This window comes from Leptodactylus fuscus, chromosome 7 (assembly GCF_031893055.1).
Source record: "Leptodactylus fuscus isolate aLepFus1 chromosome 7, aLepFus1.hap2, whole genome shotgun sequence".
NCBI classification, from domain to species: Eukaryota; Metazoa; Chordata; class Amphibia; order Anura; family Leptodactylidae; genus Leptodactylus; species Leptodactylus fuscus.
Genome location: NC_134271.1, coordinates 36,907,998 through 37,052,176, shown reverse-complemented (window position 1 = coordinate 37,052,176; position 144,179 = coordinate 36,907,998). Strand labels below are relative to the sequence as shown.

At 42.9% G+C, this 144,179-nt stretch overlaps 4 protein-coding genes across 5 annotated transcripts in view; 2 read left to right on the top strand and 2 right to left on the bottom strand.

Moving 5' to 3' along the window:
- Nucleotides 1–43,120, bottom strand: part of VRK3 (VRK serine/threonine kinase 3) — a 51,083-nt gene extending 7,963 nt beyond the window's left edge. The window contains exons 1-12 of one of the 2 annotated variants that reach the window (XM_075281808.1): nucleotides 43,054–43,120; nucleotides 36,529–36,665; nucleotides 30,731–30,847; nucleotides 28,976–29,110; nucleotides 27,466–27,609; nucleotides 25,627–25,676; nucleotides 25,161–25,227; nucleotides 19,548–19,629; nucleotides 15,576–15,678; nucleotides 9,733–9,822; nucleotides 7,394–7,526; nucleotides 5,111–5,228 (exon numbers count right to left, since the gene is read on the bottom strand). In XM_075281808.1, coding sequence (XP_075137909.1) covers nucleotides 5,111–5,228; nucleotides 7,394–7,526; nucleotides 9,733–9,822; nucleotides 15,576–15,678; nucleotides 19,548–19,629; nucleotides 25,161–25,227; nucleotides 25,627–25,676; nucleotides 27,466–27,609; nucleotides 28,976–29,110; nucleotides 30,731–30,847; nucleotides 36,529–36,664 — 1,175 coding nt within the window. In that variant the 5' untranslated portion in view covers nucleotide 36,665; nucleotides 43,054–43,120. The remainder of the gene's footprint in view (nucleotides 1–5,110; nucleotides 5,229–7,393; nucleotides 7,527–9,732; nucleotides 9,823–15,575; nucleotides 15,679–19,547; nucleotides 19,630–25,160; nucleotides 25,228–25,626; nucleotides 25,677–27,465; nucleotides 27,610–28,975; nucleotides 29,111–30,730; nucleotides 30,848–36,528; nucleotides 36,666–43,053) is intronic. The other variant, XM_075281809.1, reaches the window with a different exon arrangement.
- Nucleotides 43,121–57,278: 14,158 nt separating this feature from the next.
- LOC142213469 (C-signal-like) lies at nucleotides 57,279–83,325 on the bottom strand. The gene is made up of 6 exons (XM_075281819.1): nucleotides 83,115–83,325; nucleotides 68,792–68,843; nucleotides 65,921–66,108; nucleotides 62,791–62,955; nucleotides 61,839–61,949; nucleotides 57,279–58,039 (listed from the first exon to the last, which is right to left on the bottom strand). Exons 1-6 carry the CDS (start codon nucleotides 83,247–83,249, stop codon nucleotides 57,926–57,928), a joined length of 765 nt encoding a protein of 254 aa, XP_075137920.1. The 5' UTR covers nucleotides 83,250–83,325; the 3' UTR covers nucleotides 57,279–57,925.
- Nucleotides 83,326–102,691: 19,366 nt separating this feature from the next.
- On the top strand, nucleotides 102,692–117,605 carry LOC142213470 (C-signal-like). The gene is made up of 6 exons (XM_075281820.1): nucleotides 102,692–102,830; nucleotides 106,720–106,771; nucleotides 108,261–108,448; nucleotides 110,192–110,353; nucleotides 113,885–113,995; nucleotides 117,429–117,605. The coding sequence occupies exons 1-6, from the start codon at nucleotides 102,699–102,701 to the stop codon at nucleotides 117,540–117,542; spliced, it is 759 nt and encodes a 252-aa protein (XP_075137921.1). The 5' UTR covers nucleotides 102,692–102,698; the 3' UTR covers nucleotides 117,543–117,605.
- Nucleotides 117,606–135,689: 18,084 nt separating this feature from the next.
- LOC142212601 (chymotrypsinogen A-like) lies at nucleotides 135,690–142,755 on the top strand. The gene is made up of 7 exons (XM_075280565.1): nucleotides 135,690–135,741; nucleotides 135,827–135,930; nucleotides 140,613–140,692; nucleotides 140,799–140,877; nucleotides 140,980–141,160; nucleotides 141,338–141,471; nucleotides 142,594–142,755. The coding sequence occupies exons 1-7, from the start codon at nucleotides 135,690–135,692 to the stop codon at nucleotides 142,753–142,755; spliced, it is 792 nt and encodes a 263-aa protein (XP_075136666.1).
- Nucleotides 142,756–144,179: the final 1,424 nt, after the last annotated feature.

Here is a 144,179-nt window from a genome sequence, read left to right as displayed (position 1 = left end):
TGGCACCCCTGCAAATCTGTCAGATAATACTCATTTTCTTCCAGAAAATGATTGCAAGCACAAACTCTTTGGTATTAATATCTTCATTTATTTTGTCTTCAATGGAAAACCACAAAAAAGAATTGTCAAAAAGCCAAATTGGATATAATTCCACAGCAAACATAAAAAAAGGGGTGGACAAAAGTATTGGCACTGTTTGAAAAATCGTGTAATGCTTCTCTAATTTGTGTAATTAATAGCACCTGTTACTTACCTGAGGCATCTAACAGGTGGTGGCAATAACTAAATCACACTTGCAGCCAGTTGAAATGGATTAAAGTTGACTCAACCTCTGTCCTGTGTGTACCACATTGAGCATGGAGAAAAGAAAGAAGACCAAAGAACTGTCTGAGGACTTGAGAAGCAAAATTGTGAGGAAGCATGAGCAATCTCAAGGTTACAAATCCATCTCCAAAGACCTGAATGTTCCTGTGTCTACCGTGCGCAGTGTCATCAAGATGTTTAAAGCCCATGGCACTGTGGCTAACCTCCCTAAATGTGGATGGAAAAGAAAAATTGACGAGAGATTTCAACGCAAGTACGTGCGTATGGTGGATAAAGAACCTCGACTAACATCCAAACAAGTTCAAGCTGCCCTGCAGTCCGAGGGTAATTGCAGGGGTGCCAATACTTTTGGCCAACACTGTATATATATGTATATGTATATATATGAGAAATTGTAACTAAGGGATATACCCCTAATTTTCTTGACCTACTCCGCGCTCATTTACGGTAAAATGAAGAATCGGTTTGGATGTATTTAACCACTATTTTATTACAGATAACGCGTTTCGGAGTTTTTGCACTTCAAAAGTGCCACCCCTTCATCAGATCTATTTAAAATACAAGCATACACAGAAAAAAACAATTACACTCAGAGCAGAGTACAACTGGTAACAAATAACCAAGAAAAAATTATTATATACATATACATTCCACCAAAGCTTGAGTATCTTACTAGAATAAAACAATATAATATAGTGTATATATCCTTATATATATATATATATATATATATATATATATATATATATATATAGAAAATAAATATAAATATAAATATAAAAACCAATCCAATTTCCATTGCTCCATTTATAAACACAGGGCTAAACCATATGCTTATCTATTCACATAATATGCACCACATGCTTCAGTATATATCTCACAGGTAATCCACGAATATATTAATATATAATAATTACACTCAGAGCAGAGTACAACTGGTATCAAATAACCAAGAAAAAATTATTATATACATATACATTCCACCAAAGCTTGAGTATCTTACTAGAATAAAACAATATAATATAGTGTATATATATATATATATATATATATATATATATATATATATATATATATATATATAACTCGCGGCCCCCACGTGTTGTGCGCATGCGCATTTAACTCCCGTATATGGGAATTTTGCGAGTGAGAGAAGGATCTACTGCGCATGCCCCAGGATCCCCGAAAGGCTTAACAATATTTCAGTACGGACCCTTACGTCCTAACAGTTCCTGTCAAGCCTTTCGGGGATCCTGGGGCATGCGCAGTAGATCCTTCTCTCACTCGCAAAATCCCCATATACGGGAGTTAAATGCGCATGCGCACAACACGTGGGGGCCGCGAGTGACGTGCAATAGCACTCTCGCGGGCTTTTTTCGGGTTTAAATAGCGGAGGAGTAAACAGAACGCCACGGGCAAGATATTGCTAAAAGATTAATAGAGGTAAGTCCTTGATTAAAACATAGGACCAGAGCAATCTGAATAACAAAGGTAACGTGACCTTATATATTCGTGGATTACCTGTGAGATATATACTGAAGCATGTGGTGCATATTATGTGAATAGATAAGCATATGGTTTAGCCCTGTGTTTATAAATGGAGCAATGGAAATTGGATTGGTTTTTATATTTATTTTCTATAGAAAAAAGGATATATACACTATATTATATTGTTTTATTCTAGTAAGATACTCAAGCTTTGGTGGAATGTATATGTATATAATAATTTTTTCTTGGTTATTTGATACCAGTTGTACTCTGCTCTGAGTGTAATTGTTTTTTTCTGTGTATGCTTGTATTTTAAATAGATCTGATGAAGGGGTGGCACTTTTGAAGTGCAAAAACTCCGAAACGCGTTATCTGTAATAAAATAGTGGTTAATACATCCAAACCGATTCTTCATTTTACCGTAAATGAGCGCGGAGTAGGTCAAGAAAATTAGGGGTATATCCCTTAGTTACAATTTCTCATATTCAAGTCGACCTGGAGTCGAATGACTGAAAACGCAGCCTTATCCAGACGGTGTGAAAGAAACCTGATCACGTCCATCCTTACTGTAGAACGTTGTATGGGTTTATACCATTCCACTAGTGGAAAAAAGGATTTGTTCATATTGAATTTCTAGAAGCGCGGCCGTTTCTATTGTTATCTGTATCTTTTATATATATATATATATATATATATATATATATATATATATATCTATTCACATGACACGTCCTTTGCGTTGCGACGTAGGCCCCCGGGTCACGTGACGTCCTGGACGTCATTGAAGATGGCCGCCATCAGCGGGAAGTACAGCGAAGCCAGGGGTAGTTAATTAACAGTGTTTTTTATATTAGTATCCCTCCTGGGTCTCCGATTATTATACTATGGGGTCTGAAACCCCCCCAGAGTATAATAATTGCTCATGGGTGTCCATAATGGGGCATAATGCTGGGTGAAGGGGCCACAACGGGACATAATGCTGGGTGAAGGGACCACTATGGGGTTTAAGACTGTGCGCAGTGGCCACTATGGGGTATAATAGTGCGCGCAGGAATGTGTGTGTGTGTGTGTGTGTGTGTGGGGGGGGGTCGGTTGGGGTCTTCGGTATCGGAGAGGGGGGGGGGGGCATGTGAAAAGTTCGCCACCATTCCTAGTCATGCCACTGATTTATACCTAATTAACAACATAGTGCAATCTCCCCCCCCCCTCCAGTGTAATTTATGGGTAGTTCAAGGACAAAAGAGTAAAACTGGTTTACAGTTACACAACTATCTATTGTAGTGCTGCAGTGATGAAAGATCCCTGTATAGTAAGCAATACTGACAATCTTACTATGAAGAAGTTTTCACCTGACCAATATTGCTGCTCAGTAAGGCTGCTTGCATACTAGAGTAACACTACAGTCTACGGGCCGTGGATTGTACATCTCCATAGACTTCTATGGAGCCTGCAAAATTCACAGCTTTGTGCACAAAGAAGTCTATGGAACTGTCAAATCCATGGCCTGGAGGCCCGTGAAAAATACTGTAGTGTGGAAGCAGCCAGTAAGGATACCAGACATGTTTTTATTTTTTTTAAAAATGCAGATTGTGAGCCCCATATATGGATCACAATGTACATTTTTTGTCCTATCAGTATGTTTTTGTAGAATGGGGAAAACACGGGGAGAACATACAAACTCCATGCAGATATTGTTCCTCGTGGGATTCGAATCCAGGACTCCAGCGCTGCAAGGCTGCAGTGCTAACCACGGAGTCACCGTGTTGCCCCGATATCAGACATCTTTTGACAGTGCATGCGTGCATGTACATGTGTGTGATGCATGTGTATGTATGTGTGTGTGCATGCACGTGTGTATGGTCCGTGTATATATATATGCGTGTGATCCATGTGTATGTATGGGTGTGTGCATGCATGTGGTCCGTGTATATGTATGCGTGTATGTGCGCATGTGATCCATGTGTTTCTGCATGCACAGAGCAAGTGTCAATGCGTGCGGTAGTTGTGTGTGAGTATGCATGTGCTCTGTTCGTCCGTGTGTGTAGTGTACATCCATCTGAGTGTGATTGCATGTATATTTGGTCCGTGTGTATGTGGTATTTATGGGGTGGTGTTTGTGTTGTGTGTGTCTAGAGTGCTCTTGTGTTTGTGTGTTTTGTTGTGGCCTTTGTGTGGTGTTGTGCTTGTGGGTTGGTGTATGTGTGATGTTTATATTGTGTTTGTGAAATGTTTGTGTGTGGTGCTGCGGCCCCTTTAGCAGCGACTCTTTGGCGCCGTCACTATAATCCATCCCTGTCAGTCACATCTGTTGTTTTCCCCTCAGCACTTTCACATTTCCAATATATATATATATATATATATATATATATATGGGCTAAATTTAGGTGCCCCAATCTCATGTCGGAGGGACGCTAGCGAGATGCAACGTGTGCAGTATTCTGCTCCTGTGGGTGAAGAGGGGGCGTGCCAAATTTCACCCAAATTGGGCGAGAACTGTGGATTTGTATAGCGCAGACTTCTACGGATTTTAAGTTTTATATAAGGACCAAGATCTGATGAAGGGGTGGAGCATCCTGTGAAACTCCTAAACCCCGAAACACGTCATCTTAAATATCTTTGTTTCCAACTATCATTTTTGTCCCGAGTGAGCGCGTGATACTGTTATTTATTGGTATATCCAATACTCACCTGTTGCTATAACATAAATAATAATAGATGTTAAAAAATGTAAATTTTAGATGCACATTCAAAGCATAACTCCCCGGGTGGGGAGAAGGTAGAGCACACAACCTTAAGAGTGGGCAGTACATACACATTATACTATGTGGCAGTCAGATACATTACTGTTGTTGTACAGGTGTACTTTCACCTATGTATAGAGGCTATGTCTGAAATTAAAAGGCAGTAAATTCATGTACGCAGTTTTAGATGTCGTGGGGGGCCACAAATGATTATCCTGATGTCTCACTGTTCAAGAGTTATGTTAAGTATCCCTCGATCGGAAAAAATGCAAGCCCAACCTAAATTATTGTATACGATTAGAGGTATTATGTGGTTATATAAATTTTCTTTACAGCGCATAGCTGGGAGGGGAACATGAACAGCTGCAGGGAGCGAAGAATGATTCTTCATTCTACTGTGACTTCAAATAACCCCAGAGGCGGTTACCATGAACTTCTGTTATCATTATTCATCACACTTACCATTTAACCCCAAACTGATGACTATTTTACTATTTTAAGTATTGAAACCATACAGTAAGATTATATTCATTATTTCATGAACATATGCAAATTACCTCATTTTATGCTTCATTATAGAGGATGGATTTGTTTCTTCACTCCAGGGTAAAGAGCCACAGAGCCATTTCAGCATGCAATACCCTAAAGATTCCAAGTCACTGCGGCGAGTTGGTCCTTCAAAACAAAACAGCAGTATTAAATATTAATCTGTAAAGTGATGATCACTAGAATATGTCATCAGCTGTTTATGACTTGTGGGGTTCTGACACTTGAGAATCATTTAATGATTTTCCCTGTGCAGCATAAGAGCACAACCCTATTAAGTGAATAGGACCAGCTGCAGAACTCTATCGCAGAACCTTCATTTTTAGGATTAGGGGAACGTTATAAACATTCATAAAGGAGTGGTATACCCTAAAGATATGCTAAAAATGTATGTGATGGAAACATGCCAACTATCCTGAATATGCTGGGTCTGTTCTGAATTTTCAAAATAAATCCAAGTAAATTTAGGTTGTTTTAGATACGCTCTGCTCCAAAGGGGAAGAGTTTTTGCAACCCTGAAACGAAAAGTGTGAGGTTTCACTCAGTGTGGGACTAGTCCCATGCTTTCATGCTCTGATTTTGCCAACTGAAAAGAAAAATTAAACCACAAAGAAAAAATTGTAAAAAGATTACTTTGAGAATTTTACATAGCAATTCTATGGTAGTGTGATGACAGCCTTCATGGCTTCTGTTTATAACTACGGTATTATAGCAATGATGCTGTAATGATCTGTCATCTGACAGATCCAAACAATCACGAACAGACCACTACTTTATAATGGGGTCCGTTCTTTACTATTCTTTCTTTCAAAAGTAATGGAAATACTGACATGACTGAACCATAGTGTAAACAGAGCCTATGCCTTACTATTTTTTCTAACATAAGTTATTTTTAAAGCGTACCTCCAGTTAAAAACAACTTGCACAAATGAATTATATGCATTAATACAAGAACTTTGTAATTTATAATTGCAGAAATAAGTTTTCTTCTCCACTTTTTAGGCAGTTACGTTCTACATATTAGTCTATGAAGAGTTGTAGGGTGGGTTGAAGAGGCTGCTAGATGTTGAAATAATTGCCACTTTTACACTCTGCTATTCTATGTGCATTTACCACTGCTGGATTGTAGGTAAGAGGCTACCAGTGCACAAAATTATGTAATAAAGAAATGAACTAGCAGCCAGCAGCCTTCTACTCCACCCCTCCATAGGGCTCTATGTGTGGGGCTGAATATGCAGATTAATCTTATGTAAACAAGCATTCAGACTGAAGCTAAGGAGAGGGAATACAGCTTAAATAGGTTGTTGACGATTTTCAGGACTCAGGAAAGATACCAATAACAACCGCTACATCTGACTTGATCGTGGATCTAATGTGGTTGCACAGGACAAACCCAGACTGCATGGGTTCAATTGCATCCAGAGTTCACAAAAAAAGTATGTCCAGCAACCTTTATATAAAATATAACTTTTACTTAGTCAATGAATAAAAATGAAACATCTTACATGCTCCAGAAACAAGAAAAAAAAAAGAGGAAGAAAAACACAGCTTACGCGTTTCAGGACATGTTGTAAAAGTTATATTTTATATAAAGGTTGCTGGACATACTTTTTTTTGTGAACTCTGAATTCAGGAAAGAGGCCAGGGAAGGTGAAAATAAATAAATAAATAAAAATAAATAAATAAATCATACTCCCCTGTCCATGGTGTTCCAGTGTCTACCGCCACTATCTGATCCAGCGCTCTCTGTGTGAGATCTTTTTTGACAAAGGCACAGAACGCGCTGAACTTGAAAGTGGAGCATTGAGAACAGGATAATTAGAGATGAGCGAACACTGTTCGGATCAGCCGATGAAATGAATTCCAAATGAATGGAAGCACCTGTGACGCTGACTTTGCCGGCGGCCGGTGTCACAGGTGCTTGCATTAATTTCTATGGGTGCGTGCTGTTCGGATTGGCTGATCCGAACAGTATTCGCTCATCTCTGATTTTTGCTGCTTTTCACCCTCCCCAGCCTCCCCAAGTCTTGAAATTTGTGGACAACCCTTTGAATAAGTCATGAAGGAAGCAGATCATTCACCTAACATTATGACTAACAACTTTCTAATGTTACCTGCTTTTAGACTGGCTTGTTTTTGTAGTTTAGTATAACTACAGTATTCTAATAGAAAGACATTTCTAAATGCCGATTAATCGATATAAATGAGACACATTTATAAGCCACAATATCATGCTACATAATAAAACATTGGAAACAAGCAAAACACACATACAACAATAAAAAAATATATACCAGTGCCGTTGTGAACATCCAGGCTAATGTAATCAGCTGTGCCTTCATGGGGATCTCTGCTGCCATTCCTGTATGCTACATGTATTCCACCAGGACAATAGCGAAATGCATTATAGTATCCTACAAGATAGACCTAGGACAGAATAAATAATTTATTGCTTCAGTATTTCGCCTCCATAACATAGATGTTTCCTTATATATAACAAAACGATGAAAGAAACAGATGCTATTGGCTTCAGGTACAAAACATGAGCATAGTGGTGTCTCTAAAAATCTAAATAGATTACAGTGGATAACATAAAAAAAAAAAAAGTCTGTGGCAGGAGTTGGCTAGAGAGCCATAGCGCATGCGCCACGCGGCTTGGAGTTTATAGTTATCAGTAACTCATTGAAGTATTGGACTTGTGTCTGAAAATGATGCTGGCTCTTAAACCTTTTTAAAGGGTGGGGTACTATTTACTATTTAACACTAGGACAATATGGTATATGCTGAAAATATTGAGGTGCACAGAAATTTATACAACTGATAATTAAATCTATTGTATACATCTTGTTAAATAAAATACAGTTAATGCATTAACTAAACATATGAGCTACACAGATATCATACAGTGGTTAATTGGATACTAAAATAGGGATAAACATGCTATAGCACAGTTCTTAATATATCATACATATATCATAAATGCACATCAAAAATTGGTATGAATAAAAAATCTATGCAATATAATTTTTATATATAAAATTTATAATAATTTTTTTATATCATATGACATATTACAATAATTAACGATCCATGTGTTTCTGCGTGCGCAGAGCAAGTGTCCATGTGTGCGGTAGTTGTGTGCGAGTACACATGTGCTCTGTTCGTCCATGTGCGAAGTGTGCATCCATCTGAGTGTGTTTGCATGCGTGTGTGGTCTCTGCGTGCGTGTGTGGTGTACATGTGGTATTTGTGGGGTGGTGTTTATGTTGTGTGTGTCTACAGTGGTCTGGGGTTTGAGTGGTGTGTTGTGGCATTTGTGTTGTGTTGTGCTTGTGGGTTGTTGTATGTGTCCTGTCTGTGTGATGTTTATATGGTGTTTGTGAAATGCTTGTGTGTTGTGTGTGGTGGTATGGCCCCTTTAGCAGCGACTCTTTGGCGCCGTCGCTATAATCCATCCCTGTCAGTCACAACTGTTGTTTTCCTCTCAGCGCTTTCACATTTCCCCATTATATGCATAGGGCCTAAATTTAGGGGCCCCAATCTCATGACGGTGGTAGGCTAGCGAGATGTAACGTGTGCAGTATTCTGCTCCTATGGGGCCACACGGTGGCTCAGTGGTTAGCACTGCAGCCTTGCAGCGCTGGAGTCCTGGTGTTCAAATCCCGCCATGGGCAAAAAACCATCTGCAAGGAGTTTGTATGTTCTCCCCGTGTTTGCATGGATTTCCATCCCACATTCCAAAAAAAGACATACTGATAGGGAAAAATGTACATTGTGAGCCCTATGTGGGGCTCACAATCTCCATTAAAAAAAAAAAAAAAAAGTATTCTGCTCCTGTGGGTGGAGAGGGAGCGTGCCAAATTTCATCCAAATCGAGCGAGAACTGTGGATTTTGTATAGAGTGGGCTACTACTGATTTTGAGTTTTATTATATATAGATAGATAGATTCACAAGTATTACAGTATTAGGGGGGACATAAGACAGCAACCCTAGACCCTTATCTCGCCGCAGGGGGTGCCGGGGATCCCGGCAATATCGCAGAACCCTTTGGTTGCCTCGATTATGTTTGATCGTGGCAATCAAGGTTTAACCCCCATCGGGGATGAGTCAGATACAGCTAACACCTGCTCCATTACATCAGCACTGACAGCGAAAACCTTCCCTGACTGCCCGACGTAATTTTACTATAGGGCAGTCAGGAAGAACCTGTCAGTGCCGACATAATTTTACTATGGACCAGTCGTTAAGCAGTTAAAATGAAAACCAGTTAATAAAAAAAAATATATAAGAATATAAAAAAATTAACGTTACTGTCCCTTTAACAGCAATCCCTATTACTTTAGTAGAGGAACTTTAGAATGAACACCTGATATCATACAAAGGAAAAATTGTAATGACTATTGTGCATTGTGTAAAATATTACCGTTATTTTTGCTAAACAAATGCTTGTACTATACAGAGTGAAGTTTTAATGTATAATACACTTTATGACAGCAGAAAGAGGTTGTGTGCTTTACTTCCATAAAAATAAGTGATAGGCCTGGCTATACATAGGTAACATATTCCTACAGAGTACCTATAGTTAAAAAGTAGATTAAATAAGCCAAAAAAATATAGAATGAGATTTCTTACCTCATGATTATCAAAATTTACATAAATATTTTCAGTTGTTATATCACCATGTGCATACTCATTTTCATGAATATATTCAAGTACATCAATCTGCAGAAATATAAATGGAGCAACTGAATTTGAGTATTTTTATAGTTTTATAGAGTTTTTTTTAAATAAAAAACAACAGTGATTTGCGGGTGATATATAATAATAGCTTCAAAAAAACACTGTGATATTAAAGGGGTTGTCTAGGATAAAGTGAGAATGAACCCCTAAACTAAACTCCCTCCCCCCGCCTAACTTCTAATTTACTTCAATAAAAAAAATATCTATAATTATCAATATCCCTGGAGCGGTCATGTGAGACTTTCTGATAATACGGTGACGTTCTGGTCACTGCTTCTGAAACGGAACACCGATACTCTCCCCCCTCCCCTATCAATACTTACTAAGCCTTTCTGTGTCTGGGGAATAGCATCTCCCTCTCTTCTAGTAGTAGGTGGGAAATAGATTAACTAGGGAGACAGCGGGATTGTGGGAGGGCCTAGTAATGGGCGGGAACGCTAGGCTTAGTGAGACAAGGAGAGTGGGAGTGGATAGTAATGGGCAGGATTGCTAGCTATAGTGATGAGGGGATATCGTCACTCCATAGGGAGAGACCACCATATAAGTGTGTGGAGTGTTATTAAGCCATGAGCGCTCCACTGCAAAGGAACATGGGAAGAATATGCAAATCTGACTTCCATGATGTAATTAGGATGCCAGTGCCTCAAGTATGCACACCAATAGAGGGCGCTGACTGGAAAGTGCAAGTCTATCTTCCACAGTGGCGGATCCAGGCTTTGCAGGGCCCTGGGCAATTGACTTTTGCAGGGCCCTAGTTACCGGGGGGAATACCCCCCAGGGCAAAGGGGGGGTCTGGGGGTCCTCCCCCATGATTTTTTGAAAAAATTAGCCCTAGAAATGCGTTTTTGAGGCTTTTTTTTACCCCCACCCCACTGTATTATATGCACCTCAGTACTCCCCCCCCCACACACACTGTATTACAGTCCTATGAAAAAGTTTGGGCACCCCTATTAATCTTAATCATTTTTTGTTCTAAATATTTTGGTGTTTGCAACAGCCATTTCAGTTTGATATATCTAATAACTGATGGACACAGTAATATTTCAGGATTGAAATGAGGTTTATTGTACTAACAGAAAATGCGCAATATGCATTAAACCAAAATTTGACCGGTGCAAAAGTATGGGCACCCTTATCATTTTATTGATTTGAATTCCCCTAACTACTTTTTACTGACTTACTGAAGCACAAAATTGGTTTTGTAACCTCAGTGAGCTTTGAACTTCATAGCCAGATGTATCCAATCATAAGAAAAGGTATTTAAGGTGGCCAATTGCAAGTTGATCTCCTATTTGAATCTCCTCTGAAGAGTGGCATCATGGGCTACTCAAAACAACTCTCAAATGATCTGAAAACAAAGATTGTTCAACATAGTTGTTCAGGGGAAGGATACAAAAAGTTGTCTCAGAGATTGAACCTGTCAGTTTCCACTGTGAGGAACATAGTAAGGAAATGGAAGACCACAGGGACAGTTCTTGTTAAGCCCAGAAGTGGCAGGCCAAGAAAAATATCAGAAAGGCAGAGAAGAAGAATGGTGAGAACAGTCAAGGACAATCCACAGACCACCTCCAAAGAGCTGCAGCATCATCTTTCTGCAGATGGTGTCACTGTGCATCGGTCAACTATACAGCGCACTTTGCACAAATAGAAGCTGTATGGGAGAGTGATGAGAAAGAAGCCGTTTCTGCACGTACGCCACAAATAGAGTTGCCTAAGGTATGAAAAAGCACATTTGGACAAGGCAGCTTCATTTTGGAAACAAAAATTGAGTTGTTTGGTTATAAAAAAAGGCATTATGCATGGCGTCCAAAAAGAAACAGCATTCCAAGAAAAACACATGCTACCCACTGTAAAATTTGGTGGAGGTTCCATCATGCTTTGGGGCTGTGTGGCCAATGCCGGCATCGGGAATCTTGTTAAAGTTGAGAGTCGCATGGATTCCACTCAGTATCAGCAGATTCTTGAGAATAATGTTCAAGAATCAGTGACGAAGTTGAAGTTACGCCGGGGATGGATATTTCAGCAAGACAATGATCCAAAACACCGCTCCAAATCCTCAGGCATTCATGCAGAGGAACAATTACAATGTTCTGGAATGGCCATCCCAGTCCCCAGACCTGAATATCATTGAACATCTGTGGGATGATTTGAAGCGGGCTGTCCATGCTCGGCGACCATCTAACTTAACTGAACTTGAATTGTTTGTCCAAAATACCTTTATCCAGGATCCAGGAACTGATTAAAAGCTACAGGAAGCGACTAGAGGCTGTTATCTTTGCAAAAGGAGGATCTACTAAATATTAATGTCACTTTTCTGTTGAGGTGCCCATACTTTTGCACCGGTCAAATTTTGGTTTAATGCATATTGCACATTTTCTGTTAGTACAATAAACCTCATTTCAATCCTGAAATATTACTGTGTCCATCAGTTATTAGATATATCAAACTGAAATGGCTGCTGCAAACACCAAAATATTTAGAACTAAAAATGATTAAGATTAATAGGGGTGCCCAAACTTTTTCATAGGACTGTATATACTCCTCAGTACCCCTTTACTTTATTATATGCTCCTCAGTACCCCCCACTGTATTATATACTCCTCAGTACGGTACCCCCACCCCACTGTATTATATGCACCTCAGTACCCCCCCCCACACACACACTGTATTATATACGCCTCAGTACCCCCTCACTGTATTATATACTCCTCAGTACCCCTTTACTGTATTATATACTCCTCAGTACCCCCCACTGTATTATATACTCCAGTCCTCAGTACAACAAACACATCATACTGTCATACACTGACTTACCCATGTGATGAGCCACAGGCCACAGCCGAGCGTTCTCCTCCTTCAGACTGCACTGCAGGACTGGAGCGATGATGTCATTGAGCCTGCGTCGGCCTGGCTACACTGACAGCTTTCAGTTCTATGTCTGTGCATAGAACTGAAAGCACAGCAGCGATCCGCTCACTATCAGGGAATCGAATCAGATTCCCTGTTATTTAGTGAGCGATCCACAGAGTGGCATAACTAGGAATGGCGGGGCCCCGTGGCGAACTTTTGACATGGGGGCCCCCCGACACCGAAGATCTCGACCGAGTCTCTCCTACGCATTCCTGCGCGCTCTATTATGTCCCATAGTGGCCCGTACACACAGTATTATGTCCCATAGTGGCCCCTGCACACAGTATTATGTCCCACAGTGACCCCTGCACACCGTATTATACCCCATAGTGGCCCCTGCACACCGTATTATGTCCCTTAGAGGCCCCTGCACACACTATTACACCCCATAGTGGCCCCTGCACACAGTATTACGTCCCACAGTGACCCCTGCACACCGTATTATACCCCATAGTGGCCCCTGCACACCATATTATACCCCATAGTGGCCCCTGCACACAGTATTATGTCCCTTAGAGGCCCCTGCACACATTATTACACCCCATAGTGGCCCCTGCACACAGTATTATACCCCATAGTGGCCCCTGCACACAGTATTATGTCCCATAGTGGCCCCTGCACACAGTATTATGTCCCACAGTGGCCCCTGCACACAGTATTATGTCCCACAGTGACCCCTGCACACCGTATTATACCCCATAGTGGCCCCTGCACACCGTATTATACCCCATAGTGGCCCCTGCACACAGTATTATGTCCCTTAGAGGCCCCTGCACACACTATTACACACCATAGTGGCCCCTGCACACAGTATTATGTCCCACAGTGACCCCTGCACACCATATTATACCCCATAGTGGCCCCTGCACACAGTATTATGTCCCTTAGAGGCCCCTGCACACACTATTACACCCCATAGTGGCCCCTGCACACAGTATTATACCCCATAGTGACCCCTGCACACAGTATTATGTCCCTTAGTGGCCCCTACAGGACTAAATACTGTCACGTCACCGCTGACTGCTATACCAGGACAATTGTGGACAAAAAATCTGGTCATGTGCATTACAATTTAGTAACTCCATGTGCCTCATATTAATAGCAGTTAACCCCATCATGTCCCTCACATTAAGCCTTGTGTACCTCACATAAGAGTTACTGATATGTGAGAGACATGGAGGTAATAATAAAGTATCTTCATTACTATTACCCCCATATGTCTCACATATCAGTAACTCTTATGGTGAGGCAAACAGGGGTTAATGTGAGGGACATGATAGGGTTAACTGCTATTAATATGAGGCACATGGAGTTACTAAAACAAAAGTAATCACCCCAAATGCCTGATATTCATAAGTAACCCCAGTATGTACCTGTGGACCTGTTTTCTTTCTTCAGTTTCATTTTCCTGGATCAGCTTCTTCCTTTCTTCTTCCTCTCTTCTGGTGTGCAGGACGGCAGGAGCTCAGCAGGGATAAGCCCCGCCTTCTGGGCTCTCCTCAGCCCTCTCATTGGTGGGCAGAGGACAGGCAGAGAAAGGGAGGGGGGAGAGAGGGGGAGCGTCCTGAAGCGCTGACAGGAGCCAGACCTGCAGCTCCTGTGTGTCAGCCATTGCTGCAGCTTCGGGGCCCCCTGTTGGTGGAAAGTATTCCACCAACAGGGGGCCCCGATCATTTACTCCCCCTGTACCACCTCCCCCCTCTCTAGGTATCGCTGCGCATCAGATACTTGGAGCGGGCGGACGGTGGGCATCTGCAGGCAGCGCTGATGAGTTGACTGTCTGTCACTGTCAGTGTCTGATTCCGCGGGGCCTCGGTGCAGGGCGCTTCAGGGCCGGCTAGGGCCCGGATCTCATGAAGGCCGGCTCCAGCCTGTGCTTGGCTGAGGCCTGTCCGGCCTGTGTCGTGCCTCGTATGGCGCGGGGCCCCGGGCGGTTGCCCGGCTCGCCCGGCCCTGGATCCGCCCCTGATCTTCCATGATGTAATTAGGAAGACAGAGTCTCAGTCAAGCAAGCCTATAGAGGGCGCTCCCTTTAACATCATGTCGACCTTCTCAGAGGCCTTTGATAACGTCAAGCCAATCACTCATTGCCCAGCGTCCACACCTTCATGCTCAATAAACAAACCTTACATCGATAGACATCACCAAGGATCTCTCCATATTTTAGAGAGCCTACCACACTCTGTGAAATCAGTTAGTACCACCCATTCTCATCAAACGCTGCTAATATATAACCAGAATTATACGACAGTGGAAACTAATTGAGCTCAGGTCAGTCGCTCTTCCCCGTCCATATATTGTACAGCCAAAATCGCTGACTGTGGATAGTCACTATTCCTAACATCCACATCAACATCAACATCTAGTACTACGAGGGTCCCACCCGATTCTTAGAACCCACAATAATACATGGACCATCTGCATTGCAAAAATACGGGAAAAAGATATATATCCTGAATACATTATTCAGGATAGATATGTTTTTCCTGTATGCTTGTGATGTATTACCATGGGTTCTAAGAATCAGGTGGGTGGTGTGCCCACCATTCTACAATGATACATACCAAATCTTCCTGAGGCAATTACCACAGACTGAAGTGCCCTGGCATAGGCCTGAGGAAGATATGCAACAAGGGTGTGTGTAGTCATTTGTATATATAGGCGTTATCTTTAGGTTTGTGCTAATTTTTCTTTAGCAACCTCTTATTTTCTTTTGAGTTGAGACATTTATTGAGAGTCAGAAACAATTACCAGTTTTTCATTTACAAATTATATCAATTTTATGTAAATAATGTAAGAAATAATGTATAAAAATGGTTACATACCATCCTGTACAGAATCTGATAGACCGCTGTCTCACACAGTTGACCATTCCTTTCACTGATGATAGTCTGAAGATTTTGTCCCAGTGCAGAAAACACCAAAAATCTACAGACATCAGATTGTAAAATAGGAAGTAAAATTGTTGATGAGTTTTTTGGTAATTAATCCTTTTATTCTAAATATTATTAAATCATTGAAATGTATTTGTATTTATTTATGACCCCTACTTGTATATTAAACTTGATTCACAATCACGTTTTGAACAGCAGAATACTGACTCTGACTACTACTACTATACTATACTACTAGTAGGAGTAGGAGTAGGATAGGAAGGATAGGACTAGTAGGATATATATATATATATATATATATATATATATATATATATATATATATATATATACACATATACAGTGCCTACAAGTAGTATTCAACCCCCTGCCGATTTAGCAGGTTTGATAAGATGCAAATAAGTTAGAGCCTTCAAACTTCAAACAAGAGCAGGATTTATTAACAGATGCATAAATCTTACAAACCAAAAAGTTATGTTGCTCAGTTACATTTTAATAAATTTTAAACATAAAAGTGTGGGTCAATTATTATTCAACCCCTAGGTTTAATATTTTGTGGAATAACCCTTGTTTGCAATTACAGCTAATAATCATCTTTTATAAGACCTGATCAGGCCGGCACAGGTCTCTGGAGTTATCTTGGCCCACTCCTCCATGCAGATCTTCTCCAAGTTATCTAGGTTCTTTGGGTGTCTCATGTGGACTTTAATCTTGAGCTCCTTCCACAAGTTTTCAATTGGGTTAAGGTCAGGAGACTGACTAGGCCACTGCAACACCTTGATTTTTTCCCTCTTGAACCAGGCCTTGGTTTTCTTGGCTGTGTGCTTTGGGTCGCTGTCTTGTTGGAAGATGAAATGACGACCCATCTTAAGATCCTTGATGGAGGAGCGGAGGTTCTTGGCCAAAATCTCCAGGTAGGCCGTGCTATCCATCTTCCCATGGATGCGGACCAGATGGCCAGGCCCCTTGGCTGAGAAGCAGCCCCACAGCATGATGCTGCCACCACCATGCTTGACTGTAGGGATGGTATTCTTGGGGTCGTATGCAGTGCCATCCAGTCTCCAAACGTCACGTGTGTGGTTGGCACCAAAGATCTCGATCTTGGTGTCATCAGACCAGAGAACCTTGAACCAGTCTGTCTCAGAGTCCTCCAAGTGATCATGAGCAAACTGTAGACGAGCCTTGACATGACGCTTTGAAAGTAAAGGTACCTTACGGGCTCGTCTGGAACGGAGACCATTGCGGTGGAGTACGTTACTTATGGTATTGACTGAAACCAATGTCCCCACTGCCATGAGATCTTCCCGGAGCTCCTTCCTTGTTGTCCTTGGGTTAGCCTTGACTCTTCGGACAAGCCTGGCCTCGGCACGGGAGGAAACTTTCAAAGGCTGTCCAGGCCGTGGAAGGCTAACAGTAGTTCCATAAGCCTTCCACTTCCGGATGATGCTCCCAACAGTGGAGACAGGTAGGCCTAACTCCTTGGAAAGGGTTTTGTACCCCTTGCCAGCCTTGTGACCCTCCACGATCTTGTCTCTGATGGCCTTGGAATGGTCCTTTGTCTTTCCCATGTTGACCATGTATGAGGGCTGTTCACAAGTTTGGGGAGGGTCTTAAATAGTCAGAAAAGGCTGGAAAAAGAGATAATTAATCCAAACATGTGAAGCTCATTGTTCTTCGTGCCTGAACTACTTCTTAATACTTTAGGGGAACCAAACAGAATTCTGGTGGTTTGAGGGGTTGAATAATAAATGACCCTCTGAATAAACTTTTCACAATTTTTTAAAAAAATAAACAAAGAAATAACATTCTTTTTTGCTGCAGTGCATTTCACACTTCCAGGCTGATCTACAGTCCAAATGTCACAATGCCAAGTTAATTCAGAATGTGTAAACCTGCTAAATCTGCAGGGGGTTGATTACTACTTGTAGGCACTATATATATATATATATATATATATATATATATATATATATATATATATATATATATATATATATATATATACACACACACACACACACATACACACACGCACGCATATATACACACACAGTCTACACCTTGAGCTATTATTTTAAATGTATCTTGTATGTGAATGTAAGATTGAACATGAGTTTTAGGTGCATAAATGTGTTTTAGTGCATTTTTTCAAAAAACTATTTGTGTTTGTTACAAAGTTACATGAAGGTGAATGTGGCTATTGATAACCTACTGAGACACATATAATCTTCAGGGTGTCTACTTTCAAAAAATATATAGCGTTTAGGGGTGCACTTGCTTTCCACGATGTGTAATACTTATATTTTATAGGAAGATACTTTTTTAAAATTTCAGCTTAAAAGCAGATATTTGTTCCTTCCAGTTCTGGTGATTTTCCAAAGACATGTTAACGCAGGTGTAGGCCTTAGTGACAGTAATGAATTCAGCACATGTTGAACTCTTATTTTTAGGAGGTTTGATGCATATAATTTTTTGTTTGGTTTCCACTTTTAGCAACTAATATACATTTATTTGCATTTTTTTATTATAAGACATTCACTTTTAATCAAAATTGCATGAAGGTGCCTGTTCGCATACAGTACCATGTGGCATTATGACAATTCTGCAGGTGTCTACTTTAAGAAAATATATAGGTATGGGGACCCCCCCCCCCAGCATTATCTCTTAACGTTGGAATTTAGGTTTTATATGTCAAAAACTGGGAAAACTGTTCTGGCTACTGGAGGTGCCAAATTTCCAGAGACCCCTGGCAGTGAAAGGGTTAAAGGAAACCTTCAACTGCCACTCTTTGCCAACTTTTTTTTGGCAAATTTATCATTATCACAACTTTTCATAAATGAATACTACATGTGAAACTTTTTATAATATCTCCTTAAGAAATAAGCTCCTTTCTTTACTTTTTCAGGCTGAGTTAATTTTTACACAAAAGTCTATGGCATAGGAAAGTGGAAGCTATTGGAATGATACACAAGTAACTGTACTGTAGCTGCTAAACTCTGCTACATTGTGAGTGAGGGCTTTTCTGACAATGGTGTATCTTCAAGATAAGAATCAATAACTGAGCAGAAAGAGGTAAGAAATTGTAAGAAATTAACAGTTTCTTCCCCTCATGTATATCTGTGTATGAGGTGGATAGAGACTGACTCTTTATAGACAACAGTCTGATTGAAGATAAAGAGGAAGTAGAGAAGGGAACCTATTGCTTTAATAAAAGATATCACAAAGTTTCTTATATTCAAATGTTTGATTCATTCATTCATTCCAAAGTTGTATAACTGGAGATACGCTCCACTAATAATTTTTTTTTAAAATGCACCACTGTAAAAAGCTAGGCTCCTTATCGTTGTGGAGTCTCTGGTTTGGTTGGTATACTTTTCGGAGAATACCTAAATTAAAAACTTTCTCCAATGGAACTCTGCCTAAAAGAAGCTGAAGGCTGATACCCTCCGCGGGTCCTCCACTTTGCCAGTATGGTAGATAGCTGATATGTACACGAAACATATTACATTAAGTTTATTATCTCTGCATACACTATTTATGGATAAAGAAAATGAAAAGATACAAATGTTATAAAGGGGGTGTCCACCAGGGATATTTACTTTGCAGAACTGACAAAATTGGATCAAAATTATGTTATGCTGATGCTTACCCGCTAGTCTCCATTTTCCTTGACATATAAAAAATGTCCCCTCAGGCAGGTCACCATTAGATTATTAAGATAAATAATGCCTTTTTTAACCCTTTCTGCCCCTTTTCTTAAATTTATCTGTCTGAAAACCCCTTTAAAATTAATATCATCTTATGTTTAATTAATTTGAGTTTGTTTTGAGTTTCTGAAACACTATAATTTTCTATTGTTGCTTGTTTCTATAAAATGCACAGGAAAAATAAGCTGCTTATTACCTGTAACAATCATGAATTCCAAAACCAATACAAGTTGGAATACCCAGTGTAGGACAACCATGGCGCTTTTTCCAGTTATCAACTGAGAGGGAAAAAAAACCAGGCATATTAACAGATTTAAATGTTAAGAAAGAACCTAAATTAATCAGAAATTAAAGGGGTTTTCCGACCCCAAATGTATTTTTCAGACTGAAGACCTGTCTACAACGTAGGTCCTCAGTATGTGTTCTGTGGCGGTCCAACACCCAGACCCTACACAAATTAGCTGTTTTGGTAGCCTCCAAGTGTAGGTAGCTGCTGTAAAGGATGGGGAGCGTATCCAGGGTACTTCTATCTCAGGGTTGGTTCACACTAGCGCTTGTATTCCGTCTGCACATCGCTTGTAATTGCGATTGTATTCCGTCCGGGGGGTGTTCATGCGGACTCCTTCCGGACTGAATACAAGCGCTAGTGTGAACCAATCCTAAGTAATAAAAGCAGTGCTGTAGCACCATTTGCTGCATAGTGGAAAATTCCTGGGAATTGCAGCTCCGCTTCTTTTACTTGAATAGGAACAGCCTGACCTTGCTCCTCATCAATTACATCAGCTTCTGGTGTGTGAAAGCAGTCAGAACAGCTGATCTTTGTGAGTACAGGTGTCAAGCCTTTACAGATCACATACAGGGTATAGGTTATTTATTTATTTTTAAACTTGTTTTATTCAGAAAGTGTAAAACACATTATACAACAGGAGAATTCAATACAAAAGATATGACAAAAGGAACATAATCCAACATAAGCATAAATCGGAAGTCTTGTCAAACAGAACAAGAAAACAAAACAATGCTGCCAAAGTCCATAATAGTAACTGAGGATCAGCAAACGTCCAGTAGTAAGTCCAGATGTAAAGTCCAACCTCCTCATCCAAGACACCAAACAAACCTAGTTCAGGTATGAGTGGAATCGGGGTGCTAAGTAGATCTGATAGCAGGCCTACAACCTAGGACCAGAACCCTCTGATTATCGGACACTCCCAAATCATGTGCCAAAAATCAGCATACATATTATTACAAGGTGGAGAGACGTACCTTAGATCTCGAGTTTCCCCATATAAAGGGAATAAATAAGGAATAAATAAGGAATCTAATTGTTTGAAAAATCATGTTCTAAAATATATAGACATTTTGGAAGCACCACCATTTTAATCAAATTAATTCGCCCAGCAACTGACAGGGGTAGGGTTCGCCACACCTGAAACTTGGCCCGGAAGTGACCAAGAAGCAGAAACACATTTAGGCTCATAAACCGTGTATGATCGGTAGAAATATGAATCCCCAAATATTTACATGTGTCTACAATCTTAAGACCACACATGTACCCCCTTCACCAACTGGTGGCTGCGTAGAGAGGGGCATGTACGATGACTTGGACCAATTTGTCCTCAGACCAGAAAATACGCCAAAACCATCAATGATAGCCATGGCTCTGGGGAGTGTGTGAGCAGGGTCAGACATAAATAATAAGAGGTCATCACCATAGAGGGATGTCCTCTCCTCCCTAGCGCCAACTGTCAAGCCCTTATAAATCGGATCAGAGGATGGCAAGGGACTCTATCGCCAGGGCAAATAGCAAAGGAGACAGAAGAAATCCCTGGTGAGTTCCCATGTGAAGGGCAAAATATGGAGATAATGCACCATTGATAGAAAGTGCAGCCCTAGGGGACAAACAAAGAAGCCTAATACAGTCAATAAATGGTTCCCCAAACCCAAAACATTTCAGAACATGGAATAAGAAGGGCCATTCTACCGAATCAAATGCCTTAGTGGCATCTAGAGAGGCCACCGTCCAATCTTGATTGAGAGCCGCCCCTAATTGAGAAACAACTTGGACCCGTCTGAGATTATTAGAGGTGAACTTGCCAGGCATAAAGCCCGATTGATCTAGGTGAATCAAGTCCAGCATTACAATATTTAAACGGTTAGACAAAACCTTGGCAAACAGCTTATAGTCAAGATTGAGAAGAGAAATGGGCCTGTAAGACCCACACTCCAGCAGGTCCTTGTCAGGTATAAGAAGGAGAATGATATTGGCATCGTAAAATGAACCCAGTAGAGCGCGGGCCTCAAAGGCAGCCTGGTGACATTTTAACAAAACCGGAAGCAGTATATCCTGATATTGCACATACACCTCCACTGGGATACCATACGGGCCAGGTGATTTACCCCTGGCCATATCAACCAGGGCAGTGGACAACTCATCGAATGTGAGGGGGGCGTCGAAAAACCCCCGCTGCTCCACCGTCAGAGTGGGAAAGGGGACATCCATCAAATACCGACCTAGTTCCTGAACAGGGGCGTTTAACCTTCGTCCGGCTGAGTAGGTGCAATTGTAACTATTCCGTTTTAAAATTGCAATAACTTTTCTTCGAAAAGCCGTTAGAGGGCTGAAATTTCGTGACATCTCTGCAGTTTTGGTCCAGAATATTGGCCAAATTTCAATAAAATATCTCCACCCCCTTCCGAGATAAGGGGTCGAGATATTTTTGCATCCAGAACAAGCTGCATAGGTACAAATGTACCCTCATATATTATGAATGAAGATAATGCAAGGAAAAAAGAATATTTTTTTTTAATGATAATGCTATTTTATTATTATAAACAAGTAAAAAAAACTGTTCATTTACATTATAAAAGAAAATATAAGAAACTTTATGCCTGGTTCTCATACCCCTACGACCTGCTATCTTACATTATTCCTCAATTAGGGTTTTCAAATCCTAAGGTCCAAGGGAGCTTGTCTCTATACGCTAGTTCGGCATACGAGCGCTCCCCATAGAAATGAATGGGCCGCTTTTTTCACTACGAGCACTCCCATTGAAGTGAATGGGAAGTGCCCGCGTATACGGCTAGCTCTGCTCATGTTGAGCCGTACACGCGGGCACTTCCCATTCACTTCAATGGGAGTGCTCATAGTGAAAAAAGCAGCCCATTCAGTTCTATGGGGAGCGCTCGTATGCCAGCTCCCATAGAAATGAATGGAACTGCTTTATACGCCGCTGATTCTGAACGTGTTTTATGTTCAGAATAAGCTGGCGTTTACTCCGTGTGAATGAGCCCTTAATGAGCTCTGGTGGCCTTGGCTCCTAAAGTTAATATGACGCCTCTGGGTGTTCAGAGGATGCATGGACCAGAGTGGTAAATACTGAATGAGTGTGGGTGCCATCTTATTATCTGTTGCGAACGGAATACTGAATGCAACTGCAAGCGGTGTGCAGTAAAAGTACAAGGACCCCATAGACTATAATGGGGTTCGTGTGCTTGCTGCGTGCTGCCCACATGAATCATGCGGGCAGGAAAGTAGATTGTGAACTATTTTCCTGATCCCTGCGGAGATCTGGCGGCAATAACACCGACCACATTATAGTCTATAGGGTCCATGTGCTTTCACTGGCACACTGCTTGCAGCTGTGTTCGGTATTCCGTTCGGGGGGGGGTCCTCATGCAGACTGTCCCGGACAGAATCCAAACGCAGATGTGAACGAGGCCTTAGTTTGCTAACATTTATTAGTGATCTCTACTTTGGGGGTACTCGGTTAGGACATTTTCATTACTAGGGGTAATTAATTAAAAAAGGTTGAGAAACTGCTGTAGATATATATCTAATAAAACAATTAGCGCTCCACTCAAAGTTCTAGATAATTGGGAAAAAAACAATCCCAATGTTCAATCACTTTCAGGTGTATTAGAATCCTATATTAAAGTTTCCTCTTAAATTAACAGCAGGATGATTCAAGTATACAGTGCTGTGAATTTCTTCAAATCAAGGCATAACGTGTTGCTTTTTGTCAAAACATTGGTCAAAATAGAGAGAACACGATCAACCACATGCCTTAGTGCTGACTTTTGGCATGCGAGCTGGTCCTCGATGAGAAACTTTCTGTCTTTAGTAATCACTTTATGGAACCCTTTGAGTTCAGAATTCTGCCATCTACACTTACTTTCTAAGAAGGAATTGCCACACGATATGGAAATCCAAAGGGAAACAATATTCCTAGCACTTAAATGTATTGCATTGGTATACAGCCAACATAACCACACTGATCATGTGGTGATTTGCACGATTTGTCGCACAAGGTTTGTGGGGCGGTTTTGTTGGGTCCAAACACAGCCGAACTGAAACTGCTATTATAATAGTTAGAGTATTATAATCGTATAATAGTTAGAATATACTCTAGGGTCTGAATGATGTCAGGGACCACTGAGACCTGTGATTGGCCCTCAGTATTCTGTGGCATTGTGACGCAGGAAGTCACAGTGGAACCCAGGAGAGGTGAGTAACAGTTTTTTATGTTTGATCACCTTCCCTGCGCCTTCGCTTATTATAATTTGGGGTCTCAAAATCAAGACAGCCCCACACCCATTGTCAAGGAGTATGGAGCTGTACAGGGCCTCCACATCAAGACTAACCAGGAACACTTCAGGGGACATGTGGACATCCTCTAAACAGCAAAGAATGTCCATCATGTCTCTTATGTACGACGGAAGACTGACCACAAACGGTCTCAAGATGTCATCAATATATAGGCTCACGTTGTGTGTCAAGGACCCTATGCCTGATACAATAGGGCGCCCTTTTAAAGGGCTAACCACTTTATGCAGTTTGGGCAAAGCATAGAAGGTGGCAAGGACAGGGTGCACCAAGAATTTTTTTTTTTTCTTTTTTTAATGTAGATTGTGAGCTCCACATAGGGTTCACAATGTACATTTTCCCCCCTATCAGTATGTCTTTTTGGAATATGGGATGGAAATCCATGCACACACGAGGAGAACATGCAAACTTCTTGCAGATGGTTTTTTGCCCTTGGCGGGATTTGAACACCAGGACCCAGCGCTGCAATGCTGCAGTGCTAACCACTGAGCCACCGTGTGGCCCCAAGGGGCACCAAGAATTCTTGTTCTTTCCAACTAATCAGATTTCATTCTGGTGACTATGTCCATCAGTTCATTTCGATACCCAGCTATTATATCTATCCGTATAACTTCATAATAGTTCGGGTTCAATAAGAAGTCATTACACATTTGGACATATTGTCCCCTGTCCATGATCACTAAATTGCCACCCTTATCTGACGCTTTTAGTGTAATGGTCCTGTGGTTCTCTAAATTATGAAGCGCCCTGGCCTCTGATGTTGATAGATTATGTGGCCACCCAAGACAACCCAGCTTGTGTCCAAGATCCAAAATTTTTTTTTGTCGTAACTTTCAAAAAAAACTCTACAGCTCCATCTTCACTAGTAGGTGGAAATTTAGTGGATGGCAAATGATGATTTGTAAAGGGGGACCCAGAGGTCTCTGGCCCTCATCCCATAAATCTCCCAATATATCTAATAGAGGTAGATCCTATTCCGAAATCCCCAACTCAGTGCATTTTCGATGGTCGGAGATTAGAAAGAATTTCTTCCATTCCATATAAGACACACCCTCATTTTCCTCCCAAATTTGGGGGGAAAAAAAAGTGCATCTTATAGTCCAAAAATACGGTAATAATAAAAACCCTATATGCAGATATTTACCCATAACATCTTTGCTTCCCTTGCAATTACGTGGAATTGATTTTTATATTCTGCCAAAATACCTGTAGTTTTCTTTGCAGCTCTTTGGAAAAAGTTCTGTTCATTGTAAATTTTTCCATCTTTGGAATCCTACAGGTTGAAAACATAGATAGACAGTTACATTTCACATGTTTCCCTTTGCCATATGAGAGCTTCTTTTCTTGTAGTATAGGTTGCATGTTTAGATGTCAAAAATTTTTGGGGTATGCAATGTTTTATTTAGCTTTTATTAATGTTTTGTAGGAACTGCATGAATAAAAAAAATCTTGCAGTTCTGTTTTTGGATTTCATTTGTATAACTGTAACAAAAATGAACTAGAAACTGAATTCTGTGGGTACGATTATGAAAATTCCAAATTTTCATTGTTTTTCTTATGTTTATAAAGTAAATGTCTCTTTAAAAAATAAAAATAATTGGCTTTAGGGCATCATATCCCATTTTTTTTATTTTTACATTGACAAAATTGTATGAAGATTTGTTATACTTACCAGTTTTAAGATACTGTGCTCCCTTTTGTCACTTTTGGATTGTGTATATACTTGTAAAGATGAGAAAAAAAATGTTATGTTATTTTTAAGGAAAGACTGATTTAAACAATTTGTAATAACAAGCAAAACATTCTAATTCCCCTTACTATTACGATGCCTTTGTTCAAATTATGTTACAAAAAGAGAATTTCTATAAGTAACAACAAATAAATATTATCCAACTTCCAAAAATTATCTGCAAATATATCCACATCAGTTCTAAATACTCGCTAAAGATTCTACAGATCCTATCCTATGCCTATCCTATTGATAGGTAATCAGTATAAAAAATGCTTTTGGAGCCCTGAAAACCCTTTAAAGTTTGTGTATGACATGTGTGAGTTAAGTCCCATTTAGAACCTTTTAAATATTCTGCCTCTAAGTGAGGGTCGGTTCACATCAGTGTATATATTCCGTCCGAATCATTGGTGCGGGCAGTGCGCGGCAAGCACACAGACCCCATTTTAGTCTATGGGGTCCATGTGCTTTTATAGCACAGTACTTGCAATTGTATTCCGTCTGGGAGGACGTCATGCGGACTCTAACCGGATGGAATACATATGCTAATGTGAACCAGGGGTGAGACCTCAGAAGCCAAACCTGGGCAGTTAATACAGTTTCCCCATTGCTTCTCAAATTTGTAAAGAGCTCCTCTATTAGTGTATATATACTTTTCTAGCCAGATAGTCAAAATGAGTATCCTGATAACTTCAGAAATCCAAGACTGAAGACAGTATTTGCTTATGGCATAGATTTTTTTTTTATAGATATAGTAGATATACTTGTTGTTTTGTCAATGTCAAGCGTTAAGGGTTATGACATGAAACACACTTATCCTCTATACATAGATTAGTGATTAGGCCCCACTGATCAGCAAATTATCCTCTATGACCCCCAATGATTCTGAGAATGGTGTTAAACCCCCTCACCCCCTTTGAAGTCAATGGAGAAGTGGTGCGTCTGCATCCACCAACAGGTTGGGTAGCTCTTCACTCAGTTGCAACAGGAGTAAACCACTCCTATTCTCTGGAGGTCTCAGTAGTCTCAGACCCCCACCAATCAGTAATTTATCTTCTCCATATCTTGTTTTGTGGCATGACCCCTTTAAGGGTATGTTCACACAGAGTTTTTTGCAGGCGGATTTTGACGCAGAATCCGCCTGCAAAAAAGTCTCCTATTCATTTTAATGGGAGTCACTCGCTTTTTTCCCCGCTAGCGATTTGTTTCAGCTAGCGGGAAAAAGAAGCAGTATGCCCTATGTCTACGCAGGTTCTGCAGCTGAGTCAGCCACGGTGTCTGCGGCTCAAGACTCCCTCCTGATTAGGCCCATTCATTTGGGCCTAATCAGGAGCGGCATGCTGCAACGGGATGCTGATGCACTGCAGACATATGACAACTCTTAGCATCTAAGCTATGGACAAATTTTAGCAGTAAAATATAGCAAATTTTAGTGTAAAATATAGCAACTGAACAGTATATAATGCCTTTAACCTTACAACAGTAACTATGGGACACTGCTGACAGCTTCCCAAAGTAGAGGTCCTTCGTAGCTTAGTTTCTGTTCCCCAAACACCACAGCATTTTCCAATATAAGCCACTGTATAGATGTATATCACCCAGTGATTCCACATTGTATGACATAGTATAAGTATTTTGAAGTATGTCACTGTGTATGAAATACTGCACATACTATACTGGCCCAGGGCATGCCAAAATAACACTCTTTAACAATATGTGCACACAGCCTAATCAATGTAATAGTAGCATGTCATAAATATAAATATCATACTGTAAAGTCACCTTTATAATAAAATGCAGTCTTCTCCTGTGCTAAGAACTTGTCAAGAACCCATTTTGTGCCGTTGTTACCAGTCAAAACGTCATTTTCTGGAAGTGGCGGCACTTGCACATTCTTAGCTTTCTTATTCCTGGGGCTCATTTCACCTTTAATAATATTGGACAGAAAAATATACAGTCAACCATTATAGATCTAGCAAACAAGAGCAGAATAGAAACACTTTCTATTTATCCAGTTAATACAAACATGTTTTTTTGAACTATTAACACTATACCAAGTCTGTTTCAGCAGTAAAGAGCGATAAACCCATAATAGCTATATACTGAATGTCTCTTCTTCCCTATGCTTTTAGTATCTGACTGATGGAATAAAGGACTGCTGTTATCCTGATTGGTGAGCGCCAATTCTATTCATAAATATCAAAACTGTGCAGTCAGTAATTAAATCCATCTGAAATTAGTCAGTGTATGGGGACTAGATAAATTGGGAACACCTTCATAATAAATGTTTAATATTAATACAAATAGTGAGCACAGAAATACATAATTTATAATTGTCATAAGGTGATTTGGTAAAGTGATATTTCTATGCACAAATAAAACAAGTAGAAATAATCCTCAGGCTCAATGTGTAAGTACTCCATGACAGTCTAGGACTAAATGAGTTGGAGTTAGTGGAGGTGGTGAAAGGTACTTTTTGTGTTTCACAATGTTGACACAAGTTTATTATATGAAATTTTGGTGGTTTGTTTAAGCCTCTCTCTATATCCGCTACACTATTATGTTGATATCAGGTATTCAAATTTGCTGGCCACTCAGGAGGCAATGCCCACAATTGGTGCCCACACTGATCGCGGGTATTAACAACACTTGCCATTTAAAGATATGGACAAATTGGTGAACAGCCCACATCAAGTGTATTTGGGTATATTCTGTGGAGTGTATGCGGCGTATTATACAAGTACATTAATATTTTGTATTGGTTTTCCTTAGGCCAACTTTCATTTCACAGCAGGGGAAATGGGACCTGGCAGCACACAGGTAAAATAAAATTCCATGGCTGATTCTTCTAGACCTGCAGATCCATGCCCAGGTCTACATGAACACTTCAGAACAAAATATCCGCTGTTGCCTATTCAAACCTTTTTCACTGATCCACTACACAACCCCACGGCATTCTGATATCAGAAGTGGAAGAGGAGGCCATGAAGACGTAAATTAAAAATAATCTGTTTGCATTTACTTTTGTATAAAAATATAAATCAAAATGTGGAGGTTATTGTGGATTATTCAGAATCTCATTAAAATTCAGGATCACGTTTCCTGTTAAAGGAGTTTTCCAGGACTTTAATACTGATGATCTATCCTAGGATCATCAATTTCAGATTGACTGGGGTACAACTCCTGACACATACCGATGTAAAGAAAAGTGCACTGCTCTCTCCACTCTACAGTGTCCGATAATGGTACTGCATCTAGTTAGCAATGCTTACGTTTACTCAGAATTACTTACCCTTTAGTTCGGATTTTGCTGGTGAAGATACTTTTTTTACCTCTTCTACCTTTTGTGGGGAACAGATCAATGTCCTCTTCAAGGCAGGGCTTGGTAATCTTGTTGAATTTTTTCTCTTTTGTCTTCTATTATCAGCTTTAAAACAGAAAGGTTTATATTATTGCCATTTTAGATGCATTGCTACACTTCAGCTAAAGATCCATCAGCCATTTAGAAACTACAAACCAAATACACTACATGGAAAAAAATATTGGAGCACCTATACATTATGCCTATGAACTTTAAAGAAGATCCCATTCTAAATCCATGCATCATATCCCAAGCAGTCGGACACTTTATATATGGGGCAAACAACCCCTGGACAGAATGATCAATTTTATAATTTTTCTCATTCACCTAAGATGCCACAAGTGAAGGACCTCTTTTTGGTTAATAGAGATTGTCTAATTTTCTCTCTGCATTTCAGCATTACATCTGATTGGAGAAAGAGGCTATCTTAGATAATGTTGTCATGATAGAGTTGGTACCTGACAAAATCGAATAAATGAGTGGAGTTGTTAATATGCTGGCCAGGAGATGGTAAGGATACATCTCTGTGCATATAATAAGAAAAAAGTTGTATTTATCATCGAAAAAAGACGCCAAAATTATCTGAACTGATCAAATAATATAGCTTGCAAAACTGCATGTATGAAAAAAAAAAAAAAAAAGTGTCCTGAAGCAGGAAAAATTGCTTGGTTGTTTATTGGCTAAGATCACAGAAGTGGGACAATTAACTCTCAATGCAGGTGGTGACGCGGATATGTGATAGTACGGGTATAAGTGGCAGGAGCAGCGCTCCTGGACCTGAAAGCTCACCCTAGTGCAATAAGACTTCATAGCTGTTCTTCTCAAAATCTACAAAAGTGACTTACTTAACAAGGTATATTGTTTATCAATGTAATATGTTCTGTGAAACTGGTGACAGCTAAATATCATTGGGGGGAGGTTTCTTACAGCTGACACCTGCTGTCGATGTTACTCACTCAGCAGATGACATTACCATGATGTAATAGTAGTAGTACTAGTTCCACGACATACTATTATTAAACCCCTTCCATGGTGCGGGAAGGGGTTAAACAAGTCATTTCTGTCAGTAGAAGGTTGAATAGCAATTCCTGATAACTTAGCTGTGTTGAGAAAGAAAACTGTCTCTCTATAGTGCAGATGTCTCTCTGCTTTTAGTGTATACATAAAACTTAAAAGGCACTTGCACTGGCAACCAGCTAGATATCCAGCTACAGGTGTTCCATTGACCGCATGCCATCGCTCTCAAAGCTTATCATAGTGTACAGCAAGAGACTGGAATGGAGCTCTATCTGATTGGATTAGTCTGAAGATAACATAGGCAACACTGAAGAGTCCTTCAGAAGGAAACATGACACTAGTCCTACTCCTGGGATTATGGTGTAGGGTGGTATAATGTAAAGGTCAACAGGATTATGCCATGTTGCCAGTGATACATTGAGCGGTCTGCATGGCATAAACAGATTACCATGGCCTGCAGTGTCTATGGACTAGTCTCCCATCAAGTACATATGGGACTTCATATGTCAAGGAAAGGGTCGACAAGAGTTTGGTATAAAAAGACTATGTTAAAATCTAAAAGTAGCCAACATCCTATTTGACAGAATGAAATTACAAACATAAAAAATAAGGAAGGTAATCAATTAGAAGTTTCTTCTAGATTTATAAAATAATTAAATCAAACCTTACAAGAGTTAGGAGAGCAACTTGGCAATTCCTTGCACTGTGCTGCATTATTTGAAGGACTGCAGCTTGCTTCATTCTGAACAGAGACATTTGGAGAAAATTGACTTGGTGTTCTGTAGCCTATATGGAAGTAAAAAGTACACTGTAATGCAAAATAATTATAGTTTTTAAAAAAATTAAAGGGTTGCTCTGACTTACAACATTGATGGTATATAAGATATATGAGTAAGTGGTAGTAGTCCAACTGCTGGGACACCAACTAATCAAAAAATGGTGCTCACAAAAACAATTGTTATCCTTAAAACTAAATGCAGTATAACTATTTATGTTTCAAACTGAATATCATATTATGTGACAAGATGGCGCCAGCAATATCTGGATATAGCTATATTATGCCTTTTTGTCCCAGGTTTAAACTAAAATCACATGTCCATGCTGGCATCTTGCAATCCATTGTTGTCTGGGGAGGCAGTTGTCTCACTCCAGCTGATTTGAGACATCTCCATTTGGCTGGAGACAATGGACAAACAACAGACCAAGTCAATGAATAGACAATTCAAGAGAACATCTCTAAGCAATGGTGGAAAAAACAGTTAGGCTGTCAAGGCATGAAGAGATAAAATTCAATTAACCCCCAAACCCTCACACACCTAGTGGCTGGGGTGGATGGAGTTCAGAGCTAAGCCAAAGATTATGCCCATATGTATACTGTTTACTGTAATACACTCATGGGATTGTGAAGATTGTGTTATTGGCTTTTGACAGTGTACCAGACATCATGACAAGATGGCCTCTATACTGTGCTCAGGTGTAGGCCTGAACATGTGGACACAAGGAGATTATACAGGGTTTCCCATGAGAGCATGAAAGGACCTGGCACACCCACAGAAAGTGACATCACAAGAAGGTACATCACAGGATACCTCGACCAATCAATCAGACTCCCGATAGAACTTACTGTTTGTTTACTTCCCGTATGTGCATATAAAAACCTGCACGTGTAATAAAGCTCTCTCTCTTTGGGGGAACTGCTGAGGCTAAGAGAGAAGTTCTTATACCAAACTCTTGTGTGGTGTGGAGCCTTCATTGCTAGCACTTAGTCTTTGAATTTGGCCATCCATAGTCACTCACATTTGCTGAACAGGTGACCACAAAGGCCCCTGTTTCTGACAGTGCCTCTGAGTGGAGCAGGTCCATTTAGTCTCATCCTGCTGCTATGTCTAGTAGGAGCACAACCCTATGAAAATAAATCTGACCGAAATATAATACCACTGACAAGTTAGTGTTTTAGTGGTATTGCTTGATCAGGAATAGTTAAATATATGCTATGGAGCTGTGTGTTTATGGGACACACATCGATGCTCAGATAGACTTGTGTGAATCAGCAAGTCAGTCATGACAGAGGATGAGGGACATGAATGCACGTCAGCATTCTCACAGACTTGTATAGAAAATCTGACTTTAGTCCACAAAGTCTGCTGATCACATGACCTACCCCCACTGTATATGGAAACACGTCTGAAGCAAAAACATCATAATACTCTGGGGGCTGAAGAGTATTATAATTGGAGGCCCTGGGGAGGTGATCAAACGTAAAAAAAAAAAAACCCAGTATTACTCAACTTTCCTGAGCTCAGTATGGCTCCTTTTTCTCTCAGGGTCAAGGATAACTGAGGGCATAGGCATAAGTGTTGTGACACTGCGTGACCCACGTAACCACAGAGGCCCAATCACAGACGTCAATAAGAAGACCAGAAGAGGGAGTTGCGCCAGAGCCAAGGAGAGGTGAGTAACATTGAAAATAAAAAAACAATCTCCTCTCCTGGACTTCTCCTTACTATAGTCTGGGATCGGTTATGGTTATTTATTGATTAATTGCCCAGACCTAGTTGAGAGCCAGCTTTATTATACAGCCTGTACCCACTGCTAAAAGCTGTGAACGACAATAGTACTGTGGCTGTTAACTATTCTGTTGCTTTTGTCAACAAGGCCGAACTGGAAATGCTATTATACTTTGGGGTCTCAGCAGTTCCTGGCGTCAATCAGAAGCAGCGAAGAGAGCAGAGGGTCACGCTGGGCCCAGGAGAGGAGGGTAACACTGTTTTTTATGTTTGCTCATCTTCCACGGGCCTCTGCTATAATACTATAATATAGTATCGTATAATATAATAATAGTATAGTAAGAGTATATTAATACTCTGAGGTCTGAAGTGAGCTCACAGTCTAATAGTAGTTCAAATTCAGACTTGTTTAGTCCAAACAAAAATGCAGGTTGAACCTTGCAAATATTGGTATAACCAAAACGAAATAACCAACATGAACAATCACATCAGTTATCCTTTTTAAATGTTCGGTTTCAGAAATGTTTCGATTAATCATCCAGCTCCACACATCACATCCCTCAGAATGTCATAGAGACCTGGCAGTTACCTGGCAGTATACTCGAGTATAAGCCGAGTTTTTCAGCACAGTTTTTGTGCTGAAAAAGTGCCCCTCGGCTTATACTAGAGTCATTACGGTAATTTTCTGCTAGCAGGCCAGGAACGCAGACCCTGCCCCCCCCCCCCCCCCCACTACTCCATCACACGCCGGTCATCCCGCAAAAAATAAGCCCTCAACCAGCTCTGTCTACCGAAAAATAAAAATGGTATGCCTTTCAGAAGATAGCGATGCAAAAATAATTGATTTTTTTTCCCTAAATTGAATTTTATTCTGCACAAATAGCAACGCATTAAAAAATAATATAAATGAGGTATCGCCATAACCGTACCGACCCGCAGAATAAAGGTAACATGTTACTTATGCTGTACGCTGCACAGGAAAAAAAATAAATGCTAAAAAGCAATGCCAGAATTGAGGTTTACTTTTACATCACACCCAGAAATAGTTAATAAAATAAATAAAATGTAGTCAATAAGTTACAAGCACCCCAAAATGGTGGCATTGAAAAGTACATCTAATACCGCAACCATCAAGCCCTCATATGGCCACATTGCCAGAAAATAAAAATCTAGCTTGTACAATATGAAGACAAAAACCCTAAAAGTCGCCAAATCATTAGGACGTAAGTGGCTGCGACTAGAAGGAAATGTGTAAGCGGTGCGAGCGTTTTCAGGGGACACCCCATATTTAGAGCTTATGAGAGATAATACAGCAGCGCTGATCGCCCAGAATGCCCCTCTTCCCCGTCAGTGTCATAGGAGCTAGTGGGAAAATAGAATAGGATTTGGTGTACCCAATTTACTCTGCACAGCTTACATATTCACTTCGGGGTTACTAATGCTCACTACATCACTTGATGAATTCTTTGAGGGGTGCGGTTTTCAAAATGGGGTCACTTTCTAGAGGTTTCCACTGTTTTGACACCTCAAGGGCTTTGTAAATGCGACATGGTTCCTGAAACTGATCACAGCCAGATCTGCCCTCTAAAAGCTCTTTGGCGTGCCTTCCCTCCTGCGTCTCGGTGTGCGTCCATATATTAGTTTACACCCACAAGTGGGGTACTATGGTAGTCGGGAGAACTTGCATAATAATGAGTTTTCTCCTTTAACCCCTTGTGAATGTGCAAATTCTAGGGCTAAACGAAAATATTAGTAAAATAAAATCAAATTTGAAAATTTCACTTCCATTTTGTATTAATTCCTGTTAAGCACTTATAGGGTTAAAATACTAGGTATATGTTGTTTTGGCTTATTTAAGGGGTGCAGTTTTGAAAATGGGTTGCTTTATGGGGGGGTTTAATACAAGGGTCTTTCAAAACCCCTTCATAACTGGATTAGTCCCTTAAAAAATGAGTTTTGGAAATTTCTTGAAAATTTTGAATATTGTTGTTTCACTTGTAAACCTTCTAATGTCCGTAAAAAATAAAATGGCGACTAAAGTTTGATGCCGACATAACGCAGAGATCTGGGACATGAGATTTATGATATAATTTTGGCGGGCTGACTATCTGTATGCAATGCACATCATTTCAAACTTTATATGCATATTTTTCAAAATTTCCACCAAATTTCCTATTTTGTCATAATTAACCCCTTAGCGACCCTTGACGTAACTGTACGTCATGGGTCGCATGGGGATGTATGGAGCGAGCTCACACGCTGAGCTCACTCCATACAGGGCAAATGCCGGCTGTATCATACAGCCAGGACCTGCCACTAACAGCAGCGGTCGGTGCCCGAGCCGATCGCTGCTGTTAACCCTTTACACACTGCGGTCAAACGTGACCGCAGTGTGTAAACGGTGCCGGCGGCACGGGCGCCGCCATGTTTCGCCGATCGCCGCCCTCCTGAACGTCACATGAGGGCGGTGATCGGTTGCTATGACAGCCGGAAGCCTATTGAAGGCTTCCAGGCTTGTCTCTGCACTAGATCTATTAGACGATGCCAGAGGCATCGTCTAATAGAAGTGCTGCGATTTTCCTATTCACTGCAATACTGTAGTATTGCAGTGAATAGTATGAGCGATCAGACCCCCTAGGTTTCAAGGTACCTAAGGGGTCTGATCATAAATGTATAACAAGAAAAAAAAAAGTTTTTAAAAGTATTAAAAAAATAAAAAATAAAAGTTCAAATCACCCCCCTTTCCCTAGATTAGCTATAAAAGTAAATAAAGAACATTAAACATAAACATATTAGGTATCCCCGCGCTCCAAAATGCCCGAACTATTAGAATATTAAAACATTTATCCCGTACTGCGAACAACGTAGCGGCAAAAAAAATAAAAACAGCCAAAGGGTGCATGCACACTACGTAACGCCGGGCGTGTATGAGAGCCGTACACGCCGGCATTACGGCAGACTGCCAAACACTTCCCATTCACTTCAATGGGAGCGCTCGTAAACGCCGCTGTTACGAGCGCTCCCATTGAAGTGAATGGGAAGTGTTCGGCAGTCTGCTGTAACGCCGGCGTGTACGGCTCTCATACACGCCCGGCGTTACGTAGTGTGCATGCACCCAAAAAGCGTTTTTTTCAACACTTTGCCTCCTATAAAAAATTGAATAAAAAGTGATCAAATCATCAGATCTTTCCCCAAATGGTATCAATAGAAACGTCATCTTGTCCCGCATAAAAAGACACCACAACCAGCTCCATACATGGAAATATGAAAAAGTTACAGGTGTTAGAACATGATGACACAAATTTTTTTTTCTATTTTGCAAAGTTTATAATTTTTTTTAAAGTATCAAAACATTTCAAATACTATATAAATTTGGTATAAACGCGTTCGTACTGACACGTAGAACACAGGTAACATGTCATTCGTACCAAACAGTGAACGCTGTAAAAATTAAACCCATAAGAAAATGGCGCAAATGCATTTTTTCTCCAATTGCACCTCATTCTGAATTTTTTTCCAGCTTCCCAGTACATTGCACAGCATATTGAATGGTGCCATTACAAAGTACAATTTGTCCCGCAAACAATAAGCCATCATGTGACTCTGTGAACTGAAAAATAAAAAAGTTATGGCTCTTGAAATGTGAGGAGGGAAAAACGAAAATGCGAAACCAAAAAATGGCCTGGTCCTTAAGGGGTTAAAACACAAAACATATCAACCAAAATTTACTACTAACATGAAGTACAATGTGTTACGAAAAAACTGTCTCAAAATCACTTTGGTAAGTTAAAGCATTCCAAAGTTATTGCCACATAAAGTGAAACGTCAGTTTTGAAAAATCGAGCTTGGTCAGGAAGTCAAAAAGTGCCATCGGCGGGAAGGGGTTAAGTGAAAGCACTGGCAGCCACGTTCTGGAATGTGGCAGCTCCCTGAAGAGATTATTACATACATACAGCATACCTGGTTGAGAATGTTCACTGTCTGTACCAGTCACAGACTCTATAGCTTCCTTAGGAAATTTTATTCCACAATACGGACAATAGTTGAACTCATCTTCCGCTTTCTTTCCACATCGAGGGCAAAAATGTATAATCATTCTGCAAATAAAGAAAATGAAAATATATCAACTCTGAAAAAAGTATAGATATGAACCACTAAAAACTGCCAGGACCCCGATATATCTTCAGAATGTTTAAAGTTTTTCCTTGTATAGTAATGCTGCCATAGCCAGTTATGTTGCAGTTACCGTATGTACTCGAGTATAAGCCGACCCGAATATAAGCCGACCCCCCTAATTTTACCACAAAAAACTGGGAAAACTTATTGACTCGAGTATAAGCCTAGGGGGAAATGCAGCAGCTACTGGAAAATTTCAAAAATTAAAATGGCCGAGTTCTTGGGTGCAGTAAGTGCTGGGAAAGGGGAGGGGGTGTTTTGGTTGTCTGTCTGCCCCTTCCCTGAGCTTGAGGACTGGGTTTTTTACCCCCACTTGGAATTCAGCCTGGCTGAATATAGGGTATCTGCAGTGCTCCTATTAACCCCTTCCCGACGGAATAGAAGCACTGCAGATCCCCTATATTCAGTAGACCGGGCACTGTCAGACACAGGGATACCTAATGTGTATGTGTTTCACAGTCATTTTCTACTTTGAGGGAAGGTTCACACCAGCGCCCAATCTCAGTTATGCAGGTTTCCGTTTCCTGCCTGAGAAACATTCATGGGTTTGAAAAGTGTCCGCCGGTGAGCGTCTTCTGCTCTCCGCATTGAAACCGTTTTTTGTTTTTTTTTTAGTCGGACATGCAGGACTTTGTGTCCAGTAAAAAACAAAACGGTTTCGCCATGGGCAGCAGAAAACGTCTCACCCACAGACACTGAATGTCGGTTTCTGTCTTCTGTTGACAGAAAACGGAAACCTGCATAACAGAGATCAGGTGCTGGTGTGAACCCGCTGTAAACTTTTATTTATTTTTTATTATATTTTTTTAAAACTTTTTTTAGCCCCCCTGGGGGACTTGAACCTGCAGTCATTTGATTGCAAGTTCCATAGACGGCAATACAAGTGTATTGCCGTCTATGGGAGATTCTCTACATTACTATTACGGCTGGTCATAGACCAGCCGTAATAGTAATATAGCGATGACAGGCCTGTGAGCCTTCATTAGGCTCCCGGCTGTCGTCGGAACAGGTCGGCTACTGCGAGCTCGCTGCGCAGGAGCCGGCCTGCAACTTTAAAGGTATGGGGCCGGTGGGCACCGGCCCCGGGGGCTAATTTTGAACTAGGAGGGGGGGAGGACATCTCCGGAGGGCACCTCCGCTGTAACGCTTACAGCAGAGATGCCACAGTTTATGCCTACAATCAGAGATCGCAGGCATAAGCTTCAGCATCTCTGCTGTAAGCATTACAGCGGAGGTGCTGGTTTCTATGGCGACCGCTCTGCAGAGCGGCGCCATTACGTTTACAGCCCGGCATCCGGACCCGGCATCCGGACCTGGCATCCAGACACCGCGGCGGGTGCCGGGGCCCACAGCATCGCCACGCTCCTGCCAAGAGCGCGGCGATGCTGTACATTAAAATCTGCAGAAGTACTTACGGTACTTCTGCTAGCAGGGCAGGAAGCAGACATGCCGGGTGCGGGCCTGAGTTTACGTGGCTACGTCACCTGGCGTGTGATGGAGCGGTGGGGGGGCGGGGTCTGCTATCCTGGCCTGCTAGCAGAAAATTACCGTAATGACCCGAATATAAGCCGAGGAGCACTTTTTCAGCACAAAAACTGTGCTGAAAAACTCAGCTTATACTCGAGTATATACAGTACTTATACAGAAGAAACAATGCAATAATCTCAGTGGTGCAACCACTACCATAGAGTTGTGGAACATATTACGCAAGATAAATATTTAACTGGTGGTACAAAATGAGTCCCCCTACTCCTTGTTGATGATGCAATTGATATTGATCGAGGTATCAAAGTAAACAAAGAGGAGCTTTGACCATCTGCAACTGCAAATATTTCCATGCTTTAAAGAGGACTTTTCATCAGATCGGGCACATGCAGTTTTATATACTGCTAGACAGCGTTCCTCCCCACTCCATAGCACATCGCGATAGGCGCCGCGAGGCAGGCGGACGTTCCTGGCTAACTGTCAGAAACGCCCTTCTGACACTAAAGCGCTACGGTCCCAGGACCGATAGCGCTTTACACCGGGCACAGATCGGGAAAGCTGACAGTGCGCTGAATTCAGCACACTGTCAGCTTTCCAGCAGTATATAAAACTGCATGTGCCCAATCTGATGAAAGGTCCTCTTTAATAGGTTCTGCTCCACGGATTCTGGTGTACCCAGCTATGCTTGTTTTTATATGCTTTAATAAAGAAATTTGGAAGCCTGGATGCAAGTGAGGCTGATGTACTTCTTTATCTCCCGATGTATGGGCCAGTGATTAAAGCGTGCCCCAGGATCGAGACCTTCACTATCTGTTGTGTCAGCTAGGTACTCCATTATACACTCAATACACTTAGGATGAATAGCTCAATGTGTAGTGCTCGCTATCGTCTCTTTTGGCTCTGTTCAGGGATGTAATATTACCACTTTATAAATCACTGATGCGGCCCCATCTGGAATATACATTTTAGTTCTGGACACTAGTTCATAGAAAATATATCCTAGATAAAACTGATAAGGGGAAAGGAGGACCTCAGTTATGAGGAGAGATTGAAGGAGTTAAATCTGTTTAGACTGGAGAAGAGGTGCTTAAGGGAAGGTATGATAAACCTGTATATGTAAATGGACTACACACAAGAAACATGTGTAAAGCTGTTCCATGTAAAATCCCTTCAAAAGACAAGGGGACAACACCCTTCATCTGGAGAAAAAATGCTTTAATCTCAAGAGGTAACAAGGCTTCATCACTGTAAACACTGTGAATCTGTGGATTAGCCCGCCCCAGGAGCTGGAGCATCAACAGTTGAAATCTTAAAAAAAAAAAAAAAAAGAAAAAAAACAAGAAAAAAAAAAGCTTACATGCCTTTTGAGAGGAAAATAGTATTGATGTAATATCACCAAATTTAAGTCCAAATTTATACATTTGATATAAGAACCTGCTAAGACAAACACAGACAGCTAAATAGCGTGTATTATGGTGTTCTGTTTAATGGAGGTAAATGTGATGTTTAAAGAGAACCTTACATATCCTCGGGCACATGCAGTCTTATATACCGCTAGAAAGCAGACACTACACTGAAATCAGCACACTGTCGACTTCCCTGCTATATGCCTTCAGGCTGGAGATATCCTTGCCGTTATAACGGCAACAAACTCAGTTCACTCTCAGAAGGGCATTCCTGACAGTCTAGCTCCATGAGGTACGCCATACTATAATGAAGAGGTGCACTGAGGTACGCTATACTATAATGATGAAGAGGAGCAATGAGGTACGCTATACTATAATGAAGAAGTGCACTGAGCTACGCTATACTATAATGAAGAGATGCACTGAGGTACGCTATACTATAATGAAGAGGAGCAATGAGGTACGCTATACTATAATGAAGAGGTGCAATGAGGTACGCTATACTATAATGAAGAGGAGCAATGAGGTACGCTATACTATAATGAAGAGGAGCAATGAGGTACGCTATACTATAATGAAGAGGTGCACTAAGGTACGCTATACTATAATGAAGAGGTGCACTGAGCTACGCTATACTATAATGAAGAGGTGCACTGAGGTACACTATACTATAATGAAGAGGTGCAATGAGGTACGCTATACTATAATGAAGAGGTGCACTGAGGTAAGCTATACTATAGTGAAGAGGTGCACTGAGGTACACTATACTATAATGAAGAGGTGCACTGAGGTACATCATACTATAATGAAGAGGTGCAATGAGGTACGCTATACTATAATGAAGAGGTGCACTGAGGTACGCTATACTATAATGAAGAGGTGCAATGAGGTAAGCTATACTATAATGAAGAGGTGCACTGAGGTACACTATACTATAATGAAGAGGTGCAATGAGGTACACTATACTATAATGAAGAGGTGCTATGAGGTACGCTATACTATAATGAAGAGGTGCACTGAGGTTCGCTATACTATAGTGAAGAGGTGCACTGAGGTAAGCTATACTATAATGAAGAGGTGCACTGAGGTACGCTATACTATAGTGAAGAGGTGCACTGAGGTACACTATACTATAATGAAGAGGTGCAATGAGGTACGCTATACTATAATGAAGAGGTGCTATGAGGTACGCTATACTATAATGAAGAGGTGCACTGAGGTTCGCTATACTATAATGAAGAGGTGCTATGAGGTACGCTATACTATAATGAAGAGGTGCACTGAGGTACACTATACTATAATGAAGAGGTGCAATGAGGTACGCTATACTATAATGAAGAGGTGCACTGAGGTAAGCTATACTATAATGAAGAGATACACTGAGGTAAGCTATACTATAATGAAGAAGTGCACTGAGCTACGCTATACTATAATGAAGAGATGCACTGAGGTACGCTATACTATAATGAAGAGGAGCAATGAGGTACGCTATACTATAATGAAGAGGTGCAATGAGGTACGCTATACTATAATGAAGAGGAGCAATGAGGTACGCTATACTATAATGAAGAGGTGCACTGAGGTACGCTATACTATAATGAAGAGGTGCACTGAGGTACGCTATACTATAATGAAGAGGTGCAATGAGGTACGCTATACTATAATGATGAAGAGGAGCAATGAGGTACGCTATACTATAATGAAGAGGTGCACTAAGGTACGCTATACTATAATGAAGAGGTGCACTGAGCTACGCTATACTATAATGAAGAGGTGCACTGAGGTACACTATACTATAATGAAGAGGTGCAATGAGGTACGCTATACTATAATGAAGAGGTGCACTGAGGTAAGCTATACTATAGTGAAGAGGTGCACTGAGGTACGCTATACTATAATGAAGAGGTGCACTGAGGTACATCATACTATAATGAAGAGGTGCAATGAGGTACGCTATACTATAATGAAGAGGTGCACTGAGGTACGCTATACTATAATGAAGAGGTGCAATGAGGTAAGCTATACTATAATGAAGAGGTGCACTGAGGTACACTATACTATAATGAAGAGGTGCAATGAGGTACACTATACTATAATGAAGAGGTGCTATGATGTACGCTATACTATAATGAAGAGGTGCACTGAGGTTCGCTATACTATAGTGAAGAGGTGCACTGAGGTAAGCTATACTATAATGAAGAGGTGCACTGAGGTACGCTATACTATAGTGAAGAGGTGCACTGAGGTACACTATACTATAATGAAGAGGTGCAATGAGGTACGCTATACTATAATGAAGAGGTGCTATGAGGTACGCTATACTATAATGAAGAGGTGCACTGAGGTTCGCTATACTATAATGAAGAGGTGCTATGAGGTACGCTATACTATAATGAAGAGGTGCACTGAGGTACACTATACTATAATGAAGAGGTGCAATGAGGTACGCTATACTATAATGAAGAGGAGCAATGAGGTACGCTATACTATAATGAAGAGGTGCAATGAGGTACACTATACTATAATGAAGAGGTGCAATGAGGTACGCTATACTATAATGAAGAGGTGCTATGAGGTACGCTATACTATAATGAAGAGGTGCACTGAGGTACACTATACTATAATGAAGAGGTGCAATGAGGTACGCTATACTATAATGAAGAGGTGCACTGAGGTAAGCTATACTATAATGAAGAGGAGCAATGAGGTACGCTATACTATAATGAAGAGGAGCAATGAGGTACACTATACTATAATGAAGAGGTGCAATGAGGTACGCTATACTATAATGAAGAGGTGCACTGAGGTTCGCTATACTATAATGAAGAGGAGCAATGAGGTACGCTATACTATAATGAAGAGGTGCACTGAGGTACACTATACTATAATGAAGAGGTGCAATGAGGTACGCTATACTATAATGAAGAGGTGCACTGAGGTAAGCTATACTATAATGAAGAGGTGCACTGAGGTACGCTATACTATAATGAAGAGGAGCAATGAGGTACGCTATACTATAATGAAGAGGAGCAATGAGGTACGCTATACTATAATGAAGAGGAGCAATGAGGTATGGGTAAAGCAAAACTTGAGTGAATAGGTGCACAAACGAGGAAGGAGACACAATGAGGAAGTGGCTGACATTGTACAGAGTGGATAGCTAGTTTGAACACCGAGAGAAGGCAGTACAGTAAAGTGCTACACAGACCCGATCGGTACCTGAAGTGAAGCGGCCACGTCACACGAGGACAGTGACGCTACAGTCAGCTAGCACCGTAATAGCGTCATGATGTACAATTTACTTCAAGGTGGAATTACAATAAAACACCACAAATATGACAGAACACTCTAGAACTCTAGACACAAGCACAGGCCGCAATAACATGTAGAGTATACACACGTCCGTACAACACTGTACCTCGTAAATCCTCAACTCCCCAGCACAGTCACCAAGCAAAACACAAGACGCGAGGGTCAAGCACGTGATCTGAGTGTGAGAAAATGAAACTACAGTATGTGTAAGCTACAACACAGAACACACAGCCCCCCCTGCTGGTACCCATCAGCAAATACAAGTACATGCGAGCAGAGAATCTGCAGAGGCTTATAGCAGTGTGGCTCGGTGTTATTTGCAGCGCTTTGACTCCCACATGAATATTTGTGGCTAGCCACGTGAGGCAGCCCGCTCGCTAAATGTCGCATTGTGTGTGTGTAGACATTTCATTTGTGATTGAAGCAGATGTTCTCCTACACTATAATGTAAGGTGCAGCATCTGTAGAGAAGAAGCAGCGCCATCCCTGGGTCGCACAGCAGAGTATCCTAGTAGTAAAATTTTATCAGAGCATAAACAGGAAATCCAAGAGCTTGAATAGGAAGTGGTGTTTTTTTTTTGTTTTTTTTTTTTTTAAACATTGTCTTGCCTCTCTAGTGCCATCTTGTGACAGTACACGGGTAAATGACTCGGGGTGTGATATGTGATCCTCCAGCGATATCTAGTGGTAAGAAATGATGATACAGTTTCAAGCTTTCATTGTGTAGGCCACCGTACTTTTCTGTTCCTGTAGGAGTTTTGTATTAGGGCCCAAATGTAAAGCACCATGGAATTAATGGTGCTATATAAATAAATAATAATAATAATAATAGATCCTTTCTTTATTAGGGCTAGTTCACACGTGAACTGCCCGCGCAGGTTTTGACACCAAGAGAGATCTCTCTCTGGTCAAAACCCGCCTTCCGCGACCATCGCGGTCGCGGCTTTCCTCTCCGCTGTCGGCTCAACCCGCGCAGCTTCCGTTTGAAGATAGGGCAGGTCGCTTCTTTTCTCCGCTAGCGGCAGCCCGCCGCTAGCGGAAAAAAGAAGCCTGGCGGTCTGCATAGACCACCATTGTAAGGGGAGGTTTTTGACACGAAATCCGCTGTCAAAAACCTCCCCTGGGCTCACGTGTGAACGAGCCCTTAGACAGCAGATGTAAGTTAAAGGGGTTGGCCAATAACAAGGATCCTATCTATACTGCTTGTTAATGTGGATTTAAGACTTAACCTAAATACACTGCTTCAGCAAAACTGCTATGTTTGTCCACTATCTTAATTTATTCACTTTATTGTTGACACTGCGTTTCTATGGCCCTTGGGATTGTCTGCTCAAATGTCAAGTGATGTAGCTGCCTGCTCTCAGGGGGGAGGGAGGAGGGGCTAAGTGCATGGGAGCGAGCCTGTGTCTGTAGCTGTTCCTGTGTCTGTGACCTAGCTTCCTGCTCTCAGATAAAGGAGGGGGGAAATGAGTGCTGCTTTCTTATATAAAACAGTCTAAATCCTAGTGGCCTAAAGGACCTGGTCCCTCTGCTCACTAGGGTTTAGCTTTCTTTTATAGAGCAGGCTAAAAGCTAGTGGGCAGAAGGACCTGGTCCCTTAACCCACTAGGATTTAGCTGACTCTATATAGAACAAGCAAATCCAAGTGTTATATGACCTTTGATGACATCACAGGCCCTTCAGTCGTCCCATAGGATCACGCTATGGGTTGGGCGGATGTGGGGGTGGAGCTTAGCTGGAGGTAGTCGGACAGTGTAGCTTTGCATATGAAACCCGCCTACCAATTGATGTCGAAAACCAGGAAGAAAGAAGTCTTTGCAGCAGCGGAAACTGGTGAGTAAGGGACATGGGAATACCCTTTTAAAGGCTATGTACGTCTTCATGGGCATTTTCTTATATTAGCAATGCAAAGGATGAAAAGTACAGAAGACTTATAGCAACTCCATAAATGGTTTAGAGTATAAGGCATCACACTGAGGAAAAGCAATGTCCGCATTGAGATTTTTGCCACAAAGTGGGCATGGGATTTGCATGAATCCCATCCACTTTGCAAGTACTGAAATACGCCGCAATTTTTACCACAGCGTTTCTGCCGCGGCCAAATCGCGGCGTTTCCGGGCCCGTGGGGCTTCAGCCTTAGGGCTAGTTCACACAGAGTTTTTTGACAACGAAATCCGCCTAAAAATCAGGTGCCAAGAACAGCTTTTTTCTGCTGGTTAGTAGGGGGGAAAAAAACGACATGCCCCTTCTTCCCACGGATTCTGTGGCTGACTCAGCCGTGGCGTGAGACTCCCTCCCGATTAGGTCCATCCATTCAGGCCTAATCCAGAGCAGAATGCCACAACGGGATGCCGGTGTACTGCATCGGCATTCCATCGCGGCTAACCACATGGTATGTTCATACGTGGAATCCATTTCCCGCCGTGTGAACATACCCTTAGGCCGAGGCCCCATGTTTTGGGAAAGCAGCTTTTTTGTTTGTTTGCAGAATTTGTTGCATTCTTTTGAGCCAAAGACAAGAATGACTACAAAAGGAATGGGAAATATATAGGAAGCTTTTATACTTCTATCTTTTGCTCAATCCTTACTCCTTTGGCTCAAAAAACCAAAATAAAAAAAAAGCTGCATTTCCACAATGTGGTGCCTCAGCCTTAGGGCCCCTTCACACGGAGTATATGCTGGCTGATTCTGAACGTGTAACACGTTCCAAATCAGCGGCATTTCAAAAACAGACCCCATTGCTTCCTATGGGAGCTGGCATACATGCGCTCCCCATAGAAATGAATGGATAAAAGCAGCCCATTCATTTCTATGGGGAGCGCACATATGCCGGCTCCCATAGAAAACAATGGGATCTGTTTTAAACACCGCTGATTCAGAACGTTTACACCAGGGGTCTCAAACTCGCGGGCCCCCCGAACAATTTTGTGCGGCCCGCACAAGCCTAGGGACGCCGGATCCGAGTTGAATAAATTGCGAGATGATTATATCCACTAGCCGCTACGTTCGGGCTAGAGGACATATAGGTGCGATGTGATGACGTCACATCATCGCATCGCGCCTACAGGTCTATTAGTGAAAGTGCAGAGCGCGGCGGGGGAGCGTTGGATGGTGAGTATATGTTTTTTTGTGTGTTAAAGAGGACCTTTCACCATTTTGCCCACAGGCAGTTCTATATACTGTCGGAAAGCTGACAGTGCGCTGAGTTCAGTGCTCCTCCCTCCCTCCCTGATAATGCTCGTCTATGGACGAGTACTGCGAGCAGAGGGAGGGGGCGTTCCTCCCGGCTCTCACAGCACAGCGCGATTAACTGTGCTGTGAAGAAGGACGTCTCTGGCTAACTGTCAGAAACGCCCTTCTGACCATAGAAGAGCTACGGTACTGGGACCGTAAGCTCTTCACACTGGGCCCACATCGGGAAAGCCGACAGTGCGCTGAACTCAGCGCACTGTCAGCTTTCCGGCAGTATATAGAACTGCCTATGGGCAAAATGGTGAAAGGTCCTCTTTAAACATTGAGGTGGAATGAAGGGGCTCATGACACTGGGGGCAGACGAAGGGAGGGGGGAGAACGGCATGACACTGGGGCAGAAATGGAGGGACATGAATCTGGGGGCAGAGATGGGGGGACATGAATCTGGGGGGCAGAGATGGAGGGACATGAATCTGGGGGCAGAGATGGAGGGACATGAATCTGGGGGCAGAGATGGGGGACATGAATCTGGGGGCAGAGATGGGGGACATGAATCTGGGGGCAGAGATGGGGGGACATGAATCTGGGGGCAGAGATGGGGGGACATGAATTTGGGGGCAGAGATGGGGGGACATGAATCTGGGGGCAGAGATGGGGGGACATGAATCTGGGGGCAGAGATGGGGGGACATGAATCTGGGGGCAGAGATGGGGGGACATGAATCTGGGGGCAGAGATGGGGGGACATGAATCTGGGGGCAGAGATGGGGGGACATGAATCTGGGGGCAGAGATGGGGGGACATGAATCTGGGGGCAGAGATGGGGGGACATGAATCTGGGGGCAGAGATGGGGGGACATGAATCTGGGGGCAGAGATGGGGGGACATGAATCTGGGGGCAGAGATGGGGGGACATGAATCTGGGGGCAGAGATGGGGGGACATGAATCTGGGGGCAGATGAAGGGTGTATATGTAACTGGGGGAAAGATGGAGGGGGGACATATAGTTTACGGCTGACTGTAGGAGGATTATACAGTGTGGGGGCACATGAAAAATGAATGGGCGGAGTCAACATAAAAGTGGGTGGAGCTAAATTTGCCGCGGTGCGGCCCGCCGACTGGCTGGGATCTTGCTCTGCGGCCCACATGCTGAGTTGAGTTTGAGACCCCTGGTTTACACGTATACTCCGTGTGAAGGGGCCCTTAGAGGAACACACTACTGCTACACGTGTTGCACTACCACGGAGCCCAATAAGGCTGTGTCGACCAAGGGCTGATATCTGATAATGTAGGAGCAAATTATAGCATATTAACAGGGTTTTGCACACAGGTGCATACAAGGCTGTTCAGAATCTTGGAAATTTGTAAGGGGTGAGTCACACCATAATCCCCATGTTTGTTCACTTTGGTTGGGGGCTGCAGGGAAAGTCCACTCTTCATAAAGTAACAATCCCAGAAGGCCCCATAGAATTTTATGTGTTTTAAAGGGGCTCTATCATTGGGAAAAGTCATTTTTAGATAAGCACATCTTTGCATAGCCTTTAGAAAGGCAATTGCACACGTACCTTTAGTATGTAAATTGCCTCAGTAGATTTTGAATACATCTGTTTTCATTCATATGCTAATGAGCACTGTGCAACGGAAGTGTCTGTGTGCACTGTCTGCTCTATGTGTATACACAGCAGAGACGAGTCATCAGCACAGCAGTCAGATAGGGCACACAGACACTTCCGGAGTGCACGGAGAAGCTCATTAGCATATGAATAAAAATGGACTTATCCAAACACTACAGAGGCAATTTATATACAAAAAGTACATGTGAAATAGCCTTTCTAAAGGCTATGCAAGGATGTGCTTATCTAAAAATGACTTTTCCCAATGATAGAGCCCCTTTAGTGGATTTTTGCTGTTTTATTTTTGACATTAGTAAAGAATTTATTTTGTGATTATTCTTTTGTTTATATATGATTTTGGAAGTGACAATTGTAGGGGGTTCTTTGTATTTGTTTTTGTACCCCACACTATTTTGAGGTTGATAAAAAACTGGTTTATTAACTCTAGAGGTGCCTTGGTGAAACCTGACCTAGGCATCATTTTACCAGCTGCCCATGGATGTCACCATTTTCGCTGGGATCACCATCCCCCATGACAAGATCCTATTGAAGACTCCCAGGTGTGTTTTCAATACACTGCAATGCATTAGCATAGCAGTGTATTTTATTAGTGATCAGACCATGGGCATCTATCTATCTATATCAGTGGCGTAATTACCGCCATAGCAGCAGAGGCAGCTGCCACAGGACCCGGGACATTAGGGGCCCGGCGACAGCTACCCCCGCTCTTATCACAGACAAACTGTTGTAACTGCGATAAGAGCAGGGGAAAGCTTGTAGGACCTTGTGTGACGTCAGCCGTCACATGACTAGGTGGGCGTGTCTTTATAGCCCCTGCAGTCAGTCCTGGAAGAGAAGGAGAGACTGCTGCTAGGTAATGAATGGGAGGGATTAATGTGAGATGCAGAATGGAGAATGTGTCTGTGAGTGTGTGTGTTTGTATTTATGTGTGGTGTGGAGGAGGGGAGAGGACAGTGTCCTGATATCTGTGTATTAAGAGGAGGGGGAGGTCAATGTCAGTAGATGGATCAGTAATCTACACATTGTTTGTATTCAGACTTGCCTGCAATTGCTGTGCTATGTGACATCCGTGCGTTATTAAAGATGGCCAACACCACCAAAGACTGCAGCGGAGCCAGAGACAGGTAAGTAACTTTTTTTTATGTCTGTATCTCCCCTCGGTCTTTGATTATTATACTCTGGGGTCTGAAAATACCCCAGAGTATAATAATTGTTCATGGGTGTTCATTGTGGGGCATAATCCCGTGTGCAGGGGCCACTGAGGGACATAATAGAGCGCGCAGGAATGCGGTGTGGGGGAAGGGGGGTGCGGTCGATCAAGGTCTTCGGTGTCGGACAGGAAGGGGGGGGGGCCATGTCAAAAGTTCGCCACGGGGCCCCGCCATTCCTAGTTACGCCACTGATTATATATATATATATATATATATATATATATATATTTCAGACAGCACCTCCCAATGTGAACAGGTGCAAGCTACCGTGGCAAAATACATAAAAACAAGAAAAAAATTTACAGCAGCACTCTGACACAGCACAAAGGCTATAGGGAACAAAGAAAAAAACTATAAAAATACTATAAACTAAATATATAAATAAATTTGAGGTTCTTCGTTGTACGCCTTGTCAGGGCAGGTGGGCTTCCTACTGTTTGATCAAATATGTACAACGAAGAACATCAAATTTATTTATATATTTAGTTTATAGTATTTTTATAGTTTTTTCTTTGTTCCTTATAGCTTTTGTGCTGTGTCAGAGTGCTGCTATATATATATTTTTTTTATGTATTTTGCCACATTAGCTTGCACCTGTTCACATTGTGAGGTGCTGTCTGAATTTTCTTCTATGTATATAGTAAGAGGGGTGTGGTTCCCTTTAGTTGGACTTGCACGCTCATTCAATTGTACAGGTCTATTTATTTGGAACAGAGAACCCATCTCCCCAAGGCCATTTAAGTTGAGTGTTGTCTGGACCTTACTTCCCTTGTGTTCACAGTGTAGACCAGACCTGGGCAAAGTCCGGCCCCCGAGCCACATCCGGCCCTCTGACTGATTCAGTCCGGCCCACACAGCTTTGACTAGGGAGGCGTGTCCAGGGGGCGTGTCTTAGTGCCGGCCGAAGATGGAGATGTGGAGCGTGTCATAAAGTACTGAGAGATGTAAGGTGAGCTGCAGGGGGGAGAGAGAGAGTGTGTGTGTCTATGTGTGTGTGTCTATATGTGTGTCTGTCTATATGTGTGTCTGTCTATACATATATATATATATATATATATATATATATATATATACAGTCCTATGAAAAAGTTTGGGCACCCCTGTTAATCTTAATCATTTTTAGTTCTAAATATTTTGGTGTTTGCAACAGCTATTTCAGTTTGATATATCTAATAACTGATGGACACAGTAATATTTCATGATTGAAATGAGGTTTATTGTACTAACAGAAAATGTGCAATATGCATTAAACCAAAATTTCACCGGTGCAAAAGTATGGGCACCTCAACAGAAAAGTGACATTAATATTTAGTAGATCCTCCTTTTGCAAAGATAACAGCCTCTAGTCACTTCCTGTAGCTTTTAATCAGTTGCTGGATCCTGGATGAAGGTATTTTGGACCATTCCTCTTTACAAAACAATTCAAGTTCAGTTAGGTTTGATGGTCGCCGAGCATGGACAGCCCGCTTCAAATCATCCCACAGATGTTCAATGATATTCAGGTCTGGGGACTGGGATGGCCATTCCAGAACATTGTAATTGTTCCTCTGCATGAATGCCTGAGTTGATTTGGAGCGGTGTTTTGGATCATTGTCTTGCTGAAATATCCATCCCCGGCGTAACTTCAACTTCGTCACTGATTCTTGAACATTATTCTCAAGAATCTGCTGATACTGAGTGGAATCCATGCGACCCTCAACTTTAACAAGATTCCCAGGGCCGGCATTGGCCACACAGCCCCAAAGCATGATGGAACCTCGACCAAATTTTACAGTGGGTAGCAAGTGTTTTTCTTGGAATGCTGTTTTTTTGGACGCCATGCATAACGCCTTTTTGTGTGACCAAACAACTCAATCTTTGTTTCATCAGTCCACTGGACCTTCTTCCAAAATGAAGCTGGCTTGTCCAAATGTGCTTTTGCATACCTCAGGCGATTCTGTTTGTAGCGTGCTTGCAGAAACGTCTTTTTTCTCATCACTCTCACATACAGCTTCTCCTTGTGCAAAGTGCGCTATATTGTTGACCGATGCACAGTGACACCATCTGCAGCAAGATGATGTTGCAGCTCTTTGGAGGTGGTCTGTGGATTGTCCTTGACTGTTCTCACCATTCTTCTTCTCTGCCTTTCTGATATTTTTCTTGGCCTGCCACTTCTGGGCTTAACAAGAATTGTCCCTGTGGTCTTCCATTTCCTTACTATGTTCCTCACAGTGGAAACTGACAGGTTAAATCTCTGAGACAACTTTTTGTGTCCTTCCCCTGAACAACTATGTTGAGCAATCTTTGTATTCAGATCATTTCAGAACGGGCTGTCCATGCTCGGCGACCATCAAACTTAACTGAACTTGGAATTGTTTTGTAAAGAGGAATGGTTCAAAATACCTTCACCCAGGATCCAGCAACTGATTAAAAGCTACAGGAAGCGACTAGAGGCTGTTATCTTTGCAAAAGGAGGATCTACTAAATATTAATGTCACTTTGCTGTTGAGGTGCCCATACTTTTGCACCGGTCAAATTTTGGTTTAATGCATATTGCACATTTTCTGTTAGTACAATAAACCTCATTTCAATCCTGAAATATTACTGTGTCCATCAGTTATTAGATATATCAAACTGAAATGGCTGTTGCAAACACCAAAATATTTAGAACTAAAAATGATTAAGATTAATAGGGGTGCCCAAACTTTTTCATAGGACTGTATGTGTGTGTGTGTCTATGTGTCTGTGTCTGTGTGTGTCTCAGCAACCTAGGGGCAGAGATGGAAGGGGAATGTTATACTAGGGGCAGAGATGGCAGATGGAGGGGGGGACATGAAATGGGGAAAATAAAGGGGGATATGAAACTGAGGGAGAAATGGAGGGGGGGATATGAAACTGAGGGAGAAATGGAGGGGGGGACATGAAACTGGGGGTAGATGAAGAGGGCACTTATACTGGGGGGACATTAAACCGTGGAGGAAGCTGTAGGGGGACATGTCTGCCTCTAGTTGCCCCCAGTTTAATGTCACCCTCCAGCTACCCCTACGGTTTAATGTCTGCTTCCCGATTTTAATGTCCCCCTCTAGTTGCCCCCAGTTTCATGTCCCACTCCAGCAGTCAATTTATTGCCCCCCTCCAACTACCCCCACTGTTTAATGTCCCCCTCCAGCTGCCCCAGTTTAATGTCCCCTCTAGTTTCCACCAGTTTATACTGAGGCACCAGGTGAGGGACTTAATACTGTGGGGCAGTTGGAAGGGAACATTATAATGTGGGGGCATATAATGTACGGGTGATCATAGGAGGATTATACTTTGTGGGGGCACATGAAAAAAATGATTGGGAATGGGCGGAGTCAACATAGAAGTGGGTGGAGCTAAATTTGCTGTGGCACGGCCCTGTAGAATAGTTTCAATTTCTTATGCGGCCACATGGGAAACTTAATTGCCCACCCCTGGTGTAGACCTACTGTATTCTGGTCCGGGAGAGGTATGTCATTGCCCTGTGTTCACACTGCAGACACTGCATACTTTATAGTATTTTTATAGTTTTTTCTTTTGTTCCTTATAGCCTTTGTGCTGTGTCAGAGTTCTGCTATATATATATATATATATATATATATATATATATATATACTAGCTGGTACCCGTGACTTCGTCTGCGGTGATTGTAGAAGTGGGTAAATACAGGCGCGGGTAAGGTTTTCGTACTGTGTATAAGGGATGGGATATGAAATGTAACTTTGTATCTTGTTTTTGCTGTAATTCAGAGAATATGTCAGACTTTTGTGTTGAAACTAATTTGTATTTCAGCTGCTATACGGTGTTCTGAGAAACTGTACATAGTGTCTTTGGGACAGAGGTATTTGAAGTTAATATACCTCGATATACGACATTGTATGCTTTGTTATTTTCTGCCAGTAGTGTGTTGAAATTTTTTTGTTTTTAAAAGTTGCCATATTCTGACAGCAGTCACTTTTTTATTTGTCTGTGTCGGGGGATGTCTTTTTTTGCGGGGCCGGGTGTAGTTTTTAGTTGTTGCATTTTTGGGAAATGCTATTGGCTTGATCACTTTTGATTGATATTTGTATGATAATGAAAATAGTGAAAAAACAGCGATTTTGGACTTTTCAGTATGTTTGCCGCTACGGCGTTAAGCATCCAGGCAAAATATTTGAATAGCTTTGTAGAGCGGGAGATTTCGGACACAGGGATACCTAACATGTATGTGTTTCACAGTATTTAACTACTTTTATATGTGTTCTAGGGAAAGGGGGGGGGGTGATTTGAATTTGTAATACCGTATTTTCCGGACTATAAGGCGCACATAAAATACTTTGATTTCCTCAGAAATCGAAAGTGCGCCTTATAGTCCGGTGCGCCTTATATAAGGCTTGAAGCGGCGGCACGCGAGGAGTTAAGCGGCGGCACGCGAGGAGTTAAGCGGCGGCCGCCGACAAAGTCTGCATGCCGCTTCCATACATTGCAATGGGAGCGCGCTATTCAAATAGTATTCGTTCATCTCTAACTATTTGAATAGCGCGCTCTCATTGTAATGTATGGAAGCGGCATGCAGACTTTGCCTCCGGCCGCTGCTTAAAGAGATTCTACTAGAGATGAGCGAGTACTGTTCGGATCAGCCGATCCGAACAGTACTCGCTCAACTCTAGATTCTACCATTAAAAGAACCTCTTCCCCCTAACCACGTCGGAATAGCCTTAAAAGACTATTCGTCTCTTACCTTTCCCATAGCCAGCGCCGCCTTCTCCCTGAGCTGTGTTCGCGCCTTCCGTGTCGTCTTCTTTGGGCCTCATGGATGACGCATGCGCAGTCGGCTCTGGCTGCGAGAGCCTGTTAGAGCCGACTGCGCATGCGTCATCCATGAGGCCCAAAGAAGACAGAGACGGAGCTGCGGAAGAAGGCGGCGCTGGCTATGGTAAAAAGGTAAGGAGATTATTCCGACTTGATCAAGAAGGAAGTTCTTTAACTCCTCGTGTGCCGAGCGCTTCCATTCATTTCAATGGAAGCGTACCATTGAAATGAATAGAAGCGGCTGGCACGCGGGGGGTTAAGCGGCCGCCGGCAAAGTCTGCCGGCCGCCGCTTTCAATCATATAAGGCGCACCGGACAGCGCTGCGCCTTGTAGTCCGGTGCGCCTTATATATGGACCTAGGCAGGACTATAAGGCGCTCATGGGTAATGCGCCTTATAGTCCGGTGCGCCTTATAGTCCGCAAAATACGGTACTTTTTATTTTTTATTTTATTTTTTTTCCCTTTTTTTTTTTTTTTTTTTTTTTGCATTTATTAGACCGCCTAGGGGTATTGACATGGGTGGGCGGTGTCGCGGATTGTCAGAGCGGTGGGTGTCGGCAAACATGGCTCCTCCGGAGCGTTAAAGAGAGCCTCCTGGAGTATCGTTAAGGTGAGGGGCAAAGTGGTAAAGTATATGTATATGTGATTGTGTGGGGTTAGGGGCTAACCTGTAGAGGGCAATATGAATTTTGTGGCTTGCTATGGTCCAAAGTGTGTGAGATTGCAGAGATGGTGGTGTGAGTTTGGGTTTTGTGGGGGTCCTGGCACAAACGTATGTGTGCTATTGTGACGAAAAGTAGCCTATTGCGCAATCGGGTGTATTAACTATGTTTGTGGAAACTTTCAGCCATATCGGTCGAGCGGGTTTTGCGTGATTAAGGAACAAACATCCAAACACACAAACATCCAAACTCATAATATTAATAGGATTTTATATATATATATATATATATATATATATATATATATATATATATATATATATGTAAAAAATCACGCCACTTTCCTTAGATCATATATAAAAAATAAATAAAGTAATAGAAACACATTAGGTATCCCTGTATCTGAAAATAACTGAACTAGAAAAAAAAACTAAAAATATTTTACCCATATGGTGAAAGCTGTGGTCAGATAAAAAATATCAAAAACGGTCCCAAAAAAATTTGAACAAAAAGAATAAATATCAGATATTTCACCAAATGGTATATAAAGGAAAAGATGGACACTGGATACACTCTGGAATAAGATGGAGAAGGGGCAGAAGCTGCACAATCACACTGGGGACTTTTCCTAGTTTTAGTACATTGTGCATCACCTATTCTGCCACCAGTGAGTATGTCCAGATCCATCGTTCCAAATATCAGGCGGATTAAAATGGATCTTTATCTCCTTCATTGGCCCAGCTACTACGTGAGAATGAGACCTTAAGCTATTGGGCTTTTGATCAGTTACACAATGCTTGGTATTGGGACCCCTCTGGTTCTTTTACTCCACACACCATTCAAGGACAAATGGTTTGTAATAATCGCATCTCCATATCTGGAGGGTCAATTAAAGTAGGATCCACTTGAGAAAGTCTCCTTTTTGGATTATTCTTCTCTATCTTTGGCACTCATAGCCAAGCATTCACAGAAGGATCCAGGCTCTTCTATGCTATGCATCGTAGATGTCTCTTTTCTACAACCTGCAATGCTCCAAAGCCCCTTGAAGCAGTAATCCAGCTCTCATGAACAATTTTTTAGTGTTCTTTGCAGCCTGAGGACTTTCTGTAGCTCTGACAATGTCCATTACCATTCTTGTGCAATGTGGAAGTTGTGATTCAAGGTGATTTTTTTTTTAATATAATATAGGAAGACTCTCATCCTTGGATGCAAAATGACTTTATTCAGTACACAGGCATATGCAAATTATTTACGGTTTGGTATTAAGATGCCCACTATAATGGAGTCCGCCAAGTTTTGGCCGATTTTATACTGAAAGTGCTTGCAGGACTTTTTTCTCCACTTATTTTAAGAGGAAATGGGAGAATGAGTCCCCGAATGCTAGTATGAACCAACCCTTATTTGTATGAAACATAATGTCTTAATGTGATTGTAACTCTGGTATTTATATTTATTCATGGACAGTTAAGTGTTATTATTGCTTGAGTAGAGACAAAATAAAGGGGGAGGATTGGCCATTTATGGTTTTCTTTTGTTATTAACATATGGCGCTTTTAATTATTTTTATTGGTATTTTTTTAGTGTCAGTAAATGGTTTATTTATTTAGAATATTCAGTGCTGTGGTATTAATATCTTCAGGGTCAATACATGTCCCACTTTTGTGGATTGGGATAGCCTACATTGTCAAAATCATCTCAGGACTCAAGAGTCTTACAAAGTGATTATATAATTTGGAAAACTCATTTTTAACTAAGCATATATTTATATAACCTTTAGAAAGGCTTTTCCACACATCTTTTGTTTGTAAATACTCCCAGGCATTTTTGGAATAGCTCACTTTTATTGATATGCTGTTTAGCCTCCAGCATACACCTGGAAGGACAGTGAGCACTGTCTACAGCAGGGGTGCTCACACTTTTTCAGCATGTGAGCTACTTTATAAACTGACCAAGGCAAAAGATCTACTACCCACTTCTTGTGGGCGGGGCTGGGGCGGGCCTGTGGACGGGGCCGGGCATGTGGGCGGGCGGAGCATGAGAGCAGTAGACAGCGGCGTTCTGTGGTCGCCCAGGGATCCCTGGTGTCTGCTTGTTCACAGCACAGGCTGAGAGTTATCTCTGGACATTGGCAGGCTGGGGCTGCGGCAGCCCCACCTGCCAGTGTCCGGAGATGACTCTCAGCCTGTGCTGTGAACAAGCAGCACCTGGGCTCCCTCCATCCCTAAGAGCGGGGAGCGGGTCATTCCCCGAAGCTGTTGCTGCCCAGCCTGCAAGTGTCCGGAGTGCTTGTTCACAGCGTCGACTCTCAGCCTGCACTGTAAACAAGCAGACACCAGGGATCCCTGGCTGCATCCCGCGATCGACCCATACGTCCTTTGCGATCAACCGGTAAATCGCGATTGACGTATTGGGCACCCCTGGTCTACAGTGTGTACATAGAGGGAGGTGAATGTAGGGAGGTGAATGCAGGGAGGTTGATGAGTCATCATCATCATCAGCCTCCCCCTGTGTACACAGATGACACAGGCAGTGCTCAGAGACAATCACAGACACTTCCGGGTGTACACTGGAAGGTACAAAAGGTATCTTTGCAATAGCCTAAAGGCTATGCAAATATATGCTTAGTTAAAAATGAGTTTTCTCAGTGATAGAATCCCTTTAAGTTTTGTATTAATCAATGTATTTCTAAAGTATAGTTATGATTTGCTATGATTTCTTGTGAATTTGCAATTTCAAACTTCTAAAGTGGTGTATTAATCCTAATTCTTATACAAAATGCAAATGGAATAAAAAGGAGCTGTAGACAAATTCATTATATTTTATTGATTTTTAATTATGTATGAGCTGTGGGAATTTGTAAACAAATATGTAAATGAAAATAAAGAATACCATTTTACAATCAAGTCTAATAGCAAGATGTAAAACATTAGTTAACAGGTGTCTAATACTTTCATAAAGCTATAGTGGAGACATTGGTGGAGATTTAACAGCTGTCTTCTTGGATAAAGGGAATCTGACACCAGGAAACGCATAATTAAATCAGCCACAGTGCATTGTATTACGCTGAGCACCGTTATACCTTAAGATGGTTCTGATGCACCATTTCCTTGAAACATTTTTTTTTTTACAAATATACAAATGAGGCTCAAGTGCAATGGTACATGCCAAAGATGAAAACCCACTGCACTCAAGTCTCATTTGCATATATCAGCATAATACCCCATTGAGACTCTCAGGAATCAATTTAGAAATTGACTTGCTGTATCACTTTGAGAGTCTTATCAGGTCAGATCAGGTCACAACTGAGGAACAGAAGTGAGTGGATAAATCACATAAAGTCATTGGTAAGAATACCTTCACTTCAGTTTCTCATGTAACTTTCTAATAGGCCATACAATATTTTTATGGCATTGCCGGTTTAATATCTTAATAATCATTTTTAAGTAATTCTTTATAGTGAGGTTACAGATATCCAATGATTCTTGATTGTGTCACCATGGAATTACGCTTCCATCCCAGCTCACCAAAATGCCATTTTGCGTCTCAGAAAGAGAAGAAAGAACTTCCATAATACCAGTTGTACTTTGATCAGTTGTCAGGGTAGCCTAGGGAAAAATACATAGAAAAATACAATATTATTAAATATATATTTAGCATGGTCACTTTTTAATATACAGCAGTAGGAATATATAAACTTTGGATGTCCTGTAGGACGGCTCACATTATCATTTCTCCTTGGGTCTGCCTATGTGTTTAACAGAAATGTGATTTAAAACATTTATGTGGAAAATCAATGAGAGGAATATATTCTAGGGAATTTTGCTTTTTTAAACAGCATGCCAAATTATTGGGAAGGGTTGCACCACACTGACAGAGCTGACCTGTTCAGACCAAACATACAAAGCAGGTACTGTGCTACCTGTTGTTGTTGCCAAGGTAGGAGTCTGGTAGCCAGGCTTCTGTATAGTCGGGGAAAAGTTTGCTTGTGTTTAGTTTAGTTCTCAGCCGAGAAGGTTTTGTTTTGTTTATTTGTGCCTTTGCAACTTAATGCACTGCAAGTGAATAAAGCCTGAACTTATGTGCAACCCAGTGTCTGTGTCCCTGTTTCCTGCACTGCTACCGAACAGCTACCTGAGTAGTTTCCCACAATATATATCTATATCTCGGACCCTTTACTATAACTCTTATTTAAATTAAAGGTGTCTATTTTACAACCTATCATTGATCCCTTACACAAAATAAAGATTAATTTTCATCCACTGGAAGAAACCAGAAGAATGACAACAAGCTGAGATCTAGAAATTCGTGAGGAATTGATACAGAAAGTATAACAGACAATGGTACAACTTTACATCTATTTGCTAAAACTAGACAACCCTTTTGGTTTTGGTTAGTGTAAAGGTGCATTCAAAGCCATCAGAAGGCTAATGGCAGGAAAGGGTTAAAAACTGGTTTATAATCACCTGCTGCTGTAGCAACTGAACTATGACACTTTTATGTTGTGAACAGTTATTTTAGACTTAAAGTGGACTTTACCAACTCCAGTTCTTAGAATTGGTTAATAGTAACTGCTCCACTGATTCTGGCACAGTTGGATTTTTTTTTCTCTAGCCCCCACCATTCTCGAACAATCAGTGCTGTTATTTTTGGTTACTGATATTCTTTTTAGACTCTTTAGTGTCAGAAGGGCGGGGTCAGGTAGACGCAGACAAGATATGCGATTCCTGAGCTCTGACAATGGCTGTCTCAGATTGGAGCTCTGAATCACACCCCCTGCTTGACACTGCCCTTCTGACATTAAATAGAGCTTAACTAGCACATCAGGTACCGAAACTTTAGTGCACATGTTGCTTGGGAATCTTGGGGGCTAGAAAAAAAAACTGGTGAAATTGTGCTGGAATTGGTGGAGTGGCACATATCAAAAGATTCTAAGATCTTAAAAAGATGGAGGTGGTGAAAGGTCTTCTTTACAGGTTAAAGGGTTTTTTCCATCTCACAGTTTCAGCAGTTTGCCTGCTGTCTCTTCTTCTCACTTCCTGTATACCCCCCACACTATGATGTATCACAATACTTATGCAGATCAGACAATATGCACATGCTTGTAGAGAACGGACTCCGTGTTATCTGTGTGTTTTACATAGAGAAATAAGTTTAATCAGCAAACCGCAATCAGCTGAACTGACTGCAGAACTGTTGCTAACAGTGAGAGCAGTATGTGACGTCACCTGTCCTATCACACAGGTCCGTGGTTATGGTCCGCTGTGTAAACAATGGGAGGAATAAGTTCACATAGCAAGCAAACAAAGCAGCATTTCTAAAGCAATATATTTAGGAAAAGTCTTCAATTTACATAAGCTACCAGTATAAATCCAACTGTGCCAGAATCAGTGGAGCAGTTACTATTAACCAATTCTAAGAACTGGAGGTGGTAAAGTCCACTTTAAGTCTCAAATAACTTTTCACAACATAAAAGTGCCATAGTTCAGTTGCTACAGCAGCAGATGATTATAAAATTGAAAGACACCAGTTTTTAACCCCTTCCTGACATTAGCCTTGAGATGGGAATACCCCTTTACGAGAAGTACTTGTTAGCCTATTCACTTATTGTGCGTGGATTATCTTTTTGGGCACTAGGAGTGGTTAACAGACATGACAATATCTATGAGATTTACTGGACTAGTGTAGCACCCTCATTGTAATTATTCTGTCCATGGCCCTATCTGTAGATCCGTCAGTGCTGTCATCTCAGCATTGCCTATGCAAGTTGTTGAGTTTTGGCTATTTTGAAATGAAAGCAATAGCATAGGTTCCAAATTGTTCTCTGGATTCATCTCTAAATTGGACAAGAAAAGTGAGGGGTTGTCAATATCCTGGCAATACTCTGTTGTGAAATTCGCTATGGAAAATTCCTAGCAATGTAAATGTATGATGGGGAGGGGTGGGGGGAGCAATTATAGAAAAGAAAAGCTATAATTATAACACTATAACACGTGATTTGTTCTGGAGCTTTAGAAGAAGGTGAAAAGAACCCTTTTGAACACAGAACATAAAACAATGTACTGAATCTGATACTGTGGAAAAAGTGAAGACTCCTGAATAGACTATTTAAGCAGGGCCGGCATCAGCACACTGCATAGTTGGTTAAGTGGTGGGGCCCACAGAGCAGTCTGATATCGGGAAGAAGAGATATCAGTGGAGGAAAAAAGAGAAACGTCAAGTGCCTGGTGTACTGTGTGTGAAGGGGCAGAGATGTGGAGTGCAGTGTGTACTGTGTGAGGGGGCAGAGATGTGGGGTGCAGGGTGTACTGTGGGAGGGGGCAGAGATGTGGGGTGCAGGGTGTATTGTGTGATGGGGCAGAGATGTGGGGTGCATGGTGTACTGTGTGAGAGGGGCTGCAAATTGAGGGGTGACATGAAACTAGGGACAAATGAAGGGGGCACATTTAACTGGAGACTGTTGAAGGGGGGGACAAAACTGGGGGCTGACATACAGGGGACATGAAACTGGGGGCAGATGAAGGGGGGTATTAAACTGGTGGCAAATGGAGGGGGTGGGGACATTAACTAGGGGAGAATAAGAGGGACATTAAACTGGTGACAGCTGGAGAAGGACATTAAAAAATAAGGGTCAGTGGATGGATACATTAAGCTGGGGGCAATTGGAAAGGGACAGTTTAATCTCCTTCTCTAGTTGCCCCCAGTTTAATATCCCACTCCAGCTGCCATTAATTTGTCCCCCTCCAACTACCCCATTGTTTAATGTCCCCCTCCAGCTGCCCCAGTTTAATGCGCCCCCCCTTCGTATTTTCCCCCAGTTTAAATTGGGGCATGAGAAGAGGGACTTATTACTGTGGGGAAATTGGAGGGGAACATTATAATATGGGGGCATATAATGTTAGGGTGACTGTAGGAGCATTATATTGTGTGGGAGCATGTAGAAAAATGGATGAGAATGGGCGGAGTCACAGAAGTGGGCGGAGCTAAATTTGCAGCGACGCGCATAGCGCTAGCTCTTTCTGTTCCTTGAAAGTTGGGAGGTATGTTGCCTGCCCCAGCACAGAATGCAGGTGCAGCGTTCTGTGCTGATGTCTGGCTGCCGTCAGCATCCCCCTCGCAGACTCAATCATCGCTCCGGAGCCTCTTCGCCGGCTGGCTGCGTAGGTGACGCCGCGCTCCTGCGTGACATCACTCGTGTCTTCCACCTGCAGTGGCGCGCAGTGTCCTGACTCCCGAGGGTTTTTTGCTCCACAAGGGGGCCCACTGAGGCTCTGTCGCCCAAGGGCCCATAAAAACCTGGAGCCGGCCCTGTATTTAAATATACAAATTTGAAGGCAGCATCCGATAGATGTCTGATACAGCAGAACTGTTCTTGGCACTATGACGTTATGCAGAATTTTAACTCACCCTCTCTGTTCCCATGTCTGTTTTAACCCAGCCTGGATGAAGAGCTGTACAAAGAATACCATCATTTTTGTATGATTCAGCTTGCAAACGTGTAAGCATATTTAGGGCAGCCTGTGAAAAGAGATGCGACATATGTATGGAACATGGATTGCAGTTGTGATGGTAACATTTATTTAAGAAGTATGTGTACTGTTTTTAGACTTTGCTCCCAGTCTACTGTATGTGTAATACTCCAATCATATACTTATGTCACTGAAATTTACCTGTAAACGAATGAAATACATTGTGGTTGACAAATACTACTCTGTATACATTTCTTTGCAGGATGCCTCTGTGATAGGGCACTCTATTTCACTATTCAACACACACCACCTGGACATACACCTAAGGAGCATACCATTAGCCAACATATAGTCAATGCTTCCCTATGGATATATTCAGCATATGCACTAAGGAATTTCCCAGTTCCTGATCTACAGAAGACATCAACAGCACAGAATGGTGCAAAGGTTGAAAGTCTGCTTTCACCAGAAAAGAAGAGTTAAAGGGGTTGTACAGTTTAAATGGGATTTGAGCTGTTGTCCATTAGTGTCAGTTTTCACCAAATCAGTCACATATCCGTTTTTTTTTTTAGTTAACATAACACAGGGTACAGGACTTGTGTGTCCATTCAAAACGGACATTCAACGGAAGTGTGAAAGGCCCCTTATTCTCTATATTCTGTGTATAGGGAATTAGAGGCTTTCAATAGCATATGGGTATATTCATGGGGAAAACGGAACCCAATGAAGTCAATGGGAGTCTTTTTTTCAGCACTGATTCTGACGAGAGTTATCGTGCCAGAATCAGCGCCAACTTCCTCCGTGTGAATGCCCCCTAAGGATTGTGGAAAAAGTCCTCTCAGCCACTCAGAATCTCTGATTGTGTTGCCTACAATCACTGATGACTGTACCTTGCTGATTCGGTAGGAGATAACTTGTTTTTCAACATCAAAGGTCAATGAAGTTTTTTCAATAGATCCCAGCACAGACGACATATTCACTAGAGCAGCCTTCTCGCAGCCTAAAGGTGCATGAGCATTATCTTCTGCAGATTTTTTCAGCAATGGATAAAAAGCCTAGAAATTAACAAATATGTTAGGAAATAATCTACCTTATATCTTTTATATATAACATGTATTACTGATCTCATGTAAAATGTTTTCCCAGGGAGCGGATTCCTGTCCATGTTCTATTAGGGAATATAGACATCATTATAGATGAGTCGGGAGCAGATGAAACAAAGTAGTGAACTACTAAGGGGCAGTAGATAAGGGCTGTCCATGTATTACATGAATCGTCATTCACCAGCTCATTGTCTCTCTTTAGCAATGACTAACTCATTTTGTTAGAGAGGTGTAGATTTACTATTCACTCTATGCCAGAAAACTGATGTAGGTGGGAATATGGGATTAGCTGTGGTGCGTCTTTTGTACATGGGTGTTATTTTCAGCACTTCCCTCTTTCTGCACCCAACTTTCCACTTCTTATTGAAAGTAGGTAGAGTAGAGGCGAAGGCAGATCAAACACCTTGGCTTAACAAATTTGTAGGATAAAATTTTGTAATGGTCAATTAATATGTCTAGGGGATTCTTCACAGTATGAACAGCGAGACTATGGAACTCTCTGCCCCAGGAAGTGGTGATGGTGGAAAAGAAAAATATTACAAGTTATGGACTCTAGATGTTAAGGACTTGTTGATCCAGGGTTTTTATACTGACTGTCAGATTTGGAGTCGGGAAGGAATTTTTTCCCCTGAAATGGGGCAATTGGCACGAGCCTCCTGGTTTTTTTTTTTTACTTCCCCTGGATCAACACTGTAGGGGATTGTAGGGTTATAGGTTGGACTTGATGGACTGATGTCTTCATCCAACCTCATTTACTATGTAACTATATGTAATTTTAACCATGAAACAGACAAAAAAAACCCCCAAAAACTCTTACTATCGCAGCACATAATGGATCTTGGATCCATCATAATATAACATTTTAGCAATTCAAATAACTCTGATGTAAAATCTACTGGAGGGCAAAAGCGCTGGTGTACTACAGCGTAATGGACACATGTGAGGTGTTTAGGTGATGTATGTGATAAGTGATTTGTGTATATAGTAGGACTGGGCAATTCATTGAAATATAACCGGTTTGATTACTGCAATATTATTTACTATTGGCCCTGATGTGATGTAGCCTCAGTGCTCACAAGACGTCATGATGCATAGACGGAAAAGTCACGACACCACATGGTTTATAATGGATGAAAATGGACAATTACTTGCCATTGAACCCCGTGCTACAACCCATTTTGCCCTTGTAATAATCTGCTCCTGGAGGTGTGGCCTTTAAAAGGGGTGTGATCTAAATTGTTCATTAATTGCAATTAGTTGCATTTTGTTTTTAGGTCATAATTACTCAGATCTGGTATATAGTTTTACTAAAGTATGTGTCTAATGTGAGTCTCTACAATATATACACCAGCATGTGTACAGTCTGCATGTGCTACTATGTTAGTGACTGTATACATGTAATAGGTGAGTGCTGTGTGCTGCAGGCGTGTAATATGTAAGTGACGATTGTTGTACTTGTGCAATTTGTACTGTGTGCATGTTAAGCTAGGTTCACATATGTGTTGGAGATGAACACTAGTGTGAAGAGTAAGTGTGCTAGAGTCAGTGGCGTAACTAGGAAGGGCGGGGCCCCGTGGCAAACTTTTGACATGGCCCCCACCCCTTCCTGACCGACACCGAAGACCTCGACCGACCGATTCCCTGCCACATTCCTGCATGCTCTATTATTCCCCAGTCCCATTGTGTGAAATGATTTTCTTTGTAATGTATCTTTCTGTCTATTTGAACCCTACAAATTGTACAGCGCTGCGGAATATGTTGGCGCTATATAAATAAAATGTATTATTATTATTATTCCCCATAGTGGCCCCAGTACACAGCAGTATGTCCCATAGTGACCCCTGCACAGGGGCCGATCATGTAACATCAGAAACGTCACACAACTAGGCCCGAAGCCTGCCAGAAGGGTGGAAAGGTAAGTAACATGTTTATTATGTTCCTTTACCTTTCTGGGGCCTCCGATCATTATACTCGAGGGTCTGAAAAGATCCCTGAGCATAATAATAGCGCTTGTGGGGCCTGCGGCGTCACTTACCAATCCCGGCCCCTGCCAGGATCAGTAAGTAAATAGGGACCATTCCCGGCTGCAGTAACTCCAGCCAGTAACGGCCTATTAAGAAAAAAACAAAAAAAAAAAAACAAGAGTAGCGGTTGTCGCTGGACCTCTAATGTCCCAGGCCCTGTGGCAGCCAATACCCTTGCTACCCCGGTAGTTACGCCACTGGCTAGAGTAATAAGTGTGGGAATTGTACTTAGGTGTGAGTGACCCATTTGTTGGATGTGTCTTACCGTGTTTCTATGAAAATAAGATCTACCCCGAAAAATTATGTCCTAGTATGATTTTTCAGGAGTTTTGGAGTATGCTTGAAATGTAAGCCCTATTCTGAAAATAAGCCCTACCCCAAAGATAAACTATAGACATGACTATATTGTGGCTGCTTTAAGTCACCGGGGTGAGCCAATTGCTACACTTGGCTGCAGTGGAACACTGATGCAATGGCAAGGGACCTGAGACAGTAGTGACTCAGATCTGTGTGTGAGAGCCTATCCACCATTAGCACTTGCCAACTCTAAGTTGTTTTTGGTGTAATGAGGTCTGGTGAGTGGATTGTTCATGGAGAAAAAAAAAAAAGACATCCCCTTAAATTAAGGCCTAACCTATCATTCGGAGCAAAAAATAATATAAGACCCTGTCTTATTTTCAGAGAAACATGGTATTTGAGAACAGGATATATATGCATCATGTCTGTATGTTAGTGGCATGTCTAATATAGGATACATTGTATATTTCAGTATCTTTGCTGTTGTTGTCGAAAGGAGGAGGCCCAGACAACCTTTTTGTACAATGTCTGCCCTTGTTTCTTAATCATCATATTCACAGCATAAAAATAGAGCCAAATAAAGCTTATACTAGTACCTGGCTTACTTGCATGGGTCCAACCACATTTGTTTTGAATGTATCGATCATGTCATCAGCATCAACTTTGTCCATGTTTATTCGTGACATCACACCAGCATTGTTTATTAGCAAATTTAACCCAGAGCCATTAAGGTGTTTTTTAACTTCTACTACAGCTCCTTTCACACTGTCTATATTTGTTGCATCTAAAAATTTCAATTAAAAAAAAATTAAAGTGTTGAAAAGAGATTCACAGAAATAACAGAATTTGATATTGACTCAGTAGCACAGCTGCCTCTTAGCACTGTGGTCTTCGACTCCAATCTGGTCAATGAAAACCTCTGCATGAAATTTACATCTAGAAGAAATTGTGTGGTTTTCTCTTGGTAATGGGAAGGAAGTAACATTACACGGGGTATACATCCACATTACATGCTGTGCTATAGCAGCCTCCTTGATGACCAATTTAAAGCCTAACTAAACTTCCAAGCAACTTTTGGATTTCTGACCACGTGTGACATTAATACATTTTGTAACATACTTTATTAATGGCTCCTTTCTGTGAAATTCTTCCTTTTTGCTTGTTTATTGAGAGCTGAAATAAGTACACTTCTTTCAGTAGGTTTAGGGACAGGGGTGTAATTAGCAAAAGACTAGCAAAGGGGCCCATAACAAACTTTCGACTTGGGGCGCCCTCCATGGGGCCCTTTCCTGGCCCCCACATGGTATAACACCCCATTTACACACACTATAATGTCCCAAAGCGATCTCAAGACAGTATAATGTTCCAAAGCGACCCCTTCACATAGTATAATGTCCCTTGACGGCCTCTGTACACAATATAATGTCTCAAAGTGGCCCCTCCACACACTGTAATGTCTCACAGTAGCTTCCACACAATATGGTGGCCCCTACAGTGTTTGTTCCAAATTGCAAAAATTTGGGGTTTAGGCAGTACCGGAAATATTGGTGTTCACCACCCATGAACTATAATTATACTTTGGGGGTCTTTCCAGAACCCCAAAGTATAATAATCAGAGACCCAAGTAGGGGGTTGATAAACATAAAAAACAAACAGTGTTGCTCACATCTCCTGGACTCCTTGATGACAGCGTCCCTCCTCAATGAATTCACAGATGTGGGTTACATCAGAGCCCACGGAATCATGACAGTGAATATGGATAGCCTGATTATCTGACTGCTCTACCTCTAGTCTAAAGACAAAACAACACCGGCAGCAGAGACCAGCTTTAATCTTTGCTGCCTGTTTAAAGGCCATTATACTGACCTTTTTAGGAAGCAGAGAAGATTGAGGGCAGCTCCCAGTATTGTTTACATGCCAAACGTTGCACTGCTTAGGGGGCGTTCACACTACCGTCTATGTCCGACAGGTAGTGTCCGCTCAAAATCTCTCACGGACATTAGGAGCGGACACTAGCTGTGTCCATGACACTTGTCATATATTTAAATGGCGATCGGGTGCGTTCATTTGCACTCCGTACCCTTCCTTCACTGTCAGCAAGTAAAGATGTCCGACTTTTCAAGCGGACAGAAAAACCCTACATGTCGGATCCCAGTGTCCTATGAAAGATGAGTACTGAAGAAGCAAAAATTTGTTAATAAAGTATATTATAATGACACAAGCACTGCCAGAAAAAAATCAAAAGTTCTTTTAAGGTTTAGTTAAACTTTAAAACACAAATGTTTTGTCAACATCTGTTGGTGAAACTGGCAAATCTTTAGAACACTTTTATAGTCGCAAAACAGATCACTAACTTAGATGCATGTGAATTTTGGCACAAGCGTTATATTTGGATACATAATACCAGGCTAAAAATGAGTGGCGTATATAGAGTTCCAAAGGTAACAAAAGGAGCCAATGTCAGAAAAAAAGTCTTCAACATTATATTGAAATACAGATCAGATGATTAATCAAGATAAGGGAAGGGATACGCTTGTCTATTTATTAAAGTACAGATTTGACTAGTGTCTATGTTTTTGAAGATTAACTAGAAAATGGTTCTCTTTGTAGAAGTATTTTGATGAACCACTTATTTCCTATTTGCATTGTAAGATACTGTTATCTTATTTTGTTGTTCTAAAATTGCAAAAAAATAAAATAAAATCAATAAAAAAAATTAACTGATTCTGGAGTGTTAGGGGGCGTTCACACTACCGTCGGTGTCTGACATGTAATGTCCGCTCCTAGTGTCCGCTCAAAATCTGTCACGGACACTAGGAGCGGACACTAGATGTGTCCGTGACACCTGTCATTCACTTGAATGGGCATCGGGTGCGTTCTTTTGCACTCCATGCCCGTCCTTCCCTGTCCGCAAGAGAAGATGTCCGACTTCTCAAGCGGACAGAAAAACCCGGGTAAAGAGCTTTCGGTCCCGATACCGTAGATCTTTACAGTCAGAAGGGCGTTCCTGACAGTCTGTCAGGTACATCCTTCTTCAGAGCAGCGCCTATCGCGCTGTACAGTGTGAGCGGGGAGGAACGCGCCCTTCTGACTGTAAAGCGCTACGGTACCAGGACCGATAGCTCTTTACCCGGACACAGATCGGGAAAGCCGACAGTGTGCTGAATTCTGTGCACTGTCGGCTTTCCAGCAGTATATAGAACTGCCTGTGCTCAAACCCATGAAAGGTCCTCTTTAAGGAACACTGAGCCAGTGGAATCGAAGCCACACACCCTGCTGTTTCAGCCGTGTAGGGAAAAGATAATTGTACAGTTCAATACATAGTTTGGATATGGGGCCTATTGGCAACCACTGTGACCTTTTCAGCTACGCCACCGAGGAGTAATCTTCTCAAAGAGGTTTTTTTTTAAGAGGCTTCACTGTCCTACAGCGTAAAAGATGATTGTTATTCAATGATCCACACTTACCTAAAGGAAGGATCACAATATTGGCATGCTTTGAAGCTAAATTTCTTAGTTCCTGAAAAATAAATTGAAATTTTAACAGTCCAAAATTTTACCTTTACATGTAACTAAAATTAAATACTGTACATTTTAAAGCACAAATTACTAGAGATGAGCGAACAGTGTTCTATCGAACACATGTTCGATCGGATATCAGGGTGTTCGCCATGTTCGAATCGAATCGAACACCACGTGGTAAAGTGCGCCAAAATTCGATTCCCCTCCCACCTTCCCTGGCGCCTTTTTTGCACCAATAACAGCGCAGGGGAGGTGGGACAGGAACTACGACACCGGGGGCATTGAAAAAAATTGGAAAAAGTCATTGGCTGCCGAAATCAGGTGACCTCCTTTTTAGACGAATAGTGGATTTCAAATCCGGGTCATATGAGAATGTGAACTTTGTGACTATGAGACAGGGATAGCTGTACAGGCAGGGATAGCTAGGGATAACCTTTATTTAGGGGGGAATGTTATTAAAAATAACTTTTTGGGGCTCTATCGGGTGTGTAATTGTGATTTTTGTGAGATAAACTTTTTCCCATAGGGATGCATTGGCCAGCGCTGATTGGCCGAATTCCGTACTCTGGCCAATCAGTGCTGGCCAATGCATTCTATTAGCTTGATGAAGCAGAGTGTGCACAAGGGTTCAAGCGCACCCTCGGCTCTGATGTAGCAGAGCTGAGGCTGCACAAGGGTTCAAGCGCACCCTCGGCTCTGATGTAGGAGAGCCGAGGGTGCACTTGAACCCTTGTGCACCCTCGGCTCTGCTACATCAGAGCCGAGGGTGCGCTTGAACCCTTGTGCACACTCTGCTTCATCAAGCTAATAGAATGCATTGGCCAGCGCTGATTGGCCAATGTATTCTATTAGCCTGATGAAGTAGAGCTGAATGTGTGTGCTAAGCACACACATTCAGCTCTACTTCATCGGGCTAATAGAATGCATTGGCCAACGCTGATTGGCCAGAGTACGGAACTCGACCAATCAGCGCTGGCTCTGCTGGAGGAGGCGGAGTCTAAGATCGCTCCACACCAGTCTCCATTCAGGTCCGACCTTAGACTCCGCCTCCTCCGGCAGAGCCAGCGCTGATTGGCCGAAGGCTGGCCAATGCATTCCTATGCGAATGCAGACTTAGCAGTGCTGAGTCAGTTTTGCTCAACTACACATCTGATGCACACTCGGCACTGCTACATCAGATGTAGCAATCTGATGTAGCAGAGCCGAGGGTGCACTAGAACCCCTGTGCAAACTCAGTTCACGCTAATAGAATGCATTGGCCAGCGCTGATTGGCCAATGCATTCTATTAGCCCGATGAAGTAGAGCTGAATGTGTGTGCTAAGCACACACATTCAGCACTGCTTCATCACGCCAATACAATGCATTAGCCAGTGCTGATTGGCCAGAGTACGGAATTCGGCCAATCAGCGCTGGCTCTGCTGGAGGAGGCGGAGTCTAAGGTCGGACCTGAATGGAGACTGGTGTGGAGCGATCTTAGACTCCGCCTCCTCCAGCAGAGCCAGCGCTGATTGGTCGAGTTCCGTACTCTGGCCAATCAGCGCTGGCCAATGCATTCTATTAGCCCGATGAAGTAGAGCTGAATGTGTGTGCTTAGCACACACATTCAGCTCTACTTCATCAGGCTAATAGAATACATTGGCCAATCAGCACTGGCCAATGCATTCTATTAGCTTGATGAAGCAGAGTGTGCACAAGGGTTCAAGCGCACCCTCGGCTCTGATGTAGCAGAGCTGAGGGTGCACAAGGGTTCAAGTGCACCCTCGGCTCTCCTACATCAGAGCCGAGGGTGCGCTTGAACCCTTGTGCAGCCTCAGCTCTGCTACATCAGAGCCGAGGGTGCGCTTGAACCCTTGTGCACACTCTGCTTCATCAAGCTAATAGAATGCATTGGCCAGCGCTGATTGGCCAGAGTACGGAATTCGGCCAATCAGCGCTGGCTCTGCTGGAGGAGGCGGAGTCTAAGATCGCTCCACACCAGTCTCCATTCAGGTCCGACCTTAGACTCCGCCTCCTCCAGCAGAGCCAGCGCTGATTGGCCGAATTCCGTACTCTGGCCAATCAGCACTGGCTAATGCATTGTATTGGCGTGATGAAGCAGTGCTGAATGTGTGTGCTTAGCACACACATTCAGCTCTACTTCATCGGGCTAATAGAATGCATTGGCCAATCAGCGCTGGCCAATGCATTCTATTAGCGTGAACTGAGTTTGCACAGGGGTTCTAGTGCACCCTCGGCTCTGCTACATCAGATTGCTACATCTGATGTAGCAGTGCCGAGTGTGCATCAGATGTGTAGTTGAGCAAAACTGACTCAGCACTGCTAAGTCTGCATTCGCATAGGAATGCATTGGCCAGCCTTCGGCCAATCAGCGCTGGCTCTGCCGGAGGAGGCGGAGTCTAAGGTCGGACCTGAATGGAGACTGGTGTGGAGCGATCTTAGACTCCGCCTCCTCCAGCAGAGCCAGCGCTGATTGGCCGAATTCCGTACTCTGGCCAATCAGCACTGGCTAATGCATTGTATTGGCGTGATGAAGCAGTGCTGAATGTGTGTGCTTAGCACACACATTCAGCTCTACTTCATCGGGCTAATAGAATGCATTGGCCAGCGCTGATTGGCCAGAGTACGGAATTCGGCCAATCAGCGCTGGCTCTGCTGGAGGAGGCGGAGTCTAAGATCGCTCCACACCAGTCTCCATTCAGGTCCGACCTTAGACTCCGCCTCCTCCAGCAGAGCCAGCGCTGATTGGCCGAATTCCGTACTCTGGCCAATCAGCACTGGCTAATGCATTGTATTGGCGTGATGAAGCAGTGCTGAATGTGTGTGCTTAGCACACACATTCAGCTCTACTTCATCGGGCTAATAGAATGCATTGGCCAATCAGCGCTGGCCAATGCATTCTATTAGCGTGAACTGAGTTTGCACAGGGGTTCTAGTGCACCCTCGGCTCTGCTACATCAGATTGCTACATCTGATGTAGCAGTGCCGAGTGTGCATCAGATGTGTAGTTGAGCAAAACTGACTCAGCACTGCTAAGTCTGCATTCGCATAGGAATGCATTGGCCAGCCTTCGGCCAATCAGCGCTGGCTCTGCCGGAGGAGGCGGAGTCTAAGGTCGGACCTGAATGGAGACTGGTGTGGAGCGATCTTAGACTCCGCCTCCTCCAGCAGAGCCAGCGCTGATTGGCCGAATTCCGTACTCTGGCCAATCAGCACTGGCTAATGCATTGTATTGGCGTGATGAAGCAGTGCTGAATGTGTGTGCTTAGCACACACATTCAGCTCTACTTCATCGGGCTAATAGAATGCATTGGCCAGCGCTGATTGGCCAGAGTACGGAATTCGGCCAATCAGCGCTGGCTCTGCTGGAGGAGGCGGAGTCTAAGATCGCTCCACACCAGTCTCCATTCAGGTCCGACCTTAGACTCCGCCTCCTCCAGCAGAGCCAGCGCTGATTGGCCGAATTCCGTACTCTGGCCAATCAGCACTGGCTAATGCATTGTATTGGCGTGATGAAGCAGTGCTGAATGTGTGTGCTTAGCACACACATTCAGCTCTACTTCATCGGGCTAATAGAATGCATTGGCCAATCAGCGCTGGCCAATGCATTCTATTAGCGTGAACTGAGTTTGCACAGGGGTTCTAGTGCACCCTCGGCTCTGCTACATCAGATTGCTACATCTGATGTAGCAGTGCCGAGTGTGCATCAGATGTGTAGTTGAGCAAAACTGACTCAGCACTGCTAAGTCTGCATTCGCATAGGAATGCATTGGCCAGCCTTCGGCCAATCAGCGCTGGCTCTGCCGGAGGAGGCGGAGTCTAAGGTCGGACCTGAATGGAGACTGGTGTGGAGCTATCTTAGACTCCGCCTCCTCCAGCAGAGCCAGCGCTGATTGGTCGAGTTCCGTACTCTGGCCAATCAGCACTGGCCAATGCATTTCTATGGGGAAAAGTTAGCTTGCGAAAATCGCAAACTGACAGGGATTTCCATGAAATAAAGTGACTTTTATGCCCCCAGACATGCTTCCCCTGCTGTCCCAGTGTCATTCCAGGGTGTTGGTATCATTTCCTGGGGTGTCATAGTGGACTTGGTGACCCTCCAGACACGAATTTGGGTTTCCCCCTTAACGAGTTTATGTTCCCCATAGACTATAATGGGGTTCGAAACCCATTCGAACACTCGAACAGTGAGCGGCTGTTGGAATCGAATTTCGAACCTCGAACATTTTAGTGTTCGCTCATCTCTACAAATTACATGTAAGAAAACTAAGCTGGAAACTTGGCACTACATCTTTTCTACCAGAAATTCAGAATCTGCAGTGTTTCACTATGCTACCTGGCTCACTGACTAACACTATCTAAACCTAATAATGTTTGCTAGTTTACAATTTGTATTGAAGCCCTGGCTTTAACCCCTTTAAGGACGCAGGGTAGTTTGGGCCTTAAAGGGATTTTACCATTAAAACTTTTTTTTTGTGGATAAGACGTCGGATTAGCCTTTAGAAAAGCTATTTGTCTCTTACCTTTAGATGTGGTCTCCGCCGCGCTGTTCCTCTGAAATACTAGTTTACTGGTATGCAAATGAGTTATCTTGCAGCGATGGGGGCGGGCTCCAGCACTCAAACCGTGATGAGGGCGTCCCGACCGCTGCCAGAGAAGTGTCTCCAAGCGCTGCCTCCTTCTTCGTCCGCCGTGTCATGTTCAATGTCTTCTTCCGGCGCAGGTTCCTAACTTCTAGCACAGCAGAACAGACTGTGCCGGCGCACAGGTTACGGGAAAATGGCCGCTTTCCCGTGGCCTGTGCGCCCACTCTGCTAGAAGTTACAAGCCTGCGCCGAAAGAACACATTGAACATGACGCGGCGGACGAAAAAGGAGGTGGCGCTTGGAGACACTTCTCTGGCAGCGTAAGACGTGCTCATCGCTGTTTGAGCACTGGGGCCCACCCCCATCGCTGCGGGAGAACTCATTTGCATACCGGTAAAAACCAGTATTTCTAATGAACAGCACGGGGGAGACCACATCTAAAGGTAAGAGACAAATAGCCTTTCTAAAGGCTATTCCGACGTCTTATCCACAAAAAAAAAATGTTTTAATGGTAGAATCCCTTTAAGGCTCACACCCTGTTTTTCAAATATGACATTTTTTTTACTTTATGTGAGGATAACTTCATAATGCATTTACCTAACCAGGTGATTCCAAGATTGTTTTTTGTGACACCTTCTACTTTATGTTGGTGGTAAATTTTGGTCATTATACTTTGTGTCTGTTTGTTAAAAAAAAGGACAATATACTGAAAATTTCAAAAAATTATCAATTTTGAAAGTTTCTGATATTGTTGTAAAAACACAGTCATATCACACAAAATTCTTCCTAATTAACATTCCCATAAGTCTACTTTATATTGGCATTTTTTCTTCACTGTCTTTTTACTTTTCTAGGATGTTAGAAGGTTTCTAAATTTAGAAGCAAATTGTCAAATTTTTAAGAAAGTTTTAAGATTTTGTTTTCTAAGAACCTATTTAGTTGGGCAGTGACTTTGAGGGGCCTATATTATAGAAAACACCCATAAATGACCCCATTTTAGAAACTATAGCCTTCAAACTATTCAGTAAATAGGAATTTTGTTAACCCTTTAGGTGTTCCACAGCAATTAATGCAAAATGGAGGTGAAATTTCCAAAATCCACATTTTTTATGCACATTTTCCAATTCAAACCAGATTTCCCAGTAACAAAGACAAGGTTAATAGCAAAACATACCATAGTATTTATTACTCTGATCCTGAAGTTTGTAGAAAAATTCCATATGTGGCCCTTCTGTGTAAGTTGACTCAAATACAGTCCTCAGAAATGAAAAAGCACCTTTGAGGATTTTGGTGCAGCAATTTCATTAGGATAATTTTTAGATACCATGTTGCATTTGCAGAGCCCTAGAGGTACCACAACAGTGGAAAACCCCCAAAAGTGAACCCACTTTGGAAACTAGACCCCCTTAAGGAATTCATCTAGGGGTCATATGACCATTTTGAACCCCCAGGATTTTCACTGAACTTCCTTGAATTTGGCCATCAGTTTAAAAAAATGATAATTTCTACAGTTATATGCACTTTTTTCATATTTTTTTTTTCCCTTTTACCAGGGAATAAAGTAGCCCATCTTGTTACCCAATTTCTCCCGAGCACAGAAATGCCCCATGTGTGGTCAAAAACTGCTGTTTGGGCACAGAGGAGGGCTCAGAAGCGAAGGAGTGCTATTTCTCTTTTGGAGCTCTGATTTTACATACATGATTTATAGGTTCCATGTTGCATTTGCAGAGCCATAGAGGTACAACAGTGGGAAACCCCAAAAGTGACCTCATTTTGGAAACTAGACCCCTTCTATTTGTATAGGGCTACAGTGACACTACATGCTTTTTTAAATGGTATGTCACAGCAGATGATACAGAATGAGGATTGCAATTTTCAAATCATATATGCCATTTCAGTGCCCAGCACATGCCGCCGGAGACATTGATCCCATAAAATGTAACGTGGGTTCTGCTGGATATGGCAATACCCTACATGTGGCAGGTGTATAATGCCTGACGACACAGCAGGGCTCAGAATGGGAAAGGACCATGGATTTGGTAGTAGAAAAATATATCAGCTAAGGCATGTATATAAGGCCCCTGAGGTATCAGTACAATTGAGACCCCCAAGAACTGACCCCATTTTAAAAGCGTAACCCCTTTAGGTATTCATCTAGGGGTATAGTGAGCATATTGACCCCACAGGCTTTTCCAAATGATACTGCATAGCAGGCGGTGCAGAGTGAGAATTGCAATTTTCAGTGCCCGATATATTGTGCCAAGCACATGCCACAGGAGATACTGACCCCTTAGAATATAACGTAGGTTCTGCTGGATATGGAAATACCCTACATGTGGCAGTTGCTTAATGCTGCCAGGGCTTAGAATGGAAGGGCCACTATTTAGACTACTGGAGCACGGGCGTAGTTGGAATGTTACAAGTCCGTACAGATAAGCTCCCCAAAAGTGACCCCATTTTAAAACTTCACTTATTCATGTATGGGTGTAGTGAGCATTATGACCTCACAGGTATTTTCAAAAGGTAATGTGCAGCAACTGGTGCACAGTGAGAATTGCAATTTTCAAATCATACATGCCATTTCAGTGCCTGATATATTGTGCCCAGCATTTATTACCATAGGTTCACCTGGAAATGACAATCCTGCATGCCTGCTATGTGATACCAGGGCACACAGGTGAAAGAGAAGGGACAGCATGTGGCAGGGGAAAAAGCTGTGTGGAGTGCATCAGGGTAAAATTAAATATCAAGGGATATATGATAAAGGTGAAAACATTCTTTCATACAGAGCCCTGTTTTTTCAGGACACATATCGCACTGGTATACAGTGTCCTTTCTTATGCCCCTCTTTGAGCACACTCGGCACCTCTTTTGATTCCCTTCTTGGAAGTTTGAGTAACTTCTCCTGGAAATTATTGTCCTGGTACTATGCGTGGGGCCTCGTTTCCAGATGTACTGGGTTCCCTCCCTTCCTGGTCTCTAAACAGGAGGTTCTTGATAATCAGCTCTTGAAAATCCAGGACATTCCCCCTCTGGCCTGTATATCAAAATAACAAGTACGCATTGTACATTGCCATCGGTACAATGTGCACAGCCAGTTTTTTATACCACACGCTGAATTTGCGCATGGTGCTGTAGAGCTTCAGGACTTAATCTGACAAGTCCACCCCTCCCATGTACCTATTGTAGTCCACAATGCAGTCTGGTTTGGGGGTCTCTTTACTGGTCCATGCGTGCTGATGTGGCCATGTATTGTTGTCAATACAAGGACTTCTCTCTTGTCCTTGTACTTTACACACAATACATTGTTGGTACATTGACCCCTACTTTCACCCCTTCTGAGCGTTTGCTCAAGCAGGGTCTTAGGGAGGCCTCTCTGATTTTTTCGGACGGTGCCGCATGCTGTAGTATTTCTGGTGGCAAGGCTACTGAAGAGTGCCACGCTGGTATAAAAATTATCCAGGTAGAGGTGGTAACCCTGGCCCAGCAGTGGGTGTACCAAATCCCACACAATTTTGGCAGCAACTCCCAGGAAGGAGGGGGGGGGGGCATTCTGGAGGATCAATTCTGGTGTCCTTCCCTTGGTATATCCTAAATTTGTAGGTATACCCTGATGCACTCTCGCACAGCTTATACATCTTCACGCCATACCTTGCCCTCTTACTTGGCGGATATCGGCAAAATTTAAGCCTCCCTTTAAAAAGTACCAGTGATTCATCTATAGAAATACACTTCTCAGGGGTGTACGCTTGAACAAACCGGGTACTGAAATGGTCTACTAGGGGTCTCAATTTATATAAGCGATCAAAACTGGGGTCATCACGGGGTGGGCACTGTTCATTGTCTGCATAGTATAGGAATCAAAGTATAGCCTCATAGCGCATCCTGGACATTCTAGTGCGATATAATGGGGTGTAGTATAATATGTCCGTGCTCCAGTAGTCTCTAAGGGACGGCTTTTTTTTACAAGACCCATGTTTGACAGGAGTCCCCAGAATGTGTACATTTCTTTTACTGTTACAGGGGTCCACCTGTGGGGTTGAGAAAGAAATGCACCAGGGTTTTTGGTTTTATACTGCTGGGCGTACAAATTAGTCTGCACTACCATGAGGTCTATGAGGTCCTCAGTGAAAAAAAATTAAAGAAATCAAATTCTCTGAGCCCTGCCGTGTCAAATTTAATCCCCGAGGTGCCTGTGTACCGAAGTCCAAATGGGGCCACTTTGCTCTGGGCTTTGTACAATGTTGTCACTCCTTTCTGGGGTCTCAAGTGCAGTTGGTCTAGGGCGTCTTCTTGGGGGCCCCTCATCATCATCATGACTTGACGAGGATAATGATAAATAAAAAAAGTGTGCCACCATTAGAAGATTCGCTTTCAGCGGCAAGAAATGCATATGCCATTTCAGCGGTAAAGGAGCGCTGGAACATTTTGGTATGAAATGTAGGTGTGTTCACAGTAAACTGTATATACAGTAAAAACTGTATAAAGAAAAAAATAATATATCCAAAAAAATCAGGTATATAAAAATGATAAGTTTGGACTTCCCTACACTGCACTAAACTAAGGATTCCCTAAACTACACTACACCTAAACTAATTTTATGTAAACTTCCCTGATGCTAAACCTAACTAAATTTTAGCAAATTCCCTAACACTAACTAATTACTAACACTGACTATAAAAAAAAAAAAAGACAGACAAGACGCAAGTGAACTACACTAAACTAGTCCCTATTACTAAAACTAAGGTGATGGTTTCCTGACACTAAACTAAACTACTACCGTATTTTACGGACTATAAGGCGCACTGGACTATAAGGCGCATTGCCCATGAGCGCCTTATAGTCCGTCTCGGTTCATATATAAGGCGCACCGGACTATAAGGCGCAGTCCGGTGCGCATTATATGTTATTGAAAGCGGCGGCACGCAGACTTTGCCAGCGGCCGCTTAACCCCCCGCGTGCCAGCCGCTTCTATTGGAAGCGCTCGGCAGGCGAGGAGTTAAAGGGGCTCTATCAGCAAAATCATGCTGATAGAGCCCAACCGTAAAAGTTATATTAAACTACCCCCCCGTTTTAAAATAAAACCCTGAAACAGAATGTGAGACTTACCGAGCGGTGCAGGGTGGGCGGGCATTCAGGCCTCCTCTTCCTCCGATGTTCCGTCCTCCTCCTCCGGCGCTCGCGAACTGATAATGGCCTGGGCACATGCGCAGTAGCCGTAGCAGAAGCATTATGATATTGCGCATGCGCCCAGGCTATTATCAGTTCGCGAGCGCCGGAGGAAGTGGTCAGGACATCGGAGGAAGAGGAGGCCTGAATGCCCGCCCTGCACCGCTCGGTAAGTTTCACATTCTGTTTCAGGGTTTTATTTTAAAACGGGGGGTAGTTTAATATAACTTTTAAGGGTGCATTCACACTACGGAACGCCAGCGTGTATCACAGCCATACACGCCGGCGTTACAGCAGGGCTGCCGGACACTTCCCATTCATTTCTATGGGAGCCGGCATGTGAGCGCTCCCCATAGAAATGGGGAGCACAGCTCTAACACAGCACAGCTCTAACATGAGGTAGTTCAATTTATGAGGATGGTTACTTAAGTGAACTTATCGTCTGCAGCAGAAGAAACTCTTGGTCTTCATTTCCTGGGGCAGTTCTCATAAGAGCTGATTTTATCATAGCATTTGATGGTTTTCATGACTGCACTTCAGGGAACCAGGGGCGTAACTACCGTAGAGGCAGCGGAGGCGGCTGCCACAGGGCCCGGGCCACTAGGGGGCCCGGTGACAGCTGCTACCGCTGCATTTTTTGGTTTTTTTAATAGGCTGTTACGGGCCCTATTTACTTGCCGATCCTGGCAGGGCCGGGATCGGCAAGTGACACCGCGGGCCCCACAAATACTATCATTATCCTCGGGGGTCTTTGCAGACCATTAGTCTTGGGCTAGTATAATGATCGGCGGACCGGGAGAGGTAAGGGAACGTAAAAAATACTGTTACTTACCTCTCCATGATCCTGCCAGGCCTCCTTCATACTTGAATGATGTCTCTGACGTCACATGAACCCGGCCTGCTTCCTGGGTCATGTGACGTCCGACGTCATTAAAGAAGGACGAGAGCGGCGGCCGACAGCATAGGAGCCAGGGTACAGGTAAGCAACTGTTTATTTTAATGTTTTTATTCCCCCAGGTCTCCGATTATTATACTCTGGGGTCTGAAAAGACCCCAGAGTATAATAATTGTTTATGGGTGTCCACAGTGGGACATAATACTGTGTGCAAGGGCCACTATTGGGGATAATACTGTGGGCAGGGGACACTATGGGGGATAATACTGTGTGCAGGGGCCACTAATGGACATAATACTGTGTGCAGGGGCCACTATGGAGGATAATACTGTGTACAGGGGCCACTATGGGACATAATACTGTGTGCAGGGGCCACTATGGGACATAATACTGTTTGCAGGGGCCACTATGGGACATAATACTGTGTGCAGGGGCCACTATGGGACATAATACTGTGTGCAGGGGCCACTAATGGACATAATACTGTGTGCAGGGGCCACTAATGGACATAATTCTGTGTGCAGGGGCCACTAATGGACATAATACTGTGTGCTGGGGCCACTATGGGACATAATACTGTGTGCAGGGGCCACTATGGGACATAATACTGTGTGCAGGGCTTACTAAGGGACATAATAGAGTGCAGAGGAGGGGGTCGTTCGAGGTCTTCGGCGTCGGTGTGTGGGGGGGGGGGCATGTCAAAAATTCGCCACGGGGCCCCACCATTCCTAGTTACGCCACTGCAGGGAACCTTCAAAGTTCTAGAAATTTTCTGGACTGACTGAACTTCCTGTCAAAGTAATAATGGACTCTAGATTCTTTACTTAATTGAGTGGTTCTCCCTGTAATGTGGATAAGAACAATACTTGAATTGGGCTTAACATTGTCTGGAATTGTGTACCAATCCTACCGCTACTTATCTGGACAGGCGGGAGGACAAAAAGAAATAAAAGGGTTGTTTTGAGCGTAAGGGACTGGATACAGAGAAGATGGACAGGCAGAGATTAAGGTGAATGCAGAAGTAGGCAGTCATTTTCCTGTAGTCTATACAAATATTGTCACTCTCGAAAACCTATGAGCATTTCCTATTTTAGCAGTTTATCAGGGTCCCATTGGATCATACCACAAGCTAAATGACGTGGGAGACGTGGGCTATGCAGAATGTCCCTGGATTGATTGGTTTGGGGTAGCTACAACAGCTTAGTTTCAGGCGGGTATGGCTGGTGCAACTGAACCCAGATCCAGTACAAAGCAAGAACCTGGAACTGGCAAGAACCAATTTACTGGGAGTATTTATGTATTTTAACTAGTTTTACCTAAGTGTTTCAACACATCTTGGTATTTAAACTGGTTCAAAGTTTATGTTCACATAATGTGCAAGCTCTGTTCTGTTTTCTGAACAATGATACCCATTGGATAGATAGAGATGTGTGGAATACAAGTACTTTGACCTTCACTCAAGCTATATTATTGACATACTTTGCAATGTCTCTTTTTCAGTGGTGACAGAACAAAAGGTAAAGTAAAAAAAGAAAAACTATATAAAACCAATATGTACTGCTCATCTTGTTACTGTGCTTCAAATAGGTAAATAGGTACATCTCTACAAAGTGCATATGCAAGGCAGATTATCAGGTTTGCGGCTCTCGTTATATTAGACTGTCAGACTAGAAGACTTGATATGAAATGCCATTTAAAAAGAAAAACATTGTATAGACTGCCCAGTTATACTTCATGTTTTCTAGCTATTACTAATACCTTCATGGAGGTCAAATACAGTATAAAGCAGGGGTGCCCAATACGTCGATCGCGATCTACCGGTCGATCGCAATGGACGTAAGTGTCGATCACGGGATGCAGCCATGCATCCCTGCTGTCTGCTTCTACACAGCGCAGGCTGAGAGTTATCTCTGGACACTGGCAGGCTGGGGCTGCAGCAGACCTGCCTGCCAGTGTCAGTAGATGACTCTTAGCCTGCGCTGTGAACAAGCACTCCGGCCACTTGTAGGCTGCTCTTAGGGATGGAGGGGGCCGGGGTGCTGCTTGTTCACAGCGCAGGCTGAGAGTCATCTATTGACACTGGCGGGCGGGGCTGCCGCAGCCCCAGCCTGACAGTGTCCAGAGATAACTCTCAGCCTGCGCTGTGAAGAAGCAGGCAGCGGGGATCCTTGGGCGCCCACCTCTCACGAGCCGCACGGCCACGCCCACATGCCCAGCCCACAGACACGCCCCACCCACCCACAGACACGCCCCACCCGGCCCCGCCCACAAGAAGTGGGTAGTAGATCTTAGGGCTTGGTCATGTTAAGAAGTAGCCCACATGCTGACAAAGTGTGAGCACCCCTGGTATAAAGCTAACAATGTACCCGTGAGCAAGTGCACCAATCACTGTGTATTAGAACTGTATGCCCTGCACTACAGGGCTAAAACAAAAGTTTTTGAGTGGCTTTACGATAGTCCAGCAATTGTGTCAGGACGATGCTTACTCACCATACTTTTTACTAGTGGCAGTTATGGGTACTGCAACAGTGTCCTATTCAAGTATGTAGAATGAACATTGCCGTGCCTGACTTGTAAAAATTGCCAGAAACAGCCCTGTCAGTTTTATGGTGCCTAAAGGCCACCAAAACTGCTGATATGTGCAGGGTCTGGGCACTGGACCCCTACCAATCGCATACTGATGGTCTATCATGTGGACATCCAACACAGCCTTGCTTCCCCAGAACCAGCCCTACTCAGTGGACTGGTCTGCAGCCTCAGTGCTCGTTCACATCTGCGCCTGGGGTCTCCACTTTCAGGTTTCCGTTTCCTGCCCGACCACATATGGATGAGGGAGCCTACCTGCCCACATCCTCTCCAGTAAAACTTCAAATAGGTGGGATCTACATGCGCCAGTTGGTTCGGAGTTCTATACCAGCGGAGTAAGATCTTTTGTGCCGTGAATGCTGTTTTGACCACATGTTGAAGTTCCATTGCAAAGAATGGAGCAGCACCAACTGTCCAACCCGACAAAACATTCAAAATGTCCCTGTGGTCGGATCCCTACCTAAATTTATAGCATTGGTTTCCATGGCCAAGCAGCTGTCCTCATATACATGCAGACTTGGCTTGTGCATATGTATAGAGAGAAAGTCACTTGCAGATACCTGTAACAGAAGTATCACTACAAGAACAAACATGCTGAGTATGCTGAAATCCAACATGCCTTACCTTCTCTCCCCTAAGCATCTCTCACTGGGAAGAAGAAAGATGCTCCATACACAGTAGATGTTCATACACAAATTGGTGGGTCAACAGCTAGTGTGTATAGTCACCTAAAGAAACCATGCATCGATGGAAACTATCTATCAGGGAGATTGGCAGGTGCACAGGCTCTGGGATCCTTAGATTTGCTAAAAATCTTAATAGATCCCACATTAGAGCAGATTAGTACATATTGTGGTGCTGTGTGTGAATGTGTCCCAAATGAAAAACATGTTAACAACATATATCTCAACAGAAAAGGAGTCAGAACCCCCCCCTCCAAATCGCCCCAGCTCATAGCCACGCCCACCCAGGTCATATACAGACGCGTGACCTTTAGCGCCCAGCGAGTATACAGCGTATGCAGAGTCTTCTCACCTCACTTCGGGGTCCCTCAGGGTTTCTGCAAGTGGCAAAGATTTTCTCCGGAGGGGAAGATTTAGCTACAAACTTCTTAATAAGCTCCAATCCAATCCCACGATTACAACCGGTTATAAGAACGCTGGAAATCATTCTGTATGTCCTGGAGGCAGAGAGGAGACAAACCGCCTGATCTCCTTACTTCTCCCTTTACTTCCCGTGACAGTCACCTCCCCCTCCTGTACACAATGACTGCTCAGTCCGCTGGATCAGGAGAAACCCTTTCATGGCCAGAGGCTTCTTATCTCCTGACCAGAAGTTTCTTTTATGAAAGAACTTAATTTAATTCTATTTTTATCAATTTTTTTTTTTTAGTTGTTACAGTTCAGTCAGTGATATTTACCCCTGAACCATGGCGACTGAAAATCCTGCCTCACAAGACCAGCTATTCAAGTCTGACAAGATTTATTACTACCATGAATACTACTGTATTCATCCACAGGGTACATAAACCGATGAATAGTGTGCACTTCTTGAACCCCTAGGCCAAGGGCCCACGTTGTTGCAGATTTTGGTGCAGTTTTTTGATCCAAAGCCAGGAGAGGCTTGAAAAGTAATAGAAATAAAGAGGCATTCACACTGCCGCTGCTGTCCGCCCTGGGGTGTCTGTAGTAAACCCCGGGGAAACCGGACAGCAGACGGCTTGCAAGCGCTCGGCTTTAAAACCCATTCATTTGAATGGGTTTTCATACATGACCACCCGTGGGCGTTTTCAGCCTCTCCGTCTGGTGTCCGTTTTTATTTTCACGCACACAGAGTCCTCCATGTAGGATTTTGTGTCCACAGAAAAAAACGGACTCCAGGCGGAGAGGCTGAAAACGCTCATGGGTAGTCACGTTTGAAAATTCATTCAAATGAATGGGTTTTAAAGGCGACTGCTCGCAAGCCGTCTGCTGTGCGGTTTCCCTGGGGTTTACCACGGACACCCAGGGATGGACAGCAACGGCAGTGTGAATGCCGCTTTAGGCCAGGGCCCCACGGACTGGAAACGCCGCGATTTGCCCGCAGCGGAAAAATCGCGGCGTTGTACAGTGCAGGCAAAGTGGATGGGATTCATGCGAATCCCATTCCCACTTTGTGGAAAAGATCACAGCACGGACATGCTGCAATTTGCAAAGCCGTTGCGGCTTTGCAAATCGCAGCATGTCAATTATATCTACGGAAACGCCGGCGGCTTTCCCGTAGATATAATGTTAAGAGAAAGTCCGCAAAGGAAAATTCTGTGAACTTTCTCTTAAAAGCGCTGCGGAAAGAACCGCAATGCATTCATGCAGCAGTTGTTCCCGCAGCGCTTTAATGCTGCGGATATGGCCTGTGGGGCCTTAGCCTTATAAAGAAAGCTCTTATGCTTGGTTCACATCTGTGCTTGGTAATTCATTTGGGGAGTCTGGACTACCAAACGCATTTGCAAGCAGTGTGCAGTGAAAGCACGCAGACCACATAGACTATAATGGGGTTCGTGTGTTTCCTGTCCGCCTGTTGTGTGCGGAGATCTGGTGGCAAGCACATGGACTTCATTATAGTTTATGGGGATCTATATGCTTTCACTGCAGACCGCTTACAAATGGGTTCGTTATTCCGTTCAGGGGGGTCCCCGTACGTGGACTCTCCCGAACGGAATACCAACACAGATGTAAACGAGGCCTTAGACCTTTCACTTCTATTAAAGCCAGCCCTGACTTTAACTCAAAAAACCACAGCAAAATCTGCAACAAAAACCTATGAGTTTCCTCAATGTGGGGTCTTAGCCTGAGGTAGTTTGGCCACGGCAGAAAAGCCACAGAAAAAAAAGTGTCATTTTACAGTCTAGAGAATCCCATCCACACACTGCAGAAAAAAATGTGCAGTGAAGACGCTGTTATTTCCATAACTGTCATGGTATTGGAAATCGCAGCATGCAGGGGCGTAACTATTGTAGAGGCAGCGGAGGCGGTTGCCACAGGGCCCGGGCCATTAGGGGGCCCGGTGACAGCCGCTACCGCTGCGGTTTTTTTAAAATAGGCTGTTATGGGCCCTATTCACTTGCCGATCCTGGCTGGGCCGGGATCGGTAAGTGACACTGCGGGCCCCACAAGGACTATCATTATACTCGGGGGTCTTTGCAGACCCCCGAGTATAATGACCGGCGGATCGGGAGAGGTAATAAACATAAAAAACTGTTAATTACCTCTCCACGATCCTGCACAGCCTCTGTCCAACTTTGTCTGACGTCTCTGACGTCACATGAACCCGGCCTGCTTCCCGGGTCATGTGACGTCCGACGTCATTAACGAAGGACACGAGCGGCGGTCAGCACAGGAGGACAGCACAGCACAGGAACCAGGGAAAAGATAAGAAGCAACAGTGTTTTTTTTTTTTTAATGTTTTTATTCCCCGGGTCTCCAATTATTATACTCTGGGGTCTGTTTATGGATGTCCACAGAGGGACATAATACTGTGTGCAGGGGCCACTATTGGGGTTAATACTGTGTGCAGGGGACACTTTTGGGGTTAATACTGTGTGCAGGGGTCACTATGGGGGATAACACTGTGTGCAGGGGCCACTATGGGGCATAATACTGTGTGCAGGGGCCACTATGGGGCATAATACTGTGTGTAGGAGCCACTATGGGACATAATACTGTGAGGAGGGGCCACTATGGGACATAATACTGTGAGGAGGGGCCACTATGGGACATAATACTGTCAGGAGGGGCCACTATGGGACATAATACTGTGTGCAGGGGCCACTATGGGGGATAATACTGTGTGCAGGGGTCACTATGGGGGATAATACTGTGTGCAGGGGTCACTATGGGGGATAATACTGTGTGCAGGGGTCACTATGGGGGATAATACTGTGTGCAGGGGTCACTATGGGGGATAATACTGTGTGCAGGGGTCACTATGGGGGATAATACTGTGTGCAGGGGCCAGTAAGGGACATAATACTGTGTGCAGGGGCCAGTAAGGGACATAATACTATGTGCAGGGGCCAGTAAGGGACATAATACTGTGTGCAGGGGCCAGTAAGGGACATAATACTGTGTGCAGGGGCCAGTAAGGGACATAATACTGTGTGCAGGGCTTACTAAGGGACATAATAGAGTGCGGAGGAGGGGGTCGGTCGAGGTCTTCGGCGTCAGTTGGGATGGGGGGGGGGCCATGTCAAAAGTTCGCCACAGGGCCCCGCCATTCCTAGTTACGCCACTGGCAGCATGTCAATTATATCTATGGAAACGCTGGTGGTTTTCCTATAGGTACAATGGAAGAAGAAAGTCCACAGAGGAAATCTTTGCGGAATTTCTGTGAAAAAGCACTTTGGGGAAAAACACTATGTGCTGCATTTTTTCTCACATTGCTTTTTTGTTGCGGCCTGCTACGTGGGGCCTTATCCTTATAGTCCGATGTCAGGGGTGTACAGCAGTGCTTGACTCACTTGACCGCTTGCTTAATGATCATAAGGTTCCATTCACGTGGAGTAAATGCGCGCTCATTTTGGCACAATACACGTGTAAAGAATACACGTGTAAAAATAAGACTCCCATTGACTTCAATGACATTCAATGAAGTCAATGGGAGTCTTATTTTTACACGTGTATTCTTTACACGTGTACTGTGCCAAAATGAGCACGCGTTTACTCTTTGTGAATGGACCCTAAGATTGGAAAAGTGCTTTACCCGATCAGTCAGAGAGCTATGTGACAACACAGAGATCTCCTACCCTGCTCCGCTCCGATCTGTCAGATCAGTATAGGACAATTGAGAGAATAGTGCAGCAGGTGGACTGCAGTTGCAAGCTCCTGACTGCTGCTCTATTAGCATTAATACATTACAATAACTGAAACAAGGACCGGTAACTGCCGAAACTGCTTACACAGAAATAATGTTTCCTGTACAAGCAGCAGGGATGGTTGCCGATCCCTCATCCCTGCTGCCACTAGCTGTAACAGTCAGGGGTGGAAGGTGGCCCCATTTTATGTGCAGGTTCAGTGTAAGTAGGCAGAATCAATACACGTAGGCAAGGCCAGCACAGGTAGCTCCTTTGTGTAAAGCAGTTCTGTGTAAGGTATAGAATAGAAGCCGCTGGACTGTCCACTCCAGCAATAGTCAGGGTAAGTGGCATTGGGGCAGGTAGCTTGCCTTTGATGTACATGGCCAATCTGCTGTTGTGTAATAATATGCCATTGTGCACATGACTATGTGTTCTTATTGCCCTTAATCAGTGGCGTAACTACCACGGTAGCAGTGGTAGCAGCTGCCACAGGGCCTGACACCTTTTTGAGGCCCGAGGCCACCTAAGGTGTCGGTTCCGGGCAGTGGAGAGCCTCAGCAGCGTGTATAGCTATGCCAGGGGATGGAGTGAGTGCAGCGCAGTAGACTGGTGAGTTTAACCCTTGTGTGCAGGGCAGGCTGTCAGCACATAGTACTTTGCTGGCAGCTGCCTGCTGCCTGGGGATGAAGGGTAGTGAAATTATTACAGTATTATGTATTACAGTACGTAATACTGTGTTACAGGGGCCACTATAGGGCATAATACTGTGTGCAGGGGCCACTATAGGGCATAATACTGTGTGCAGGGGCCACTATGGGACATAATACTGTGTGCAAGGGACACTAATGGGCATAATACTGTGTACAGGAGCCACTATAGCATATAATACAGTGTACAGGAGCCACTATGCGGTATAATACTGTGTACAGGGGCCACTATGGGGCATAATACTGTGTGTAGGAGCCACTATGGGGCATAATATTGTGTACAGGGGCCACTATGGGGCATAATACTGTGTGCAGGAGTCACTATAGCGTATAATACAGTATACAGGAGCCACTATGGGACATAATACTGTGTGCAGGAGCCACTATGGGGCATAATACTGTGTGCAGGAGTCACTATAGCGTATAATACAGTATACAGGAGCCACTATGGGGCATAATACTGTGTGCAGGAGCCACTATGGGACAATACTGTGTGCAGGGGCCACTATGGGGCATAATACTGTGTACAGGGGCCACTATGGGGCATAATACTGTGTGCAGGGGCCACTATGGGACAATACTGTGTGCAGGGGCCACTATGGGGAATAATACTGTGTGCAGGGGCCACTATGGGGAATAATACTGTGTACAGGGGCCACTATGGGGCATAATACTGTGTGCAGGAACCACCATGGGGCATAATACTGTGTACTGAGGCCACTATGGGGCATAATACTGTGTACAGGGGCCACTATGGGGTATAATACTGTGTACAGGGGCCAGTATGGGGCATAATACTGTGTGCAGGAGCCACTATGGGGCATTATACTGTGTACTGAGGCCACTATGGGGCATAATACTATGTGGAGGGGCCACTATGGGGCATAATACTGTGTGCAGGGTCACTATGGGACATAATACTGTGTGCAGGGGTCACTATGGGGCATAATACTGTGTGCAGGGGTCACTATGGGGCATAATACTGTGTGCAGGGGTCACTATGGGGCATAATACTGTGTGCAGGGGCCACTATGGGGCATAATAGTGCCTGCAGGAATGCGGGGAAAAAGGGGAGGTCGGTTGAGGTCTTTGGAGGGGTGGCCCCATGTCAAAGATTCGCCACACGGCCTCGCCATTCCTAGTTACGCCATTGCCCTTAATTATTGTAAAGAACATGCTAATTATATACTGCCTTGTGGCGCTTTGTGGAGGAGGTTTTTACCTTTAAGGGTGCATTCACACTACGGATACGGTGACTGATTCTGAAAGTTAAAACACGTTCAGAATCAGCGCGTATAAAGTACATCCCATTCATTTTAATGGGAGCCGGCATACGAGCGCTCTCCATTGAAATGAATGGGCTGCTTTTTACTCTACGAGCGCTCCCATTGAAGTGAATGGGAAGCGCTCGCATTTACGGCTCGGACTGAGCCGAGCAGCGGGCCCCTTCGCACGGCGAGCCGTACACGCGAGCGCTTCCCATTCACTTCAATGAAATTGAAATGAATGGGATGTGCTTTATACGCTCTGATTCTGAACGTGTTTTAGCGTTCAGAATCAGTCACCGTATCCGTAGTGTGAATGCACCCTTAGGCCCACATGTTTCTGTTTTTAACTTGTATTATTAAATTTTGTCTTGTTTGTTTTGTCCGTTTTTACTGTAGGGTACTATATTGGATGGACATTTCCACCTATGTATTAGATCCTTATTATTTTATGATTATTTTGTGATAGTTTATTATGGACTGTCTTTTTACTAAATAGGATAAATTATAGTAGTGCAATAATGTTATAGTACAGTGATGGCGAACCTATGGCATGCGTGCCAGGGAAGGCATGCAGAGCCCCCTCTGCTGGCACGCGTGTTGTTGCCCTGATCGCTCACTAACGGGGAATCCGGTACAGGATTCCCCGTTAGTGAGCGATCACTGCCTTCAGCTGGTTGTGCAAATGCTGTCAGTGTAGCGGTACGCGCGGCCTACACTGACTACAGAGTGTGACCTCTGAACCAGCGCGGGCGTGATGACCTAAGTCATCAGTGCACGCAGTGAACAGAAGAGAGGACGCCCAGCAGCTCTTCAGGTAAGTATATTGTGTATGTGTGTACTGTCTGGGGAGGGAGCTACTGTGGACCTTTCATGTTGTGTGGGAGGGGGCTACTGTGGACCATTTTATGCTGTGTAGGAGAGGGCTAATGTGGACCTTTCATGCTGTGTGGGAGGGGGCTACTGTGGACCTTTCATGCTGTGTGGGAGGGGGCTCCTGTGGACCAGTTCATGTTGTGTGGGAGGGGGCTACTGTGGACCAGTTCATGTTGTGTGGGAGGGGGCTACTGTGGGCCATTTCATGCTGTGTGGGAGGGGGCTACTGTGGAGTATACAGGTATAATCCTGTGTGGGGGCCACTGCGGGGCAAATTGTACTGTGTGTGGGGGCCACTGTGGGACAGATTGTACTGTTTGGGGTCCCCTCACTATTTATATCACACAGTATCTCCTCATGTGTCACAGTTTGTAGATTAATTAGTTAACGACTTAAATTAGTGCTAGTCTGAAGCTGTGCTTTCCTATATAAGTAGATATAGCTTATGGGGTGCATCTCATATGCGGGGGCATCTCATCTGCAGCATGCATCTTAACCAAATTGCATCTTAACCAAAGTGCACTTATACATGGCACTTAAACAGGGCACAAAACAGGCTAACCATGGCAGAACACCAGGTAAATTTCAACCTAAAACAACAAGTTTTACCACATGGTATCCTGTAGCTGCACTGTCTATTACTATCTTAGCCATTGGCTTCCTGCAGATCTCTCCTCCACCTCCACCACCAGTACACGCCATCCATATCAGTCCCTCTCTTCTTCCTTCTCCCATGTACAGCTCTCACACACTTTTCACACTCTGTAATCATCCCTTTATTTCTTTTAGCAGTGACACCAAACATAAGGGCTCACATAAATCCCTGAACCACCTTCTGTCTCTGTCCATGTTACTCCTCCTCGCTGCTGGGGACATCTCTCCTAACCCCGGCCCTCCTTCCTTCACTAACTCTTCTCCCTGCACACATAGAAGGCCTACAAACCTCATCAATATTTACCGTGTTCCTTCCCCTCATCTCTCCCCTGTCTCTTTTAACTGCTCTCTCTGGAACGCCTGCTCAGTGTGTAACAAACTAGAATACATTAATGACTTATTCCTTAGCAAATCCCTTGGCCTGCTCGCCCTTACTGAGACTTGGATCCAGCAGTCAGATACGGCCTCCCCTGCTGCTCTGTCTCATGGTGGCCTACAATTCGCACACACCTCTAGGCCTGATAATAGGCAGGGTGGTGGGGTAGGATTACTTCTGTCACCGCAGTGCATTTTTCAGTCCATTCCCCCGGTCCCCTCACTCACATTCTCCTCATTTGAAGTCCATGCTTTCAGACTTTTCACTCTCCTTACGTGTAGCCGTGATCTACCGCCCACCTGGCTCACCCTACCAATTTTTGGACCACTTTGCTTCTTGGCTTCCCCACTTTTTATCCAGTGACATTCCTACCCTCATCATGGGTGACTTTAACATCCCTATTGCCCCCCCTCACTCCCCGGCTGCCTCACAGTTTCTCTCATTAACCACTTCTCTTGGTCTCTCACAATGTTCTTCTTCCGCCACACATATAGATGGTAACACGATTGATCTAGTCTTCCATCGACTCCTCACAGTCTCTAAATTTTCTAACTCTTCTCTGCCGCTCTCTGACCACAACCTTCTATCTCTCACCATCAGTGCTCTCTCCCCTTCACAAGACGCCCCTACCCATCACACATATAGGAACTTGCGTGCTATTGACACCCAGCACCTCTCAGATACTCTACAGTCCTCCCTGTCCCCCATCTCTTCAATCTCCTGTCCCAATCTGGCCACCAGTCACTATAATGAAACCCTCAAAAATGCATTGGATGAGGTTGCTCCTCCCTCCACTCGTAAAGTCCCACATAGGAGGCAGCAACCCTGGCACACGCCACAGACACGATTTCTCCAGCGATGCTCTAGGTGTGCCGAACGTCTCTGGAGAAAATCACGCTCACCTGCAGATTTCCTCCACTTCAAGTTTATGCTTAAAACATATAGCTCTGCCCTTTACCTCGCCAAACAAGACTATTTCACCGCCCTCATCTCTTCTCTCTCCAGCAACCCTAAAAGGCTTTTTGAAACCTTTCACTCCTTACTCACACCCAAGGTACAGACGCCATTCACAGACCTTAGTGCTGATGACCTGGCCAGGTATTTCCATGATAAAATTGATAAGATCCGTCTGGAAATTACTGCCCAAGCCCCAGGTGCCATTGATCCCATCACCTACCATAGTAATGATCCCCTCACCAGCCGCACTTCAGACTGTCCATTCTCATCTTTTGAACCTGTTACAGAAGAGGAAGTCTCCCAGCTACTTTCTTCATCTCGCCCCACAACCTGCAGTAGTGACCCCTTCCCCTCACACCTTCTCCAATCTCTGTCCCCTGCTGTCACTACTTACCTTACTAAATATTTAACCTCTCTCTCTCTTCTGGAATCTTCCCATCCTCCTTCAAGCATGCTGTTATAACCCCGCTACTGAAAAAACCCTCCCTGGACCCATCCTGTGCTGCTAACTATCAACCCGTCTCTAACCTCCCCTTCATCTCTAAACTTTTGGAACGCCTGGTTTATTCTCGGTTAATTCGTTATCTCTCTGCTAACTCTCTGCTTGACCCCTTACAATCTGGTTTCCGCGCTCTGCACTCTACTGAAACAGCTCTCACAAAAGTCTCTAATGATCTACTAAAGGCTAAATCCAATGGTGACTTCTCTCTTCTTATTCTTCTGGACCTCTCTGCAGCTTTTGACACTGTTGACCATCAACTTCTCCTCACTATGCTCCGCTCAGTCGGCCTCAATGACACTGCGCTCTCCTGGTTCTCCTCTTATCTCTCAGACCGCACTTTCAGTGTATCATTCGCGGGCTCTGTTTCCTCCCCTCTTTCCCTTGCTGTTGGGGTTCCTCAGGGCTCGGTCCTCCGCCCCCTGCTCTTTTCTCTCTACACAGCCCCCATTGGACAAACCATTGCCAGATTTGGCTTCAGGTACCATCTTTATGCTGATGACACCCAATTATACACATCTTCCCGTGACATCACCCCTGCACTCATACAGAACACCAGTGACTGTCTCTCTGCTGTCTCTAATATCATGTCCTCGCTCTATCTGAAACTAAATCTCTCTAAGACTGAACTACTACTGTTTCCACCATCTAACAGCTCTGTCCCTGATATATCCATTGCAGTCTCATGCCTTACTATAACTCCTAGGCAGCATGCCCGCTGCCTCGGGGTCATATTCTGACGCAGACCTTTCCTTCACCCCTGATATTGAATCACTCGCACGTTCATGTCACCTCCACCTCAAAAACTCTCCAGAATACGCCCTTTCCTTACCAGAGATACATTAAAGACACTTATTGTCTCTCTGATTCATTCTCGCCTTGACTACTGTAACTCCTTACTAATCAGTCTTCCCCTCACTAAACTCTCCCCTCTACAATCTATTCTGAATGCAGCGGCCAGGCTCATCTATCAGGCTAGACGCTACAGCGATGCCTCTGGTCTGTGCCAGTCGCTACATAGGCTGCCTATTCATTATAGAATAAAATATAAAGTTATTACTCTCATCCACAAGGCTCTCCATAAAGCCGCACCTTCCTACATTTCTTCCCTCATCTCTGTCTACCGCCCAACCCGCTCACTCAATGATCTAACACTTACATCCTCTATTATCAGAACCTCCCACGCTCGTATACAAGACTTCTCCCGAGCTGCACCACTTCTCTGGAATGCTCTACCCCGGACAATAAGATTAACTCCCAACTTCTACAGTTTCAAACGCAAACTAAAGACGCATCTTTTCAGACAAGCCTATCACAATTCTTAATGCACAAAATTGTATGAATACTGTATAAGCAATGCTGCCCCTGCTACCTCTTGTGTCACCCCCTCTACCTCATAGATTGTAAGCTCTATTGAGCAGGGCCCTCAGTCCCATTGTGTGAAATGACGTTCATTGTTATGTATGTCTGTATCTGAACCCTATAAATTGTACAGCGCTGCGGAATATGTTGGCGCTATATAAATAAAATGTATTATTATTATTATCTGTTTTATAGCAGACATGATATTAGTACAGACTGTAATAACATTGCACGGTCACTATAAAACAGATCCTGTGTGATTGATGTAAGTAGTGAACATTAATTGTTTAAAAATACCAAATGCAGAGAGCTTAACCTTTCAGTACAAGCTCTGTAAAGCCCCATTCACACGACTGTAATTTGTGGGTCTGCAATTGTGGATCCACAGAGTTTTAGAGTGTTGGCAATCCGCGATAATTTATTGGGTTTTAGGTTGCAGATTGGGCACTCGGTCTCAAAAAGCTTCGCCATCACTGTTATAGTAGCTCAAATAACTAATTGATTAACAATAATTTGGTATTTTATCACATCTGAAAAGAAAGCAGCCTGTCAACTTCAAAGGTTTGTTCACTAGGGGAACCAAAAACCCTATCTTCAGTATCAGTGCATCTTCCTCATCGCTGCGTTGCCCCACACTTGCAAGAGGTTTGTCTGGAAACAAGATAACAGTCAATGTGACTAGAGGTAGAGAGTGAACAATCTAATGTATGGTGAATTCTGCTTCACAATGAAGAGCCAATATCAAAGGATCGCAAAGTGACATCAGTATGAACGCTTTGATAGCACACACCAGTTCCCTGTAGTAACTTTTCTCACAAGTGCTGCTTAAAGGAGTTATCCAGTTTCTAAGATTGATGGCCTATCCTAGATCTGATCCCTGGAACCCCCGCAGATCACCTGTACTCTAGGGCGAGTGTAGGTAGCGCTGCCCGATAGACTTTAATGCCTCAGTACCAGTGATCTTCTGGGGTCCTGGGTGTTGAAGCCCCACAGATCTAATATTGATGGTTTATCCTAAGGATAGGCCATTAATCTTAGAAACTGGATAACCCCTTTAATACTCCAAAAATCTGATGGATTGTGAGGCCCCACTACCACGGGGTATCTGGCTTGTGGTGGCTAAGTGTTCTAGAGGTAGGGAGTGTATAGACTCCATCCTTCATTCCTTATTTTTAAACAACAATGGGTGCTGCACTTTGTTTTTATTTATTTGGAAGGTGGGCCTGTTGGTCCCTGTTTATCTCAATCTGACACTAAATTACAGAAATGCTACTGATTTTGCCTTTGTTTGGGATGAGTTGATTTAAAGGGATTCTATCATTAAAATCACATTTTTTCTCGATCACAAGTATGAATAGTCTTAAGAAAGGCTATTCTTCTCCTACCTTTAGATGTCTTCTCCGTGCTGCCGTTCGGTAGAAATCCCGATTTTCGTTTGTATGCAAATGAATTCTCTCGCAGCACTGCGCGTGGAACAACACAGTCAATGGGAGGCGGAAAATCCATGTTGAATTGGCAAAAACCAAGTGGAAAAACCACTAGCGGTTTGTTCAAGATCCGTACACTTTGCTAGCGGAAGATAACATTTCCTAATTCCTGAAGCAGATTTTTTCCTTATAGGTATAATGGAAGCAGAAAGTCTACAGAAGAAACCCCTGTGGAGTCGCCAAAAAACTGAGTCTGAATGGACCATTAGGGTCCATTTACACGGAGGAAAATGGTGAGGAATTTGGTGTGGAATTTCAGCGCTGAAAAAAAAGTCTCCCATTGACTTCAATGGGTTTTTTTTTTCTGTTAGTGGAAAAAAATCTAGCAGAACCCAATGAAGTCAATGGTAGGCTTTTTTTCAGTGCTGAAATTCCACACCAAATTCCTCACCATTTTGCTCTGTTTGAATGGCAAACAGAGTGGAATCATTTGTGCGGGCAGTGCACGGCAAGTACACAGAGTCTATTACAGTCTATGGGTTACATGGGCTTTGCCAGCACATCGCTCACAATTGTGATTGTATTCCGTGTGGGGGGTGTCCTTGCGGACTTCTTCCAGACGGAATACAAATGCTAGTGTGAACCAACCCTTACACGGAAGAAAATATATTATCTAAAGAAAATAACAAAGAGAAAAGCTAAAAGGAATATTATAAACTCATCGGCCTTCCCACCTCCTTTTTCTTTGACATGTTTTATTTGGTTTGGAGTCTCCATAAATTATAATCATTTCCCTTCGCTATTCTCCCTGGTTTTTGAGAAAATATACCTACCGCATGTAATTTCCTCCTTCCTGGAGTGGGAAAAATACTTAGCTCTATTTCTGTCCATAGATCCATGTAATTTGCTATCCTTGCAGGGAGAAACATACTCATATCTGTCCCTGGAGACAGTTCTATAATACCGTAATGAATACAGGTAGTCCTCGACTTACGACGTTGATCCGTTCTTGCGCGGCGTCGTAAACCGAATTTCGACGTAAGTCGGAAACCTACCATACCGACGCCGCGTAGGAACGGATCAACCCCCCCCCCCTTTTAAAATAAAACCCTGAAACAGAATGTGAAACTTACCGTACGGTGCAGGGTGGGCGGGCGGGCATTCAGGCCTCCTCTTCCTCCGATGTTCCGTCCTCCTCCGGCGCTCGCAAGCTGATAATGGCCTGGGCGCATGCGCAGTAGCCGTAATAGAAGCATCATGATACTGCGCATGTGCCCTGGCCATTAACAGTTCGCGAACGCCGGAGGAAGTGGTCAGGACATCGGAGGAAGAGGAGTCCTGAATGCCCGCCCGCCCACCCTGCACCGTACGGTAAGTTTCACATTCTGTTTCAGGGTTTTATTTTACAAGCTCACTTGTAACAGCAAGCTGCCAGCATTGATTTTCCGCAGGCTAGTCCTTGCTAGCTGGGAGTGCTGGCAGTTTTCTGTTACAAGGGAGCTGTCGTAACCACGAAATGTCGTAACCCGAGACTGTCGGAACCCGAGGACTACCTGTATAAGGGAATTTCCCTTAATGTCAATTTACCAGTGTTCCTGTACTACCATCTAGTGGTGTTCCAGCAACATTAAAATAGAAATGATAAAGAATAGTGTTTTTTAGGGTGCTATAAATGTATTGATAGCCACACTTTTTTTTCTTTCAGCGTGGAAGATTCAGCACCAAATAAAGCCCCATTTTCCTCCGTGTGAATGGACCCTTAGATTGGCACATGCAAATTTACCTGAACCAGTCATTAGGGGCAAGGAGAAGCTTCATGTAATCCATACCTCCTAACTTTTGAAGAACCAAAAGAGGGACAAAATGTGCATAGCGCGTCGCAGCAAATTTAGGCCCCACCCACTTTTGTGTTGACTCCGCCCATTCTCATTAATTTTTCATGTGACCGCACACAGTATAATCCTCCTACACTCACCCGTAAATTATATGTCCCCCCTCTATCTCTCCCCCAGTTTCATATACACCCTTCATCTGCCCCCAGTTTCATGTCCCCCTCCATCTCTGCCTCCAGTTTCATGTCCCCTCCATCTCTGTCCCCAGATTCATGTCCCCAATCTCTGTCCCCAGATTCATGTCCCTTCCATCTCTGCCCCCAGATTCATGTCCCCCCCATCTCTGCCCCCAGATTCATGTCCTCTCCATCTCTGCCCACAGATTCATGTCCCCTCCATCTCTGCCCCCAGATTCATGTCCCCCATCTCTGCCCCCAGATTTATGTCCTCTCCATCTCTGCCCCCAGATTCATGTCCCCCCATCTCTGCCCCCAGATTCATGTCCCCCCCATCTCTGCTCCCAGATTCATGTCCTCTCCATCTCTGCCCACAGATTCATGTCCCCTCCATCTCTGCCCCCAGATTCATGTCCCCCATCTCTGCCCTCAGATTTATGTCCTCTCCATCTCTGCCCCCAGATTCATGTCCCTCCATCTCTGCCCCCAGATTCATGTCCCCCCAGCTCTTCCCCCAGATTCATGTCCCCACATCTCTGCCCCCAGATTCATGTCTCCACATCTCTGCCCCCAGATTCATGTCCTCTCCATCTCTGCCCCCAGATTCATGTCCTCTCCATCTCTGAATTAATTCAAATGCTTTATTGGAGTTTTTAACATTTTTTAAAAGAACGATACAACGAAAAATTGCAGAATGTGATTGGAAGAGAATACATTCTAAATAAAGGCAGAAATGGAGTTAACCATCTATTAGCAATAAGAAACAATGTAAGAAATAGAAGGACTTTGGAGAGACGCACATATGGCTTACAGATACAGTAAACCAAACGTAGGTATTATGCATACTACGAAAACGAACATATAGATAGCCACAAAAAAAATGTAAGCGGACCTGAGATCAGGCTCTAAACGGCCATTCAGAAATAAAAGATGGACAAGAAGAAAAGAGAAGGAAGAGCGGAGAGGAGAGGGACAGGAGGAAGAAGAAGAGAGGAAGGGAGGGAGCGGAGAAGAGGCCAGGGGGAGGTGAGACAGGGGGGGGGGGAAGAAAAGAAGAAGGAAAAGGATAAAGATGGGGAAGAGAAATGGGAAGCGAGGAGAGGGGAGGGAAAAGAGGGAAGGGGGGGGAGGGGGGACAGGAACGGATCAATGGACATGCAGCTGCTCAATGCTTGTGTAGGATCCAAGGGGTCCAGGTCTTCACGTAACGGTCATGGGACCTGTCGGACCAGCACATAAGTTCATCAAAGCGGGAGATCTGATTAATTTTATCAATCCAGGCCAAAAGTGGGGGAGCACTCGAATTAAGCCAATATAACGGAATGAGCGACTTTGCAGCTGACAACAGGTGGGTAACTAACCGATCTTTACCTGGGGTATAATCCCCAGAAGGCAAGGATAAAATCACAGTTTCAGGGGTGAGCTGGAAATACGGATAGCTGACCTCCCGGATTACCTTTTCGACCTTCTGCCAAAACTCTTGTATCACGGGGCAAGACCACCAGATGTGGAGATGAGTACCGATAGCGGCAGAGCATCTCCAGCATTGGTCAGTGGTGTGCAAGTTCTTGGTGAACAACCATGCAGGGGTTCTGTACCAGCGTGAGACGATTTTATAGTTGTTCTCCTGAAGCCTTATGCAAGGAGAAAAACCGTGAGAGCGTGACAAAACAACATCAACCTCGTCATCAGTTAAAGAGACTTGAAGCTCTGCCTCCCAGGCAGTAATATACTTCGGCCTATAAGACCGAGGTGGATCAACAAAATGAGACTGATAGTGCGATATTTTCCTGATCATGGCGGTGTCTGAAAGAAGCAGTTTCTCGAATGCAGTTAAGTTGGATCTAGGCGTACATTGTTGTTGGAGTTGACGGAGAACAGTAGACAAATGCTGTTTGTGAAGGAAGGTAAAAGCAACATTAGGGGTAAGTGAGCACATCTCCGCCTCGGACAGAACGCACTCCGTAGAGAAGACATCTTTGAGGGACATGCCACGGAAACGAGACCATAAGTCCGTAAATACTGCAAGGCGCGAGTCCGCAAGGTAAGGGGCCAAGGACAGTGGGAGTATCGGAGAAGGTTGAGGCAGCAGTTCCTCTAGGAGGTCGGCCATGTGCCAGAAGGATGAAAAAGAAGGGGGCATGAAGGAGTGGACCAGATGCAATGCAATCTCGGGAACCAAAGCACAGCAGTAAGCTGGGCATCCATGCTCTCCTGCAAGAAGACCGCAGGCAACTCCGAGGTGAGTGGGAAGGCTAGTTCCGACCACCAGGACAAGCGAATGGCAGTATGGTATTTCTGGATGTCAGGAAGGCCGATTCCGCCCTGGGTTTTCCGTTTGGTTAATTGTTGCCAGGAAATCAACGGAGTTTTATGTCTCCAGATAAATTGAGTAAACAAGCGTCGAATGGTAGCAAAGAAACTAGTGGGCAAGGATATAGGGAGCATCGCCATTAGGTAAATAATTTTGGGGATCAGATAGGTCTTTATAAGGTTCTTCCTGCCAAACCAGGACAAAGGGAGGTTGTCATAGCCCGCCAGCCGGTTTTTCAGATCTGGAAGCAGAGGAGGAAAATTAGCAGTGTACAAGGCATCGAGGTGTGGGGTCAGTTGTACACCTAGGTACTTGAGTGGTTTGGAGGACCACGGGAAGGGAGTCGCTGATTTCAGGGAAGAGACCATATGTAGAGGGAGAGTGATGTTTAGCAATTCGGATTTCGAGAAGTTCACCTTATAACCAGATAGCTCTCCATAAGAGGACAGAATGTTCATCAGTATCGGCAAGCCTTCTACTGGGTTTGAGAGAATAAACAAGACGTCATCAGCATATGCTGTAGACTGAATGGACAGATCTTTGACTCGGACACCCTGGATCACCTCGTTCTGCCTGACGGCTTGTAACAAAGACTCTAATACTAGCACAAAAAGGGTCGGGAATAGAGGGCATCCCTGCAGGGTGCCGTTGGTGATAGTAAAGCTGTCTGAAAGTACTCCATTTACTTTGAGTTTGGCAGTGGGTTGTGAATACAGAGAAAAAATCGCCCTTATAAATTGGTCCGGTATCGCAAATCGACTTAAAGCCTGTCGAACGCTTTCTCAGCATCTACGCTGAGAAAGACCAGGGGAATATTGTGCCTGTGAGCCAGGTGTATCAAGGGGAGCAGTTTTGCTGTGTTGTTCTTCCCTTCTCTGCCTAGAATGAATCCGGATTGTTCCTCATGAACTAGATTCGGTACGAGGGGCTGCAAACGACTAGCTAGGATTTTCGCCCATATTTTAACATCTAGATTGAGGAGAGAAATGGGGCGGTAGTTGCTACAGTGAGTAGAGTCTCTTCCCTCCTTCAGGATGAGGGCAATGTGTGCCTCCAACGACTGTCGGGGGAGAGGATTACCAGATAAAAGCGAATTACACAGCAAGGTAAGTTGCGGTTACAGGACCTTGGAGAGCCGTTTGTAATATTGCAAAGGGAGGCCATCTGGGCCAGGACTTTTGCCTACAGGGATGCTACGTAATGTATCCTCTATCTCCTGCGGAGAGACTGGGCGTAAAAGGGATGATTCAGAGTCTTTCGAGAGGGAGGGCAGTGAAAGAGAATCCAGGAATCGTCGGATAAGCAGAAGTCTGTCAGTCCCTCTATCTGTGGCATCTTGCAAGTTACAGTCCTATGAAAAAGTTTGGGCACCCCTATTAATCTTAATCATTTTTAGTTCTAAATATTTTGGTGTTTGCAACAGCCATTTCAGTTTGATATATCTAATAACTGATGGACACAGTAATATTTCAGGATTGAAATGAGGTTTATTGTACTAACAGAAAATGCGCAATATGCATTAAACCAAAATTTGACCGGTGCAAAAATATGGGCACCTCAACAGAAAAGTGACATTAATATTTAGTACATCCTCCTTTTGCAAAGATAACAGCCTCTAGTCGCTTCCTGTAGCTTTTAATCAGATCCTGGATCCTGGATGAAGGTATTTTGGACTATTTCTTTCTACAAAACAATTCAAGTTCAGTTAAGTTAGATGGTCGCCGAACATGGACAGCCCGCTCTCAAATGATCTGAAAACAAAGATTGTTCAACATAGTTGTTCAGGGGAAGGATACAAAACGTTGTCTCAGAGATTTAACCTGTCAGTTTCCACTGTGAGGAACATAGTAAGGAAATGGAAGACCACAGGGACAGTTCTTGTTAAGCCCAGAAGTGGCAGGCCAAGAAAAATATCAGAAAGGCAGAGAAGAATGGTGAGAACAGTCAAGGACAATCCACAGACCACCTCCAAAGAGCTGCAGCATCATCTTGCTGCAGATGGTGTCACTGTGCATCGGTCAACTATACAGCGCACTTTGCACAAATAGAAGCTGTATGGGAGAGTGATGAGAAAGAAGCCGTTTCTGCACGTACGCCACAAATAGAGTTGCCTGAGGTATGAAAAAGCACATTTGGACAAGGCAGCTTCATTTTGGAAACAAAAATTGAGTTGTTTGGTTATAAAAAAAAGGCATTATGCATGGCGTCCAAAAAGAAACAGCATTCCAAGAAAAACACATGCTACCCACTGTAAAATTTGGTGGAGGTTCCATCATGCTTTGGGGCTGTGTGGCCAATGCCGGCATCGGGAATCTTGTTAAAGTTGAGGGTCGCATGGATTCCACTCAGTATCAGCAGATTCTTGAGAATAATGTTCAAGAATCAGTGACGAAGTTGAAGTTACGCCGGGGATCCTCTGGACGCAGATCTGAGTTGAAATCAGGACATACCTCCCTCCAACCGGGACCGCGGGACATGTCACCGGAATCATGAATGTCCCGCGGAAATCGGGACGGTTGGGAGGTATGGTAATCATGCAGTCATTGCGCTAAATCTCACCCTGTGCAAAATGATTGGCATGTCTCTCACTGATACCCTACCTCACCGCTGCTGTCACAGGATGTGATTTACTGCAGTAACAGCATGACTGGATGAAGCGGTTCTGCTTGGGGAATGTCTAACATTTTGATCACTTTTTGTCCAAGTTTTTGGGAGGCAAAATGCTGAACAAACAGTGGTTTGCCAATTTTGATATGGTCATTATTTACCATTTATGTCAACTGTATTTGAGTTGTGCAGACACTGATACATGCTTTTTGCCTTTAAAGATCAGAGAGATTGGTTGCTATGGGACCACTGACTTTGGCGGGGGTCCACCCCAGTCCTGCTGCCCCATCTGATGGACAAGAGGGTACTCAGGTCCTTATGGTCCATCAGGTCCATCCATATAAGGTACCTCAATTTCTCTCATTCATATGACATTGTAGAGCATATGGAAAGACTGTATTGTTACAAAATATCTGTGGAAGGAAAGGACCAAATACTCTGTACATTTGTAAAGCTATGCTTGTTTCTGGTAGTCAAAATACATACAAAAAATGCACAATAATTAATATGAAGTAATCATTGACTGTAACATACTAAAAAATTACTTTTTGCTTCTGTATAAGGGGAGTTCTCATATTTCTTATACCTCCTGTACCTCTGCTACACATCTAATAGCCTATTGGTTACCAGAGAAGTAAATATCAAATTTGCTGACTCACAGTTACACACTTCTATTTGAAAGCGGTTAAACCAGACCTATTCATTCTTGTATTCTCAAGCAGAAGAAGAAGGTAACATGGCGAGAATTCTCATTACAGGCTGCAACAGAGGAATTGGATATGAACTTGTCCGTCAACTTCTAGAGGAACCAAGTCCTCCTAAACAAATCTTTGCAACTTGTCGCAGTCCTACATCTCCTCAGAATAAGGTAAACTTATATATACATCCTAATTAACAACTGTAATAAATCTTATCTTTATAGTAAGTGAATTTTCTTTTTGTTGAGGAATTGTTTTAACAAGGTATTTCCTTGCAGAAACTTTGGGCAGGCAGCTAGCAGCATACAGTAGTAGACACATAGGACGGCAATGAATTTGAATAGTGCGAAAGATCTTAATAAATGTTAGCTGCCCTTATCTTTACCAATTGCCCTATCAACTACACAAGCCCTTTGAAAGATGTAGCTAATAAAGTGGTGGTGGCTAGTTACAAGACATCTGCCCTGCTGAAGAAATATTTCTGTTAGCTTTCCTCACCGTTAACTTGAGGAACCCAATTTGCTTAAGTAATAACAGCTATCTTTCAGCACATGACACCTTTATAAGCATTATAAGACACCGCTTAAACAATCCATAAGTTATTCTCAAGGTACTAATGTTGATTTGGGGGGGTTAAATCACGCTGGTTCTCTGTAGGTTTACTGTCCTATTCCTAATACCTAAGTACTTTTCTAAGTTTTACCCAGTGTTTTTCCATTTAGTTAGTAATTTTGCTTTTTTTTAAAAAAAAAATTTCCCATGTACATGAACCTTACAAAAAAAACAAAAAAAACAAACGTGAGAGTCTTCAGTAGTTGATACCTTTTTTAATGGCTAACTAATAATGATGGTAGATTACAACTAGAGATGAGCGAACACTATTCGAAACAGCTGTTTTGAATAGCATGCTCCCATAGAAATGAATGGAAGCGGCACACAGACTTTGCTGGCGGCCGGCCGCTTAAACCCTGCGTGCCGGCTACGTTCATTCATTTCTATGGGAGCGTGCTATTCGAAACGGCTGTTTCGAATAGTGTTCGCTCATCTCTAATTACAATGTTTCGAAGCTCTCGGCTTCTTCTTCAGGTATATCTCAAAACAATTTCTGAAGGATTCATATTTATGTACAAGAGGGACATATAGGAATAGAATCCTAGGAGGGGGGGGTGGAGTGGAAGAAGGTTATTGGTTGTACAACTAAACAATTCATCAGTTTGTAATGTTCTTATCAGTTCACAGAGTGTCTTTATGGCTGGCTGTCTCAGTTCAGTGATTTCAAGAATGTTAAACAAGGTCATAAACTTGTACTCATAAATCCGTCTCTCTTTCCTGGATTTAAAATTCCCTCTTAAAACCAAAATTTTCATGTCATTGGTGATATTATGATATTCACTGCTGAAATGTTTTGACACGGGAAGGTCCATTCTTTGTTCTTTAATTGTATGGCGATGTGAATTAATTCTCATTCTAAGCTTCTGACCAGTCTCTCCAACATACAGATTTTCAGTGGAACATTTTGTGCATATTATTAAATACACTACATTAGGTGTGTTACAGGTGAACGTACCTGGGATTTTATATTCTCTGTTAGAATTTGGTATCTCTATCTTGTCGGTGGTCAGTATGTGAGGACAGGTTTTGCACTTTTTCTGTGTTCCTTTTCTTGTTCCTGTGTTAGTTGGAGGTGACAGTGAGCGGCTAACAACCATATTCCTGAGGTTTGGTGGCTGTTTATAGCACAGGAGATGGGGGGTCTGGAAAAAAGGTATCAACTACTGAAGACTCTCAAGTTTTTTTTTTTTATATTTCCTACCCACTGGCTAACACGGTACAGAAACAAACATTTGCCTTATACATGAACCTTACATGAAGCCACATTTGCCACTTCTTTGCCCAAGCCTCCAACTTACTCAGACCCATTTATAAAATGTATACTTTTGTCTTTTGTGTTAATCTTTTTATACAGTATCATCTGCAAAAATTATTTTTTATTAGTCAAACCTTTCATAAGATAATTTATAAATAACATCCCAACACTGACCCCTATGGAATGGTTCTAGTAACAGTGAACCAATCTGAGTATATGCTGTTGATAAACCTCTGTTACTTACCCAGTTACACAAATGTAATCCTTTATGGAAAGCAGTCTGGAGATGGCACTATGAGGGATACCTAAGATGGCAGCTGGTTTCTCCCTTTCTGATCACAGTAAGGGTCCATTCACACCGAATAAACACGTGCTCATTTTGGCACAATACACGTGTAAAGAATACATGTGTAAAAATAAGACTCCCATTGACTTCAATGACATTTTTTTTACACGTGTAAAAAAAACGTGTCAAAAAACGCGTTGTTTTGGATTGATACTTAAATAGTATATCAGGTTGGTTGCTGGTTTCCTAATTCTGCAGGGACAAGGAGCACGCTCAAAGAAATGACACTGCACTCAGTCAGGGTGGACACAACTTCCCTTTTATTTACTATAAACATCATCTTATATATCATCTCATGGAGGAGTTGACATATACGTGTTGACTTGCTATTGGCTGAAGTGTCTGAGATTCCTCTTTCTCTCATCCTGCTTTTGCACATGACTACGGGTGTAGTTCAAGATGTAAGCGCCATCTTGCTGAGCTGACATCTAGTTACGCGTCACAAAGGTCACAAGACAATTACAACATCAAACACTTGTTAAGGAAAACAGACACTTGGTTAATAGCAGTACTAGACAATACAAAATAGAACTGTAAATATCGAAAATAGACATTTTATCCACAACAGTGTCACGTGTATTGAACCAAAGTGAGCGCACGTTTACTCCGTGTGAATGGACCCTAACTTTGACCAAGTCCTCTTGCAGGATCTAGAGCTGCATGAGGAGGTTGCACCTGTGTAGTAGCTGGTATAAATGACTATTTATATGTGAGATATATACAGAAAGATCCACCACACAAAAATTTGGATATTACCTAGTGTCAGACTAGCAGTTTACAGGTCCTGTAATCTGACACTAGAGTGGGACCATGTATCTCAGAGGTGTGTTTCTGGTGGGACACTTATTGTAGTGCACCTCAGATAGCAAGAAGAAGGGAGGTCCTACTCTCCATATTGATGCATGTCCCTTATGATTACAGATAAAGTGAATAAAGAATATAAACCCCTCCAACCACACCAGTGTTAGTTCATTAGGTGTGCAACATATATACAATATGCATGCAAGCCTTATATCACCTTTTATGTAACTGCTGTTTAAGCAGTTCCCAAAAGGTAATGGAAATACTGTTTAAGCAATTTCCTAATATACAACAGGTAATTAACAGGATCGGCACACAGCAAGTCAACAATCCAACACTGCTATCTATTCACATAGAGTCTACGACTGACCAGATGTATTCTACAGAGCACATCAGAAGGCAGGGTGGATTTTGCGGCTCATGACTTAGATTGCAGGACAAGGAGCCAAAAAACAGGAGCACTTTCAGGCTAAGGACTAGAGACTAGAGATGAGCGAGTACTGTTCGGATCAGCCGATCCGAACAGCACGCACGCATTGAAATGAATGGATGTAGCCGGCACACGGGGGGTTAAGAGGCCGGCCGGCGTCAAAAAGAAGTACCAGGTGCTTCCATTCATTTCAATGCGTGCGTGCTGTTCGGATCGGTTGATCCGAACAGTACTCGCTCATCTCTACTAGAGACCCTATTGTGAGAGTAATGCAAAAGCCAGGTTCAAAAGTCAGGACAGTATGAGAATAGCTAAAACATAAGCAGAGGAATAGTTTGGGAGTGACTAATTTCTGTACCTGAATGTGCCCAAGTGCACAAAGCAAGGTCCATAATGGCATGGGTGGATGATGGTCACAGTACTTTTGAACATATAGTAGTTTTGTCTATTCATATATTATTGAATAATATAAGTTTTGTTTAAAAAAGTTAGTAACCATTTGTAGTTCAGATGACAGCACTCTTAAAGAAATCTATAGCTTAGGAGCAGTTTACATTTTGTATAATATTTTTGTAATTTTATCTAGTAATAAACACATCTTCTTTATTTTCACAGAAACTAAATGATCTTGCTGCAAAACATCCAAATGTGGTTGTGATAAAGTTAGGTACGTGTTCTACAAATGGTTACATAAATTTTCTATAGTATCAATGTAGTATAATATAAAATGAATTGAAAGATTTGCATGCTGCTGCTGGAAACATTAATTTTCATTGTTAAATATTATAACTAAAGATTAACAGAACTGTAAACATTGCCATATTAGTAGTATTTCTTCAGTCCCTATAAAATGGTGGCTTAAAGGTTATACTCCTTACATCTTTCAGACCACTCCTGTACTATTTATACTTACCTGCATCACTTGTCATGGAGATCTCCATGGAAATGAGAATGCAGTGTTCGAGATCTCTAGGCGGCTGACAAGTGATATAGGTATGCCGGGGTGTTATATATGAGCTCTAGCAGCGTCCATGTTTGCAGTTTTACTCATTTGTGGGCAAGCAGGTGGAGAGGTTAGACCTCTGGACGGTGGCTAGCTCTATCACCTGCAACATTCACTAAGTAACTGGTAGCTTTTTTCAGTATAGCCCACGCTGTATATACCCCCTCAGAAGGCATGTAGGGACAGTTATTCTTAGGCAGATTATCATATATAGGCTATTTTATTAGAAAGGCAATCTTCTGAGTGAGCTCATTCTGCTATTTTTATAGGCTGTAAGTCAGAGGCAGTGTTTGGGTGTGGCTGCTGCTATATATTTTTGTAGTGGGTGAATGTGGAAAGTGACTCCAATCAGTGAACCAGCTGACATATCCCGCGAGTAGTTACGCAGTGATAATGCCTGTTGTGTTATTGAGGATCTGGAGGTCAGTCCACATATTCCCTGTGATGTGTTTGCAGTACACATTTATTCTGGAGTAATCATTACCCTAAGTTATTTATCCCATTTATAGGCCAGGGGCTCAACTGGAGAGTAGGGGTTTAAGAGACAAAATAATAGGGCATACAGAGACCCCCAAATGTATGGTACCTAACCTACTCTAACAAACATATGTGTGTATATAGATATATAATATATACAGCCATTTGAGAGGGGAGTTATTAACAACCTGGTTTCCGGTTCCTGATACTGTCTAAACACGATACCTCATACCTACATCATTATTTTCTAGATTTGTATCCACCTGTGGATAAAAAAAAGTGAAAGAAAATCATGCTTATATTTATAGTTTATCCATAGTATAGAGCATAAATAGCTAATCTGTGTGATTCTGAACACTCAGACCCCCACCGATAATGAGGATAGGGGGAGACTAAGTGAATCATACCTGCTACCATTCACTCCACTCAGTTATCTCCAGCACTCCCATTGATGATGCATGATGCATCCATCAAGGGCTCTTCATTCATCCTGGCTGTATTCCCAACGGGGGTAAAACAGGATCAGGATCAGTGGGTGTCTCAGCAGTCCTATGAATAGAGGATAAATATGTTTCATGGCATTACTCCTTTAAAAAGGAACTAAAAGTAAAAAAAAAATATATATATAGTATGTGTGTGATAAATGTAATAATAATATAATTTTTCTTTGTTATAGAAACCACAGATCCTCAAAGCATCAAAGAGGCAGTGAAGGAGGTGGAAAAACATCTGAAAGGAGAGGGGCTTAATTTATTGATTAATAATGCAGGGATTATGCCAGACAGCACTCTCGAGTCTGCAGACTCCGATGACTTATTGAATGTTTACAACACAAATGTAGTTGGACCATTTTTGTTGGCAAAGGTGAGAAAAATAACAATTGTAGAAATGATTTTGTGATAGTTTTCTATCCATATGTACCTGTACTGCTTAATATCAAAGATTAATATCAAAGTACACCAATAGTGGCTCAATAGAATATCTCATGGCAAAAATAAAAATGGGGCATCTTGATACTTGCTTTTGCCATCCAGGAACAAAAGAGCCTCATGTATTAGTTCTTGTCTCCTAAAAAAAAACAAAAAACCTTGAACCATCCAGGGCAGGACTTCTTTCCAAGTACCTCATAACAGATGTGTGATCTACATTCATGGTCAGGGGCGTAACTACCGTGGTAGCAGTAGTAGCAGCTGCCACAGGGCCCAGGAAATTAGGGGCCCAGCGACAGCCACTATCCCTGTGCGTTTTTTTTCCTTAATAGGCTGTTACTGGCTAGAGATACATCAGCCGGTAACTGGCCCCAGGGCCGGCATTGGGGGGGGCAAGCTGGACAATTTCCCAGGGTCCCCACACCCTCAGGGGTCCCATACTTTCCCTACCATAAGGAGAAGATCGGCAGCAGAGAAATCATCTGCAGATGCAGGGGCTGCCGATCGCTTCTTGTAAAGTTTCATGCACACAGCAGCTTTCTGTGCATCGCAGTGTGAGGGGAGAAGTCGCTGTAGCTGCCCTCTTCACTGCCAGGCAGAGCTGCATGGAGGTTTTCTCCATGTCCTGGGCACCCGGCGATTCAGCAAAATGTAAGTATATTTTTGTGTAAAATATGTATAGATGTGTATACATTATGTGTCTTACATACTGTGTGAGTCCTGTATGTGTAGATAGGTGTGTATATGTTGTATATGAATGTATGTGTGTGAGTAGATGTGTATATGTGTAAGTATATACAGCATATCAATATCTGTCTCTCTGTCTAGCTATCTACCTATCTGTATTTGCTTCTATACATGTCTACCATTATACATACTAGAATTGTATTTTATAATGTGATGCTTAGGCCTGGTTCACATCTGCGCTCAGGTTTCTGTTTGTGGAGTCTGCTTGGGGACCCCCCAAACGGAAACCTATACGTATTAAAAAGCGGTTACCTTCAGGGTCTCCAATTATTATACTCTGGGGTCTGAAAATTGTTCATGGGTGATCATTATGGGGCATAATACTATATGCAGGGGCCAATATGGGGCATAATAGAGCGCGCAGGAATGAGTGTGTGTGTGTGTGTGGGGGGGGGGGTCGGTCGGTCAAGGCCTTTGTTGTCGGTCAGGAAGGTGGGGGGGGGGGGGCCCCCATGTCAAAACTTCAGGAAAATAATAATTTTCTTCATTCAGTATTTGAATAGCAAAGTGGAGCCTTGGGCTCAGATCTGGCCAAGTTACGGGTTTTTGTTTGTGTTATTTTTTTTTAGACTTTTAGATTCCTTCACATATGTGACAATTTTTTTCCGTTAAATTTCCAACGCCTTAAAATAGTGCAACATGTTGCAATGTTATTTGAATCATAAATAAGAATATGACAAACTCATTATAAGTGAATATTGTTATTGCTTCTGTATAAATGAGAGTCATGCAACAGTGTGAAGAGGTAATTGAGTATAATGAAAGTGTTTTGCTTGTACACGTTCATCTACATTTCCTGCATGTCAAATAAAAGATCTACAATAGTTCCCTCAGAGTTATGACTATGGTATAGTTTCGACAATATATGTTTGCCTATGAGTTCAACCTTATAAAATAGCAAAATATAATGCAATCTCTTTTTTTCCCTCAGGCTTTACTGCCATTTTTGAAAAAGGCTGCAGCAGAAAATCAGCAGAAGCATTTTAGCTGTAGCAAGTCTGCTATAATAAACATTTCCACACTGTTAGGATCCATTGAGAAAACACCAGAGAGCTTTCCTTTTTTCCCAATGCTTTCTTATCGATGCAGCAAGGTATGCTATATTATGCCAGTCAATACTGAATGTTATCAATAAGAACAAATGCTCGCCTCTCTTACATTTTGTAAAGTTCTGAATATAATGGTGCTATATAAATAAAATGTATTATTATTATTATTACTATTATGACTCTCCTTCAGGAGGTAATACACGAGAATGCAGTATGTGATAGCTCATGTCACTTACTCTATCAGCAGAGATCAGCACTGAGAAGGTGTGGTAGAGAAGTCAACAAGCTACTGATTCTGAACTATATTTATACTTCATTGCCACACCTTGGTTGCCACACCTATGTGTTTCATAACTTAGTTTTCTTCAATAGCATGCCTTGTTTCAGTGAGTTGTTTTTCAGTTCCTACTTTAGTTGATCTTGTATTTTTTGTGTTTTATTATTTTATACAGTACCAACATATTCCATGGTGCTGTACAGAAATAGTCATTACTTGCATTGATCTCTGTTTCTATTGGGCTTCAATTAAAAACCAAAGTAACCCCAGAAGGTAACAGGCCCTATTTACTGTACTTACCAATCCCCATACCTGCTCATGGCCACCTCCACTTTCCCTTCTGCCATCTTGGGAGTCCTGTGTGTCTCATATCACGTCAATGGGGCCCCCTGGAGGGAAGAAGGAGAAGCGGAGGTGGCCATGAGCAGGAGCAGGGATTAGTAAATTAGGCTGCAGGCCTGCGGCAAGGGTTTTTCAGTAACCCCAACAAACACTGGTATTATTGATAAGAAGACCAGCAGAAGGTGAGTGAGCATAAAAACCAGTGTTACTCACCTCTCTCATGGTGTTTTCCCTGCTGTCTTCAGGCCATGTGGGCTAGGCTGGCGTCACAACGCATAATGATGCTGGCATTTAAAGAGGGATGAAAGCAGCAGGGAGTTGAAGTGGAGCTTAGGAGAGATAAGTACCACTGGTTTTTATGTTTGTCACCTCCTCTGAGTCCCTGATCATTATACTATATGTTATCTTTCCAGACCCCACAGTATGATAATAACTTGTGGGTGGTGTACCCCAAATTTTTCAGGTTCTACTGATCCTGAAATCTATACAGTATTTGCAACGAACACCGCTGGGGCCACAATGAGACATAATACTGTATGGAGGCTTCTGTGGAACATTATACTGTATGCAGGGACCGCTATGAGACATAATAAAATACTGTGTGCATGGATGTTATACTGTGTGGAGGGCCACTATGGAACATTATACTGTATGGAGGGTCCACTAAATTACATTATATTGTGTGGATGGGCCACTATGGGACATTATAGTGTGTTCAGGGAATGGTATGGTACATTATATTCTGGGGAGGGGCCACTATGGAACATTATACTGTGTGGAGGCTATTTTGGAACATTATAGTTTGTGTAAATGAGGCGTTATACTGTGTTATTTAACTATTTGCATTGTCAGCAGATATTTCTCCTAGGTCCAAATTTACTATTAGTTGCAAATGCTCAAAGTTTATCACAGTGTCTGGATGATAAATCTGTTATATTTTTACACTGTTTAGTTTAAGTTCATACCACCCTATTAATCAAAATTATAATTCTATTTAGGGGAAAAATATGCAAATCTGTTTCCCAAGATGTAAATAGGAAAACAATAATAATCTTGCATCATAGCAGTAAAGGCTTGTTGAAAAAGTTGGGCATGATGTTCCAGGGCGCTACCCCTAGAGGGCAGAAAACAGAGACACTGTTTTCCTATTTACATCTTGGGAAACAGATTTGCATATTTTTCCCATAATTCCCCCAGTGGAGTAAAAAAGGTTTTTGTAAGTCTCCATACACGCCTGTGAAGGTGATCTCTTAAGGAGTGATAATATCCCCAGAACCAATGCTATTTAGGGCATTTTGTCAATTTGTAATTAAGTAATTACCCTTTTCTCATGAGGCCTTGCCCACTAGTTGAGCGAGTTTGAAAAATTTAATCTCTACCATTTTGTTGAATTTCACAAGTGTGAGTTCCAGCCACAAATGTAAAAGTATCAATACTCAAATGAATTACATCAAAGTAACCCCAAGTGAGGCCAGGGCCCCCTGTTACGAAAAACAGCATTTTGGCCATAGCAGAAATGCAGCGGCAAAAACCGCTACATAGTACCTGCAAGGTGGATGAGATTTTGGCTCATCCCGTCCATACACTGCAAAAAAAAAAAAAAAAGCACAGCGGAAAAGCTGCATTTTTGTAACTCACATCAGTGACGGATCCAGGGTTTGCGGGGCCCTGGGCAATTGACTTTGGCGGGGCCCTACTTACCGGGGGGTCTCACACTTCTAACCTGTACCTCCCAACTGTTGAAGACTAGAAAGAGGAAATAAAACGCGCGGTGCGTGCAGCGCGCCGTGGCAAATTAGGCCCCGCCCACTTTTATGTTGTCTCCGGCCATTCTCTTTAATTTTTCATGTGATTCCACACAGTATAATCCTCCTACAGTCACCCGTAAATTATATGTCCCCCCCCTCCATTTCTCCCCCATTTTCATATACACCCTTCATCTACCCCTAGTTTCATGTCCCCCTCTATCTCTGTCCCCAGTTTCATGCCATTCTCCCCCTTTATCTGCCCACAGTTTCATGTCCCCCCATCTGTCCCAGTGTCATGCCGTTCTCCCCCCCCTTCATCTGCTCCAGTGTCATGCTGTTCTCCCCCCTCCATCTGCCCCAGTGTTATGGCATTCTCCCCCCTTCATCTGCCCTAGTGTTATGCCGCCCCCCCTTCATCTGCCCCAGTGTCATGCCATTCTCCCCCCTTCATCTGCCCCAGTGTCATGCAGTTCTCTCCCCCTTCATTTGCCCCAGTGTCATGCCGTTCTCCCCCCCCCCTTCATTTGCCCCAGTGTCATGCTGTTCTCTCCCCCTTCATCTGCCCCAGTGTCATGCCGTTCTCCCCCCCTCCATCTGCCCCAGCGTCATACTGTTCTCTCCCTTCATCTGCCCCAGTGTCATGCCGTTCTCCCCCCCCATCTTCCCCCAGTTTCATGGGCCCCCTACATTATTTTCCACCTAAATGTTTAACACACAAAAAAAAAAACACGCTCACCTTCCCTCGCTCCCCCGCAGCTCTCTCCCTCATACACATATTGTAGGCGCGATGTGACGTCATCACATCGCGGCTACAAATGCCGGAGCTCAGCATGACAGCTCCTGCTTTAAACGCCTATGTATTCAGCTCATCGGCGTCCGTAGGATCCGCCCCTGACTCACATCATGTCGATTATACCTACGAAATAGCTGGCATTTTCTGTACAGGTATAATAAGGGCTTAAAGTCCATAGAGGAAAACTCTGGGGACTTTCTGAGAAAAACGCTACAGAAACAAACATGATGCGCTTCTACCATTTTTTATTTTTTTTTGCTACGTCTAGCTATGTGGGACCTTATAACCTTATACTGATAATAGGGCAGTATATGAAATAGGTCACAAATTGTCACCAGTTTGGAAGATTATTTTACATTACTTCTTCTAAACTTAGTCTTGAGAAATGTACTTTTTTTTTTTTTTCCATTTGCAGGCTGCTCTTAATATGCTTACACAATGCCAGTCTGTGGGTTACAAGAATGACGGCATTTTGTGCACTGCTGTTCATCCTGGATGGGTTCAAACAGATCTTGGAGGCCCTAATGTGAGTAAATCCTTAGAATTGTTACAAAACATTATATTATTATAAAGCATTTATAATTATTTTTGTTATAAGTTGGATAGGGTTTACAGCATGCAATGTCAATTGGCTGCTTTTAAGGCCAGGGGGATATAGTCATTTATTAAAAGGGGGATGGACTCAACAACAGAAGAACCACCAGACAGAAGAATCTTTACTATAATCTACCATTAAACACCTAGAACACTGATATATAGACTACTAAAATATATATATAATGTATGGAAAAGAGATAAAGGGAACCAAATGCCTCAACACTCATGTTGTTAATGTTGGCTTTTCAGGAGGTGTGTTACTTAAATTGACTCATAGTTACATAGTTGATGAGGTTGGATAAAGACATTAGTCCATCAAGTCCAACCTACAGTATAACCCTACAATTCCTACAGTGTTGATCCAGAGGAATGCAGAAAACCCCATGAGGCTCATGCCAATTTTGCCCTATTTCAGGGGAAAAATGCCTTCCCGACTCCAAATCTGGCAGTCAGTATAAAAACCCTGGATCAACGTGTCCTTAAAATCTAGAGTCCATAACCTGTTATACTTTTTCTCTTCAAGAAAGGCATCCAGGCTCTCTTTGAACTTGTTTAATGAATCCGCCATCACCACTTCCTGGTGCAGAGAGTTCCAGAGCCTCGCTGTACTTACTGTGAAGAATCCCCTTCTATGTTTCTGGTGAAACCTTCTCTCCTCCAGACGTAGTGGATGTCCTCTTGTCACTGTCACTGGCCTAGGAGTAAAAATATCCTTAGAAAGTTCTTTGTATTGTCCCTTCATGTATTTGTACATTGTTATTAGATCTCCCCGTAGACGTCTTTTCTCTAAACTGAATAACCCCAAGTTTGTTAATCTATCGTTGGACTCCTAAAAGGTATTAAAACAGCCCTATGTCTTATGAAGACAATAAAAAAAATACAATAAATTTTATCAATAAGGAATACATGGGCTAAAAAAAAACTATACACAAAAGTTACACAACAAATACATATAGCTCCAGCCAGGAGTTCCAAGTTTATATTCCTTATAATACCATGATTTTCAGATGATTTCACCATGTAACAATTTTCAAATTTTTTTTAGTTCCCAGTTGTTAAGTGTGTTTTCCTGATTGTTTATACCTTAAATGAATAGAAAAAAGTTATTATTCACTGTAAACTTTGCTTTTGTGGTCAGCACAATGATATTTTGAAATTGATCTATTTTTAAGGATATTTGCAATATTTCAAGATACTTAAGAATCTTTTGGAATTGTGAGAACTGTAAAAAAGTTTCTAGAACTGTCCAGAATTATCTAGAACTTTCTGGGACTGTACAGAGTTGTAGGTATCTGTATAACTACAATTATATAGGGCCACTATAGCCCTTCCTGAGAGACGGAGAGACAGGATCTAATTGATTGGGATTGCATAGTAAGTGGGCAATGGCCATCTTTAGTTTAGAAATTTAGTTTAGAAATGTCATAGTATGCTTCCCTCATGTGTGTGTTGTACTTCAATAAAGCTTCAGGCCTGTGACTTTTCCCTCCCCCCCCTCCCTCCACATGTCAGGATGCTAGGATTGTAGTATGTATATATGTTGGGAAGTGCGGAAATACTAGTATGGGGTGGGGTGATGTGAGGTGTTGGAGGATATTTCTTCCCCGCGCCTCGCCTCGCTCCATGAGGTATGGGAGAATGTATTTATTTATTGTGAGTATTGTAACTGGTGTATTTTGTGCGCTGCGTTGCAGTACTCTTGTAAATACTTTTGTTGACGACTGATTGTGAATAAAGCTATTTTCAATCAAAAAAGTGGGCAATGGCCATCACAGCCAAAGGGGAATTGACCTAGACAGACAGGTGTGAATACAATATCTATTCATATTGTAATAACAACAGTATTCACACTTCACCCCACACCCATTACAGGAGGAGCTTAGGAATGTTAATGTATATATATTGTGTTACTGTGGTATGCTGAATCCTCAGTACACTCTTGTACTTTAATACTGCATGGAATAAAGACCATTTTTATCAAGTTTGGAGAGATATCCTTTTTACTTACAGTACACAGCAACTTAGTCAATTTAGATGGCATCAAGAGGTTGCATATATCCAGCAGACGCATTTTGCTACGTGTGTGGCCAGTTTATAAAGACAAGAGCGAAAAAGTACTCTGTGGAAGCATCTGCTAAGCTGTGTGAGGCCTACAAAGCATACTTCGGCATGCCTGTTGGTGACCAAGAAAAACCATGGGCTCCTCATTTCACATGTGAGCACTGCAAGAAAACTCTGGAAGGTAAGTGGAAAATGCTCTAGAAAAGGAGTCGAGAGCTTTCAATTACCTCCAAGATATTTTCCCTAAGCTGTCTGAAGCAAAGATCAAAGCTGGTGTCTTCGTCGGACCAGAAATCAAGAAGATCATAGAGTGCGGTGAATTTCCCAAGAAGCTGAATAGGAAGGAGAGAGCAGCTTGGAACAGTTTTGTCACAGTGGTTCGCGGCTTCCTAGGCAATCATAAAGATGAAAACTATGTACAACTGGTTCAGACTCTGATAAAGAACTATGCTGCAATGGGCTGCAGGATGTCACTCAAAATCCATATCCTTGATGCTCATCTTGATAAGTTCAAAGAGAACATGGAGCTTATTCAGAGGAGCAAGGCGAGCGCTTTCACCAGGACATTATGAACTTTGATCGCCGTTACCAAGGACAATATAACAAAAACATGATGGGCGACTATATTTGGGGATTGATTCATAAAACTGATTTGCAGTATAGTCGTAAATCTCAGAAAACCGCACACTTCTGAACAGTTTTTGGTAATCTGTGTAAATTTGCAATGCATATAGTGTTCTTAGTCTGACTGTATAAATGAGAAGAGGCAAAATTGTCTGTTTCTATAGAAAAATGCATATTTTTTCGTTGCCGTGATCACAAAAGCAAAGTTTATGATGAATGTAAGCAATTTTTAATTTGTTTTAGACATAAGCAATTGGAATATAACATTTAAAATCTGGGAACAAAATTTGTGTCACAAATTTTCAGATGGATCCCTTTTCCTTTTGGAGAAAGCTGTCGATTTGCCAAACACCCTTTTGCTAGGTTCACACTAACGTTTGGGTTTCCATTGTTCGAGTCCGCATAGGGACCTGAAGGACGGATTTGTCTGCTTAAACAGCAGTTACATGGGCAAACCTGTGGACTCCATAGGCTATAATGGTTCCGTCAGGGTTTCCGTTCAGACCTCCTTGCAGATTCTGCAACAGCGTCTCCTATGGAGACTCCAACACAAGTGTGAATCTAGCCTTACTCATATTGCATGACCTCATAAAGGATCAGACATTGAATATGAAGTAGCTGTCTCCACTAGGTAGCAATAGAGAGTACCAATTAATTTTTACCTGACTTGTTTTTAGGCTCATCTTACAGTGGAGGAGAGTGTCAAAGGAATTCTGAAAGTTCTGGACAGCCTGACTGAGAAGCATTTTGGAATTCTCATAGACTGGGAAGGAAATGTAATCCCTTGGTGAAACAAATTACAACATATTGAAATTTTAAAAAATGTTTGTTTCCAATAAAATTTTTGAAACATATTTTGAAATTGTTTGGTTTCTTCTGTAACTTATAATTACAAAGTGAGCATAGTTTGCTATCTTGCCTTACAAAGAGAGTATTGTAGACAATGGAATAACATCTCAGAACAGAAATATTAAACTTTACTCCAAATTTATCAACCATTGTGCGACATTTGATAAATTTAGTACTGGCAAACAGAGTCCAGCATATATTGACTTTAACCCATTCCTGCCACATACATTTTTTGATGTAGTTTTTAACTCCCTGTCTTCTAAAAGCCATAACATTTTTATTTTTCCATTCATAGATCGTTATGAGGGCTTAATTTTTGTGGGACAAACTGTATTTCCTAGTGGTACTATTTAATATTCCATATGATGTATTGGGAAACTGTAAAAAAAATAATAATTCAGAATAGGGTAATATTGGAGAAAAAACTGCATTCACACAACTTTCTTATGATTTTTGTACTTTACTGTGAAGAAAAAAATGACATGTCACCAGTATTGGGTCTTTATGGTGAGACTAAATTTATATAGTCATCATATTCTGACACCTGTAAAGTTTTTATATTTTCATGTACTGGACTACATAAGACACTTATTTTTTGTGGGGCCAGAGGTACTTTTTTTGGGAGGCGAAACAGCGAAAAAATGGTTGTTCAGCTCTTTTGTTTTTTTTTTCCCTCTACAGCGTTCACCATATGGGAAAAACCTTTTTCCCATAGAGTGAATGCTATAGTTTGTTGCAGAATTTGTTTTGTTTTACTGAGCCAAAGCCAGAAGTGGATTGAGCATTAGGTAGAAGTATAAGAGCTTTCAATATATTTCCCATTCCTTTTGTAGCCATTCTTGGCTTTGGCTCAAAAAGCGGCAACAAATTCTGTAACTAAAAAAAAAAAAAAAAAAAAAAAAAGCTGTGTTTACACAATGTGGGGCCTTAGCTTTAAACTAGACATTCTAAAGATGCTCCAGATGTATCACCCAGCATTAGGCATTATAATAATATAAAAATGCAGTAAGTTTATGTAGTCTAAATTTGCACTGTCTAACTATTATTATTAGAGATGAGCGAACACTAAAATGTTCGAGGTTCGAAATTCGATTCGAACAGCCGCTCACTGTTCGAGTGTTCGAATGGGTTTCGAACCCCATTATAGTCTATGGGGAACATAAACTCGTTAAGGGGGAAACCCAAATTCGTGTCTGGAGGGTCACCAAGTCCACTATGACACCCCAGGAAATGATACCAACACCCTGGAATGACACTGGGACAGCAGGGGAAGCATGTCTGGGGGCATAAAAGTCACTTTATTTCATGGAAATCCCTGTCAGTTTGCGATTTTCGCAAGCTAACTTTTCCCCATAGAAATGCATTGGCCAGTGCTGATTGGCCAGAGTACGGAACTCGACCAATCAGCGCTGGCTCTGCTGGAGGAGGCGGAGTCTAAGATAGCTCCACACCAGTCTCCATTCAGGTCCGACCTTAGACTCCGCCTCCTCCGGCAGAGCCAGCGCTGATTGGCCGAAGGCTGGCCAATGCATTCCTATGCGAATGCAGACTTAGCAGTGCTGAGTCAGTTTTGCTCAACTACACATCTGATGCACACTCGGCACTGCTACATCAGATGTAGCAATCTGATGTAGCAGAGCCGAGGGTGCACTAGAACCCCTGTGCAAACTCAGTTCACGCTAATAGAATGCATTGGCCAGCGCTGATTGGCCAATGCATTCTATTAGCCCGATGAAGTAGAGCTGAATGTGTGTGCTAAGCACACTCATTCAGCACTGCTTCATCACGCCAATACAATGCATTAGCCAGTGCTGATTGGCCAGAGTACGGAATTCGGCCAATCAGCGCTGGCTCTGCTGGAGGAGGCGGAGTCTAAGATCGCTCCACACCAGTCTCCATTCAGGTCCGACCTTAGACTCCGCCTCCTCCGGCAGAGCCAGCGCTGATTGGCCGAAGGCTGGCCAATGCATTCCTATGCGAATGCAGACTTAGCAGTGCTGAGTCAGTTTTGCTCAACTACACATCTGATGCACACTCGGCACTGCTACATCAGATGTAGCAATCTGATGTAGCAGAGCCGAGGGTGCACTAGAACCCCTGTGCAAACTCAGTTCACGCTAATAGAATGCATTGGCCAGCGCTGATTGGCCAATGCATTCTATTAGCCCGATGAAGTAGAGCTGAATGTGTGTGCTAAGCACACACATTCAGCACTGCTTCATCACGCCAATACAATGCATTAGCCAGTGCTGATTGGCCAGAGTACGGAATTCGGCCAATCAGCGCTGGCTCTGCTGGAGGAGGCGGAGTCTAAGGTCGGACCTGAATGGAGACTGGTGTGGAGCGATCTTAGACTCCGCCTCCTCCAGCAGAGCCAGCGCTGATTGGCCGAATTCCGTACTCTGGCCAATCAGCGCTGGCCAATGCATTCTATTAGCTTGATGAAGCAGAGTGTGCACAAGGGTTCAAGCGCACCCTCGGCTCTGATGTAGCAGAGCTGAGGCTGCACAAGGGTTCAAGCGCACCCTCGGCTCTGATGTAGGAGAGCCGAGGGTGCACTTGAACCCTTGTGCACCCTCAGCTCTGCTACATCAGAGCCGAGGGTGCGCTTGAACCCTTGTGCACACTCTGCTTCATCAAGCTAATAGAATGCATTGGCCAGCGCTGATTGGCCAATGTATTCTATTAGCCTGATGAAGTAGAGCTGAATGTGTGTGCTAAGCACACACATTCAGCTCTACTTCATCGGGCTAATAGAATGCATTGGCCAGCGCTGATTGGCCAGAGTACGGAACTCGACCAATCAGCGCTGGCTCTGCTGGAGGAGGCGGAGTCTAAGATCGCTCCACACCAGTCTCCATTCAGGTCCGACCTTAGACTCCGCCTCCTCCAGCAGAGCCAGCGCTGATTGGCCGAATTCCGTACTCTGGCCAATCAGCACTGGCTAATGCATTGTATTGGCGTGATGAAGCAGTGCTGAATGTGTGTGCTTAGCACACACATTCAGCTCTACTTCATCGGGCTAATAGAATGCATTGGCCAGCGCTGATTGGCCAGAGTACGGAATTCGGCCAATCAGCGCTGGCTCTGCTGGAGGAGGCGGAGTCTAAGATCGCTCCACACCAGTCTCCATTCAGGTCCGACCTTAGACTCCGCCTCCTCCAGCAGAGCCAGCGCTGATTGGCCGAATTCCGTACTCTGGCCAATCAGCACTGGCTAATGCATTGTATTGGCGTGATGAAGCAGTGCTGAATGTGTGTGCTTAGCACACACATTCAGCTCTACTTCATCGGGCTAATAGAATGCATTGGCCAATCAGCGCTGGCCAATGCATTCTATTAGCGTGAACTGAGTTTGCACAGGGGTTCTAGTGCACCCTCGGCTCTGCTACATCAGATTGCTACATCTGATGTAGCAGTGCCGAGTGTGCATCAGATGTGTAGTTGAGCAAAACTGACTCAGCACTGCTAAATCTGCATTCGCATAGGAATGCATTGGCCAGCCTTCGGCCAATCAGTGCTGGCTCTGCCGGAGGAGGCGGAGTCTAAGGTCGGACCTGAATGGAGACTGGTGTGGAGCGATCTTAGACTCCGCCTCCTCCAGCAGAGCCAGCGCTGATTGGTCGAGTTCCGTACTCTGGCCAATCAGCGCTGGCCAATGCATTCTATTAGCCCGATGAAGTAGAGCTGAATGTGTGTGCTTAGCACACACATTCAGCTCTACTTCATCAGGCTAATAGAATACATTGGCCAATCAGCGCTGGCCAATGCATTCTATTAGCTTGATGAAGCAGAGTGTGCACAAGCGTTCAAGCGCACCCTCGGCTCTGATGTAGCAGAGCTGAGGGTGCACAAGGGTTCAAGTGCACCCTCGGCTCTCCTACATCAGAGCCGAGGGTGCGCTTGAACCCTTGTGCAGCCTCGGCTCTGCTACATCAGAGCCGAGGGTGCGCTTGAACCCTTGTGCACACTCTGCTTCATCAAGCTAATAGAATGCATTGGCCAGCACTGATTGGCCAGAGTACGGAATTCGGCCAATCAGCGCTGGCCAATGCATCCCTATGGGAAAAAGTTTATCTCACAAAAATCACAATTACACACCCGATAGAGCCCCAAAAAGTTATTTTTAATAACATTCCCCCCTAAATAAAGGTTATCCCTAGCTATCCCTGCCTGTACAGCTATCTCTGTCTCATAGTCACAAAGTTCACATTCTCATATGACCCGGATTTGAAATCCACTATTCGTCTAAAATGGAGGTCACCTGATTTCGGCAGCCAATGACTTTTTCCAATTTTTTTCAATGCCCCCGGTGTCGTAGTTCCTGTCCCACCTCCCCTGCGCTGTTATTGGTGCAAAAAAGGCGCCAGGGAAGGTGGGAGGGGAATCGAATTTTGGCGCACTTTACCACGTGGTGTTCGATTCGATTCGAACATGGCGAACACCCTGATATCCGATCGAACATGTGTTCGATAGAACACTGTTCGCTCATCTCTAATTATTATTAGTAGTAAATGTGAGCTAGTATGTTACTTTTATTTTTGTTTGGTGCTTTATGCAGGGAACTTGGAAGCAGGGGACATGGGAACGCAGAGAGGAGAGGGCTGGCAACGTCTGCACAGCGTTGTGGAGGCTCCGGCCCTTATCCTAACAGGCATACTTTGTGATTTGGGTTTCCCCTTTCTTGGCCTCCAACAGTATAACGCTCAGTTTAAACATAGTACAATGTCCCACAGTGGCCCCTTCACACAGTATAATGTCCCATAGCCACCCCTTCACAAGGCATAATGTCCCATAGCAACCCCTGCAAACAGTATAAAGTCCCATAGCAGCCCCTCTTCATGGCATAATGTCCCATAAGTGGCCCCTCCATATGGCATAATTTCTCATAACGGCCCCTCCACACAGTTTATTGTCCCATAGTGCCCCTTCACAAGGTATAATGTCTTACAGTGGCTGCTCCACACACTATTAAGTCCCACACAGTATAATGTCCTATAGGGTGGACCCTGCAAATATTGCAAAAATTTCATGTTCGGCAGAACCTTAAATTTTTGGGATTCACGACCCACAAACTATTATAATGATCCAATAATGGCCCAAAATACACAGCTAAAAACACCCAAGAATGGCTAAGAGGAAAACACTGGACTATTCTGAAGTGACCTTCCATGAGTCCTGACCTAAATCCTATTGCATATCTTTGGAAGGAGCTGAAAAAATAAGGAATGTAGGCAAGTATAAAAAAAAATAAAAGGTGTGGCCACATAACCTGGTGTCACGCTTAGCAGTCACCAAGGGGGAAGTGAGAGAGGGATTAAGGGTGAGAAGAAAGGGAAGATAAGAAATAAAAGAGAGATAATAGAAAAGCAGGTAAAGGAAATCTGCGGCCCAGTGCAATTCTGGGAGTCAGACAGATAGGAGTCCTCTGCCCTAGACCCATGTCTCAAAGTCACGTGAAAAGTAGAATGCATGCCAGGGCATGCAGGTGGAGTTGACCACAGTCTGACTAGCACGAGTGATCGCTCCCAGCTCCTCATGTGGCTCCACCCACATAACCTGAGAAGGGGCCTCTGTCAACCTCCAAAACCTGGGTATAACTTGTCGAGCAGCTAATAAGAAAAATTTAAAAATTAATAATCAATATTCAATATTATTTCAAGAATATTTTGAGGTAAAAACTGAATGATGTTTGGTGGACTGTCTCCAAAAAGGAAAGAAAAGGGGATGGGAGAAGGGACTGAAAAGCGGGATAGGGAAAGTTGTATCAAGAGGGTCCAAAAAAAAAGGGTAAGCCTAGAAACTAGAATAAAACATGTAATACACAGGGTTGATAATGCAGATATAATAAACCTCAAAGATTTATTTACATAAGGTGGGGTGTATGCAAAGAAGTAATTTTGAATTTCCCCTGAGTTTCTTTCATATGTGCTCTAGGAACATGGTGTTGATAGTGGAAAGCTCTGACTTTTCACCATTGGTCTTTTGGAAAAGCTGAAAAAAGTTTTTGGAGTTAGATTGGGGAGAGCTGAGTTGGTTTCCAATAGGATAGTCTATGGTAGTCATTAAATGGGTTGTCCAGGAATTAATTACTTTTTTGCAAGGGGAGGTGAAAAAGCCATGGGATTCTTTTTTTGGGAGGCCCAAGGAAGTTACAGAAGAGTTGGCAAGTTTGTCTAAAAAACATTGCTGTCAGCAACATCTCTTTATGTGTAAACAGGGAATGTGCTGCCAACAATATGCAAACATACTGGGTCAAGTTGTCATATTATTCGCCCCCCATACAGCTGCCCATAGAGGTGAATGCTGAGAGTAGTAGTTAAAAAAAAACGCAGCAAAATCTGCAACAAAAAAAGCTGCATTTCCACAGCATGGGGCCTTAGCCTATTGTGAGAGTCAAATCCTCTAATCTTGTATTTTGGCAGCCATCTTGTACTCTTTCACATATAAATTGTATAAGTATATATTTTTCTGCTTAAGTCAAGGAGGCCCCTTGTTAGACTTTAAGGAATGTGATAATGAATGTTAATGCATAGGTTGCTAATCCTTATCTCTCAAGGGCCTCATTTTGAGAAGATGCAGCTGACTTTGTATATCTCTTATCTCCTTTACATGATGTATGGACACATAACCAACAAAAGTATTAATCTTATGGTATTTGGGCACTCTGTCATATTTTATGGTATATGAAGGTCACTTAGAGTGTGTATAGACACAGAGTTTATGTAACTTATTGTTAATTAGGTTGGAGCATGTCATCTTATCTCTTTTGCCATGATATATACTGTACATATAGACATAGTCTGGGATGTTAGCTCACACATAAGTATTTTGAATCCTTCTTTGTTTCATGGGAAAGTCCATCCCAGTTTGGAAAGTTATAATGAGCCTCAGCCAATAGTCATGTGCCAGGCTTATCTTATATCTCTATAACCAATCATGTTATACTAATTAGAATAGCCAAGCCAGCTCTTTGTCTGTAATGTATTTAAACTACCTTTTTCTTACAATAAAATTAGAATTCACTTGGTACACCATCAGCTGTGCGTGTGACTTCTCCAGGCCTGCGATCTAATCTCTAATTAGGACCTCTACAACATACGGAGGGATCCATTGATGTCCCTATCACTATGTATTCCTATGTATCCCCTATCCCAGGGGTAGGGGGTGGGGGTGCTAGTGGTAACCTTACAGTGAATACAGTGCAGTAATATTTTGTTACCTACAGGAGAGGTCTTCTGACATTTCCCATCTCTTCCCTTTGGACCGCCATGACCACATCATCCAGCTGTGACTTATCTCTGTAAAGTTTGCAACTCTTTGACTCCTCACTTCTCCACACACCCGACCCCCATAAAAAATGCCCCTTCTATTCATAATGTCCCCTATTGAACGCTTTTATAAATGTTCTTTTCACGCAGAATTATGCCTCACAGCGTCCCCTGCAGCCTCTATTATGCCCCACAGTGGCTCATTCAGCCTCTGTTATGCCTTACAGCGGTCCTTACAGCCTCTGTACATTACAGTCGAGACCCAGTAGCTATGGTGACCACTCTGCAGCAGAGTGGCTGCCATCATCTTTACAGACCCAGCATCCACGGTAATAGCATGGCGGATGCCAGGATGAGTTCGCTTGGACAACCTGTTCTCAAAGCCCAGGGCCCACTCATCGTACCACTCCTGCCACTGCAGAAGCTTCACTGCAGGAAGCCCCGCTGCAGGAAGCTGGCGGCTGCAGGAGTGGGGCAATGCTATGACCCTGTTCCTCCGCTCCCTTCCACCCCAACATTCAGACCACGGCACATACCCCATTTTCCTCCCAGATTTGGGGGGGAGGAAAGAGTGTCTTATATTCCGAAAAATACGGTAAACATTCTCTAAAACCATGTTACTTCTTACTTCCGTTATAAGGTTCTCATATTGCTAATTATAAGATGAAAGCCAAAGACATTACCAGTAGCAGAGTAAAAGACTGTGTTTACAATGTAGACAATTATTTATTGATCAGGCGTATGGCAGTCCTTTAACTCATGCAAGGGTGCTTGAGATGATAGATAGATAGATAGATAGATAGATAGATAGATAGATAGATAGATAGACACACATGTGGACAAAATTGTTGGTACCCCTCATTTAATGAAAGAAAAACCCACAATGATCACACAAATAACTTGAATCTGACAAAAGTAATAATAAATAAAAATTACATGAAAATGAACAAATGAAAGTCAGACATTGCTTTTCAACCATGCTTAAACAGAATTTAGAAAGAAATAAAACTCAAGAAACAGGCCTGGACAGAAATGATGGTCCCCTTAAAGGGGTATTCCCATGTACATAATCATATCTTTACTTGTAGATAATTAAAAGTTAAACATTTTTGCAAATATAAGTAATTAAAAATTCTGCAAAGTTTTAAAGATTTTCTCTAACTTTCTTAGTGGTGACTGTCTGTTATCTTGATCGGTTGCCATGGATACGACCACTAATGCAGAAACTTTCTATGGTCTGGGACTTGTCAGGAACCCAGCTATGATTGTCGTATTGTAGCTGGGTCATCAGGCGGGGACACTACATGGATCAGAAGATATCCCGGCCACAATAAAGAAATCATGACTGATTTTCTGACCTTAGAAAGTTTCTGCATTAGTGGTCGTATCCATGGCAACCGATCAATCTAACAGACTGTCACCACTAAGAAAGTTAGAGAACATCTTTAAAACTCTGCAGACAAACAGTACCGGCTCAACTCATCAGATCTCTATATGGTCAAGAACCCTGGAAGAGAATCCATGGCGTCCAAGCATCCATAACGGTGGCACACACATCCCTCAGGGACACCGTGAGGTCCTCCATGCACTGAATGTCTTCCACCTTGTGGACCCAGTGGCAAAGAGAAGGAAGGCAAGACGATTTCCAGAGCACTGGAATACATGCCCTAGCGGCGTTAATCATGTGCCGCAGGGCAGACCTGTCTGAAAGGTGGAAAAGGAAGAGGGCCGGCGTACAGGGAAGAGGAAATTGAAGGATCTGAACAATCAATTAGTGAACACCTTCTCAAAAGTGTGTGCAGGACAGCTCCAGAAGATGTGCAGAAGTGTCCCACCTAGTCAGGATCTTATAAACCGCCTCCTGATATTTACAAGCAATCAAACTCTTATGGGCAAACTCAAGGATTCTAGTACATTGCAAGTCCGAGAAGGACAGATTTAGGTCCGCCTCCCATTTAGATAGAAAGGAGTATCCATGGCCCAGAGGAGATCAAGAGCTGATAAAAGTCCGAGAGAGAGTGTCTGAACCATCCAGAATCAGACTAGGCCTTCTTAAAACTCGTGAGGGGCCTGTTATAGCCTGCAGAGCTGGGTAGCGAGGAGAGAAAATGGGAGAGCTGCAAGACCTTCCAAAGTTCTGGAGGAGGAAAATCCATATCTGAAAGTAGATCCCTGTGTGAACGCCAAGAATTCCCAGCACGAAAATGCATAGCCCTCTGCCTGCCCGCCTCGCGCCACTGCCGGAAGGGCCCTGGGGAGAGGTCCGCCGGGAAGGCGGGGTTACCTTGAATAGGAAAGAAGGGGGAGAGCTAAGGTGAAGTCTGCTCTTTACTAAAAAGGGGTTTGCACACCCGGAGGGTAGGACCAATGGTAGGGTGAGACCTCTGGGAGAGAGAGGGCAAGGAGTCCAACCAGGGAAGAAGGTGGAGGGGAGGACCGGAAAAGGCACTCTCTAGGGAGATCCATTGCTTAAAAGAGGAGTAGTGGCACCAGTCCAGGACTCTCTGAAGCATGCTGGCCTCATAGTACCTCCAGTCTGGCATTTTTATGATTGTTTTCAACAATGGAGTCTTCCGTGGTTGTCTCCAATGAAGTCCACTTTGTCTCAAACAACGATGGATGGGGGGCCACACGGTGGCTCAGTGGTTAGCACTGCAGCCTTGCAGCGCTGGAGTCCTGTCCTGGTGTTCAAATCCCACCAAGGGCATAAAACCATCTGCAAGGAGTTTGTATGTTCTCCCCATGTTTGCATGGATTTCCATCCCATATTCCAAAAAAGACATACTGATAGGAAAAAATGTACATTGTGAGCTCTATGTGGGGCTCACAATCTACATAAAAAAAAAACCAAAAAAAAAACGACAGATGGTGTGATCTGACACTGATGGTCTTTGAGCTTGAAGTTCACTTTTAATCTCTTTAGAAGTTTTTCTGGGCTGTTACCATTCGTAATATCCGTCGCTTTGATTTGTCATCAATTTTCCTCCTGCATCCATGTCCAGGGAGGTTGGTTACAGCCCCATGGATCTTAAATTTCTGAATAATATGTGCAACTGTAGTCACAGGAACATCAAGCTGCTTTGAGATGGTCTTATAACCTTTACCTTTAACATATTGTCTATAATTTTCTTTCTCAGCTCCTGAGACAACTCCTTCACTTCCTCTGGTCCATCTTTTTTTTTTTTTTTATGTAGATTGTGAGCCCCACATAGAGCTCACAATGTACATTTTTCCCTATCAGTATGTCTTTTTTGGAATATGGGATGGAAATCCATGCAAACTTGGGAAGAACATACAAACTCCTTGCAGACGGTTTTTTGCTCTTGGTGGGATTTGAGCACCAGGACTCCAGTGCTGCAAGGCTGCAGTGCTAACCACTGAGCCACCATGTGGCCCCCTTCCTCTGGTCCATTTTGAGTAGAGATGAGCGATCAACCACCCCACCCCCTCCATTCCTACCTTCTAAATTACTTAGGGTACGAAAAATCTATATTTACAGAAATCACCAGGGCACATTTTCTGATTTTCCGGTGACCTTTTATTTGCATAAGGAGAGAAACGGAATGTCACCTATACTAAATGCCCCACCCCATCCCATCATACTTACCTGTCTTCTGGTCTAGATCTTCTGGGCACAGGATGTCACTTCTTTTGGGTCGGAAAGCTGGAGTGCCTGACATGCACAATGGCCGGAACACCAGCTCTATTGTGCAGGCGTTTGCAGCACATACATCAAGAAGTGGAGGTGTCGGTCACCCAGAAAAAGTGATGTCCCATGCCCAGAAGATCCAGATTGGAAGATAGGTAAGTATGATGTGTTGGAGGGGGATAAGTTGGTTAGGAAGGGTTAGTAGTGGGAAGGCTAGCTAGAGAAACAGGTAGGGGCTGTGAGTGAGAAAGGAAGGGGGAAGGAGTGAGAGAGGCAGGTGGAATGAGTCAGCTCTGAGTGGCGTAAAGCATCATGGTAGTTGTAGGAAAACAAGACTGCACAGATGAGGAAGATGCACATGTAAAGAAATGCAGAAGAGAAATAAAGAAATCACTCAAAAGACTACTAAAGGAATTTGGTTACACTTATTATCCTAGCACCGTGATGGCGAACCTATGGCACAGGTGCCAGAGGTGGCACTCAGAGCCCTCTCTTTGGGCACCCATCCGTGGAACAGATTATACTGTGCAGGGGCCACCTTGGAGCAAATTGTACTGTGTGGGGACCACTGTGCAGCAGATTACACTGTGTGGAGGCCACTGTGGAACAGCAAAATCTGCAACAAAAAAAGCAGCTTTTTCATAAAATGCGGTCTTAGCCTAAAGGTTTCTATATGAGCAGTAGACTTTGAACGTGCATTAGTAATACTTAAATAGTTTAGAAAATCATCAGAACTATCACAGAGTTTTCTCCTTTATCATATCATGTGATGAAACATCTCTCTTGCGCAACCAGTCCTTTGTTGACAGTCTTTTTTACTGTTTTTTTTTTTGTGGGGATTTTTACAAATCAAAAGTGCACAAACCACTGCAGCAACTTTTTGCTAAGCTCTGTAATGTCGGAGGGGAAGTGTCAGACAACACAGACACAAATACATAGACACAACCCGTCATTCTAGCCTCTGATCCAGAGGTATAGGCCTCCTTGGAGTATCAGAGGAACAGCAAAGAGAGAGCATAGAGGAATGGAGGTAATGATTTATATAGGAGAATGGACTGCTGTTGTGGAAGAAGGGGCTTTTCTTTTTCCTTGGCATAACTTGGGAGTCAGTAATCTGATTTTATCTGCTGCAGGGACATGGAGCTCAATAACATAGCTGCTTCACTCTGTTATGCCTAGGGCAGTGATGGCAAATGTTTTAGAGACTGAGTGCCCAAACTGCAACCCAAAACCCACTAATTTATCACAAAGTGCAAACATGGCAATTTAACCTTAATAATTGCACACAATTAAAGACCTGCAAAATATGGTCATACAAATGGGGCTTTATAGAGCTTTCTGTTCCACTGTGACGCCCACACAGTATAATCTGCTGCACAGTGGTCCCCACACAGTACAATTTGCTTCACAGTGGCCTCCACACAGTATAATCTGCTCCACAGTGGCCCCCATACAGTACAATTTGCTCTATGGTGGCCCCCACACAGTATAATCTTTTCCACAGATAGGTGCCCAAAGAGAGGACTCTGAGTGCCACCTCTAGGACCCATCACAGGCTTAGGGCATTACACCCAGACAAAAGATCTTAATGTACAAAAAAACAGGACTAGCCTGGCCTCTGCGTCCCCTGCGTGCCAGCCCTAAACTAATCTACGTATTAGATTTCTGGTTTATTTTATTTTAACCACTTCATAGTCTAGCCATTTTTCCTGGTTCATGACGGGTACAAGTTTTAAAGACTATAACTTTTTTTAATTTATGTTATTCAAATGATATTTCAGGGCTTTAATTTATATATATATATATATATATATATATATATATATATATATATATCTGAATAAATGTATCTAATGTTTTTTTTTTTTTTTTTTAACCACTTCAGTACCAGGCCAATTTCTGGTCCAGGACCAGACACACTTTAGTTTTTTTTTGTATGTGCAGTTTTCTCATATATCTCATTCAATTAATTTTTGTGTCTTTTTTTTCAGGGACACATAGGGCTTTATTTTTATATTGTTTTTATTTATATCTGGGAAAATATAGACAAAATAGGAGGGAAATTGTGTTTGGTTTTCACTTTTCTTTTTTTTTTATTTAATAACACAAAGTGCTACTGAAAAACTTTATAAAATAGTTTTTCCTCTCCGTCACGGTAACTTTTATTTTGTACGGTGTCATCGGGGGTGGGGCTATAACCTATAATAATGGCGTTTCATTTGTGTATTATTTTACTTATTTTTTGAAATTATTTTCTTTACATTTTTTTAAAACTTTTTTATTAATTTTTTATTTTATTTTTTCAGATTGTGTCCCCATAAGGTCATAAGGGACCTTTGGGGACATCTGATCACTTCTTTTTTTGTATTACAGACTGAGTTCCCCTGCCACTGGGGCTAGTACATTTAGCCCCAGTTGCAGGAGGAATACAGCCTCCTGTATGCTACTATACACCTTAGTAGAGCTGATCTGGGTCCTGTAGGATGCAGCAGCTCTTGTAAGTAACTGAGCCTGGCGGATCACGTGACTGCCGCATAATAAACCTTCTCTGCCTTCTCTCTGGGAGCTCTGGCTGAAGTTACAGCCACCTCCCAGTTTCAGCAGCTGCACGATCATGGGCAGCTGCTGTGTTTCGATTGGACGTACCAGCAGTGGTGAACCTAGCCTCTCTGCTGCCTGAGGCGGATGTTCAAAAGACACCCCCCCCCCGGGTATTTAGTCTGGGGTGGAGGGGGGGTGATCATCTTTTGATCATCCACCTCAGACAGCGGGAGGGGGGGTTGGGGGAGCTAGCGGTAACATTACAGTAAATGCAATGCAGTAATATTTTGTGCAGTAATACTTACAGGAGACGTCTTCCCACATTTCCCATCCCTTCCCTTTGAACCGCCATGACCACTTCTTGCAGCTGTGACTTGACTCTGTAAAGTTTGAAGCACAGACATCCTTGACTCTTCACTTCTCCATGCACCCAACCCATATATATATATATATATATATATATATATATATATATATATATATATATATAGGTTTGAACCAGTGCAGGAGAGCAGCAGCTCTCCTGCGTTAGTTTAGCAAAAGAAAAGTTTAAAAAAAAATCGCAGAGAATGAATGAATATAATAAATAAAAAAGACAAGCCAAATGAATCTTCATTATGCAGATGATGTCATCCTATAGGAGACTGCACTACAATTATCTGCTACATGACTGCCAAACAACCACCAAAATGGCAGAAAACACATCTAATTACATATGCAAAAATCCATCCAATCAGCATGAAGGGTTTAGTGTTAGGGTGAATACTTAGCATTGATTGGACACTCTACTTGTCCAAAAAAATGGCAATTTAAGCTTATGGAGATTGTCATGACTAAGTAAAAAGCCACAGAATAAGTGTGTAGAAATATCTACGGTGCTAATGGGGAGAGGAGAGAGACCCCCTCCCCCGGGAGGCGGCTTCCCTGTAGAACAGCAATAGTACACCTTCCAGCTCTTCCAGGTGTTGGGAAGTTGAGCCAGGCCTTTATTCTGACTGTCAGTTTGCAGCAGCAATGGATGGAGAATTGATTTGCACTGTACCTTATGAGGTTTTTACCTTTCTCTGGATGGGGGAGGGGGATTGCAGGTTGAACAGGATGGACATGCAGTGTGTCTCTTTTGATGCCATTTCTGCAACATTTTGCCGCCCCCTCCGGAGAGCCACCCGAGGTGTCATTAGAGTTGTGGCGCTGTGTACCGGTACGTCCTATCAGAACAAGGCAACTACTTTCTGGATGTATAAAGTCAATGGGCAGTCCATAAGTGGTTAAATAGAACAAAGCAATTAAATCAACACTGTCTGCAGATAGCATGAATAGAATGGTGAAGCAGAAAGACTATATGTTAGGATCCTAGTACAACAATATTGGACTGTTAGTCCCAGGCAATCAGAATCCCCCACACATCAAAGCAAAACAGCACCAAGTGACCAATGCTCTCCAAACTGGAACGGAACCAGGCCCCAGAGGTCTTCGCTAGAGCTCATGATGGTGGAGCTGGACTTTCTTCTGGGACCCAGAACCTTAACCACCCAGAGATCGTCGCCCACTTAGCGCACCACAAGTTGCAGTGGAACCCGAAAACCCTAAAACCACTCACCTCAGTGGGTGAAGGAACAGGAGAAGCTGGTCAGCAGAGTTGAGTGCAGTGCTAATTATCGACAGGGGATGGCGGAAGCACCACAGGAAAGTCGTACAGGCCAAGTCAGTACACAGGAGGTCACATAGAATCCAGAGGTAGTTAGGACATAGTCAATCAAGCCGTTTTGGTGCACAGGAGGTCACCAGGTAACAGGGGTTGCAGCAGAAGAGTTGTCAGAAGAGCTTGGGTCATACACTGGCGGTCATGAGGTGTCCATATCAGAGGTCAAGTAGAGGTCTAGGAAGCAAGCAGGGTCATACATGCAGGCCAGGAAAACAGGAACACAATACGGAGGCAAGGAGAGCAGGACAGGCAGAAGTAAGAGCACAGAGTGAGCTGATCCCCAGAGAACTGAATAACCAGCGGCAGGCCAATGCCAGAATGAGGCCTAAATAACCTCCGGCCCACCACTGACCCTCCTGACCCTGGAAGTATGATTTTGGTCCCAGAAGGAGACGGAATCCCCCTCAGACTATTCCAAGTCTCCTCCTCTAGGGACCAGAAGCACCGGACACGGCTCAGAAGACAGATTGGCCTGGCAGCCTCCGTGCAGTGCAGTGGAGGCACCGGCCTGGAGCTCTGACACCATACCTTCCTGCTCCACCGTTCAAACTGCCACTAGTTACTGTATGTCTGCAGCTTGGTGCAGACCTACTGCATTGAGCTAAGAGTAGTTGTTTGTTTTTTAATTTATATGGCAGAACCAGCATGTGGGGGCCATTTGAAATCATTTTACGCATATACTGTTGGGGAAGTGGGCAGAACATTACCCTGTGTGGGGTCACTGAGGAGAGTACTATATTGTATGTGAGTAAACACGGGAGAGCATAATACTACTGTATGTCAAGTCCACTAGGACAAGACTATATGGGGGTAGGGTCACTGAGAAAGCATTACACTGTGTGAGGAGGCCACTAGGGAAGCATTTATAGTGTATGTCCACTGAGGAAGATAGTATATTGTGTTAGTATGGGGGCACTATGAAGAGCATTATAATATGTGTGAGGACCAATGCTGAAAGCATTACACTGTGTGGTGCTAAATATATATATGTATACTGTGCTAAATATTGGATCAAGTGTGGGGGTGGAGGGTGGGCAATGGGGAGAGCATTATACTGTGTGTGAGCCATTGGAGAAAGCAATATTTAGTGTGTATGTGTGAACAGCAATGAACTATGCAAAAAAATTATTTTGGTTTCTAAATGTTTTATTTTAGGAGCCAATGGCTCCTCGATAATTTTTTTAGTCTGCAGCACTGCAGAGTATGAAAGACAGGAGGATAGGTCATCAATATAAGATCAGATAGGCCATTAGGCCGGGTTCACACGATGTCTTTTGGCACGTAATGTGGCACGTAGACGCCGCGGGAGCTTTTGTGGGCCGTATACGCTCCCATTGTTTTCAATGGGAGCCGGTACCGTATACGTGGCGCTATTTTGCGGCTGTGATTTTGCGGCGGCCTCAAAATAGCGGTGCGTATAGGGTCCCTTAACTGTTCTCAGCATTCTCTTACACCTGAACTATACAATGTAAAAAGCCCGAAGCAGAACGCTCCTTACATTGTGTAGTGGCCAGGGTATTTCAGCTCATTTCAGCTCTGTATAATGCTGTAGTCTTGCACTGTACAGAACCTTTTGCTTCTGACTACATACACCAGACCTGGGTAATGTACGGCCTGCGGGCCACATCTGGCCCTCTGACTACTTCTGTCCGGCTGCATAGCTTTTGGAAGTTTGTTCAAGGACCTGTGATGATGTCATCACAGCCTATCACCAGGATAGGCTATGACTTGTTAGTGGGCGGAACCACACGGGACTGCGTGCTTGCTGCAAGCTGCTGGCAATGGAGGCTGCTGGATGATAAAGAAGAGAGACGAGACAGCATGTGTGAGCAAGAGGGAGAAACTAGGGGCAGATGTAGGGGGGCAGTTAAATTGAGGGCAGATGGAGGGGGGACATTAAACTAGGGGGCAGATGGAGGGTGACATTAAACTGGGGCAGCTGGAGGAGAATATTAAACCATGGGGGGTAGCTGGGGGGGACATTTCTGCCTCTAGTTGCCCCCAGTTTAATGTCCCCCTCCAACTATCCCCACAGTTTAATTTCCCCTTCCAGCTGCCCTAGTTTAATGTCCCCTCTAGTTTCTGCTAGTTTATTACTGGGGCACAAGGAAAGGGACTTAATACTTTGGGACATTTGGAGGGAAACGTAATAATGCGGGGGTGTATAATGTTAGGGTGACTGTAGGAGGATTAGACTTTGTGGGGGCACATGGAAAGATGATTGAGAATGGACGGAGTCAGCGTAGAAGTTGGTGGAGCCAAATTTGCTGTGAGGCTCATGGCCCTCTAGAACCGTTACAATTTCTCACGGGGCCCTATGGGAAAATGAATTGCCCACCCCTGACATACACTATATAGTTCCTGGGGTTGTCTACAGATTCCTACTGATCTGACACTCATGACCTATCTTAAGGAGGCACTTAATTGTTCAAATAAAAACGCAGCTGACTCCTAGAAACCCCTTTAATTTTTCATGGCAGAGCAAATGTTTATGATTCCCATGAAAAAGTAAATTATACTACATTATAAATCTATAATATATATTATACACTGTAATTTTTTTGTAAATGATACTGTATGTATACTATATCATGCATAGTTCATTACATATACTAAATAATAAACATATACAATTTAATATTGTTAATACTATAATTTGATGATAATTTAATAGGATTATGAAATGGTATGAATGGTTGCACCACATAGTGAAAATCATGTGTTTTAATGATGAAAAGTATCTTGTTGAACACCTGCTTCATCCACACATATTTTCTCAAGTCAATCTGTTCACATTTTCTATATTAGTTCAAGGTTGTCTGATAACAGTTTCCGATACTCATTACTTATTTACAATTCTATTTTAACTGGCAATTTCAGGGTATATAAACTGCACAAAACCTGTTCATGCCTCACTTATCACTATGGCATTTCTGTGGATTCTGTCCTGCCTTGCCCTTCTAGGGGGTACCTATGGTAAGTAGAGGCATGTCAGTACTACAATACTTATTGGATATTACTAGTTCTTTCCATGTATACCTATTATGTATTCACTCCTCAGGCTGTGGTGTACCAAGCATCAAGCCAGTCGTATCTGGTTATGCCAGGGTTGTGAATGGTGAGAATGCAGTTTCTGGATCATGGCCATGGCAGGTGTCTCTGCAGGTATGTACTATGAAATTATTTTCTATATTGTTACCTATTTTAATACCTTGCAGTAGAAGATTTATTTATTATTTGATACAGCAAAGTGAAAAAGCTGTTAAAAACACAAGCGTTTTTGGGATTGTTTCTTCTGCATTTCTACAGCGATTTACATAGAGTATTTTATAGCTGTGGCAATGGAAATCCACTTATATGCAGTAAACCTCCATTGACTTAATCCATTCAACGCACTAACAGTATAATATACATATTTACCAGACATTGCTTTTTGAAGTTATCATGGATCTATATTTTCAACAAATTATATTCATATCCAAAATCTAATTATTGGCTGTTACATTGTTTATTTATCGTTGTCGTAGTATAACTAGGAGTAAAAATATCAAATATATGCAGCATAATATGAATAGTATACTTCACAGACTAAAAAGTAGAAAGTAACTCAGCCTGAAAAGTGGTGAAGAAAAATATTACTTTAATAAGATATATTACAAAGTTTCTACTTTTCACCAGCACCATTCAATAATGTAAAGTTAATTATAACAACTGCGGCAGAATTACTGCACAAACCCGGGCACTCATGTTTGATCCATTGCATGTGAGACTAATCTTGGGTTCTACCCTGCCCAAAAAAAAACCAAGGGTCAGCATTAGCTTTCCAGTTTTAGGCTAAGGCTCCACGTTGCGGAAACGCAGCTTTATTTGTTGCAGATTTTGTTGCGTTTTTTTTTTATTGAGTGGATTGAGCAGAAGGGAGACGTATCAGAGTTTCCTATGTATTTCCCATTCCTTTTGTAGCCATTCCTGGCTTTGACTCAAAAAAAAGCGCAGCAAAATCTGCAACAGAAAAACCTGCGTTTCCGCAATGTGGGGCCTTAGCCTTGGAGAGATTTTTGAGGCAAAAGACCACCTCAGATTCCTCTCTAACTTCAAATGTGTGAACATACTCATAATTTCCCTTCTGTAGATCAGGCTCCAGTCTCCTTTTCCCAGTCTTATTGGAGGAATTTAAAGTCCACTTGTTTATCTCTGCACCCCATACCTTAGTTTTTAACTCAGGGGTAGGCAACCTTCGGCTCTTCAGTTGTGGCAAGACTACAACTCCCAGCATGCATGCTTGCTCTGCTGTTCTTGGAATTCCCATGGAAGTGAATGGAGCATGTTGGGAGTTGCAGTTTCACAGTAGATTGAGAGCCAAAGGTTCCCTACCCCTGCTTTAACTCATAGCTAGAGATGAGGAGTAGATTCGATATTTGTTTCGAGTAGAGCCTCAATATTTGACTACTCGATCAAATATCGTATCCCATTATAGTTTATGGGAAAAAATGCTCATTTCAGGGGAAACCACTATTCGACTAAAGTAGAGTCACCAAGTCCACGAGTAGCAGGAAGAGAGTGTTTAGGAGGAGCGAAGTGCAGTTGAGGAGTGTTGAGGAGGAGCGCTGTGCAGTTAAAGCGCACGGACCCCATAGACTATAACAGGATCTGTGTGCTTGCAGCGCACTGCCCGCACAAATGATTTGTGCGGGCAGTATGCGGCAAGCACACGGACCCCATTATATTCTAAAGGATCCGTGCGCTTTAAGTGCACAGCGCTTGCAGTTGCGCTGATATTCCGTTGGGGAGGTCCTCCTGCGGACTCCTTCCGAACGGGAGGCAAGTGCTAATGTGAACTGGCCCTAAAAGCAAAGTGGAAGGATTAGGACATGGCACGGGGAGAATGATAGACCCGCAGGATAGTATTGCAGCATCACTCCTGCAGAACCAACGTTGATTGGCTGAATGCTATACACTGTATAGGATTCAGCCAATCAACGCTGGTTCTTATAGGAGGGCAGATAAGGGGATTCAAAGTAGAAAATTGTAAACAGAGTAGAGATAAGGACATATAATAAATGTCCTTATCACATATAATAAATGTTCTTATCTCTACTCTGTTCACAATTGCTACTTTTAATCCCCTTATCTGTCCTCCCTTTTCACTATTTCTTCTCACTATAAGTACAGTCCTATGAAAATGTTTGGGCACCCCTATTAATCTTAATCATTTTTAGTTCTAAATATTTTGGTATTTGCAACAGCCATTTCAGTTTGATATATCTAATAACTGATGGACACAGTAATATTTCAGGATTGAAATGAGGTTTATTGTACTAACAGAAAATGCGCAATATGCATTAAACCAAAATTTGACCGGTGCAAAAGTATGGGCACCTCAACAGAAAAGTGACATTAATATTTAGTACATCCTCCTTTTGCAAAGATAACAGCCTCTAGTCGCTTCCTGTAGCTTTTAATCAGTTCCTGGATCCTGGATAAAGGTATTTTGGACAAACAATTCAAGTTCAGTTAAGTTAGATGGTCGCCGAGCATGGACAGCCCGCTTCAAATCATCCCACAGATGTTCAATGATATTCAGGTCTGGGGACTGGGATGGCCATTCCAGAACATTGTAATTGTTCCTCTGCATGAATGCCTGAGGATTTGGAGCGGTGTTTTGGATCATTGTCTTGCTGAAATATCCATCCCCGGCGTAACTTCAACTTCGTCACTGATTCTTGAACATTATTCTCAAGAATCTGCTGATACTGAGTGGAATCCATGCGACCCTCAACTTTAACAAGATTCCCGATGCCGGCATTGGCCACACAGCTCCAAAGCATGGTGGAACCTCCACCAAATTTTACAGTGGGTAGCAAGTGTTTTTCTTGGAATGCTGTTTCTTTTTGGACGCCATGCATAACGCCTTTTTTTATAACCAAACAACTCAATTTTTGTTTCCAAAATGAAGCTGCCTTGTCCAAATGTGCTTTTTCATACCTCAGGCAACTCTATTTGTGGCGTACGTGCAGAAACGGCTTCTTTCTCATCACTCTCGCATACAGCTTCTATTTGTGCAAAGTGCGCTGTATAGTTGACCGATGCACAGTGACACCATCTGCAGCAAGATGATGCTGCAGCTCTTTGGAGGTGGTCTGTGGATTGTCCTTGACTGTTCTCACCATCCTTCTTCTCTGCCTTTCTGATATTTTTCTTGGCCTGCCACTTCTGGGCTTAACAAGAACTGTCCCTGTGGTCTTCCATTTCCTTACTATGTTCCTCACAGTGGAAACTGACAGGTTAAATCTCTGAGACAACGTTTTGTATCCTTCCCCTGAACAACTATGTTGAACAATCTTTGTTTTCAGATCATTTGAGAGCGGGCTGTCCATGTTCGGCGACCATCAAACTTAACTGAACTTGAATTGTTTTGTAGAAAGAAATAGTCCAAAATACCTTCATCCAGGATCCAGGAACTGATTAAAAGCTACAGGAAGCGACTAGAGGCTGTTATCTTTGCAAAAGGAGGATGTACTAAATATTAATGTCACTTTTCTGTTGAGGTGCCCATATTTTTGCACCGGTCAAATTTTGGTTTAATGCATATTGCGCATTTTCTGTTAGTACAATAAACCTCATTTCAATCCTGAAATATTACTGTGTCCATCAGTTATTAGATATATCAAACTGAAATGGCTGTTGCAAACACCCAAATATTTAGAACTAAAAATGATTAAGATTAATAGGGGTGCCCAAACTTTTTCATAGGACTGTATATGGTTAGCCAATGGCGTGGAACATGTTTTTACACTTTTTGGTATGTTTTTAAGGAATATTAATAAAAGTGAAGTTTTACTTATTTATAAATTCCTATGGGTGGATAAGTCAATCCTCCTTCTGTGAACCAAAGTAGCAACATCTGCAGGTATTCTCAGAATTCTAGACAAGTAATCATATCTTATAGCAATGCAGTTAAATGGATAACTGCAATAAGTCAACCTCTTTAAGAATCAGAAAATGGTTGCCCTACTGAAGGTGGAACATGATCTTTCTTTTTCACATTTCACTGAACTCAAATTTTATTGCTCGTCAAAACTCTTCTATCAAAGAAAAAGTAAGCCATTTTAGGCTAGGACCCCATTGCGGAAATGCGGTTGAAAAAAATGCTGCGCTTTACATTACCAGCAAAGAGAAGGCTGGCAAATCCCACAAATTTTTTAAAAACGCAGCATATCAATTTTACATGCGGAAACATTTGTGTATTCCCTATACATTAAAAAAAGGTTGTAAAACAGAAGAGAAAAATGCAGCAAAAAAACTGTGAAAAATGCTGCATATGCATATGTTTTCTCCCAGTCCCAACATTCTCATTTTGCATACCAACCTTTTGTGTGGTACAGTATCAAAAACCTTTGAAAAGTCCAGATACACCACATCTACTGCATTACCCATGCCCAGCCTTGAACTGACCTCTCATAGAAGCTGATCAGATTAGTCTGACAGGACTGATTCCTCATAAACCCATGCTGATTGGGCGTTATAAGATTCTTTACATTGAGATACTCCAAGATACCCTGTTTCCCTGAAAATAAGACAGCGTCTCATATTAAATTCTCTTCCGAAATATATGACCTGTCTTATTTTCGGGAGATGTCTTATGCAGTGGCTGGAGCGGGGGACAATTGGCAGTCATGCCGGCGAATCCCCCACTACCAGCACCTATCTAGTCTTCTCTGCACTCCTATCCCCCTTCTTACTTTCCTGTATGTCTCTTCCAATACTAGTGTGTCTATTGGTATTTAAACTTTAACAAAAAGTTAATTTATAATTAGAAATCTTTATATTGTTTTTAATATTTCCAGGACAACACCGGATTCCACTTCTGTGGTGGTTCTCTGATCAACAGTCTCTGGGTTGTCACTGCTGCTCACTGTGGTGTCACGTAAGTATATAGAATTAATTCTATAGTAAAACAACTTTGCACGTGCCGTATAATTCAAAAACTTTTCCTGAAGTAGCTAGAATGGTCACACATCTTTTCTTTACAGAACCTCCCACCGTGTCATTCTGGGTGAATACGACCGATCTTCCAATGCTGAGCCTATTCAAACTAAAACTATTTCTAGGGTAAGCAGAACAATGGAAACATGTCCGTCAAGACTGTTCATTTTATCTCATAAATATCAATTTCTAAAAGGTGATTTCAAGACAGACTTTTTTTTTAAATAGGTCTTCAGACATCCCAATTACAGCTCCTTTACCATTGTAAATGATATCACTCTTCTGAAGCTCACCAGCGCTGCTACTTTTAATGATCGTGTGGCTCCTGTGTGCATTGCTGCCTCTAGTGATGCATTCAATGGAGGAGAGAGATGTGTGACCACTGGATGGGGCTACGTAAATGCTGCAAGTAAGAAAATGCTAGATCATTACAGATATAAGAATGCTAACCTGTAATAGCATATAGGCTCTTATCTGACATAATAAGCAACCTCTGCTGAAACCAAGAGATACCATGACCTCACTTGGATCTCTTGAATTATGAAGTCCTACTGTATACAGTTTTTAATATCATTTTTTCTTCTAGCACAAACAACCCCAAGCAAACTGCAGCAGGTGTCTCTGCCTCTTCTGACCAACACTGATTGTCAAAGATACTGGGGAACCAGAATCCACAGCACCATGATCTGCGCTGGAGCATCTGGAGCCTCCTCCTGCATGGTATGACATTATATATACCAAGTCATGTATTGTCTATTGGTTACTTTAATCACTTACTGGAAAACATTTCAACCATTGCAGACAAATGTGACAAATTTGTTTACTATGTTGGCAGTAAAGGGGTTTTCCAGGACTTATTAATTGATAGCCTATCCTTAAAACAGATTATTAATGGTAGATGAGTGGGACTCAGCAGATTATCTGTTTGAAGCGGCAGTAGTACACCTTGAGTTCTGCTTCCATTTCACAGGTCACGTGACATCAAATTCATCAGTCAGCAGCTCAGTCCTATGCAAGTGAATCGGCTAAGCTGTGAATACAAATGTACCGTTGCAATACAAATGTACAATAATGTGCTTAGTAAGAAGTGAAAAGTTTGCAAAGTTCACCCAAATGATGCAGCTTTTTTTAAACAGCTGAGCTGCAAACAGGCCACGTGACGTTACATCACAGACTGTGAGAAGGAAGCAGCACTCCCTTTAGTGCCACAGCTGCTTCTCTTGTCAGAGGGGTTCTGGATGTTAGATCCCTGTCGATTTGATATTGTTGATCAACGCTATGAATATCTCATCGTTATCAAAATCTCAGAATAAATATGTAGGGCCACTATTCTATGTTTGTTTTCTTCCTACCCTTCTGACTACGCACTATCGCTAGGTTCACATTAGCATTCATCCGAAAGATGGAGAGCCTGTCTGCTTTAAAACGGTCACCTGAAGATGCCCACGGACCCCAACGGAGATCCAACGCAGATGTGAACCTAGCCTTAGTATATTCAATGTTTCATTTGCTGACTTTACTCTTAACTCTGCATCTGGGGTTCCTCAGGGGTCAGTTCTAGGTTCTCTCCACATTCCATTGATCTAATATGATCTTCCATAACCTGAACTTCCCATGCACCCTACACAACCACTTTATACTTTTAAAGGAATCAGTTTAATTGTAATGAACATATTATTAGCATGTATAGTAGGAGAATGCATTTATGCATCACAAATGGAGCTACTCAATCTGGCTACTTGTGTGTGACAAATCTGTAAACATACACTAGTAAAAATAAGCCATTGATTAACTAAAATAAGCCAAAAAGTAAAACTTTTCTCTGTTCATCAAAATTTTTAGGGTGACTCCGGTGGACCTCTTGTATGCCAGAGAAATGGAGCTTGGACCTTGGCTGGCATTGTATCCTGGGGAAGTTCTACTTGCTCTACATCCACTCCTGGAGTTTATGCTAGAGTCACTGCTCTTAGATCCTGGCTCGATCAGACTGTTGCTGCCAACTAAAAACTTCATGTTATTTATATTTTGCATTAGATTTAAAATCAAATAAAAAGAAACTGCATTAAGTTAGTGCTGTCATGTTTTGCTTAGTTTTCTTTTTCTAGTCATCTAAAACAATTGGTGCTATTGAGTCACCCTGGCTCATCCTCGGTGGATTCACGTCGCAAACAGACTTGACGCCAGGGGTGGAAGCGCCTTGAAAAAGGGGAGTTTGTTGTGACGCCAGTTGGTGTTTCGGCTTGGGGTGAAGCTGAGCACTGTAGACAGAGACTCTGGGTATAGGTGGTTACAGAGTGGTAGATGTTATACCCTCCCCAACCAGGTCAGGTCCCAGGGCCAGGTGATATATGTGAGGAAGGGGTGATTTCCAGGAGGAGTATCAGAGTAGCAGGTGTAATGAATCAGCTCTGAGTGGCATAAGGCATCATGGTACAGATGAGGAAGATGCACATGCAAGAAATGCAGAAGAGAAATCCAGAAATCACTCAAAACACTACTAAAGGAATTTGGTTACACTTATTAACCTAGCAGTAACAGACTTTTTTTTGGAAAAATGATTTTTGCCCAGAAAACCCTTTTAAGCTGTAGAGAGAAGTATAAGTACTTCCTATATATTTGCTATTCCATTTGTAGCCACTCTTGGCTTTGGTTCAAAATTCCACAGCAAAATCTGCAACAAAAAAAGCTGCTTTTCCATCAATCTTAGCCTAAAGGTTTCTACATGTGCAGTAGACTTTGAACGTAAATTAGTCATACGTAAGTAATTTAGAAAATCATCAGAACTATCACGGAGTTTACTGTTTTTTTGTGGGGATTTTTACAAATTAAAAGTGCACAAACCACTGCAACAACTTTTTGCTAAGCTCTGTAGTGTCAGAGGGGAAGCGTCAGACAACACAGACACAAATACTGTGACACAACCCGTCATTCTGGGGTCTCATTGTTACTGTTGGTGTGAGAGCAGGGGTCCAGCCTCTGATCCTGAGGTATAGGCCTCCTTGGAGTATCTGAGTTGGTATGGAAGAGTCCAGTCTGGGCCAGGGTGACATCTAAGCGCCTTCTAAGTTGGCAGGTGTAAGATGTATGCACCACATATCTTGCAATTTCTTTTTCAGACCATTTGAAAGGGATGTGCCCACTGGTAGGTTACTGCTGCCTTTTTAGTTTAATAAAAAAAAACTAAACGTTTGACCAGTCTGCAGATATAGAGTGTGCAGCGAGAGACATGTTGCAAGAGTCTTCTGGGGGATGTCTCTCAACTTTGTCACTTCCATTTGAAGAGTAGTGGATTCGAGAAGTGGTTGTGTAGGTCTTCTAGCTGCTTGATCAAGGCTCTCTGGGGTAGTGTTGCTTGTTTTTTGCCAAAGCACACTATATGTTTGTCTAGGTCCGTATGTGTGGGAAGGTCCTTTATCAAGTACCACAGT

Bases quoted from the DNA above. Each gene is read 5' to 3' on its own strand.
- LOC142212601 (XM_075280565.1), top strand. From the start codon at position 135,690: ATGGCATTTCTGTGGATTCTGTCCTGCCTTGCCCTTCTAGGGGGTACC. The intron at 140,693-140,798 runs GTAAGTATATAG...TTTTCTTTACAG, and splicing joins GCTGCTCACTGTGGTGTCAC to AACCTCCCACCGTGTCATTC. The intron at 140,878-140,979 runs GTAAGCAGAACA...TTTTTTAAATAG, and splicing joins AAACTAAAACTATTTCTAGG to GTCTTCAGACATCCCAATTA.
- LOC142213469 (XM_075281819.1), bottom strand. From the start codon at position 83,249: ATGATTTCCAGCGTTCTTATAACCGGTTGTAATCGTGGGATTGGATTG. The intron at 68,844-83,114 runs GTGAGAAGACTC...TTTATTTTTCAG, and splicing joins CTGAGGGACCCCGAAGTGAG to GAACTAAGAAATTTAGCTTC. The intron at 61,950-62,790 runs GTACAGTCATCA...CTCTTTTCACAG, and splicing joins TCTCCTACCGAATCAGCAAG to GCTGCCCTAAATATGCTTAC.
- LOC142213470 (XM_075281820.1), top strand. From the start codon at position 102,699: ATGGCGAGAATTCTCATTACAGGCTGCAACAGAGGAATTGGATATGAA. The intron at 106,772-108,260 runs GTACGTGTTCTA...TCTTTGTTATAG, and splicing joins TGTGGTTGTGATAAAGTTAG to AAACCACAGATCCTCAAAGC. The intron at 110,354-113,884 runs GTATGCTATATT...TTCCATTTGCAG, and splicing joins TTTCTTATCGATGCAGCAAG to GCTGCTCTTAATATGCTTAC.